This window comes from Vigna unguiculata, chromosome 4 (genome assembly GCF_004118075.2).
Source record: "Vigna unguiculata cultivar IT97K-499-35 chromosome 4, ASM411807v1, whole genome shotgun sequence".
Taxonomy (NCBI): Eukaryota; Viridiplantae; Streptophyta; class Magnoliopsida; order Fabales; family Fabaceae; genus Vigna; species Vigna unguiculata.
Window position 1 is genome coordinate 39,966,565 of NC_040282.1, and position 113,778 is coordinate 40,080,342.

General features: G+C 33.4%; 15 protein-coding genes, 1 long non-coding RNA gene and 1 pseudogene across 22 annotated transcripts; 13 read left to right on the top strand and 4 right to left on the bottom strand.

Moving 5' to 3' along the window:
- Nucleotides 1-6,780: 6,780 nt before the first annotated feature.
- Nucleotides 6,781-13,132, top strand: LOC114182220 (TMV resistance protein N-like). 2 transcript variants are annotated; one of them, XM_028069037.1, is made up of 8 exons: nt 6,781-7,372; nt 7,836-8,934; nt 9,054-9,350; nt 9,433-10,230; nt 10,544-11,195; nt 11,575-11,793; nt 12,564-12,721; nt 12,863-13,132. In XM_028069037.1, the coding sequence occupies exons 1-8, from the start codon at nt 6,891-6,893 to the stop codon at nt 12,971-12,973; spliced, it is 3,816 nt and encodes a 1,271-aa protein (XP_027924838.1). In that variant the 5' UTR covers nt 6,781-6,890; the 3' UTR covers nt 12,974-13,132. The 2 variants fall into 2 exon arrangements, with proteins under 2 accessions (XP_027924838.1, XP_027924839.1); XM_028069038.1 differs by lacking the exon at nt 6,781-7,372 and adding an exon at nt 7,447-7,588.
- A 7,570-nt stretch (nt 13,133-20,702) lies between these two features.
- Nucleotides 20,703-24,095, top strand: LOC114182228. Its single transcript, XM_028069046.1, has 3 exons — nt 20,703-20,923; nt 22,163-22,463; nt 22,948-24,095. The coding sequence occupies exons 2-3, from the start codon at nt 22,169-22,171 to the stop codon at nt 23,934-23,936; spliced, it is 1,284 nt and encodes a 427-aa protein (XP_027924847.1). The 5' UTR covers nt 20,703-20,923; nt 22,163-22,168; the 3' UTR covers nt 23,937-24,095.
- A 1,938-nt stretch (nt 24,096-26,033) lies between these two features.
- On the top strand, nt 26,034-26,958 carry LOC114182230 (miraculin-like). Its single transcript, XM_028069048.1, has one exon. The coding sequence runs from the start codon at nt 26,034-26,036 to the stop codon at nt 26,703-26,705; it is 672 nt and encodes a 223-aa protein (XP_027924849.1). The 3' UTR covers nt 26,706-26,958.
- A 298-nt stretch (nt 26,959-27,256) lies between these two features.
- Nucleotides 27,257-28,819, top strand: LOC114180906 (pentatricopeptide repeat-containing protein At2g20540-like). Its single transcript, XM_028067200.1, has one exon. The coding sequence runs from the start codon at nt 27,257-27,259 to the stop codon at nt 28,817-28,819; it is 1,563 nt and encodes a 520-aa protein (XP_027923001.1).
- Nucleotides 28,820-30,258: 1,439 nt separating this feature from the next.
- On the top strand, nt 30,259-33,606 carry LOC114182225 (UDP-glycosyltransferase 708D1-like). Its single transcript, XM_028069042.1, has 2 exons — nt 30,259-32,082; nt 32,433-33,606. Exon 1 carries the CDS (start codon nt 30,597-30,599, stop codon nt 32,037-32,039), a length of 1,443 nt encoding a protein of 480 aa, XP_027924843.1. The 5' UTR covers nt 30,259-30,596; the 3' UTR covers nt 32,040-32,082; nt 32,433-33,606.
- LOC114180907 (miraculin-like) lies at nt 32,977-33,771 on the bottom strand. Its single transcript, XM_028067202.1, has one exon. The coding sequence runs from the start codon at nt 33,580-33,582 to the stop codon at nt 32,977-32,979; it is 606 nt and encodes a 201-aa protein (XP_027923003.1). The 5' UTR covers nt 33,583-33,771.
- A 4,360-nt stretch (nt 33,772-38,131) lies between these two features.
- LOC114182238 lies at nt 38,132-39,339 on the bottom strand. 2 transcript variants are annotated; one of them, XR_003604047.1, is made up of 4 exons: nt 39,256-39,339; nt 39,071-39,153; nt 38,809-38,970; nt 38,132-38,305 (listed from the first exon to the last, which is right to left on the bottom strand). It is a non-coding gene; the product is annotated as an uncharacterized LOC114182238 (long non-coding RNA). The 2 variants fall into 2 exon arrangements; XR_003604048.1 differs by having other exon boundaries at nt 39,066-39,153.
- A 4,223-nt stretch (nt 39,340-43,562) lies between these two features.
- Nucleotides 43,563-45,332, top strand: LOC114182226 (UDP-glycosyltransferase 708D1-like). Its single transcript, XM_028069044.1, has one exon. It carries the CDS (start codon nt 43,665-43,667, stop codon nt 45,105-45,107), a length of 1,443 nt encoding a protein of 480 aa, XP_027924845.1. The 5' UTR covers nt 43,563-43,664; the 3' UTR covers nt 45,108-45,332.
- A 173-nt stretch (nt 45,333-45,505) lies between these two features.
- On the bottom strand, nt 45,506-46,768 carry LOC114182232 (miraculin-like). The gene has a single exon (XM_028069050.1). The coding sequence runs from the start codon at nt 46,576-46,578 to the stop codon at nt 45,973-45,975; it is 606 nt and encodes a 201-aa protein (XP_027924851.1). The 5' UTR covers nt 46,579-46,768; the 3' UTR covers nt 45,506-45,972.
- A 2,519-nt stretch (nt 46,769-49,287) lies between these two features.
- On the top strand, nt 49,288-51,041 carry LOC114182227 (UDP-glycosyltransferase 708D1-like). Its single transcript, XM_028069045.1, has one exon. The coding sequence runs from the start codon at nt 49,425-49,427 to the stop codon at nt 50,862-50,864; it is 1,440 nt and encodes a 479-aa protein (XP_027924846.1). The 5' UTR covers nt 49,288-49,424; the 3' UTR covers nt 50,865-51,041.
- A 123-nt stretch (nt 51,042-51,164) lies between these two features.
- On the bottom strand, nt 51,165-52,085 carry LOC114182231 (miraculin-like). Its single transcript, XM_028069049.1, has one exon. It carries the CDS (start codon nt 51,956-51,958, stop codon nt 51,284-51,286), a length of 675 nt encoding a protein of 224 aa, XP_027924850.1. The 5' UTR covers nt 51,959-52,085; the 3' UTR covers nt 51,165-51,283.
- A 2,160-nt stretch (nt 52,086-54,245) lies between these two features.
- On the top strand, nt 54,246-58,189 carry LOC114182235 (TMV resistance protein N-like). The gene is made up of 5 exons (XM_028069051.1): nt 54,246-54,892; nt 55,044-56,148; nt 56,236-56,526; nt 56,627-57,415; nt 57,505-58,189. The coding sequence occupies exons 1-5, from the start codon at nt 54,426-54,428 to the stop codon at nt 58,063-58,065; spliced, it is 3,213 nt and encodes a 1,070-aa protein (XP_027924852.1). The 5' UTR covers nt 54,246-54,425; the 3' UTR covers nt 58,066-58,189.
- A 398-nt stretch (nt 58,190-58,587) lies between these two features.
- On the top strand, nt 58,588-62,636 carry LOC114182221 (TMV resistance protein N-like). The gene is made up of 5 exons (XM_028069039.1): nt 58,588-59,126; nt 59,234-60,344; nt 60,506-60,790; nt 61,190-61,978; nt 62,059-62,636. The coding sequence occupies exons 1-5, from the start codon at nt 58,660-58,662 to the stop codon at nt 62,521-62,523; spliced, it is 3,117 nt and encodes a 1,038-aa protein (XP_027924840.1). The 5' UTR covers nt 58,588-58,659; the 3' UTR covers nt 62,524-62,636.
- Nucleotides 62,637-68,305: 5,669 nt separating this feature from the next.
- On the top strand, nt 68,306-72,728 carry LOC114182237 (TMV resistance protein N-like). The gene is made up of 6 exons (XM_028069053.1): nt 68,306-68,962; nt 69,309-69,698; nt 70,055-70,772; nt 70,926-71,216; nt 71,315-71,842; nt 71,985-72,728. The coding sequence occupies exons 1-6, from the start codon at nt 68,505-68,507 to the stop codon at nt 72,588-72,590; spliced, it is 2,991 nt and encodes a 996-aa protein (XP_027924854.1). The 5' UTR covers nt 68,306-68,504; the 3' UTR covers nt 72,591-72,728.
- Nucleotides 72,729-75,357: 2,629 nt separating this feature from the next.
- On the top strand, nt 75,358-79,963 carry LOC114182236 (annotated as a pseudogene).
- A 4,429-nt stretch (nt 79,964-84,392) lies between these two features.
- On the top strand, nt 84,393-92,939 carry LOC114182764 (glucose-6-phosphate isomerase, cytosolic-like). Of its 4 annotated transcripts, none has more exons than XM_028069694.1 (24): nt 84,393-84,658; nt 85,890-85,984; nt 86,062-86,138; nt 86,325-86,406; nt 86,552-86,599; nt 86,848-87,003; nt 87,091-87,187; nt 87,350-87,392; nt 87,588-87,655; nt 87,761-87,845; nt 88,054-88,102; nt 88,245-88,317; nt 88,441-88,501; nt 89,112-89,178; nt 89,788-89,844; nt 89,938-89,991; nt 90,084-90,212; nt 90,831-90,894; nt 90,967-91,040; nt 91,503-91,556; nt 91,645-91,713; nt 91,986-92,075; nt 92,231-92,338; nt 92,638-92,939. In XM_028069694.1, exons 2-24 carry the CDS (start codon nt 85,934-85,936, stop codon nt 92,686-92,688), a joined length of 1,707 nt encoding a protein of 568 aa, XP_027925495.1. In that variant the 5' UTR covers nt 84,393-84,658; nt 85,890-85,933; the 3' UTR covers nt 92,689-92,939. The 4 variants fall into 4 exon arrangements, with proteins under 4 accessions (XP_027925495.1, XP_027925494.1, XP_027925497.1 ...); XM_028069693.1 differs by having other exon boundaries at nt 85,908-85,984; XM_028069696.1 differs by lacking the exon at nt 84,393-84,658 and adding an exon at nt 85,299-85,396 and having other exon boundaries at nt 85,908-85,984.
- Nucleotides 92,940-97,727: 4,788 nt separating this feature from the next.
- LOC114181289 lies at nt 97,728-101,862 on the top strand. Of its 2 annotated transcripts, XM_028067706.1 has the most exons (4): nt 97,728-97,858; nt 98,522-98,698; nt 100,010-101,319; nt 101,496-101,862. In XM_028067706.1, the coding sequence occupies exons 1-3, from the start codon at nt 97,757-97,759 to the stop codon at nt 101,279-101,281; spliced, it is 1,551 nt and encodes a 516-aa protein (XP_027923507.1). In that variant the 5' UTR covers nt 97,728-97,756; the 3' UTR covers nt 101,282-101,319; nt 101,496-101,862. The 2 variants fall into 2 exon arrangements, with proteins under 2 accessions (XP_027923507.1, XP_027923508.1); XM_028067707.1 differs by lacking the exon at nt 97,728-97,858 and having other exon boundaries at nt 98,572-98,660.
- Nucleotides 101,863-113,778: the final 11,916 nt, after the last annotated feature.

The following is a 113,778-nucleotide window of genomic DNA, read 5'->3' on the forward strand; positions in this document are numbered from 1 at the left end:
ACCCGTTCTCTCCTCTTGTTCTTCTTATCACCTCTGTCACACCCTTTTTCCTCTTTTATTTGTCCAAAATGTTCCCCCTATTTTTTTCACTATGCAAAAGAAATTTGATTTTGTTCCTTCTGTATGCTTGACACACAATGAAAAGAGAAAAAAGGAAAAAAAAAAACTTTAGATTTAAACTTCAATTTAATGAAACTCGTTTTGGTTCCTTGTTTATTTTTATGTGTTTACACGTCTTACTAACTTTTAGAAAAATCTCGAGAGAGAAAATACCGCTGCATTTTATTAATTTGAAAAAAAATAAGTTTTTCTTATCACACATTAGTGAATACAAGTACAACTATGTAAATTACCGAATTTTTTTAATAATAATTAATTATAAATATAAATAAAATGTTTGCAATATCTTTTTGTCGAACTCATTTTTTGGTTTATACTTTTAAATTCGTAATTGTCTTTCAACCATTTAAAACATACGAAATTAATCCCGTATATTCTTAAAATTAACTATAGTTTTTATTGTTACAAAATTAAAAAAGAGATCGACATTACATATTTTTAAAATTAAAAATCAAATCAATCCATTTAAAAATACTCATACTAAAACTGAATTTAGTAAATGTAAGTTCCATTGCTTTCAGCTTATGAGTTTTGGGTCTGGCCTTTTCGTAGGTCCAAGGTCAGCCTAGTAGGGGACTCCCAATACCCCTTGCAGCTCATTCACTCTGCACTTGTTTCCTTTCAGAAGACTGTCTCCCTCCCTCAAACACCCTTGATTCCAGCTAGAGCTCTGCTAGGGCATAAGTTCCCTTTCTTTCGTACTCTCAGGTAAGTTGAACTTCAACTTCATCCTTCCTCTTTTCCAGTTAAAAACTCTGGTTTTGTCTTAGGTTCTCTCTAGTACCCCATTCTCAACTCCGTGAATGTCTGTTTTTAGCTCTGGAGCTTGCTCCAGTACTCTATTGCTCTTGCTTGGGTTACCACTCTCTGTGTTAGTATCCAAAAAGGTAAGGGAAGCTAGGGTTTACGTTTTTCTAAGCATTTTGATTATTTCTGGACTGTTCTTGTGTCTTTGGGTCGAAAATTTTTGTTGGTGGTTGTATGAAAATGGTTGTTGCGTGTGTATGTTTGACTGAACGAGGAACTGCATAAGCAAACAGGTGAGAAACATGCTAATCTCGCCCAAGCGAGTGACCCTCGCCTAAGCGAGAGTAGCAGGGACTCACCCCTGGATTCCAACTCGAGTGTCGCCTAGGCGATTGGTTTTAATTTTTGAGCGAGGCGCAGTCTCGCTGTCGCCAGAGCGAGAACCCGCTGGAACCTTGCAATGGCCACTGTTGAGCTCTCGCTTAGGCGAGAAAGGGTCGCTTGAGTGAAAGGAACCCTTTCGCCTGGGCGAGGACCTTTAGCCTGGGCGAGAATCCTTGACAGGGGCTGTTGTTTTGGCTAATGTGGCTTCAAGCTTGTGTAAATTCTTTTCCTTGCTCATAGTATGTGGTTATGCTTGACATGTATGTTTGAATGGGGTTGGAATGAAAGTATTATTATGAAATAAGTTATGATTTTGTTGGATTGAATATTGGTATGCATGTGGAGAGCATGAAATGAGAAACATGATACAATTGTTGGAGGAATTTCATGAGAATTGGGTGATTTGTAAGGCATGTGGAATGTGTTGGGAAGGGAGTTTCATGGGAAACTCTTGGTGATATATATATATATATATATATATATATATATATATATGCCTAGTGTATATCTTGATATAGGAGATGTCTAGATAAAGGAGGGTATCCTGAACTCTAATAATTGTTGACGCTCACATAGAGCAGAATGATTAATGTGGTGAGAGTGGCAGGAGGTCCTAGTCTTGGGACATATTGGGCCTAAGACAATAGAGGATTAACCCTGTGTGTGGTTGGGTGATAACTCCTTGCGTCTAGACTCTGCAGAGTTTAGAAACCAACACAGATGCATACTTCCTTTAGAATTATATATCAAGAGTATGATCCGGATATCGAGTCGTAGTAACTTGCATTTGATTGTTCTCACATGATCTGAGTGTTTTGTATTTAATTGTTAATAACTTGCTTTGCCTTGTACACGCTCTATAATTTGTTAAAGATATTTTACACTAACTTACCCTTTTATCTTCGTGTTGTGCTTGTCTTGTTTTCTCTTTTGTGATGATCACCTTGTTGGTGGGAGCAAATGGGAAAAATGTTGAAGGTGGACCTGATGGTAACAGCGCAACGGAAGTGTAGTGGGCCTTGTCACCTTTGGTTTTTGGGAGCAGTTTTATGGCCTTAGTGCCTTTTGTCATTCCTTGCTCTAGAAGTTTTGCTTTTGTATAACTGCTGAACCCTGTGGATTATGTTTTGTTAAAGGCATGTATGATAGATATGCCTCAATTTCTTTTAAGTACTTCTCGGATGATTGTAATTGTAAATCCTTATGTGTATTGTTTATCTGATGACTCTTTTATTCCTATAATTATGCAATGCTTTATTTAGTAGATTGTTCTATTTAAATGGAATATATATATATATATATATATATATATATATATATATATATATATATATATATATTACAATATATATTACAATCGTTTTCTAAAATATAAATAAGGGACATACGAATAAGCGTATATATTGTACATATTGTATTTGTAATTTTATTTCTTATCTCACAATAGTGAATACAAGTACAACCATGTAAATTACTGAAAATTTTAATAATAAAAAATTATAAATATAAATAAAATGTTTTTAATATTTTTTTATGAAACTCATTGTTTGGTTTATACATTTAAATTCGTAATTCTTTTCTTTCAATTATTAAAAACATATGAAATTAATCCCTTGTACTCTTAAATTAACTATAGTTTTTATTGTTACAAAATTACAAAAAAAAAACGTTACATATTTTTCAAATTAAAAATTACATCAATCCATTTAAAAATAGTTAGACTAGTGAATTTAGTAAATAAAATACACACATTACAAACGTTTTCTAAAATATAAATAAGAGACATATTTGTTGGAAATTTTAGACAGTTTTTGTTTTTCAATTTTTTTTCGTTTTTATCTATTGAGACGAATTTGAATCTTGTATTTATTTTCAGAAACTTTGTGATTGTGGACTTGTTTGCTCATACGAATTGTTCACTCAGATTGTTGTGACTGTACAATACGACTCCCAACTTTTCAAAATGTTTTCCGCCAGGTTCAAGTTGTTTCGAAAATGTAATTCTTTCTTATATTTTTAACTTTTAAATTCTTTAAATGCCCCATGTTAGTTAATTTTACCTAGTATTCTTTTTGGAGTTTTAAATTGGTGGGAGAAGTGATTGTATTGTGTTTTCTTTACATATATTTGGGTTGTTTTTGGTTCAAGGCTTTTTAATGTGAGATTCTTCGTATCTTGTAATTTGTTCTTGAGTTAATGATAATTTAGCTGATTATTTCACTTGTGGTAGAGGGGTTAGTTAGGGAGATTTTCTCTCTCCTTTACGTTTTTGTTTTGTTAATGATGTTTTGAATATGTGCATATCAGATCTTATTTCTAAAAAACTTATGTTTTCCATGGTTGGTCCTCGGGAAATACAATTTCTTTCTCATATTTTTTATGCTGATGATATATTTGTATTCTATAGAGAGGTACTAGTACCCTTTAATATTTAAAATTTTTCTTGCATGAATATGAAACCTTTTCAGGTTAATAGGTGATTCCTGTTAAAAGTCACTTTGACATAACTGACGCTTCTACTTCTTTTGTTAGACATCTCAAGAGACTTCTCTTTTGTAATTAAGGATCTCTTCCTTTTATGTATTTGGGTGTGCCAATTTTTGTGGGGGGATAAGATTCGTAATAAATTTGCTTCTTGGAAAGGGAAATTGCTTAGTATGATGAGAAAAATTCAGATAGTAAATTTGGTAATTGTTGGCTTATTGTCTGATAGCTTCTAGGTTCACAAATGATCTATTAAGCTTCTTACTTCAGGTGGAAGAATGGATTCAAAATTTTTTTTGCACTGAAGATACATAACAATGGGGATTGCTTATTGTTAAATGATCTATCTTATGTGGCGCTAAGGTGAATAATGGTTTGTTGGCTACTAATATTCAGTTGGAGAAAAAAGTCTATCTGCTACGTTTATCTAAGGAGTTTGCTTATGGCAAAATGACTTGAATTGAATTCATGCGTATTCGATTTCATAAGTCTAAGTATAAAAAATTTATGTTATTTAAGTCGTCATCAATTTAACATAGTATTAAGATGCATATGATGTTATTGAAAATACTTTTTAGACACTAGGTAAGGGTGATTGTATTAATCTTTCGAATGAGTGGTGTGTTGACATTTACATATCTAAATTGGCTAGAATTCCTTATTTTGACAGAGTAAGGTTATACAATGTTGCTAGGTCAGCCTGGACAGATGCTCACTGGAACTTTCCTTCTTTTGTTAGCAGTTTATGTGATTATTCTTCTTTAATGGTTAATGAGGATGACAATGTAAGATACTAATGTTATTTCTCAATAAGTTGTCGCAATTTTTTACTCTTATTGTATGAAATGTACGGATCGGGGGAACTTGATTTAGTTGGATGAAGTACTACGAGCTATAACCTTGGTTCTTTGCAAATTGTTGTATGGTCGTTTACATTTTGATTTTGAGGTTAAAAAAAGGAGTGATTTTATGTATTATGTGTTCTTTGTGTGGTAATAATGATTTTTCTCTCATTTGTTCTTTTATTGTTCTATTATTATACGGTTGTGGCATTACTTGAAGGAAATTTTTCCAGGATTTGCAGTTCTCTTCTTTGGACTTAATTGTTCAGTTTATAAAGTCTCATTGTACTTCTTTGCTTAAAGTGATTAAAGTGGTTGTCATTACTATAATTATTTGGATGATGAGAAATCATAGTAGGTTTCAGAATTCAATTGCAATTCCTTCTACTATTTTTCAAATTAAAGTGTGCAAATGACTGAAAATAAATCTATAAAGCATATGAGTAATATTGTCTATGATTTTTTTTGTGCTAAAATTTTTCAATATTCAAACTAGGACAAGTAGGGGGTAGTTTTATGTATGGAAGTAATATGACAAATTTCATTTGCCAATTGGTTTAAAGTGAATACTAATGGTGCAATTAGGGATTGGCTTGATTTAGCTTCATATACTAGTAACTTTAGAGGAAGTTAAGGTGAATAGATGGATAATTTTTCAGCTTTTTTAGGAGTATAAACCTCCATTTATGCTGAATTTATGGAAACCATTTATGCATTAAAACATGCTTGGAAGGAGGGCTTTCAAAGGATTTGGTTGGAGAATGATTCTTTTTTGGTGTGTCATGGTGTTTTGATCAACGAGTTTCCTTGATGTCTTAGAAAGATATGAAGTCGGTGTTTGCATTTTTGTAAGTATATTTAGTTCAAGTTTTGAATAACAAAAGGTTTGAAAATTTTTACACACAATTTGATGATCTTATTATAACAATATAATATTATTGTTTTTATTAATTTAAATATCCACGTTATTATATTTATTATAAGTAGTAAGGTAAGTACACATAAGAAAAGTCTTAGAATTTTATCCTTTGTTTTTCTTATATACTATTTCTTATATACTATCTTAATAATGATATTTTGACTTTTTTTTTACTCACTTTTTAATTTTTTATTTCGATGACTCTTAGATAATTGTATGTTACCCTTAAAAAAAATTAAAATTGAATAAAAGAAAATATAATTATCCATCTTCTTATTGAGGTAACACATAAGCAATTGTGAGTCATAATATTTGAATTCATGTGGCAACATGTTCCTTTTCGATGATTTCTGATAATGAAAATCACTAGAATCAATGACAAATCTTTATCATAATTTATAATTTTTGAGGAGTCAAAATAATATACTCAAAATTTATATATTTAATATTATTATGACTAATTCAATAAAAATGAATACATAATCTAGTATATTTATAATTATAAAAGAAATTACACATATATAAATGAATATCTATCATTTTTTCATATTTTTGAACTCACGATAATTGAATTATAATTAAATTTTTCAGTTAACTTTTTTCGATGTAAATAATCATATTATCTACAAAATGTTCATCTTCCATTTTATTAACGTGCATTTGATTCAAAAAAAACTCGTAAGCTTTCATTTCATTGTTATACGATAAACAACCATATTATCATGTTTTCATCTTCACCCGTAATTTCTCTATCAATTTTAAAAACTAAATTTATTCATTTGTTTTTCATTAATATACCTATTTAAAAAATAATTTTAAGACTGAAAAATAATTTATCATAATCTAATCAAAAGTTGAGAACGATCAGGTGAGACGAGAGAAAATTACCTTATTTATTTACTTAATAATGGAAGAGAACATATGAAAAAAAATGATAATAAAAATATTGAGTTTACATCTAACTTTTTTTAGTAAAATAAATAAATAAATATGAAAGAAGAATATAATATAGAGAAACTCAAAAAACAGTAGAAAAGAAAATAAAAAATATCTTAATAATTTTGTTTTTTTATATATTTAATTTTACGTTTTATTATTTATTATTGTACTTTATAAAATAAATAAAAAATACTTAATTTAATTTTTATTAATTTTGAATATAATATTATTTAATTTAAAAAATAAAAATAATTTAAAAAAATTTAAAAATTTAAAAAATTTATATAATTTAAAAAAAATTAAATATAAAATAATGAAAAAAAATTAAAAGAATTGGGGGCCGTGGCCCGTGGCACCCGCTGCACCTTCCAACCTCCGCCCCTGACTAGAACAAGATTAGTACTACCATTTAGTTGTTTGATTCTCTTAGTTTGCAGCAGACTCGTCTTCTTCTCATGTCATCATCCTTCAGCTACGATGTGTTCCTCAGCTTCAGAGGCTCTGATACTCGCTACGGTTTCACTGGCAATCTCTACAAAGCTCTTTGTGACAAGGGAATCCATGCCTTCATTGATGATGAGGAGCTTCAAAGAGGGGATGAAATCGGAGAAGCACTTATCGAAGCCATTAAACAGTCTAGGATGGCCATAGTTGTGTTCTCCAAGAACTATGCATCTTCTTCCTTTTGCTTAGATGAACTTGTCAAAATCATTGACTGTGTTAAGGAAAAGAGTCGTTTACTTTTGCCCATTTTCTACGACGTCCACCCTTCGCATGTTCGAGGCCAGTCTGGGAGTTATGCAGAAGCTTTGGCCATGCACCAGGAAAGGTTCAAAAGCAGCAACCAAAGCCTCAATGATAACATGGGCAGGTTGCAAAAATGGAAGATGGCTCTTAACCAAGCAGCTTGTCTGTCCGGCAAGCATTACAAACTTGGGTATGCTACTTCTCTCCTCGGACAATCATGTGTGTCCATCCGACCAATATCTATCTGACATGTCATGTCGCTGAGAGATTGGTCGGAAGGATCATACTATGGTCATGTTTTACAGGTTATTTAGTTTTAAGTAAATACTCTATGAATTGAGAAGATTTTTACACCATCATCATCAAATTACAAACATTTGGCACATGGGTAAGTTTTATCATACGGGTAAGTGACTTTTATAATACATGTCTTAAAATTCATGCAAACATGTGTTTTTATTGAACTGCAATTTTACAACTTTTTATACTAACAGCACCTGTGAGACTAATGTAAGTTTTGTCCTTGCATATACAAATTAAACTAGTTCATTGTATGCCTTGCAATCTGAGTTCCAGTGATGTAATTATCATTTTTCAAAACATGGATATGATGATTTTGGCATGACTTCACAAAAGCTTCTTTGATTGGACAGAAATGAATATGAACACGAGTTTATAGGGAAGATAGTTAAAGAGGTCTCCAACAAGATAAACCGCAGACCTTTGCATGTTGCAGATTACCCCGTTGGGATGGAGTGTCGAGTGCAAAAAGTGAAGTCACTTCTTCAATTTGGATCTGATTCTGGAGTCCACATTGTAGGGATATATGGAATAGGCGGAATGGGGAAGACAACACTAGCTCGAGCAGTTTACAATTCCATTGCAGACCAATTTGAAGGTTTATGTTTTCTTGATGGTGTGAGAGAAAACGCTGTTAAACACGGGTTAGTACATCTCCAAGAGATGCTTCTTTCTGAAATAGTTGGAGAGAAGGATATTAAGATAGGAAGTGTAAGTAAAGGAATTTCAATAATAAAGCATAGGCTCCACCGAAAGAAGGTTCTTTTGATTCTTGACGATGTTGACAAACTAGAACAAGTGCGAGCAACTGTTGGAGTGCCTAATTGGTTTGGTTCTGGAAGTAGAGTCATCATAACAACTAGGGACAAACATCTGCTTCAGGGAGTTGATGGAAAATATGAGATAGAGGATTTAAACGAGGAAGAAGCACTTGAATTGCTTAGTTGGAATGCTTTTAAAGATGACAAAGTTGATCCAAGTTACAAGGACATTTCAAACCAAGCAGTGGCTTATGCTTCTGGCCTTCCACTAGCTTTGGAAGTAATAGGTTCCTTGTTGTTTGGAAAAGGCATAAGAGAATGGGAATCTGCATTAGATCAGTTCAAGAAAATCCCTAACAAAAGGATCCAAGAAATACTTAAGGTGAGCTACAATGCTTTAGAGGAGAATCAACAGAGAATTTTTCTTGACATCGCTTGCTGCTTGAAAGGATATGAATTTGAAGAGGTTGAAGATATTCTTGGTGCTCATTATGGTGTTTGCATGAAATATGACATAGGAGTGTTGGTGGATAAATCTCTCATAAAAATTAAGAATGGCTGTGTGACACTTCATGAATTGATAGAGGTTATGGGCAAGGAAATTGATCGCCAAGAATCACCCAAAGAGCTTGGGAAACGCAGGAGGTTATGGTTCCATAAAGATATAATTCAAGTTTTAGCAGAAAATACAGTAAGACTGACATGGATGACTTTTTCTTAAATTTTTAACCTTGATTTCTTTCTTTGGCTATTGTATGTATGCTCACATAACTGCTGTGTTTGTGTTTTTTGTGCCTTTTGTTCTAACAGGGGACCAGTGAGATTGAAATCATCTGTTTTGATTTCCCCTTATTTGAAGAAGATGAAGAAGTATTTGTAGAATGGGATGGAGGGGCCTTTAAGAAGATGAAAAACCTGAAAACACTAATTATTAGAAACTCTCATTTTTCAAAAGGTCCAGCATATCTTCCAAATAGTTTAAGAGTATTAGAATGGTGGACATATCCATTACAGGATTTACCAACTGATTTTCATCCGAACAAACTTGCCATATGCAAATTACCCAGAAGTTGCTTTACATCACTTGAGTTAGCAACCATATCAAAGGCATGTGTAATGGCTTCATTTCCAAGATCATTCGAAGATTATTCAGTTGGTTCTTATTTGTTTTCCCTTTTCTCTTTTGCAGAAGTTCATGAATCTGACAGTTCTGAAATTTGATGGGACTGAATGTTTGACGAAAATACCTGACATATCCAGCCTCCAAAATCTAGAAAAACTGACATTTGAGTGTTGTGAGAATTTAGTAGCAATTCATGATTCTGTGGGTTTTCTTGATAAACTTAAAATCTTGAGTGCTTTTGGGTGCAGCAAGCTTACGAGTTTTCCACCCATCAAGTTGATCTCTCTTGAACAACTGGATCTTTCATCATGTTCAAGTCTTGAGAGTTTTCCGGAAATATTAGGAAAGATGGAAAACATAACACAGCTAGAGTTGAAGTACACTCCCTTAAAAGAATTCCCATTTTCATTTAGAAATCTTGCTCGACTTCAAGATTTGGTGCTGGTTGACTGCGGAAATGTTCAGTTGCCGAGTAGCATTGTCATGTTGTCAGAACTGGCTGAGATTTTCGCCCTTGGGTGTAAAGGGTGGCTATTGCCAAAACAAGATGAGAATGATGAACAAAAAGTAAGCTTAGTGTCTTCAAATGTAAAATGTCTTTGTCTCTCGGGCTGCAATCTATCAGATGAATACTTTCCCATGGTTTTAGCATGGTTTGGTAATGTGAAAGAGTTAGAGCTATCAAGCAATAGCTTCACATTTCTTCCAGAATGCATCAAACAGTGTCGCTCTTTAAAATTACTTAACTTGGATAACTGTGAGCATCTTCGAGAAATTAGAGGGACTCCACCAAATTTAGAATATTTCTCTGCTGGAAATTGCAAATCCTTGAGTTTCTGTTGTTCAGCCATGCTATTGGACCAGGTTGTTTTTAATTGTATCTTGTGATTTGATGATGTACTTGGTGTTGCTAAACTTATGCATTATTTAGGACTACCTTTTTTCATTGGTAATGGACAATGTACTTAATATTGCTAAACTTCTGCAATATTTATCACTATACTTTTTGATTTGATAATTGATGATGTACTAAATGTTGCTAAGCTTATGCCTTATTTATGACTATCCTTTTTTATTTGATAATGTACTTAATGTTGCTAAACTTGTGCATTTATGATTTGATCATTGATAATATACTTAATAATTGCTAAACTGATGAATAATTTATGATTCTCAGGAACTGCATGAGGCTGGAAACACCATGTTTTGTTTGCCAGGATCTTGGATTCCAGAATGGTTAGAGCAACAAAGTATAGGTCCATCACTATCTTTCTGGTTTCGTGAGAAATTCCCTGTCATGGATCTGTGTTTTGTTATTGGGCCAATGGGTACTGACTCTATATTGTTTAGACCAATCATGACCATCAATGGCAACACAATGGAGATAAACTCCTTAACTGATAAGAGATTTTGTTTCGATTTCCCGGCATCGGATTATCATATACTCATCATTGGTACAAAGTACATGAAGTTTGGAGATAATCTGGATAAACCACTCTCAAAAAACGAATGGAATCATGTGGTGGTTTCCATTGCTCTTGATTTTGAACCAACCCCTAAAGAGATAATTGTCAAGCAAACTGCACTCCATGTAATCAAACCAGAAAGTAGCATGGATGATATCCAATTCACCGATCCTTGTAATCAACCTTCCTTCAAAGAGAAGCAAAGATTGGTTGACACTGTTGATTGTCACAGACAATTTATGCAGCAGCAAACCACTTTGGTTTCATTGGAACCACTTTCAATGAATCCACCTCAAGCATGCAAAAATAATCTGAATTGGGATTCATTTTCAACTGGAACAAGTAGCATTGCCAGTGTCCAGGGTATTGAATTCATTTACTGCATTTCTTTCTTTGTGTGTTTTTCCTATTATTGGACATCCACGTAACTAGAGATAAAACATATTCATAGTATATATATGGATGCAAACTTGTTTTGTGGGATTAAGTTAAACTTAAAATCCACTTCTTAAAGACTTCTTAATTTTAATGCAAATGAAACTGTATTGATTATTGACATGTTGGTACTTCTTTATTGTTCATCTAATCAAGTAAAGGAAACAAAAAAACAGTACTAGGGCTATATTGATGTTGCAGTGCATTGTTAAATGTTTGCCTGCAGAATGCACGCATGATTTCAATTCGTTGTATGAGTTCTGACTTACTAACTTGAAACAAATTATTCAAATTTATTGTCCCACAGAATATGAAATTGCATCACAGAAGTTACGTTTGGACATGGGGATTTTGCAATTTGTGCAGCAGCGGAAAAGATTGGCTATTTTGGGTTTACTGCAACAACGACGCACGGCTTCATTGGATTTACTGCAACGAAGGGGCAGAGAATTGCTTTCTTTGCTTTCTTCTCCATCATTGGAGTTGATGGTCTCATGGGAGAGGAGATGCATCACCAGTGTCCAAGGTAATTTGTGATTGTGGCATATTTTTGTTCCTACTTTCTCTGTTACTAATGACAAAATGATATCTTGTGTTTGATTGAGAAATTACAATTTTAAGAAAATTCAAATTTTAGAAAGCTTTGGAGGATTGAATGTGATTCTACTTTGGTCTGTTGAGCTTTTACATCCTTTCTGATGTTTCTTGGAGAATCTTGGAGACTTAGGGAGAGATGGCGTAAATGCGAGTAATTCCTACCACGTCCAATAGTTCCACATTGTCGAGATTTAAGACGGTTTAAATATCCTTCTTCTTTTTATCCTTGATACGTGAAGAAGTATAAACTTCACAACTGATAATATCTCGGATACATGATGATTGATACCCAATCAAAGTCTAATGCCATTCAATGTAGATAAGTTGTAGGCCTCAAAAACTAGAAAGTTTTAAATGGTGATCGATTTTGCCTCTTGCTATAAACTTATATTTTTTTCATAATAAGAGTTTTCTTCGTGTGTTCAGAGTTGTATAGGTTTTCTGGACATTTTTTATTCATTTTTTATTCCCATATTCAGAATTGTGGATGCTTTTTGGAAAGTTATTTCATCTATTTTACATGGGTTTGGCTTTTTATTTAATAAATGTATTTTAATGTATTATAAGCATAACTAAGATGGTAAAGTGTAATTATTTTTAACATGAGTTTTATAAAAAATATAAAAATAGAGAGGAGGAACTACACTTTAAACTATATATGTGCATGAAAAGGATTACTCTTAAAATGGTTTCTTTCAGGCTTGCAGGAGCAACATTTACCTTCCACCATCAAACAAAACTTTGAAGGTTGTAATGGCATCAATGATGCCAAAGTGAATGAAGTCATAAGATGCAACAACAATTCTGGAAATGATAATGAGAGAACCCCATTAATGGAAGAGCTACTAATGACAAAGGTTAGTGTATGATTACAACTATGAAGCATAATAAAAATGATCACATCACCTTGATTTACTTGATCATGAACTATCTGAGAAACACTGACAGTAAACATGAAATAACATGTTAATAATGTAACATTGTATTCAATGAAATAGGAGAATGATGTTCACAGCAAGAGATACCAACATGTCGGGAAAATGGCTTCGGATCCAATGGAATTAGAATATCTTTTACACATTCAGAAGATCAATTTCTCTCAAAGATAAACACTCTGTAATTTCAATGACAAGAGTTTCTTGTGTGCTATAATCCTGTTATTGGTTGCATTATATTTATTTTTCTTTCTTGTATTATGTTGTATATTTATAAATCATCCAATATGTAAATGATTTATGCATTGAATTACTCCAACTTTTTCATTTAAATTGCTTCCAGTGTAATTTTACTTATTCATATGTCCAATTTTGTAATATAAAAATTAAATTTAAATTTTCTAATTAAGTTTCGTTTAATTTGACCTTTTTCATTTCAAATGTTAATAGCTATTTCAAATGTTAATAGCTATACGTTTTTTAATTACAGTAATTATTACGGATTTAAAACAATTCTAAATAAAATATTATTTTCAAAACCCAAACTTCACATATAATTTTTTTATTAATTTTTAAATATCTTATACATTTAGATATTTTATCCCTGTTATAATTTTTTTTGCTCTAAAAATGTTTATTTTTTATTTTTTGTATCTAAGTATTGTATTTTTTTTATTTTGGTGTAAACAACATAAGATATGATAATTATTTTTATCTTTAATAAATCAAACTTTTTAAATAAATTTTTTATTAAAAATATGAAAATTTACGAAATAGTTAAAACTTAATTAAAGGAAAAAATTTATATTAATGACGTATTCACACTAGCGAAAAACAATTAACTGGAAATTTACGAAATAATTAATTTTTAAAATAATAAGTAAAATTGGAAAAATAAGATATGTATACAAAAGATGTTTTCAAAATAACTGTTAAAAAGATAAAAGAAATTAATAAAATAATTGATAATAGTAATTAAAATAATTAATTTTTAAAATAATAATTAAAGGTAAAATTAAAAAAAAATAAATTGTAGACAAAAAAAATCATCTTTATATATTAACCTTTATATATTAATTGATAATAAACTTGGAAAAATAAGATATGTATGTCATAAATGTTTTCAAAATAACTCTTAAAGATGAAAAAGAGTTTTAAAATAATGGTTAAAGATAAATTATTTATAAAATAATTAAATTTTAAAATAATAATTAAAAATAAAATTAAAAAAATGAATTATAAACACATAAGAAAAGAATCATCTTTAAATATTTTTTAAATCTATAACAACGTATAAGAGAAATTTTCTCTTTTTTGTCTACATTTCATAATACCAATTATACCCTTTATAATATAATTATTTATTAAATTTTTTCAAATTAACATACTTTTACCTATTTTTTATAAAACTGTTTATCTTTTTTCTTTTTTTTATTCATCAACAATTATTCTATCTATTCATTACATTTATTTTATATATCAACTTAATAATATTACATTATTATCACCTATTAATATAATATCATTCATAATTAAATAATATCACCCTATTAGTATTACTAGCGTAAACACAGGTGCTATCGCGCCTGTATGTACGCATTTTTTGAATTATATTAATAATTGATGATATTGTAATGTTATTAAGTTAATGAACAAAATAAAAGTATATTTATAAAAATTAAAGTGAGATGTATGGAGAAAATATGAGAAAAATAAATGTTGATGAATAGTAGGAGAAAAAAAAAGAAGGAGATAAGTAAAAGTAACCGTTAATTTTTAAAAAATTTAATAAATAATTAAATTATAAAAGGTAAAGTTGGAATTATGAAATGTCCCCTTTGTATATAGTTATAGATTATAAATTTTATATATTATTACAGATAAATAAACACCTATATATGTGTTAAGTTAGTAATAATGGGGGTAAAGAAAGTAAAAGCGTTCATTTTATTCATATAGCAGTTACAACTTCCAACTGTTACCAATTTTCAAATTACCCGCTCCTTCGTTTCGTTCCATCTCCTTTCATGTTAGTGTCTTCAGCCTCTGTTTCATCCACAGATCATTCACCGCAACGCAGGTTCTTCTGCTTTTGTCTTCGTTGGTTTGATTTTCTGATTTAAACGGTTCGTTTTGGTCACCATTACGCGTACGCTGCCAGTTTTTGAGGCAACAACGAATACCAGAGAGCTCATTCCAATGGAATTCGAGGAAGCGCATAACAATTTCCTCGCTATAAGACTGTTATATAGACTTCTCGAAGATAATAGCATCGCCTTGCAAAATTCAAATCCAAAGCATGTATGGCACTTCTTTTAACTTGCATTGGATTTTCCTGTTTACATATGCTATGTCTAGTTCGTAGATATTGTTTGTTGGGTCGGTGTAGAGGTTGGCATATATTTGATTAGTTAGATTCTGTTAATTCTACACTAGAAATACTTACAGGTGTATCATATCTAGTATAAATGATCAAAACGTAAGAAACTTAACAATAATGGTATAACAAAATATCCGAAAATATTTCGGTTATTTGGGGATTTTCAGAGTGTGGATCTCAGAGATAACCACTGTAAAGGTTCAAGAACTAGGGAAAAAAGAGAACACCAGAATTTGAATGTCTGATTGAGTTTCAGAAATTGGAAGAAACTCTGGCCGGAACAAAAAAAAAAGATAAAAAAAGAAAAGTTTAAGTAGAATATCCGCTCTGTGTAAGTGTAAAAGATTTTTTCATACTGTAGTTTTTTGTTGTATCTAGTCTGGAGATATTCTTAGGAGTTTTGGTCCTTCGAACCAGTTAAGAGGTTAATCATAAATAAATTCTACTGTATTCAAATACTGATCAACTTTTGTAACGATTATTTTAAAAATGATACCTTTCTAAAATGCATGAAAATTAAACTCCAAGAATATTTACTTAAATGAAAAAACATTATTATCACGTTGGAAAAAGAAACAACTAACAGTATTTAATAATGTGGACCTACCTCAGTTGAGAGCTTTGTTCCCAAATTAGCGGGACCAGTTACAGAATCTGAAAGAATTGTGTTTAGACTCTCTCTTTTTGGTTCTTGCTGTTGTTATTGATAGTATTATTACTAACTACTCAGAGACATCTGAGTGTATTAGTGGTAACTCTTATGATGTGTATTTTCGTTTGTTTGTGGCAGTTGGTTGAGTGGGCACGAAATTTATTGAAAAGTTTGCTGGATGTTGCTGTTGAAAGTGTTTTTGAGACTCATTTAAAGGTGCATGTATATGGTTCCCCATTTTCCAATGGGACCCTTCCTTTTAGAATAAAAAGTTGTAAATGAGAGATATGATTCTCTTCTATTTTTAACCTTAATGAGTGGAATCAAATGAACTTTTATGGTAATGCTTCAAATTGTAGAACTTACTGAACTTTAGGCAGTATGAAGAATATGATTTCTTTTACTAAAGTCATTCTTTGAATAAAAAAAACATTTCTCCAGTGGCAGGAGTCAAATTCTCTAGTGGCAGCCAACATTTCTCAAAGCTCAGTGAAATATCTAACTTGTAGTAAAAGGACTTCAGAGAAGGATGAACAGCCTCAGTTGAGATTAATTTCAAGAAAACAACTGTCAGAGCTCTCAAAGTTTAGTATCTCAGATGATGGAGGAACAAAATGTAAAACATTATGCTGTATAGGTGAGGAAAGCAATAAGATGCAACCGAATACAGTAAAGGCAACAGACCTGTCTAATGACAATGACAGTTTGCCCAACACTGAGAGTATCCATAGCAAACAACAGCAAAATGATGTAAACCCTTTATATGGTGATGGTGTGGATGCAAAAGAATCGTTACAAATGTTTGATGCAAAAGATGATGAGCAAAATGAAGAGAATAATGCATTATTGTTGAACAGGATCCATGAAGCGCAAAGAAACTCTAATGCTGCTGGACAAGTTGAACATCCGGATCAGAAGGGAGATTTCTCTGATGATTTGGTTAATGCAATAAAAAAATTGAGTCTCGGATTTTGGCTTTCCAAATTTGTTCCAATGTGATGGATTCCACTAAGAACAGTGCAGGTCATCTTACTTCGCATGAAGCAGCAAATTCAGACAGTCCTGTAATCCAGAGAAAGAGTGGAGTTTCAGGAAGTCAGATTAGTAGTGGAAAGTCCCTCTTGAAAGGACATAGGTTGATGAGTCAAAAAACATTTAAATTGAGTTTTAAGGATGAAAATTCGATTTCTGCAAGTGCATTTGAGGAATCCTTTTTTCCTGGAAAGGAATCATTGAGTCAAAGTCAGATGGCAAATCAGAACTCTTGGCTTCATAATAGTGCAGAGTCTGCAAAGAATATTGATGTACCGAAGCAAATTGGTACTCAGATGGTATCAAGAGGAGAGTGCTTGAGCAGTCATGAAAGAATTCAAAATTCAGAACGAAACATAGCTATAGATAGTGTTAAGCCAACGGATGGGTTAGTTAGCGGTGATGCCTATTCTGAGACTCGAGCTAGTAAGGGTATTCAAGGTTCCAGGGTCCCTCTGAATCAAGACAATAAAAATAAGAAACATTCCATGTTAGTAAGTAAAACAAACAGGGAAAGTTCAGCAAGAAAAAATTCAGTGGCATGGTCTAAGACTGACCAGAATCCAAGGGAAATGAGTTCTGAATCTTCCTATACACAGAAGTCAGTTAGATCCAGGACCATTAGTGCAATGAGAGAAAAACCACCACCTCATCAGATGATAATGAAACCAACCCTATTGGATCAGAGATCCAGTGAAATTAAGGTAAATTCCCATAAACACAGAGACAGGAGAAAGACTCTTAACACTAGTCATCTTGAACCACGGAATACAAGAGTTTTACAACAACATCTTGAACAGGAGGAGTCAAGCTCAAGCTCAAGCTCTAAGTCTGACTCTGACTCTTCTCGCTGGAGCTCTCAGCAAGGTAGTCCTAATAGTAGTAGTAGTGACTCTGAGGACTATTCCTTGTCAGATGGAACACAGTGTCCTTCATCAGGAAGGATAGTGGATTATGAGGGCAGTTCAGAGGAGACTAACAATTCATATCTCGAGATGGATGATGACCCTTCTAGATTTGGAAGTTTCAAATCTTATAGACATCACTATGAAAGACATCATAAGGAAACAACTGGAAGACTAAGGAGGCTGAGAAATAAGTTAGGACTAATCTTTCACCACCACCATCATCACCATCATCATCATGATGATCATGTTAACACTCATTCTAGAGAAGGTCATGGACTTACTACGTGGAATCACTTGCAGAATGTCTTCCACCATAAAGACAATCATGGAGTGCTAACAAAGAAAGTTGAGAAGACAAAGGGAGGGGCTGCTGCAAAAGTGTTGTCAAGAAACCAGGTTGGGCAGTTTAATAGACTTGCGGAAGGGGTACTGAGACACATCCGGCATTCAAAGAAACCAAAGCCTCCCAAGCTTGATGTGGTGAAACAGTCAAGTAATAAGCCACATGGACATAATCAGAAGAAGTTGCGTTGGTTGCAAATCCTTCGAAAACAACAACAGGGAGAGAAGATGAAAAACCAACGCAGAGCTAATGCACTAAAGAATTATTGATTGATCTTGGTTGCGCCTAAGAATTTCTCACCTCACAGCTATTGCCTTTCAGCTCGCCGTATTCAAAATTCCTATCAGACTGGCAGAACAGGTATATCCTCAAGTTTTCTTCTATTTTGGCTCTGTTGAATGGAAGCTTTGTGACACTTGAAATTCATAGATATGGATCCGATGATGCAGCATTTTGTTAGTAGTTTCACGGTGATACAGTATTATGTAATTGCATTGTTATCAGGATTTTATTAATATGTTAGCATAATTATACTGGGTATGCTTGTTATTATGCGTACTCAAAGCAGGGTCCTTACATTCCCTGTTTATTAGTTTTGAGTACTTTTAGAACTTCTTTAGATATTAACTTAGCTTTCCACATAAAATAGATTGAGTATTTGAAGTTATTTACGTGTTTCTCTAAATCATTGTTTAGTATTACATATTTCACTAAATATTTCAAAATGTCCTTTAAGTTGACAATATCAACTTCAACTGTGGTCTAGACCATTCTTTCCAAGCTCATTTAATTGGTGATAGGATCTCTTGCTAATTTATCTTATTATGGCCAAAATTATAGAGAATAGTACAACAAAAAGCATGACACCTTTATTTTTTCTTTAGCTGCTACAATTAGGTTCTGTTCTCCAAGTTGCAACCAAATTTGGAATGAATGAACATAAACAATTGTGCAATTCTCTAATTCCGTGTTGGTTAATTCCTTAATGAAATTATTGGGTACCCTAGACTTTGAAAAGATTGATATATGTATGTACCAGATGCTTTTTAATATATAATTTTCCTTTATGCTAAATGACTAATAATCGAGACCTGATATTAGAATAGTATAACAGTCTCTGTCTAGACAGATAATACAAGAGATACACACTTTGGAATGCGATGCAGAGAGAAACAATATATTCAGGATTATTAACTCTAATAATTTACTCATCTTTTATGACAATAAGTTGTAATTCTATTTCAAACAGCAAAAGGTAACTCAGGCGCACTTCAATTTTACAAACATGTAGAGTGCAGCTGGTGGAGAAAGGAATAAAGGTACATAAGCTTAATTTTCAGGACTATCTGTACAATATTACTTGTAGACTGAGTTTCATTCATTGTTAAGGCAGTAAAATCAGAAAATAAAGGGTAACATGAGATAAATATTAGGGATTCTTTGATGGGAGAATGTAATCTACTCTCTCCCTTGTTTGAACAATTGTATCTATGGTGCTGTATATGTCTTGAAATTTATGGCTACCTTTGTAGGAGACAATGAGATCTAAGTTGTGTGTCTATCAAGGTTGGTGGGACAAGGATAAATGTTCCAATTCCATCTAGTCTGAATTAAGTATGTGGTTCTAGTATAGGCTAATTGGTTGTATGTTTGGTCATAGTATCACTATTATTATTAAATTGATTAAGAGAAATATTAATATACTAATTTTACCTTGTGTTCTTTAATCATTTTCTGAGTTAAAATCTTAGTTATATGAATTTTAGTATGAAATAAATTATGTTAAAAAAAATAATTTAGGTTAAATATATTTAGAATATTCGTGTCATAGCTTGTTATGATAAAAAATATTAACAATTTTTTTCTTTGATTGCTACAAACTTATTATGTATATGCACTTATGTGCAGACTAAGTATACTTATGCACTTGTGTGCACAGAATAAATATGTTTAAATAAAAATTTAAAATTGAAACATAAATTAAAAGAGGTGGTTCAGTTTCTAAATTCATGCTTAATTTTCTTTATCAGTAATTGATATTACAAATATTATTTGTGTCATTTTAATAAACATTAATATTTTATATTTTATTGCAATAAATGATGTTGACATACAGATAAAGATTATTTAAAAACAGAAATACATAAAAGTTCTCCTTAAACAAAATTGAAAGTACATAAAATTATAAAACAAATAATTCAAAATTAGCACACATCATTATATTTAAAATATTTATAAATATGAATTATATGACTATCATTTCAAAATATACACTGTTGAATGAATACAAGTTATATTTTATATAAATTATTAATAATATGATCCTTAGCAGAGATGTATCAGTCTAAGTAATCCTGGTTATGTAAAATTTTACCAAATAAGGACTACTAAAAAATAAAGCTGTTGAAAAAAAATTCAAATATAATATTATAAATAAAATTTATTTAAATTTAAAATAGTAACCTTTTTCATTGTTGTGAACATGTTGTTACTTATTATCACAACTAATTATGTTCCCATAGTTATTTTTATTATTTTAATCAACTTACTGGACGTGGAATCAAATATTCCACGGAACTATTTATCCAGTTCCTCGTCTAATTCTCTGGCCCATGGGCTTGACCAGAACCGGTGGCCGTATAGCCCGGGCCGGGCCCAAGCCCGAAACCTACATACCTGAGTTTCTGTTTTCCGTCCCTTCTATCACTTTGATGCAGCTTCTGTCTCTTTCAGCCGCTACGGTATCCGAACTTCCGTTGTTGACGCTTGCAAACACCTTCAGCACGTTTAGTCGCATAACACAACCCAAGTAACACTACAAACCCTATTCATCAATTGTTATTGTAACTACGCATGGCGTTATTGTTTTTCAATTTTTTACCTTTGTTTCCATTCTACAATCTCAAATTTTCTTATAATTTCGATATTTGGAGGCAAAATCGATAAACAAGTCCACTCCTCTCTGTTATGGGCTTCATGTTTTATGATGTTTTATGGTTGAATTTCAATTGTTAGATGATGTAGTAGAGGACTCAATAAATTTTTTCTGGTTGAGATCTGTGAAACTTGAATTTGAGAAGTTAAAAGAAAAAAAAAAGACTGAATTTTTGGTATAGTTAGAATTTAGGGTGGAGAATTTGGGTTTATGTTAAAGAAATTATTCAGAAGAAAAAAGTAAGAAAAGATAAAATAGTTTGAATTGTAGTAGTCAAACAAAGAAGATATTAGCTTTTATTTAAAGAATATTATTAACCACAGATTATAATTAGACAAACCAAATTGGCATAAAACCATCTTTGTATTGTAGCATCCTTAAGGTCTAACTACAAACAACTGATAAAGTAATAGTGATTGGATTGAACATGCAAAAGAGACGGGACCAACCAAGCTGGTGACGGGGTTTGTGGCATAATAAATTAGAGAGACATATTTTAACTCTGGTCTAAACTGATGGTGGATTTGATGCCATGCATGTAGCATGCAAATTGTAACTATGGAAAAACATGTTTTATGGTTGGTTTATGGTCTGAGTTTTCTTGCATAAGGTTTTTTTCATTTTCTTGTTTTGTTTACCTGCAAAACATTTTGCTTGCCAGAATTGGACTTTCTGTTTGAAGAGTCCAGCACTTTCTGTTATGCTATCTTATTTAAGATAATTGAGCTATTTGTAATATCTTGCTACTTCTTTGGTGTTCATATCTGAGTTACACTTGTAACTTTATGATTTTATTTACTTGTGGAATTGAATGATGTGTGGATGAAAGAAATTTTAATTCAGCTATGTCTTATTGCTTATTTTTAAAAAGAAAATTTCAGAAAACTGTGATAGAATGGTTTGGCTGATCAAAAATTCTGTGCAGGTAAGTTTGCTTTACTTTTAATACAAATATTGCAGTGTTGAAGACTTGTTTATTGTTATTTGTTATTGATGTATAGTAGATGCCAACATTCAAGTTTTTTTTAACCTATTTGTATTTGTTTGATCAATGTTATTTGAATTTGAAATTATGAATTGGTTTGCTAAGTTTAACTCGTATTTATTTAACAGGAGAAAATGACTCATGAGAATACAGTAGGCGTTGAGATAGATTATGAATATGATGATTGCAATAATTCCAAGCGCCCAAAAATGACTTCTAAAGTATGGGAAGAAATGCAGCGAATTCAAACCATCGAAGGGAGTAAGGTTCTGTGCAGACACTGTGGAAAACTGTTGCAAGATAACTGTGGGACTTCTCATTTAAAGCGTCATTTAATGATATGCCCTAAGCGTCCTAAACGTCTGGATGCTACTACTCAAGATTCAATGGCGTCAGGGTGTTTTAGAGCTCTTCCCAGTAGTGCTAGAGGTAACCATTATCTTTGCTCCCCCAAATGGATGTTATCTCCAACTCCAATTTTCTTTACACATATAGTTGATCAATCTCTTCTATAGTATTATGTGGTAGATGGACCCAAACAAATGTCTGATCAATTAACAGTTGAAAATTTTTAAAAAGTTTGGTAGGACATGGCATCTAAATGGTTATAACTTATAAGTTTTCAACTTTTATTGTGACAATAGTCAATCACCTGCACACGTGTTTCTCAAGTTGTTGTCTGCCTTAAGTCACTGATAATGATGAATCGATGCAACATGTGGTAGCTATAATAGAGTAAGAAATTGATTTAAACAACATTTACTATTTGCTTCACTGCTAGATTTGCTATATGTATGCAGCAGGTTGAGAAACTTGTTTTCCTGTGTTTTTTATTACATTTTGCATTTCTTCCGATTGGCCATGCGAGATTTTACCTCTCATTATCACTGGAATATATATTTTTATTTTGTAGAATCTGGATTAAACACAGTGCTTATGGTTCGTCCGTTGAAGATCGAGCCTGAATCACAAGTCCCATACTTTTTTCCGACTTCAAATAATCGAGTTCCAACTATTGCATCCACTGGAAATGCTCCCAGTTCCATTCAAGAACTACGTGCAAAAACTAGTTCCCCCCTTATGCTACCTACCATTGAATCTCCCAAGAATCAGGTGGAACTCGCTCTGGATGACGTAGAAATGAAAGCATTTTATGCTTCTCTTGATGCAGAGACCTCGGTTATGTCTCCTTCTCAAGATATCACAGTTGTTACTGAATTATCCAACTCCACACCCTCTGAAGAGACTAAGAAAGCATTGAAAACCCTGCAAGACCTTCTTTCCAAAGACTTCACTGATCTATTGCATACTGGACAATCTGGTACCATCAAATCCTCCATAGAATATCTTGCCAAGTTATCTGCAGACGATGGAATCTCTGCAGAAATGAGGTTGTTGATATTAGAAGTTTCTAGGGAATTCACTCGCTGGAGTTGTGACTACAACGATGCTAATAGGAAAATAGAATCTGCCAACACCAACATCTTGAAAGCAGATAAACTTGAAGAAAATCTTGAAGCTAACAAGAAGGAGTTCAAGGAGGTTTCGTCCTTAGAGAATGAATTAAGCAACCAGTTATCATGTTTGGAGAAAAGGAAGAAAGAGCTGGAGGAGCAAATAAATGCAATTAAAGCTAACATTTCTGTTTTTCAATCAGCTAAGGTAACCAGTACGAAGAGAAAAAGAGAAGCTTTTGAAGAAGCAAAGATTCTTAAAGCTCAAAGAGATGAGTTGAAGGAACAAGTGCCTCACTTGAAGAATGAGTTGGAAGTGGCCAAGAAGAACCAAGCACATATTCGAGCTGAATGGTCAAAGCTTGGAGAAAAATTTAACAAAAGCTTGAATGGGATGAATCATGAGGAGAACTTGGATGGTAAATCCGTGCAGGAAAATTCCATTTAACAAACTGAGTGTCGATGTCAATACCTTCATACCAAATCCATGATGAGCTAAAAATAAGCTCTGATATTCGTTATACATTTGGTGGAAAATGAAACAATTTTACCATTGATTTTAATTTCATGATCTTATCTATAACAAAGCACATTATTATTTTTGTTAGATGAAGTATTTGTCCGAGGCCTTCTATTTCAAAATATATTATTTAATTGATCATGTGAAATATCTAATTATTGATTATAATCTGGTTTTAGTTCAACTTAAAATGTGAAGAGATTGTAACACGAGTGTGTATCAAATTTGTTTTGTTTAATTTTAACTTTTAATTTGCGTGTAATCGTACTGTTTGATTAGTATTAGTCGACAAGAAATTGCTGAGCAACATAATTATGTTTGTGTTATTTGTTAAATGGAGATTTAACTATATATTCCCTATAGTTGCATTTTTTATTTACCGAATAGAGTCAGGAATTAAAAAGGACTAAAAACAGTACTTACAGAAACTAAAATGAATGAACTTTAAGTATATAAACTAAAAAGATAAAGTTTATTCAACTAAATGATTAACATGCTTATTTTAACCTTATAAGTATATTGTGAACATTGAGATTTATTATGTTATCTATATTAAGACATGTTAGAGCCAGAGTTCGGAATGGATCCTCCACATGTTATTAGATTACTTTCTTAAGCTTTGAAAGCCCTTTTAGTCTTACTAACTAGATTCACAATATAATAGTCTCTGTCTCACAATTTAATAATAATAATAATAATAATAGTAATATTATTATTATGTAATAATTAAAGGTCATCAAATGTTATTAAAAAATAACATATAGTATATAAAATATGTTTATCCTAGTGTGAGACATAAGTGGTGAAGTTTCATTAACTTGCAGCAGGGGCATGTGATTGCAGCAATTTGCAGCACTACATCATGAATAAAAGACAAAGAATTAACTAATTTGCAGCACAGTTGGTGAAAGTGGGAACAGGATTGGTGATTGTCAATTGAAGAATAGGGAGTGTTTATTTTGGTACACTGAAAAGTGTGTACTGTTATATAGCAAGAAAAGAAAAACAAAAACACTTTCCTTTCCTTTCTTGTATTTTGGGTGACTAATACAAATGTGTGTCTGGTTTTGTAATTTTGGTGCATCATTTTGTAATACAAGAAACAATTCTATTTATGGTGTTTTTCTTTCTCTTTCTGCAACACCCTACAACTTCACAAGTAAAAAACAAAAAGGGGCATTAATATCGATATTTTGGGCACAACTTTGAAGAAGTATTTTGTAAACTTGACAAATGAAAATAATAATAAAAAAATTAAAAAATTAAAAATGTTTTTAATTCTTAAATTTGAATGTAAAATTAAATTTATTTTTATCTCGATATATTTTAATCTTAAACTTTAAAAAAAATCATTTCAAACTATTGACACTAAGTTTTTTTTTTATATTATTAAATAATGATTTAAATTAAAACTTCTCGTATGTTAAAACAACTCAAACATCGTGTGTAAAATTTAACACAATTAAGAATTAGGATAGAAAGATTTTATTAATTTATTTTTAAAGGTTGATTACCAAACTGAATCAAAATTCGAAACAAATATGAGTTCTAATTTAAAAATATGTTTAACCAAAAAATAAATAACTCTTGGATGCAATGACTATGTAGTTTACATGTGCGAAAAAAGATGTTTGTAATCGTAAACACTTTTAATCAAAGGAATACTTGTGAATAGTAAACATCTGAAAAAGAACATTTCGAGGAACGTGTTTTGTGTTTTGTAGAGTCAATCGTGGTTCTGTTCATTTTATTATATTCTGAAAATCAAAGTTAGAAGAGCTCGTGCCCCTCGAGCCAAATATAATACTAACTAATAAATGAGAAGAGTGAATTATTTGATCCGAAAAACAATCATCTTTATTTCTTTCCATAGTTATCCACAAACAATTTTCTATCAAACTCTCTTAACTTTCACATGTTCACATCATAATAATTTATGCAATCTATACACCTCGTGCTGCATAACCCAATTTTTCTATTTTCTAATGAATCATTTCACTGGCCTAAATGCAGCACTATTTAATGATGCATTACGAGAATGCAAGAGACACACACACAGAACATAAACTACTTGAGAAAATGAAGGTTGCCATGTTTCTTCCCCTGCTCCTTGTCTTGGCCTTGAACACAGAGCCACTTCTGGCGGCTGAGCCTGAGCCAGTGGTGGATAAGCAAGGGAACCCTTTGGTACCAGGAGTAGGGTACTATGTGTGGCCACTTTGGGCTGATGATGGAGGTCTCACACTAGGCCAAACAAGGAACAAAACATGCCCTCTTGATGTTATCCGCAACCCTTCTTTCATCGGGTCACCAGTGGCATTCTTTGCAGAAGGGCTTGGCCACATTCCAACTCTCACCGATCTCACCATTGATTTCCCTGTGGCCACAGTCTGCAACCAGCCGACAGTGTGGAGGCTGAGCAAGCAAGGAGCAGGGTTCTGGTTTGTGAGCACAAGAGGGAACCCTGAAGACATCACAAGCAAGTTCAAGATTGAGAGGCTTGAAGGAGATCATGCATATGAGATCTACAGCTTCAAGTTCTGCCCCAGTGTTCCTGGCACACTGTGTGCTCCTGTGGGAACCTTTGAAGATGTTGATGGAACCAAAGTCATGGCTGTGGGGGACAACATTGAACCCTACTATGTTAGGTTCCAGAAGGTTGCCATCAATGAGAAGAAACCCTTCAGCATTGTGTAATTTGGTGGCTTTGAACTATGTGTAGTTATAGGGGTTGTGACTTTGAATAATGAATAAGCCAGAAGAAGAAGAAGAAGAGTGCAGGGAACTGGATTTTTTGTGTGGCGGCAGAAAGAATCATCTGAAGTTTTTATTTCTTGGTTCTCATGGCACAGATCAGAAACAGTGTTCTTGTATCTGTTTTATGATTTGCCACCAATATGCATTTGTTTCCAATGAAGTGAAATGAAATGAAATTTAGTTTCTTTGCTCATACCAACTGTTTCATTTTTGTCTGTGATTCCTAATTTCTCTGCACATTTTAATTAATGTTACAACCTCCAAATAGATGAATTGGACAAATATCATATTCTATATATTATTTGTTTTAAAATCTGAAATTTTTATTATGATTTTATTTTTAAAACACGTTTTGAAAGATTAAAAAATATTAATTATTGGATTTTATGTTTCAAATTTAAAAATAGAAGACTACAAATATTTTTTAGAAAATAAAAAACCAAAATGATTTTTATGTTCTAACCATATGAACTACGAACCAATTTGATTTGATGAAGTACCTATCCTTGAAGAGAGCACTGAACAATTGTGTAAGCCTCGACCAGCTAAAGAGAATCCATGCACTGTGTGTGACACTGGGATTCTTACACTCACAAAATCTCCGACAACCTTTGTCATGCAAGTTGCTTCAAAGTTATAAGAATGTCGGAAAAACAGAACAAGCACAGAGGGTCTTCGATCAGATTAATGATCCTGATATAGTATCATGGACATGCCTCCTCAACCTCTACCTTCATTCTGGTCTTCCTTCCAAGTCCCTCTCTGCGTTTACCCACTGCTTGCATGTGGGTCTAAGACCAGATAGCTTCCTTATTGTCGCAGCTTTATCATCTTGTGGGCAGTGCAAGGATTTGATTAGAGGGAGGGTTGTTCATGGAATGCTGTTGAGGAATGGTTTTGATGAAAACCCTGTTGTGGGGAATGCTCTGATTGACATGTATTGTAGAAATGGGGTGATGGGGATGGCTGCGTTGGTTTTTGAGAAGATGGGGTCCAAGGATGTCTTTTCTTGGACTAGTTTGTTGAATGGGTACATGTTGTGTAACAATGTGAGTTGTGCTCGTGAAGTGTTTGATGCAATGCCTGAGAGAAATTTGGTTTCGTGGACGGCAATGATTACTGGGTGTGTCAGAGCAGGAGCTCCAGTTCAGGCTTTGGAGATGTTTAAGCAGATGGAAGCTGATGATGGGGGAACTCTTCATTGTGCGGATTTGATGGTGGCGGTGCTCTCCGCGTGTGCGGATGTTGGGGCTCTTGATTTTGGTCGGTGTATACATTGTTGTGTCAAGAAAAGGAGGCTGGAGCTGGATGTTGCGGTGAGCAATGCTATGATGGATATGTACTCCAAAAGTGGAAGGCTTGACTTGGGTGTAAGGATATTTGATGAAATCTTGAAGAAGGATGTGTTTTCATGGACTACAGTGATATCAGGTTATGCTTATCATGGGGAAGGGCATCTTGCGTTGGAGGCTTTTTCTCGCATGTTAGAATCAGGGGTTAACCCAAATGAGGTAACACTGTTGTCAGTTTTGACTGCTTGTAGCCATGCTGGGCTAGTTGTGGAGGGAAAAGTGTTGTTCAATAGAATGATTCAGTGGCGTTACATGAAGCCAAAGATTGAACATTATGGATGCCTGGTGGATCTTCTTGGCAGAGCAGGATTGCTGGAAGATGCAAAAGAAGTGATTGGGATGATGCCAATTAGCCCTGATGCTGCTATGTGGAGATCATTACTGTCTGCTTGCTTAGTCCATGGGAATTTGAGCATGGCTCAAATAGCAGGAAAGAAGGTAATTGAACTTGAACCAAATGATGATGGTGTTTATATGCTTCTATGGAATATGTATTGTGTTGCTGATATGTGGAAGGAAGCTTCAGAGATAAGGAAGCTTATGAGAGAAAGGAGGGTCAGAAAAAATCCTGGGCGTAGTATGGTTGATGTGAATGGTGTTGTTCAAGAATTCTTTGCTGAAGACACATCACTCCATGTTAGTGCAGAGCTTTGCCACTTGCTGAAAGGAATGAAGGAGCATTCAGAAACATATAATTTTTAACAAGACTTGTGGTGTGGAGGCCTTTGCTATTGAAGCAAATGACAGAAAAGTGAACCAAGGAACTATAATTGCTGCATTCATTTCATTCTTTTGATCCAGGAGAAATTTGGAGATTTCAGTCAATCAAAAGTCTGAACGATTTATCTTTGTGATGTATAAAGGGACATGTTTCCGATCTAGAATATTAATAATGTTTATATATTTCTTTGTAAGAAAAATCTTGAACTTTATATTTTCCTTGTATATGATTTGATCATGCATACTTGATTGTTTACACGGTTATATATACCTCATTCTATGTGTAATATACAGCAGGTAATATATAGCAGGTAAAATTTACGGTTTTCATTTGTCAAAATTTAAATCATTTCCTATTTTAAAGGTATCACAAGTTAAAATTAGAGAAGTTCAAAATTTAAATTTTGACATGTAACAAATTTATATTTTAACTCTTAACACTTCTAAAGAGTATTAACACTAATTTAATGGAAGAGATTATATTAAACTTTTTTACAAAATTAAAGACTCAATTGAATACAAAACAAATATAAAAGTCAAAATAAATAAAAAATATAAATGTAGAAATCAAATTAGTAATTAATTAAGTCTATAAAAAACATTTACAAGTTTATTGTTTTAGAACTTTATGTTAGATGTGATGCTTGTATAATTTACTCATATATTAGTGTATAGATGACTGATTTTCAATGTGTCCAAACGTGTTAAATTACATTTATGAGTTATATATATTTTGAGTCCTTAAACTTAATCTAAAATTAAAATTTTGTTAATATTCTAAACTTTAATATATTTTAATTTTTAAAGTTAAAAAATGAATGAATATAATATTTTAATTTATAGTATTTTAAATATATTGATATTTAAGTTTGATATTTAAATTTGATCGTAAATGTAAACAATTAATTCAATTTAAAGTTTGAATATCTATATTTATTTTTAAAGTTTAAGATCAAATTATATAAAAATTTAAATTTAAGACAATATAAATTTTAATTTTGCTTCTTGGAGTATAAAATATTTAACCCTATCTTAATTAAATATGATAGGTAACTTCGGTTTCGTTGTTAGTATATTACTTAAAGTTTAAAGTTTGTTGACTGATTGTGCAAGATCTGTTCCATAGTTTTTAATTAATCCTGTGTACCTTTTAAATAATAATTAAACTTTTATGAGTTTAAATTAATATAATAAATATATTATATTTTGAAAAACCCATGTATTGCACGAGTGAAATAATAGTTTCATATAAAATTCACGAAACACGGTCTTCCTAAGGCAATGACCATTCTCCTTTCTCAAATGGGAGTCATAAACTTTTAGTTTTGTTTCTTTTTTTTTTTATCTTTATCAACACTTTGTTTATTCAAAATATTGTCCTACAACTCTTGTGCAAACATAGTGGACAATGTGTGTTTGGCCTAATGGTCCGTCGAAAAAAAATCAGGATAGGTTAAGACATTAAACCTGTTGATTCACAAAAGTTTGGTCTGTATAATTTGTATTTCACATGGGTCAAAGGCTGCATGAAGCGGTAGGGTTGGCTCGCGATCCATGTAAAAGAATTTGCACTTGTTTATGTTAAATACTTCGTTGTTTTTCTTTAATTCAACCAATTTTATTTTGTAATGTCTTTTGTTCTTTTCCTCTTTATCTTTCTTTCTTTCTCCTCCCTGATGCAAACAAAGTATAACCTTATCTCTTCCCTGAACTCACAACAGCTACGGCTTTCTCTTCAGTGATTCAACACATCACAACAATGTCTGCTTCTGAAGCAGTTGTTCATGTGGCTTTCCTCCCAAGTGCTGGCATGGGCCACCTCAACCCATGTCTCAGACTAGCGGCACTGTTCCTCGGCAATGGTTGCAAAGTCACTCTCATCACTCCCAAACCCACTGTCTCCATTGCTGAATCAAACCTCATCTCTAGCTTTTGTTCTTCTTTCCCTCATCAAGTAACTCAAGTTCACTTCAACCTCATTCCATTGGATCCAACCACAGTTTCCACCAACATCGACCCCTTTTACCTTCAGTTTCAAACCATTCGTCATTCCGTTCACCTTCTACCTCCAATCCTATCTTCACTCTCAACACCACTTTCTGCTCTCATCTACAATGTTTCCTTAATCTCCGCTGTAGTCTCAATTTCAGACAAACTCCTTTGTCCCACTTACATTTACTTTACCTCCTCAGCCAGAATGTTGTCTTTCAATGCATACGTTGCTGTTCTTGCTGATTCCGATCCAGCTGCACAACCGCACCCTTCTACGTTCATTGGGGATGCTGTTCGAGTCCCGGGCTTCACATCGCCAATACCAAGATCCTCGGTCCCTGTCGCTTTTCTTCTAGAAGGTAGCAACTCCTTTCAGAGAATGATCATGGAGGACAGTCGAAACCTCACGAAGCTCGATGGGGTTTTGATCAACTCGTTTGAGGAACTGGAAGGAGAGGCACTGGCAGCGTTGAATGAAGGAAAAGTTGTTAGAGGGTTGCCTCCGGTGTATGGAATTGGTCCCTTAATGGCATGTGAGTTTGAAAATGTGGATGAGGGTCAAAAGGGTAGCATGAGTTGGATACTGGAATGGCTTGATGAACAAGCTGAAGGGTCGGTGGTGTATGTTAGCTTGGGGAGCAGGACTGAGACAAGGAGGGAGCAGATAAAGGACACGGCTTTGGGGTTAATAGAATGTGGGTATGGTTTTGTGTGGGTGGTGAAGTTGAAGAGGGTTGACAGAGAAGAGGGGGAGGATTTGGAGGATGTGTTGGGGAGTGAGTTGATGGGTAAGGTGAGGGAAAAGGGTGTGGTTGTGAAGGAGTATGTGGATCAGATGAAGATTCTGGGGCACCCTGCAGTGGGGGGGTTTGTGAGTCACGGAGGGTGGAACTCGATAACCGAGGCCGTGTGGGAAGGAGTGCCTATTCTGACATGGCCTCAGTATGGAGATCAGAAGATGACCTCAGAAGCCATAAAGATGAGTGGGGTTGGGATTTGGGCTGAGGAATGGGGGTGGGGGACACAAAAGGTGGTGGAAGGGACGGAGATTGCTAAGAAAATCAAACAGATGATGAGCGATGAGTCTTTGAGGGTCAAAGCTAGAGAAATGAAGGATGCAGCAAGGAAGGCTTGTGGTGTTGGTGGGAGTTGTGAGGTTATTATTAAGAGACTAATTGAGGAGTGGAAGAGGAATGCTCAAGTTAACTGAGCATTGACACTCTCTAGTATTTTGCCTATTCACAATAATAAGTGTAAGTCTGCATTTGAAGTTCTTTCAGAAAATAACACAGTAGTGATCTCAATTGCATGAAGTAGTAAGCAAACATCTACTGAACCTGTAATTTGTGGTTACATTTTCTAATTTGGTTCAGTCTTTGTGTTTAATGCTCTGTATTTCTTTGTTACAAAAATGTTGCAGTGGGGTTTGGAAATTTATTAAAATCCGAGATGTTTTAAGGTTTAAAGAGTGTTTAAGTGGTAAATGTCCACTTTATTTCCTGTAGATTTGAATTTCAGTAATAATTTTCATGAGAATTTAAACAAAATACGTATAACAAATAATTTTAAAAGTATATATCAAAATATTCATTGTTGGATGCAGAGGGTTGAGATTGAAGTCTATTTGAACGAATTGGCTTGGAAAAGCACAAAGCAAGAGATGAGGTTTGACTCACGGAGAAAGAGTGTGGGTTTGGAAATGATGAATGTGATTATGCAACCATAATGGAGAAACAATGTTGCTATTCTGAGAATTGGTTGAGGTGAACCATGCCAGCTCTCAGAGGGAAAGCCACCTGAGCAACTGGTTCAGAAGCTGAGATTCTTTTCGGTATGATTTAGCCAACTATAGCAGTAACTAACAACCATAATGGTAGTGTTAATTCTTCAAAGGAAAATACTTCTATGAATGAAAGTTTTGTTACCTTAAATATATTTGTAGGAGTTTACGGTCTTAGCAAAGATTTTCTTACTAGGAAATAACGACAAACAGAAACTAGAAAATTTAGAAAGACTCGAAATAGAAGACATCTTGTTTATTCATTATGTATAGTTCAGTCCATGGAACTCAACTTGAGAATAATCTTGTAAGTAAAGTGCAAGCAGTGGCTTACACTTTACTCATCAAGATATTGTATATTCAGCATTTAGTATTGAACCTTCTGGAACTGCACTTTGTATGGCTCAGAAGTTAGAGCCAAACGCTTGCCATATTGGTCCTGATATATCCCAATGTCACTGCATGGATAATTGCAATAATTGCACACACTTGGACAATAAACCATCTTGTAAGCATCCTCGTACTTCTCAATCTTGAACCAATTGGTGATGGTTTGAGAGCCAGGGTTGCCCAAAGAACCACCAGTTGTGAGAAACCACTGTGATGTTGAATAATCATAATCCTTGAGCTTCCACACTGTGGACTGAGAACAACTTGTGTAGGTGGAGAAAAAGATGTTGAGATCAGTGGAAACGCGAATCACACCTTTCTTATCATTAACAGGAAGAAAGCTCAATTGCTGGCCTTGGTAACCATCAACAGCTACAACATCAAGAGGACAATCTTGACCTGTGGTTGAAAGAGCAAGGCCACCTATATCAGAGGATGCTGGAACTATGTAGTAATTCTCACCAGCTCTCACCTTTTTCCCTGATGTGTCCACAACTTGGTCTGGTGCAGGACCTGCTTCCCCAAGTAGTGCCTTTGTGCTCAAGGCAACCACTAGGACCAATGCTACCAATGTCATCTTCATTTTTCTGTGTTTTATTTAATTTTTCTTGTAAGACTTGTGAGATGGATACGGAAGAAGGGGGAGATTTACATTATATAAGCCGGGGGTGGATCAAAATCTATGTACCCATGTGCACCAAAGTCTGGATTTCTTCTCATACAATTGGCCTATAAAAGATTCAATTTTGTCAAAAAAATTGTGTAGTTCACAGCGCTGTAATTGGCTAGATTTATAAGTTTTGGGTGAAGTTATAATTTGGTTTAGTCTCAATCTTTAAAAGCCTAACTTCTTGTACCATGTTTAAGACTTGAGGGAAAGTGCTTGGTCTTGTTTAGGATGTAAAGCAAAACGAAGCACATAGATTAGTGCATTTTCACTTTTTAAGCTCTGTATTGTGAGAATGAATATCCTGTTTTTCTCTTTTTCTTTTTCTTTTTCTTTAGGTTCATTGTTGTTTTCTTCAAATTTAGGCATGTGGGGGGCAGAAAAGAAGTTGCACAATCAATAATCAAATATTTTATCTCCCTAATCCAGAACTCCAATTTTTTTTTTTCAGAAAACCATTAAAATTCAGCAAATTGTACGCGCAATACTTTTATAAGTAAAAGTCACCGAGACTAACATTGTATTGTATTTCGACGAGAGATTTTAACAATTTTAAAAAAATACATTAGTAATCGATCTACTTGTAATTAAATTCTCTTCATTTTTTTAATATGAAGTAATTATAATATTTTACATTTCAATTTTAATTTCTATTTTATGGCAAATTTAATTTTACCTTTGAGTTTAATTTAACTTACTTCTGCTTCAGCTGGTTTGACATAGGTTGATTCGAATCAATTTGATCATGGCACAATATGAATTGATTCGACTTTATCCGATTCGAACTGATTCGGCCCAAGTTGACTCGACTCAATGTTCAACTATGGTAGATTGGTTTAATTCGAACTTCAGCCCAGGCCGACTTGGCTTGAACTTTGGCTGACTTAGCTCAGAACCATCTCGTCTAGACCTTTAGCTTGGATTGATTTGGTTCGAACTTCGATCCAGGAAGACTCGACTTGATCTTTGACCCAAGCTAACTTGGCGAGCCATCTCGTCTCAACCTTTGGTCAGGACCAACTCGACTCGACATTTGGTCAAGGAAAATCCAACTTGACCTTTGATCAGAGTCGACTCGACTTAGAGCCATCTCGTCTTGACCTTGGGTCAGGGCCAACTCGGCTCGACCTTCGACCTAGGCTGACTAGGCTCGAATTTTGGCTCAGGCTAGCTCAATTCGTCTTTCGTCAACGTTTGGCCCGAATTGAATCATCTCGATCTTCTACCTGACCCGACTTGGCTTTTTGGACCCATAGACTTTTTTTGTCCTAAGCAATGAAAAATTCCACAATAAAAAATTTCAATTTCTTTATTTTTTATGATTAAATTTTAAAATCTACATTTGAAATACATTTTTTAAATTTTCTAATTTCAATTTTTTTTTTTAATTTTCTCTTCTTCCAAATATGTTACTTTTCTTGAAAAAATTTCAAAAATTCAAACAAAATAAATTAGTCTCTTAAATTACATCATTTACTTAAACTATAAAATTTATTGCACTCCTTTCTCGTAATCTAATTTTAACTTCTACGATAACTTGTTATAAACATGTATGAGGATAATATTTTATTGGCTGATAAAATAATTTCTTTTACATGACGGTGTTCTTCTAAAGTTTCCAGAGACGAGGAAGGTGATACAAGACAATGAAGATCTGGCATGCCCTCTTTTTTCAGTAGCAGAAACAGACAACTCAACACTTGTTTCTGACTTCTAGAAAATCAATCCTAGTTTAGAATGAGTGTTATAGCTGGGTTAAGCTGAGAATGGCCACAAAATCATGTGGGGAAGGTGATTTCTAGAAAACAAAAAATGTTCAATATTTTGGTGTACAATAACAGAGTCTTTGGAGGGTTACACATCAGATAGTATTTCAAACAGGGATGACAATGCGAGTCGGACCGGCCAGTTTAGGCTCGCTCCGCATAAGGCCCGCACAATGCGGGCTGGCCCGCCCCATCCGTACACTTTATGCAGGCTGAAAATCCTGGTTAGCTCCGCATATTCCTTGACCTGCGGGTCCGCAGGCTGGTCCGTTTTTTTTTTATTTTTTTTTTAATTTGTTTTTAAATTTTGTGATAAAACTTTCAATGTTTAAAAATTAAGAAATTTTAAGAAGTTTACAAAATTAAGTAAAGACTTTGGGAAATTAGATGATAAATTGATAATTCAACATTTTCATTATATTTATACTATGACATATATAATGCAATGTATTCTTTAACTTTTAGCACATCAAAAAATACATAATACTTGTCTTTTCCAGTTATACAAGAATTTGAAACGTTAATGCAAGAGTCCATAAAAAAAAGTAATTAATATACACAGATGTAAGTTTTTTTTATTTTATTTTATGCAGGCTTGCGGGCCGGCCTACGCCGGCCTACGCCGGCCTTGGACCAGTCCGTGCGGACTGCCAACTTATGCGGACCGGACCACTACAAGTCTGGCGGGCTTAATATTGGCTCGTCCCGCATTTTTTTCGCAAACTTGCGAGTCGCCCTGATGGACCAAGCCCTAATTGACACCACTAATTTTAAAGGAAAGTTTTTGGCTGAGATGATACTATGCAAACTGTTACGAGGGAGTGAGCGTTCCTATCAATTTGTTATTATTAATTGTTTACGAGGAAGAGAAAAAGATAGAGGGTTTTATAGATTGCTTTATGAGTTAAAGAGTTTGTAAGTATGTGAACTCAGGTTAAGTTTGAACAATAAAAGCAGAGAGGAAAGATACCAATGATAAAATGAAAAATCACATTATATCAACTTTTAAAAAATTAGAATCAAATTAAAATTTAATAAAATTAAAAGATTAATTAGACAATTTTAGACAAAAATAAAGAAAAAAAATAATTAAACCTCAAATGAAATCAAAACTTTTATTAAAGTATGACGTGACAGTTAAATAATATTATATATATAATATTATATTTAAATAATATAAGAAATTAAATAATTAATTATTATTACTATTTTATAATAAATTAATTGAAAATAAATAGTATTCTTTTAATATTGATTCGTTTATATTAAAATAATAGATTATAGAAAATCTAACTAAAATAATAATAATAATAATAATAATAATAATAATAATGGATTATACTAATGTTAATATTATTAATAGCAATGATATTAATAATAACAACAGTAACAATACTTATACTATAAAAAATAATAAATTCGGATTTATTTGTTTTAAATTATAAAATTCATACTAATTGATTAATTGATTAGTGATATGTAGTAAAATAATATTGTTATATGATCAAAATTTATAATTAATTTTTTTGAGTTATATAATATATTAAAATAAGATGTGTATGTACATGTCATTATTAAAGTAAGATATAGATATATTGTATAATATGGTCTAGTATAAGTAAATATAACATAAAGTTGATGTTAAAGATTTTTAAATAAAAACACATGTATATATAGACAATTTAGAAGTAATAAAAATATTAAAAAGGGGTTGACATACTGAATCAGAGAAAACAAAATTAAACTTAAAATATTCTAAACAAAAGCGACATGGAAGTATGAATAATGAAGTTAAAGTAAAATACAAACCCATTGTGAGGTGTAATTCCTATTAAAATAAGTTAGAGTAAAATAAAATTGAGATTGAAATTTTTTGAACATAAATACATATAGATATTGTTATCAATGAAGACATTAAATTTATAATAACTAATTATTGATGCATACATAAAGATTTATAATAATAAAATGATACATAATTAAATATTTATCATTATCAACGAATATAGATGATAACTTGTCTTTTCAAGTCTTTTCATTTTGTAATTTTGATGTTTGCTTTTGTTATTGTAATAATAATTTGTCTTTTCAAGTCTTTTCTTTTTCAATTTTCACGTTTACTTCTGTTATTGTAATGATAACTTATTTTTTCATTTCTCAACTTTTCAAGTCTTTTCATTTTTCAAATATTTGTTTTTGTTATTGTAATAGAAGAATCTATCAAAAGGAAGAAAATAATAGTATTGGGTTGCCCAACAAATCTCATACACCATCTATACAGTAAAGTAAGAAATTTACATCCAAAACCACATTTATCGGAATAATATTTTTAAGCCTTCACAAATAAGCATATTGAGCATTATAGGTCTATTATAATGCCTACTTGAACCTTCATTCCAATTGGCTATATGAATTTTTTGGGTTTCAAGCAGCAACAATTTCTAGTATTCTGGTCAACTCAACCACATTAAGATGAAACTCTTATATTTCTTAGTTTCCTTTATCTATTTTAAAATTAAGATTAAAAACATGGTGAATAGAAAGGGTCTGACTTTGAAAAACTTGCCAACAAATAGCAAATGAACCTAAGAAGAACACATAGGTGACACATTTCCAAGCACTTGTCAAACAAATATTAGTTCAAGGTTCATGTATTTCCATACATCAATTTTTAATTTAAAAAAAATATCATATAGTTTGTCCTATACAAACATTACAAACCCACAAAACTATGAAAATAAAATCACATGTAAGCAAAAATAAAGTCAAAAAATTTGACATTTTACATCAACTTCAACAATCCAAAAGCCTTACTTTGGTTGGTAATATAGAAATACGTTACCTTAGGTTTTCACGGTAAAATCTTTTTCTTTCTACATAACCCAAAAATAATGAAAGTGTAAAGGGAGTCAGAAAACCTATATAAAATAGAACAAACATGAAATGAAATAAAAATCATACATGGCTAATGATTTTTGAAAAAAACTTGTTGGCTTATAGAATAAAACAATGGAGAAAAGTGTTTTTTAGGGTTGTGGATGAAGAAAAGCATTTTTTTAGGATTGGTAATGAAGAAAAGTATTTTTTTAGGGTTGGGAATGGAAAAGAGTGGAAGAGTGTTTGAGGGCTTCTTTAGTGGCGACACGAGGATAAATTGCAAAAGGATAGATTTTTTGAATGGAAATGTAATGGGTGAGTTAGATACGATAGGAGGTATGAGTGTAGAGGCCGAAAACGCAAAAGCATTGTCAATCCATCATTCGTGGTTACAAAAAAGGAGTGCGAAGAGTGAAAATACGTAAATGAAAAAAAAATAAAGGGGACGAACTTCAATCAAAACCTAAACATATTCCAAAAAAAAAAGAGAAGAAAATACCTATCATTGAACCCAACACCACCTTTGCTCTCATTTTCATCCTCCATGCAATGGAGATTTGGAGAGAAAGAAACCCAACAGAGAAATTTGAAGATACGAAAGAGAAGAAAGAGTGGAAACCATCCATTCATCATTTTTTGGTGTCCATCCGATATAGTAGCCCTGAAATACAAAAAAAAGAAAAAACTTTTGATGAAGAAGAAGGAGAACTACAAAAGAAGAAGAGAAGGAAGATTGCAAAAGAAGAAGAAGAATACCTAACCTTCGAACCATTCCTACTTTTGATGAAGAAGAAAGATTACTGTATGACAAATCAATCCATTTGTCCATCAAGAAAGGTTGAAGCTTTAAAACAGGTTGAAGAAAAAATAAACTTAACCAAAGAATATCAAAGCAACTACAAATGTAACCTTTCAACCAAACTATGAAAAAAAGGAATAAACTTACTTTCAAGCAAAAAAGAAGAAGATGAAAATGAATATGAACAAGGAGGTGAAAATATTTCAAGGTCGAAAGAAAAAGATGAATGTGAAGAAGGATGTGGAAAAAAAGTATGAAATGAATATGAACTATAAGGAGGTGTACACGTGTCGGTATAAGAAGTGATGTGTACAATTTTGAAAAATGACTAAATAGCCACAGTAATGGACTGTGTCAGGACATTAAATTGGAATAATTAAGTATTTTCGTTATGCTTAAATTTTCTTGGTTATATAGTACATATAGTAGATTATTCATTAATTATTCACGTGTAATTATATAATTGTGTATTCTATATTCATGTTTTTATTTCTCAAATGTTATTTTATAGCAGCTCAAATAAAATATTTATTACTTAAATATTTTTAATCCTTATAAAATTAAGGCTTAAATAGTCATTTGGTCCTAGTTTTGGTCGACTTTTTTCACTTTGGTCCTACTTTTAAAATTGTTTTCAGTTTGGTCCTACTTTTTGTTATATTTTTTCAATCAAGTCCTTTTTGCTAACATCGTTAAAATAGTTAACGGATGTGAATAGTAACCGCCACGTGTCATTTTGTGATTTTTTTTTTAATTTTTATTTTTAATTTTTTTCAATCTTTTTTAATTTTTTTTAATTTTTTTAATTTAAAAAAAATGTACATATGTCAAGCCCATATCATGCCACGTGTCATTTTTGTGATTTTTTTTTAAAATTTTTTTTTATTTTTTTTTAAAATTGAATTTTTTTAATTTTAAAAAAATCCACGTGTTAAGCTAATATCATACCACATGTCAGAGTCAGTTTTTTATATTCAATTTGGTCCCAATATTCGTTAATTATTTTCAATTTGGTCCTAATTTTTTTTTAAATTTAACATTTTTATTCCTCTCCAAATTGAGACAAAATTTAATTTGTATATATTAAAATGCATATTTTTGTTAAATATTTTTAATTTAGAATTAGCATTAGTTTAAAATTAAAACGAAAAAAAGCAATAACACCATTAATTTAAAATTTTAAGAGGTTAAAAATATTTAATTTTAAACCAACTCTAATTTTAAATTAAAAATATTTAATAAAAATATGTAGTTTAATAAGAATATTCATATAACTGCAATTAAGCCACATTTATATACAAATTATATTTTGTTTTTGGAGAGGAACAAAAATACTAAACTAAAAAAAAACTAGGACCAAATTGAAAATAAATAACGAATATTAGGACCAAATTGAATATAAAAATATGATTCTGACATGTGGCATGATATTAGCTTGACATGTGGATTTTTTTTAATTAAAAAATTAAATTAAAAAAAATAAAAAATAAAAAATTAATAATGACACGTGGCATAATATGAGCTTGACAAGTGTACATTTTAAAAAAAATTTAAAAAATTTTAAAAAATTTTAAAAAAAATTAAAAGAAATAAAAAATATCACAAAATGACACGTGGCAATTACTGTTCACATCCTTTAACGATTTAGACGGAGTTAACGAAAAGGAGTTGATTGAAAAAATATAACGAAAAATAAGACCAAATTGAAAACAATTTCAAAAGTAAAACCAAAGTGAAAAAAGTCGACCAAAACTATGACCAAATAACTATTTAAGCCTAAAATTGAATACCTTTGGTAAATTTGGACGGATTAGCCATCACAATCTAATTACTATTATAATTAATCTTATGTTAGTGTTTTGACATTAAAATATATGAACAAATTTCTGTTGAACTAATGTTTTAACTAAAATCATATCGCATCTCTGGTACACCGAATTTACACTTGTTTTCTTTATTTTCGGCACATTTTATAAGTTTTATTATTTATTATACTTTTATAAGTAGTAATGATTTACAATTAGTTCACACTTGTTTAATTTAAATTGGATCATGACAAAATAATAGTCTTCTATCGAAAATGGACATGTTTCTTTTTGTTATAATCTAAAAGGTTTGGTTAGATTCTCGATCCTTAACTACCGACCTTAGCTACCAGAGTTTTATAAATATCAGCCATTTTCTCTAGGAGAAGCCGAACCAATTATTTGGTCCAGATTTTTTTATTTTTTCAATAGAAGAAACTTCAGCAATTTGTAACCAATATTATTTAAAGTTTGTTGACTTACTGTGCATTATGGAAAGATTTTTAACATAAATTTAAAGTTTCTTGGCTGAATGTGCAAGAGTCATGGAAAGACTTTTAACATAAAAAATAAAATTAGAGACAGTGAGATGTAGACATATAAACTTTCTATACAATTTATTATGTTATTTTATTGTTTACGTAAACTATGTTTTCTTTTTATCTATAATTAAATTATAAAAAAAATGAAAATATTAAATATATTTTTAGTTAACAAACTATTATGGAGAGTTACCGTTTCATTATTACATGTTTTTAGATTAATTTTGTCTTTTTTATCTAATCTAATATAAGATTTTTTAACTCACACTTTTAAATTATTTTTAACGATATCCGAGATATTTTCTCAACTTAAAAATTTAAAGGTGGTAGACATTGAAATGCAAGCTCTTTGATCTTAATGGATAATGAATTTTGAAGAATGAAAGATGTGAATAAATTTTTGCACTTGATGTGGGGACATAAGGGAGTTTGTAGACACACATGATGTTCTGTATTATGCTCCAATTAAAAGTTTGGTAATGTTTTGATAGTTTTGTCAGCTACTCTATTATTAAGTTCTCTTGACTATTAATTTATAATCGATGTGGATGTCCTCTTTTATGTAATATAAAAGAAATGTTTGAATAGTTTCTCCACAACTTTATTACAATTGTGGAGTATTAATGAAAGGTGAATGGAAGAGTACATTTAGTTTATAGTGTGTGTTTCGGATGTAGAGGTCTAAACAATTTTGTCCCATCTTTTCACTTTAGTTCTTCGTTCGATTCTTCCATTGTTCGTTCGATTTTACACTCGATCGATGGATCTGTTAAATAAATTTTGATTTTTAAATTAGCAATGATTTGATCGACAATAATAATTAATATTGTAAAAATTATAAGAGAAAAATCTTAATAATCATACTTTTAACTTCTATTTATAGTTTTCTATATGAATTTGTAATTATAATTCACCTAATCATGACCTAATTACTTAATTACTTTCTAATCTTGATTCTCTATTTATGATAATTACGAAACTTGTGCAACATCATTATGCAAGTGTGGTCGTTGTTAGACATGCCTTCATAATCATATTTATATAATTTTTAAAATATAATTATATTTTCATAAATTTAAATTAATATAATAAATATGTTGTAATTTTTAAAATGACCGTCTGTTCCACGCATAGAGATTATAGTATTATTTAAAGTTTGTTGACAGATTCGCATATGTCATGGAAAGATTTTCAACATAAATTTAAAGTTTGTTGACAGACTTTGCACGTGTCATGGAAATATTTTCAACATAAATAGATAGAGACATTGAGATGTAGACATGTCAACTTGGTATACAGTTTCATGAAAAGTCCTTGAAAGGTGACAAATAAACTCAATAATCTATCATTTTTTTTATCATGGAACTACTTTTTACGTATTCACTAGAACGATATTTTCTATATATAGCATCGGTCCAATCTAAGGAATTTAGAACCAATTTCAAAATTCTGAAACATTAAATTAATGACTTATATATATATATATATATATATATATATATATTATTGTTTAATTTTATCATTTAATTAAATGCAAAACTTAAATCTATTCTTATATTATTTTCAACTCTTTTATATAATATATTTCTCTGAAAACCGACTATCAACTTTGATAATAATAATAATTTTTTTAATTAAGAAAATTTATTAAAAATAGATTGTATATATGTATATATACATATGTGACTTAAGCCCGTTACATATAATTAATTGAAATCACGTCGAAAATCCTGAAACTTTATAGGTATTCTTTTAGAATCAAATTATAGAAAATTTAAAATACACTATTAAAAATAATAAACAAATTATTTATACAACAATTACATTATTTTTCTTTACATTTTTTTTCTCCATTACAAATTACTTTCTTTCTTTCTCTTTTTCTTCCTTTCTTGTTTTTCATTTTTTTTGGGACAAATTTTAAATTAAAAATGATTTTTTAATAAATATTTTGTTGAAAATAAAATAATTGTTTTACTTTTTTTATGAAAATTAAAAAAAAAGTATTTCTTTTAAAAAACAATAAAATAATTGTTTGTCAAGTTTATCAAGTTTATCGATCATAACTTTTTGAAACTATCATTTCTCATCTTAAATAAGTCTATGCATTAGATTTTCAACTGTACCAAACAAAATTTATCTTTTTCTCTTCATCTCACAACACAAAAGCAATCACAGACTCTCTTGTGAGATTCAAAACACCAGAAAAATGTCTGTTCCTGAACCTGCAGTTCATGTGGCTTTTCTCACAAGTGCTGGTATGGGTCACCTCAAGCCATGTCTGAGACTATTGTCAGTGTTCCTCCGCCATGGTTGCAAGGTAACTCTCATCATTCCCAAACCCACCGTCACACTCGCCGAATCAAACCTCATCTCTCGCCTTTGTTCTTCTTTCCCTCACCAGGTAACTCAAATTGACTTCAACCTCACCCCTTTGGATCCGACCACGGTTAACGCCACCAATGACCCTTTTTTTCTTCAGTATGAAACCATTCGTCGTTCTGTTCACCTTCTATCTCCAATCCTATCTTCTCTTTCCACTTCTCTCTCAGCTTTCGTCGTCGATGCTTTCTTAGTTTCTCCTATACTCCCGATCATTGAGAAAATGACTTGTCCTAGTTACATTCAATTCACCTCCTCTGCTAGAATGTTATCTTTCCTTGCATACGTTTCTGTTCTTGCTGATTCCGATTCAGCTGCACAACCGCACCCTACCAAGTTCGTTGGTGATGCTATTCAAATCCCGGGTATCAAATTACCAATACCAAGATCCTCTGTCCCTCCCCCTTTTCTTCTCGAAGGTACCAACTCCTTTCAGAGAATGATCATGCAGGACAGTCCCAACCTCAAGAAGCACGATGGGGTTTTCATGAACTCGTTTGAGGAACTGGAAGGAGAGGCACTAGCAGCGTTGAATGAAGGAAAAGTGGTTAAAGGGTTGCCCCCGGTATATGGAATTGGTCCCTTAATGGCGTGTGAGTTTGAGAATGTAGATGAAAGTCAAAAGGGTTGCATGAGTTGGATACTGGAGAGGCTTAATGAACGTGCTGAAGGGTCGGTGGTTTATGTCAGCTTGGGGAACAGAACTGAGACAAGGAGGGATCAGATAAAGGACATGGCTTTGGGGTTAATAGCATGTGGGTATAGTTTTGTGTGGGTGGTGAAGTTGAAGAGGGTTGACAGAGAAGAGGATGAGGGTTTGGAGGATGTGTTAGGGAGTGAGTTGATGAGTAAGTTGAGGGAGAAGGGTGTGGTTGTGAAGGAGTTTGTGGATCAGATAAAGATTCTGGAGCACCCTGCAGTGGGAGGGTTTGTGACTCATGGAGGTTGGAATTCAGTAACTGAGGCTATAGGGGAAGGAGTGAAAATTCTGATATGGCCTCAGGGTGCGGATCAGAAGTTTAATGCAGAGTTGCTTAGGAATAGTGGGGTTGGGATTTGGGCTGAGGAATGGGGGTGGGGGACACAAAAGGTGGTGGAAGGGAAGGAGATTGCTAAGAGAATAAAAGAGATGATGAGCAATGAGTGTTTGAGGGTCAAAGCTAGAGAAATGAAAGATGCAGCAAGGAAGGCTTGTGGTGTTGGTGGGAGTTGTGAGGTTATTATTAAGAGACTAATTGAGGAGTGGAAGAGGAATGCTCAACTTAACTGATCATTCACACTCTCTAGTATTTTGCCTATTCACAATATTAAGTTTAAGTTTGCATTTGAAGTTCTTTCAGAAAATAATACAAAAGCAATCCCAATTGCATATAGTATGCAAACAGCTACTCAAGCAGTAATTTGTGGTTAAATTTTCCAATTTGGTTGACTGTATGTGTTTAATGCTTTGTATTTCTTTGTTACAATAATATTGCAGTTGGGTTTGGAAAATTATCAAAATCCGATATTCACATTGTTACAATGTTTGCATCAGACAGCTGCAATGGGAAGAGAGAGAAAGAACGTAAAACAGAACTTTGCATTAAACGGTGTATTATATCTTTCTTAAAAAGGTGCAGCGTAAAGAGATATATATAGACCTAAACGAAAGCTAAGACCCAAAACCGAATAACAGAAAGGAAAGGAACTTTAACAGGTCTGGTGAAGAGAAAGTGTAGTTTTGGAAGTGATGAAAGTGAGTTTGCAACCACAATTTTCGAAACAATATTGCTGTTCGGAGAAATGGGTTGAGATGACCCATGCCAGCTTTTGGAAGGAATGCCACCTGAACAACAGGTTCAGAAACAGACATTCTTTTGTGTGCGTAACTCATATTTGGACAAACCATAGTCGTAGTGTTAATTGTTCAAAGGAAAATACTTCTAGGAATGAAATTTTTCTCAGCTTAGGAGTTTACGTTCTTAGCGAATATTTTCTTATAAGTTAACGACAAACAGAAACTAGAAATTAGAAAGAGTGGAAATACATTTGTTTATTTATTATGCAGCACAGGGAACTCAACTTGAGAATAATCTTGTATGAAAACTGCAAGTAGTGCCTTACACTTTACTCATCAAGATTTGTATATTCAACATTTAGTATTGAACCTTCTGGAACTGCACTTTGTATGGCTCAGAAGTTAGAGCCAAACGCTTGCCATATTGGTCCTGATATATTCCAATATCACTGCATGGATAATTGCAATAATTGCACACACTTGGACAATAAACCATCTTGTAAGCATCCTCGTACTTCTCAATCTTGAACCAATTGGTGATGGTTTGAGAGCCAGGGTTGCCCAAAGAACCACCAGTTGTGAGAAACCACTGTGATGTTGAATAATCATAATCCTTGAGCTTCCACACTGTGGACTGAGAACAACTTGTGTAGGTGGAGAAAAAGATGTTGAGATCAGTGGAAACGCGAATCACACCTTTCTTATCATTAACAGGAAGAAAGCTCAATTGCTGTCCTTGGTAACCATCAACAGCTACAACATCAAGAGGACAATCTTGACCTGTGGTTGAAAGAGCAAGGCCACCTACATCCGAGGATGCTGGAACTATGTAGTAATTCTCACCAGCTCTCACCTTCTTCCCTGATGTGTCAACAATTTGCTCTGGCGCAGGACCAGCTTCCCCAAGTAGTGCCTTTGTGCTCAAGGCAACCACTAGGACCAATGTTACCAATGTCATCTTCATTTGTATGTGTTTAGTAGTTTTTTTTTCTTGTAACTCTTGTGAGATGGATATGGAAGAAGAGATTTACATTTATATATATAAGCAGGGGATGGATCAAAATCTATGTACCCATGTGCACCAAAGTCATGGATTTCTTCTCATACAATTGGCCTATAAAGATTCAATTTTGTCAAAAAATTGTGTTGATCAGAATGCTGTAATTGACTAGATTTATAAGTTTTCGGTGAAGTTATAATTTGGTTCATACTCAATCTTTCAAAGCCTAACTTCTTGTACCATGTTTAAGACAAGAGTGAAAGTGCTTCGTCTGTTTAGTATGTAAGGCAAAAAGAAGCACATAGATTAATGCATTTCCATTTTTTAAGCTCTGTATTGTGAGATTAATGAATATCCTGTTTTTCTCGTTTATCTTTTTAGCTTCATTGTTCTTTTCTTCAAATTTAGGCAGGTGGGGGCAGAAAAAGAGGCTGCACAGTCAATAATCAAATATTTTGTCACCCTAACCCAGAACTCCAACTTTTTGAAGAAAACCCATAATTCAACAAATTCTACGTGCTGCAACTTTTATGAGTAAAAATCACCAAGCCTAAAGTTTTCGCACTCGTTTCTCACAATCTTGTTTTGACCTTCACAACAACTAGTTATAAATTGTATATAATGATAATATTTTCTTGACTGATAAAATAATTTCTTTTACATGAGAGTGTTTTTCGAAACTTCACTTTGATTGAATTACTAGATTTTTCCATTTGTTAAGTTGCAATGCATTAGTTACAGTCCTAGTTTTTCACAAACCACATAGCCTCTACATCAATGAAACATCCAAGTATATGACAATTACTTAGAGATTTACTAGGCATACTGCAATGAAGACATTATTCGTTTTAAGAGCATTGTGTCTCCTTTGTTTGGATGTTCTTTAAGACCTAAAGAGGAGGAAGGTGAAACAAAATAATGAAAATCTGACATGCCCTTTTTATCAATACATTTTAAAAACTTAATAAAAAATAGTATAAAAAAATCACTAAAAAATATGAACTCGAAAGATCCTGACAATAAAATGAATTGTGTATTCTATAATTCTATATTCATGTTTCTTTTTATTTCTTAAATGTTATTTTATAGCAGCCCAGATAAAATATGTATCACTCAATAGTAACATAAATATTCTAATAAATTCGTCTATTTACGAGTGACGAGAGATCAAGGTTAAACTAATAAGAAACTAGAACATACGACCGTGGTTTAGGATAAAAAAAACTATTAAAAGTGATTAATCATCCTTTTATAAAAGTTAATAACTAATAGATTTAGTAAATATTTTATACCAGTGTCATAATAACTTTGTGAGATCCTAAACTTTGCAAGAAAAAAAAAAAGTTGGAATGATAACGCAGAACGGGCCATATGGGTCAATTTGCAAGTTCACATGAAAAAGTGGATGGAGACTGACCCGCTTTTGGGTCCATTTTGCATGATTCAAACACCACAAGAGTCAACAACGAGACTGACCCGCGTTTAATATGCCTAGGTAGTTCGTGTTGATTTAAATTCCTAAAATTTAGTAGCATTCACACAACATCAACATCACAATATGTCACGTGAGTTTCTTTTAAAAAATTTGCTTATTCACACTATATATATATATATATATATATATATATATATATATATATATTTCAATTAATTTGATCTAGATAATAATCAAGATTTATATAAATTTAAAATTTTTAGCTTATTATATAATTTTGTTTATTAAAATGTTTTTTATTACATTACTTTTGTTATTCCTATATTATGAAAAACAACTCTACAAAACTAATAATCCTTAACCCTTTTCGATAATATTGATGAAAAATAACACCACACAACTAATAATCCTCTTTAAAAATATTGATTTCACCTATGATAATAAAAAATAATAAAATTATAACTGTTAAAATAAATATTAATAACTTTTATAAGTTTATTATAAAAAGTTTTTACTTATTTTACAGATAATATTTTATTATAAATAATTATTTTAGTTTAAAAAGCGAAGAAAAGATAGAATTTAAAAATGGTTAAATTTAGAAAACATTTACGTAAAATAGTAAAATTAATGGTTATTTAATTAAAAGTAAATTTGGAAAAAAATATATACACCAAAATACAGATCTTTATATAATAATATATATTAAAATTTTAAATTAAAAAATAATGTAAATACAATTAAAATATTATTATTTTAAATTATAATACAAATGTATTTTGACGGTTGTGGTTTCAACATATCACCACTTCTGCATTATTCATTATTTAAGATTTGTTGACAGACTGTGCAAGTGTACTGGGAAGACCTTCGAGATACACAGAGACAGTGACACGACTTCATGAAAAATCCGCCTGAAAAGTTACAAATAATCTCAATAATCTATTATGTTTTTTTTTATTGTGGACATATTTATGTTTTTTTTCTATTGTTAAAATATAAAAAATAAAAATGCACTATTAAAAATAACAAATAAAATTACTAATAAAACAATTATCTTATTTTTCTTTACTTCTCTTTCTCCCTTCCAAATTACTTACTTTTCTTTGTCTTCATTTTCCTTTCTTTGTCTTTCACTATTACTTTTACACGAGATAGTCTACAATGATTTGTTGATAACGTATAAAAGACATATATCTTCCATGATCTGTGTTACATTTTTATAAAGTAGGTAAGAACATGAAGTAGTGAAGTAGGTAAGAACATGCATTGGATTTTCAAGTGTACCAAAAAGAAAAACCAAACTTTTTTCTCTTCCTTGATCTCAGAGGACAACAGCAACCTCTGACTCTTGTGAGATCCAACACACCAAAAAATGTCTGTTCCTGAACCTGTTGTTCACGTGGCTTTCCTCCCAAGTGCTGGCATGGGTCACCTCAACCCATGTCTCAGATTAGCGTCAGTGTTCCTCCGTTATGGCTGCAAAGTCACTCTCATCATTCCCAGACCAACTGTCTCTCTCGCTGAGTCAAACCTCATCTCTAGCTTTTCTTCTTCTTTCCCTCATCAGGTAACTCAAATTGACTTCAAACTCACCCCTTTGGATCCAAACACGGTTAACACCAATGACCCTTTTTTCCTTCAGTATGAAACCATTCGTCGTTCGGTTCACCTTCTATCTCCAATCCTATCTTCTCTTTCCACTTCTCTCTCAGCTTTCATCTTCGATATTTTCTTAGTTTCCCCTATCCTCTCAATTGCTGACAAAATCTTTTGTCCCAGTTACATTAACTTCACCTCCTCAGCTAGAATGTTATCTTTCATTGCGTACGTATCTGTTCTTGCCGATTCCGATCAAGCTGCACAACGGCACCCTTCTAAGTTCGTTGGTGATGCCATTCAAATCCCGGGCTTCACATTACCAATACCAAGATCCTCGGTCCCTCCCCCTTTTCTTCTTGAAGGTAGCAACCCCTTTCAGAGAATGATCATGGAGGACAGTCCCAATCTCACGAAGCTCGATGGGGTTTTCATGAACTCGTTTGAGGAACTGGAAGGAGAGGCACTAGCAGCGTTGAATGAAGGAAAAGTGGTTAGAGGGTTGCCCCCTGTGTATGGAATCGGTCCCTTAAGGGCGGGTGAGTTTGAGAATGTAGATGAAGGTCAAAAGGGTTGCATGAGTTGGATACTGGAGTGGCTTAATGAACGTGCTGAAGGGTCGGTGGTGTATGTTAGCTTGGGGAACAGAACTAAGACAAGGAGGGAGCAGATAAAGGACATGGCTTTGGGGTTAATAGAATGTGGGTATAGTTTTTTGTGGGTGGTGAAGTTGAAGAGGGTTGACAGAGAAGAGGAGGAGGATTTGGAGGATGTGTTGGGGAGGGAGTTGATGAGTAAGTTGAGGGAGAAGGGTGTGGTTGTGAAGGAGTTTGTGGATCAGATAAAGATTCTGGAGCACCCTGCAGTGGGAGGGTTTGTGACTCATGGAGGTTGGAATTCGATAACTGAGGCTATAGGGGAAGGAGTGAACATTCTGACATGGCCTCAGGGTGGGGATCAGAAGATTAATGCAGAGCTGCTTAGGATGAGAGGGGTTGGGATTTGGGCTGAGGAATGGGACTGGGGGACACAAAAAGTGGTGGAGGGAAAGGAGATTGCTAAGAAAATCAAAGAGATGATGAGCAATGAGTCTTTGAGGGTCAAAGCTGGAGAAATGAAGGATGCAGCAAGGAAGGCTTGTGGTGTTGGTGGGAGTTGTGAGGTTACTATTAAGAGACTAATTGAGGAGTGGAAGAGGAATGCTCAAATTAACTGAGTATTGGCACTCAGTACTATTTTGCCTATTCACAATAATAAGTTTTAGTGTGTATTTGAATTTCTGTCAGAAAATAATACAATCGCAATCTCAACTGCATGATATAATTCAATCTCAATGTCTGTCAGAAAATAACACAAACCATAATAATGGTAGTGGCAATTGTTCAAAGGAAAATACTTCTACGAGTGCAATTTTTCTTAGCTTAAATATATTTGTAGGAGTTTACGTTCATAGCGAAGATTTTCTTACAAGTAAATAACCACAAACAGAAACTAGAAACTTTATCAAGACTGGAAATAGAAGACACCTTGTTTATTCATAATGTATAGTTCAGTACATGGAACTCAACTTGAGAATAATATTGTTTGAAAAGTGCAAGTGGTGCATTACACTTCTTAAGATTTGGATTTCAATGTTTATTGAGCCTTCTGGAACTGCACTTTGTATGGTTCAGAAGTTAGAGCCAAACGCTTGCCATATTGGTCCTGATATATCCCAAGATCACTGCATGGATAATTGCAATAATTGCACACACTTGGACAATAAACCATCTTGTAAGCATCCTCGTACTTCTCAATCTTGAACCAACTTTCGATGGTTTGAGGGCCAGGATTGCCCAAAGCGCCACCAGTTGTGACAAACCAATGTGATGATGAATAATCATAGTCCTTAAGCTTCCACACAGTGGAATCTGGACAAGCTGTGTAGGTGGCGAATAAAATGTTGAGATCAGTGGAAACGCGAATAACACCTTTCTTCTCATTAACAGGTAGAAACATAAATTGCAGGCCTTGGTAACCATCAACAACTACAAGATCAAGAGGGCAATCTTGACCTGTGGTTGAGAGATTAAGGCCACCTACGTCAGAGGATGCTGGAACAATGTAGTAATAGTCACCAGCTCGCACCTTCTTCCCTGATTTGTCCACAACTTGGTCTGGTGCAGGACCTGCTTCCCCTAGTAGTGCCTTTGTGCTCAAGGCAACCACTAGGACCAATGCTACCAATGTCATCTTCATTTTTCTGTGTTTAATTTCTATTGTTCTTGGAACTCTTGTGAGATGGATATGGAAGAAGGGGGTGATGTACATTTATATAAGCAGGGGATGGAATCTATATGTACCCATGTGCACCAAAGTCATGGTTTTCTTCTCATACAATTGGCCTATAAAGATTCAATTTTCTTAAAAAGTTGTGTAGTTCACAATGCTGTGGTTGGCTAGATTTCTAAGTTTCATGAACTTACAGTTTTGTTTATGCTCAATATTTCAGAGCCTAATTTCTTGTACCATGTTTAAGACTAGAGTGAAAGTGCTTCGTCTGTTTAGGATGCAAAGAAAAAAGTAGCACATAGATTAGAGCATTTCCATTTTTTTAATGTCTGTACTGTGAGATTAATGAATATCTTATTTTTCTCTTTCTCTCTCTCTTCTCTTTTCTTTAGGTTCATTGTTCTTTTCTCTAAATTTAAGCAGGTGGGGAGAGAAAAAGAGGTTCACATAAATAATAAAATATTAGGTATACTACTATTTTTGCACAAACTATATACACTGTCTTTTTACATCAATCAAACTACAAATATAATGAGTTTTACATTGTTAATCAATTATGAAAGACATTATACGAGTTGTAAATTAATTATTAAAAATTAGCACAAGTTTTTATTCCAGAACCATTTATGAGTTTTTAAGCTTTTAAATATAGTTTTTCCAACAAAATCAATTTCGTGCGAGAAATGTTCTTTACGGATAAGTATGTCTTGAATTGAGCCTTGTGGTTGGACAAATTGTTCCTGAAGAAAAATGATCAGAATGTCATAAAATAAGATTTAGTGTTATTGGAAATAAATTATCATCATATGAATTTTATTAATGATATTGGAGATGGATCATGTAGTTTTTAATTGCAAAACAAACTGCCTACTTAATCAACTTCTCTGTTTTGGAACTTTACCATTAAAGTTGTAAAAATAATTAGTGACCATAAATAATTCTTAAATAATTGAAGAGCACAATGGAAATTGAACTAAATCACAAAAGCACTTCAGGAAGAGATTAATACACAATTTATTCATACAAAATTAAAACAATATAAACGCATAAGTTTTATTCATGCTTTTGTAGATTAAATATCATGTGTTTATTACTTGCATATCAATCAAAACCAACACTAAATAATGGACGATCAACAGTGTAAAATTGAAAATCCATTGTTTTTTTTTCTTTGCATTTGATAAGGCTTCCCTGAACTCCCCAACATTCTTTCACAAAGTTTGCAAAAGTTGCACATTTTGGGTAGAACACGAGCTTGTAATTATCGTCATATTCATCGAACCACTGTCATGTTGAATCATCAAAAGCATCAAGTTTCCACACAGTGGACTCACTACAACTTGTAATACAATGCTACCTGATATGCATATCAAAAACAACTTCCTTTGTAAAGTTTTTCTCCATAACAAGAGAAAGAGAAAAAAAGATAAAGCAGAGAAAAAACGGTGAAAAGAACTGAAGGGCTCATTTCATTCCATTACAGAGAAGGGATTTATACAAGGTAAAGCAGAAACTAATATCTACCAGAAAAAAACTAAAAATGCAAACAGAACCATCCTTAAGCGGTGAAAAGTAAGACTTAGCAATGAAAACCAGAAAAAAAGAAAGAGCAGCAGCTGTGCTGCAAGCGGTACTGCAGAAAAAGAAGCAGTTGTGCTGCAAGCGGTGTTGCAGAGGAAGAATTTATCAACTTGTCTCAAGTGAGGTTTTGATGTTCAAGTCAGTAGAAAAATAGATCAACTTCACGGTTTAGTAACTTGTATAGATGCTCCGACACGCCTCATAAATGCCGTGTCTCGTGTCCGACACGTATCGGACATCGACACTCGTAGAATACTTGTAGGACACACTATGTCTAATCTGAAAGATATTTTTTTATCTTTGACATGGTTTTGATGATTAAAATAAGGAACAAATCTTATTCTATCACTACTTTTCGCATATTGGATATTAGATAGATAGATTGAATTCATTTTTGTGTTGGTTGACAATGTGTTAGTTGACCATTTCAAACTTAACATGTATATACACGACGTGTCCTATGTTTTTTCAATTTAGCCGTATCTCCGTGTCTGTATCCGTGTTGTATCCGTACTCGTGTCCGTAACTGGGCAACATAACTCTGAATTACAGGGATGCTGGGACTTTAGAGTAGCCTGAAAGATTCAATTTATGGTCCAATGTTTCTCTATCTATAGACTTGTATAATTTATGCATAAAGGATAAGGTCAACGATTTTGGCTAATTCAATGAAATTTATATTGTTGTTGAACTATATACTACTTCAAAAGGTATAAGAAAACATGCATTAGTATATAATTTATACCAGAAGGACGGTGGATCCAGAAGATTAATACATTTGAAAACAATTTTGTTATTGATTGCAGGATCAAGCTTAGTTGAATTGATTATTTTATGTTAATCAAAGTTTCAATTGAAACAAAGTGATTTTCCGTTATTGATTTTGGATCCCATTCTCCATCCATACTCATAGTAGCCTTTCTTCATGGCTTTGCGATCATGTTCCTCTTCCTTCATCTATGAGGTGTTTCTCAGTTTCAGAGGGGAAGACACACGTCACGGTTTCACTGGCAATCTCTACAAAGCCCTTGATGACAAGGGAATCCACACTTTCATTGATGATGAGGAGCTTCAGAGCGGAGAGGAAATAACACCTGCACTTTTGAATGCAATTGAAGAGTCCAGGATTGGCATCACTGTGCTCTCTAAAGACTATGCTTCATCATCATTTTGCTTAGATGAACTTACAACCATCCTTGAATGCAGGATGAAAGGGCTTTTGGTTATACCAGTCTTTTATATGGTGGACCCTTCAGATGTAAGACAACAGAAAAGTACTTATGGGGAAGCATTGGCTAAGCATCAGAAAAGATTCAAACCTGAAAAGTTGCAGAAATGGAAGATGGCTCTCCGTCAAGTGGCTGATCTCTCAGGCTATCATTTCAAACATGGGTACTTCTCTTACTATTCATACTACTTTGTAATTTATTTATATGGTTAGTTTTACTTGTCTAACGATTTAACTTGAAATTCTGAAAAGAAAAGAAATACTTGTTAACTTTGTCAATTGATATACATATAATTTAACTTTTTGTTTGAACAGAAATGAATATGAACACGAGTTTATTGGGAGGATTGTTGAGCGGGTCTCTAGGGAGATTAACAGTGTTCATTTACCTGTTGATGATTATGTAGTTGGACTGGAGTCAAAAGTCCAAGAGGTAAAGAAGCTTTTGGATTTAGGATCTCATGATGGTGTTGTGATAGGGATCCATGGAATGGGTGGGATAGGAAAAACAACACTTGCTCTAGCAGTTCATAATTTGATTGCTGAAAATTTTAAAGAATCATATTTTCTTCAAGATGTTAGAGAAGAATCAGACAAAAATGGGCTAAAGCACCTCCAAAGCATTCTTCTTTCAAAAATGTTTAGAGAGAAGAATATCATCTTAACAAGTTGGCAAGAAGGAGCATCAATGATACAGCAGAGGCTGAGGCGAAAGAAGGTTCTCTTGATTCTAGATGATGTTGACAAGCTTGAGCAATTAAATGCATTTGTTGGCAGATCAAATTGGTTTGGTCCCGGCAGCAGAGTCATCATTACCACTCGGGACCAACATCTTCTGACATCTTATGACGTTAAAAGAACTTATGAGGTGAAAAAATTGAAGAATTATGATGCTCTTCAGTTACTAACATGGAAAACTTTTAAAACGGGAATGGCTGATCCAAGTTATGAAGAGGTCTTGCATCGTGCAGTAACTTATGCTTCAGGCCTTCCATTGGCCTTGGAAGTAATAGGTTCCAACTTGGTTGGAAAAAGTGTAGAAGAATGGGAGTCTGCTATTGAGCATTACAAAAGAATTCCTAGTGATGAAATCCTAAAGATACTTAAAGTAAGCTTTGATACTTTGGGTAGAGAAGAGAAGAATGTTTTTCTTGACATAGCTTGTTGCTTGAAAGGATGTAAATTGGCAGAGATTGAGCATATGTTTCGTGCTCTTTATGATGACAGCATGAAATATCATATTGGTGTGTTGGTTGAAAAATCTCTCATAAAGATTAGTCAGCGTAGAACGGTTGAAATGCACGACTTGATTCAGGACATGAGTAGAAGAATTGAGCAGCAAGAATCACCTAAAGAGCCAGGAAAATGCAAGAGACTATGGTTACCAAAAGATATAATTCAAGTTTTAAAATACAACACGGTAAGTGATGTCTTTTTCTTTTATCATATGTTCATATCATAGTTACATAAAATGAACTTTTTAATTTGTGCCTCTTTGCATTAACAGGGAACTTGGAAAATTGAGATCATATGTCTAGATATCTCCATATCTGAGAGAGAAGAAACGATATACTGGAATGGAAATGCCTTCAGAAAGATGAAAAACCTTAAAATACTTATCATAAGAAATGGTAAATTTTCCGAAGGTCCCAATTATTTTCCAGAGAGTTTGAGAGTACTGGAATGGCATGGATACCCTTCAAATTGTTTACCATCAAATTTTGATACGACCAAACTTGTGATATGCAAGTTACCTCACAATCCTTTTACGTCATTTAGGTTCCATGGTTCATCAAAGGCAAGTTTAGAGAATAAATTCTTTATCTTGTGAAGTGATAAATACAATTCAAATGTATTCAATCGGTTCTTATTTTTTTTCTCCATTATTTTCTTTGCAGAACTTCAATCTAACCGTCTTGAATTTTGACAAGTGCAATTATTTAACACAGATACCAAACTTGTCTGATCTATTAAATTTGGAAGTACTTTCATTTGAAAAGTGTACGAGTTTACTAGCAGTTCACGACTCAATTGGTTTTCTAAATAAACTCAAAATATTGAAAGCTGAAGGTTGCACCAAGCTCAGTAGATTTCCACCTCTCAACTTGACCTCTCTTGAAGAACTTGAACTTTCATACTGTTCAAGTCTGGAAAATTTTCCAGAAATATTAGGAAAGATGGGAAACATAAGGGAACTTAGTTTGTTTGAACTTCCCATAAAAGAATTGCCAGTTTCATTTCATAATCTTATTGGACTCCAAGAGTTAGCGATACAGTGTGATTTTGTTCAGTTAGGCAGCATTGCCTTGACGCCCGAACTGCCTGATTTTAGAGTATATAAAGGTAAAGGATGGCAATGGGTAAAATCAGAAGAGGGTGAAGAAAAAGTGGGTTCAATGGTATCTCCAAAGATGCATAAGTTTTGGGTTTTATCTTGCAACTTGAATGATGATTTTTTTTCAGCATGTTTCAAGCAGTTAGCTCAAGTGAGTGATTTACGGCTAAGGGAAAGTAATGTCACATTCCTTCCGGAATGCATCAAAGAATTTCACAGCCTATCTTCTCTCGATGTGAATGATTGCAAGCATCTTCAGGAAATTAGAGGGGTTCCACCAAATTTGAAATATTTCAGGGCAATAAACTGTATATCCTTGACTTCCACGGGTTCAAGCATGCTGTTAAATCAGGTTTTGTAGTGTTTTTAATGAATTTGATTTGATTTGATTTGATAAGATGTTGTTCATTTAATGAATTCTTGATAAATTGCGATTAACAGCATCTTCACGAGGCTGGAGGAACTGACTTTATCTTCCCAGGAGGAACTATTCCAGAGTGGTTCCATAAACAAAGGAAGGGAACTTCAATTTCTTTCTGGTTTCGTAAGAAATTCCCTGCCAAAGTTCTTTGTCTTCTTATTGCACCTGTACTGGGTGATAACATAATAGGATTGGTTAGACACATGATGTTGATCAATGGAAAAGTTAAAAAACAATATTTGCTACATTATCTGAATAGAGAAGTGAAGAAGATGGAGTTGGATTATACACATCTCTTTGATCTACGACAATCACATTTCTCCCCTGATGATGATCTGATGGAGGAAGTGTCTTTAGAAAAGGAATGGAATCATGTGGAGATCACATATGAAGGCTTGATACAGAGCTCCCTTATTAAGATAATCGGAATCCATGTTGTGAAAGAGGAAAACAGCAGCATGGAGGACATTCGATATGATGATCCTTACGCAATCACAAAACCATTTATCATAAAATACACAGCTTTAATGTTGACATTCATATTTTTTACTGGTTCTTTTCTGTTGTTCTCTTACTTTTAATTTTATATTTTATCTGCAAGCATCACAAACAATCCAACCTATGTATCACCTCTCTATTTAGTTTTGCATTGTAATTTTCCTTTCCAATTCCAAAACTGAGATGGACTTTTGTTTTTGAACATGCACGGATCCCTGAACTCTATTTAGTTTTGCATTGTAATTTTGTTTTCCAATTCCAATAGTTTGAGATCATTAGGAATGAATATGACTTGGATCAAACAAATCAATTTAAACTCAACTGTTTGGATTGGGAATTCAATTATCAAAGGCGAAAATCAAGTGAACCGACCCAAGTTAATTAATTATGTCATTTTATAATTTATAATCTTTATAAATGAACGTTAACACGTGGATCATTATGTGTGGCTATTGTTTGCATTGACCAACATATGTGAGGCAAATCAGAAAGATCCAAACAAAGATATTTTCCAAACGTTTCACGCACTTTAACGTACAACCGGACCCACGCTAATTATTGTTTGGCACTTTATTACTCTACTTTACACTTTACTCTTCTCATGTCATATTTATTCAAAGTTTGATTCCACTTACAGTTCCAACAAGCTAACAATTATCACTCCAGACTTTGATCTAATGGCAACTCCAAGTTCCCGTAGATTCACGTACGATGTGTTCCTCAGCTTTAGAGGGGAAGACACGCGTTACGATTTCACAGGTAATCTGTACAAATCTCTGTGTGACAGGGGAATTCACACTTTCATCGATAATGAGGAGCTTCAGAGTGGAGAGAAAATCACAGCAGCACTTGTGAAGGCAATTGAAGAGTCTAGGATTGCCATCGTTGTGCTCTCTCACAACTATGCTTCTTCCTCCTTCTGCTTGGATGAACTTGCAGCCATCCTTGACTGCAAGAATAAAGGGCTACTTGTTATACCCGTATTTTATAAGGTGGACCCTTCATATGTGAGACACCAGAAAGGCAGTTATGGAGAAGCATTGACTAAGCGTCAGAGAAGGTTCGAAGATACACAGAAGGTGCAGAAATGGGAGGCAGCTCTGCGTCAAGTAGCTAACTTGTCTGGCGATCATTTCAAAGAAGGGTACACCACCTTACCAATCTTTTTATTTTTTAAATTCTATTGGATCATGTTTTACTTTATGACACTTAACCATTTGAAAATTAATAAATCTTTAATGTTTGGAACAGAGATGAGTACCAGTACGAGTTTATTGGGAGAATTATTGAACGGGTTTCCAGGGAAATTAATCGTGCTCCTTTACATGTTGCGGATTACCCAGTTGGCCTACTGTCACAGGTGCTGGAAGTCAAGGAACTTTTGGATGTTGGATCTGATGATGTTCACATGATAGGGATCCATGGAATGGGCGGGTTAGGAAAAACAACACTTTCTGTAGCAGTGTATAATTTGATTGCTGATGATTTTGACAGTTCATGCTTTCTTCAAAATGTAAGAGAAGAATCAAAGAAACATGGTTTAAAACACCTCCAGACCATCCTTCTTTCGAAAATACTTGGAGAGAAGGACATCAACTTAGCTAGTGAACATGAAGGAATTTCAATGATACAACAAAGGTTGCAGCGAAAGAAGGTTCTCTTGATTCTTGATGACGTTGACAAGTGGAAGCAGTTACAGGCACTTGCAGGAAGATCTGATTGGTTTGGCCCCGGCAGCAGAATTATCATTACCACTCGGGACCAACAACTGCTAAAATCTCATGAGATTGAAAGAACTTATGAGGTGGAAAAATTGAATAGGAATGATTCTCTTCAATTGCTTAAATGGAAAGCTTTCAAAAAGGAACAAGTTGATCCAAGTTACGTGGAGGTCTTGGATGATGTAGTAACATATGCTTCTGGCCTTCCATTGGCTTTGGAAGTAATTGGTTCCAACCTGTTAGCAAAAAGTGTGGAAGAGTGGAAATCTGCTATCAATCAATATAAAAGAATTCCTAGCAATCAAATCCTAGAGATACTTAAAGTAAGCTTTGAGGATCTAGAGAGTGAAGAGAAGAGTGTTTTTCTTGACATAGCTTGTTGCTTCAAAGGATATATATTAAGAGAGGTAGAAGATATTCTTGGAGCTATTTATGATGACTGCATGAAACATCATATCAGTGTGTTGGTTGACAAATCTCTCATAAAGGTAAAGAATGATTGGTGGAGTAAAGTTGAAATACACGACCTGATTGAGGAAATGGGTAGACAAATTGACCGACAAGAATCACCTGAAGGGTCAGGGAAGCGCAGGAGAATATTGTTACCTAAAGATTTAATTCAAGTTTTAAAGGGGAACACAGTAAGTGAAACTCATGGATGACTAGTTTTGTTTCTCAAATTGATATATTTTTCTTTTTAATCATTTATCTCTATCCTAGTTATTTTTGTCTAGATGATTTGCAATTTCTCTGGATTTGTTACATAAAACTAGTTGATATGTGTGCTTCTTTGCATTAACAGGGAACTAGCATTATTGAGATCCTAAGTCTTGATATCTCGATATACATGGGAAAAGAAACACTGGATTGGAATGCATTTGGAAATATGAAAAACCTAAAAGTACTTATTATTAGAAATTTCGGAATTTCTGGAGGTCCCAATTGTTTTCCAGAAAGTTTGAGAGTACTGAAATGGGATGGATACCCTTCAAATTGTTTTCCATCAAATTTTGACCCGAACAAACTTCTGATATGCAAGTTAGCATTTGGTCGTTTTACGTCATTTAAATTCCCTGACTCATCAAAGGCAAGTTATGGAATATATTCCTCATCTTGTAAGTTTATGGAAATACGAACTAAAGTCTCTATTGCTTCCTACAACTTCATTATTTTTTTAATTGTTTTGAAATTTCTATTGCCTCATGCGACTTCTTTGTTGTATTATTCTGAAGTCACTGTTGTGAAGTACGACTTTAGTATGAATATTTTCTAATTTCCTGAGATCGTATTCTGGTGATACAATTTTTTATTGGTGAAGTGGTATGAGTTTGGTATCACTTCCCGTATCAGTAATTTTTTTCAAAGTTTCCTATTTTCGTAATTAAAAAAGGAAATATCTCGTTTGTGTAAAAAAGCCAAATTTGTAAATACAGTTCCAATTTATTCATTATGTTCTTATTTCTTTTTCCCATTATTTTCTTTGCAGAAGTTCGAGAATCTAACCGAATTGAATTTTGACGACTGCAATCTTTTAGAACAGATACCTGACGTATCTGATCTGCCAAACTTGGAGAAGCTTTCATTTCAATGGTGTGGGAGTTTAGTTTCAGTTCACAACTCAGTTGGTTTTCTGACTAAACTCAAAATACTAATAGCTGAAAGATGCGAGAAGCTAAGGAGATTTCCGCCTCTCAACTTGACTTCTCTTGAAACACTAGAACTTTCGCATTGTTTAAGTCTTGAGAATTTTCCAGAAATATTGGGAAAGATGGGAAACATAAGGAAACTTAGTTTGCGTAGACTTCCCATCAAAGAATTACCAGATTCATTTCAAAATCTTACTGGACTGCAAGAGTTAGAATTGAACTGTGATTTTATTCAGTTAAGTGGCAATGTCTTGACGCCCGAACTGACTAGCCTCTGCGTTGTTACTTTCAAGGAGTGGAAATGGGTAAAATCAAAAGAGGGTGAAGAAGATGTGGGCTCAACAGTATCTTCAAATGTACAATCATTTTGGGGTTCTTACAACCTGGATGATGATTTTTTTTCAGCAGTTTTCCCTCAGTTGGCTCAAGTAAAACAGTTGTGGCTGGTTAGAAGTAATGTCTCATTCCTTCCTGAATGCATGAAAGAATTCCACCACCTGAATGATCTTGGTGTGAGTTTTTGCAAGTATCTAAAGGAAATCAGAGGGATTCCACCAAACTTGAGAAAGTTCAGGGCAGTAGAGTGTAGATCATTGACTTCCTCGAGTTCAAGCATTCTGTTAAATAAGGTTTTTGTCTTGTTTTTAATGAATTTGATTTGATAATATACTCTTGATTTACTGAATTGTTGATGAATTGTGACTAGCAGCAACTTCATGAGGCTGGAAAGACTGATTTTATCTTTCAAGGAGGAAGTATCCCAAGCTGGTTCGATAAACAAAGTCGGGGACCTTCAATTTCTTTCTGGTTTCGTAATAAATTTCCCGCCAAAGTTGTTAGTCTTGTTATTTTAGCTTTACAGCGGCCTCAATTTGCGGAAACAGTTAGACCCATGGTGTTAATCAACGGCGAATATCGAGGCTCTTATGATTATAGTTATTATTTGAAGAGAGAAGAGGGGATTGTGGAATTGGATCATGTGTACCTCTTTGATCTACGAGTGACACCTTTTCGTGATGATCTGACGGAAATGCCTTTAGAAGAAGAGTGGAAGCATGTGGAGGTTACGTACGAAGGTATGTATGATACCTCACTCATCAAAGCAATGGGAATCCATGTAGTCAAAACGGAAAGGACGAGCATGGAGGATATTAGATATGATATTCCTTTTTAGCTTTTCTTCTTTTCTTCTTTCGCTTTATGTCAGCTCTCATTTTATTTACAACTCTCATCACAACTCTCTTTGGGTTTACATTGTAAAACATATATTTCCAAAATCCTTCATGACTTCGTGCTTTCAATCTTTCTGGTTTTAAGCGTTTTTCTTTTCAATCTAGTTATTTAAATTATTAATTTTTCTAATCAACCAAATTGTGAACCTCTTAACTTTTCTTTGGGAACATTCCTTGATAGTAAGGAGAAATGACATTACAAAAGTTAATCTCGTGCTAAGTGTGAGTAATTTTGTTCTCCTAAAATTGTACTTCATATAGGATATGTATTGTGTTTTTAATTTCTATAAAGCATAAAAAATATTTCATACAAAAAAGTAGACAAAGTTCCACCCAAAATTTACATGTTATGACAAGAGGCTTTTATTAAATATTATTTTAGTTTGTCAAAGATTGAAAAATGATTATACGTTAGCATGAACAAGGACTCAAGCTCCTATGGTGTTCCTGCTATTATTTAACGCGTTGCAGTAGTATAACTGGACATTTTTACTTCACGACTCTGTTTTATGACCCACAAAGATATTAAAATTTAAGTAATATATATAATCAAAGGTAAAAGTTAGTGAAATGAAATACCAAAATTGTTTTTCACATGTGTTCCCAATGTTCTTTCGATCCTTTCCATTTAGTAAGAATTAGGGATGTTAGGTGTGTATTCCTAGCAAATATTCCCACATTAAGTTTAATAGGCAAACGCTCCTCATATCTCAAGTCACAAGAAGACCTTTTCTTCTCTTATTAGTAGAACTTGTTAATTAAGTATAAAATTAAGAAATAATATCTTATTATATATGTAATAACTTACTACACATTTGAACGAACAAACATAAATAACTAACCAATGTGATGGAGTATTGATGAGATTTGACTAAGTCTTGATCCAAATTTTTCCCACTCATCAAGGATTTCAACTATAAAACCACTTGAAAATGACACTCTAGCATTTTTGGCCAGCAAGGGTGTTTTTTTTTTTTTCTCACCACTGGCCATAAATCTACTTCACTTTAAAATTTTATATTCAAATAATAAAAATAGAAATTGGTACATTAAAAACAAAAATTATGCATAGAAAAACATTAATATCTAAAACTTTGAAATTAAAACAATTTCGCTTTTTAAAAAATTGAGTTTATTACTCTTTAATATCTTAAAGCACAACAACTAAAATTGCAGCAAAATCATGTTCGTACTCTATTTATTTATTATGTTTTGAAAAGGCATCCTGTGTCTACAATGTTGTTGCAAAGAGGCCATAAAAGTGTTTGGAGGAGATATAAGGTGCGACAGGTCCCACGCATGTTTCATATTTATTTCATAGTTTGATTCCACTCAGTATGAACACGCTCAGCATTATCCCTCTAAACTTTGTTCCAATGGCGACTCAAAGATTCGGATATGATGTGTTCCTAAGCTTCAGAGGGGAAGACACGCGTTATGGTTTCACTGGCAATCTCTACAAAGCTCTGCGTGACAGGGGAATTCACGCTTTCATCGATGATGAGGAACTTCAGCGTGGAGATGAAATCACAGCAGCACTTATGAAAGCAATTGAAGAGTCTAGGATTGCCATCGTTGTGCTCTCTACAAACTATGCTTCTTCCTCCTTCTGCTTGAATGAGCTTGCAACAATCCTACACTGCCAGACCAAAGGATTGTTGGTTATACCGCTCTTTTATAAGGTCAACTTCTGATGTTAGACATCACAGAGGTTGTTATGGAGAAGCATTGAATAAGCATCAGATAATGTTTAAAGATAAGGAGAAGTTGCAGAATGTAAACTAGTGAACCAGGAAAAGAATGTTGTGTCATTGTTTTCATCCTTTGTTATTATGATTAGTTTAATTCTATGGTGAATGGAATTATTATGAAATCATTTTTTAGTTTAATGGACATGTTGTCAGAGAAATTGGAATTCCACATCTAAAGTCTAAAACAAATCAGCTGTCATGTAATACAAAGACATTCATCTTAAATAGCCATACAAGTAAACACAAACTATGTGTGATCAAACTCAGGAGTGAATTAGCATCATGGTTAGGGCTTGACAAAATGATTTATAGTTATGTAAGTGGACACTATTCTTAAGGACTTAAATGTGGTACGCTATGCAGGTGGGCTTCGTGAACATGAAATTGGGGTAGCTCCTATAAATAGAGGTGTCTCTTCTCTAGTTTCTATGCTCTGAAAATATTTTTGAACTACACTGCAAAATGAGTACAAACTATATTGTATAAGAAGTGAAATCTTTGAATACCACTAACAATACATGCAAACATCACTTTTAGAATATCACTAACAATAAGTATTTTAAGGCTTTTCATCTCTATGAAAGCGTCTCCATCCCATTCTACTACTTGGATGTCGGATATGGGGAAATCCAGAAAGATAATTTTGATTTCACTAGTTCCCTATTATAGCAAAATGCACGAATCAACCACAATACAAATATATGTAAGACATTAATTATTGAGAAAATTTTAAAGATTGTAAGAAAAAAGACTACTGTGATGAAAAAATTCAATAGACAGAAAATAGATGAAACAAAACCATTCACAAGTCAGTCACTCACCTAGTGGTCTTTCAGAACCTGAATTATATATTCCTGTAACCATAATCTCCTGCGCTTCCCTGGCTCTCTCGGTGATTGCTGATGGTCAGTTTTCTTTACACATGTCCTCAATCAAGTAATGAACTCTAACTCTTTCATCATGAATGGCTAGCTACTTCTTTCGGTGCCATCTTCAAATTCTCCATGTTATGTTCCTCAAGAAGCCTTTTCTCTAGTCTGGCCATTGCTTCTCCATAACTTCGTTGTTGGTGTCTGACATGACAAGGAGGCACCTTGTAAAAGACAAGCAACACCAAGAGTCCATTCCTGTTGGGTTTTTAATAAACTAGCCATTATGGGTAACTAGCTGTTGTAAGAAATTAGCCGTTGTGAGTAGTTAATGCACTAGCCGTTTATAGCTGTTTTATAGCTGTTTTGAGTACAACGGTCAAGTATATAAATTGTATCGTGTATTGTATGAGACAACAAGAAGAGATGAATAAAGTTTTTTTTCACAAAGTAGAGGGTTGGTTTCAAGAATGACTGCAAGTTCATCTAAACAGACTTTAAGTTCTGGTGTTATTACCTTTCCACTCTGAATGCCCTCATCATCAATGAAAACGTGGATTCCCATGTCATGAAGAGCTTTGTGGAGATAGCCAGTAAAACCTTGGCGCGTGTCTGAGCCTCTGAAATTCAGGAACACATCGTAGCTGAATGCTTGGGAAAGTGATATTATAGCCATTAACGACAAAGTTTTAGTTGCACTCTTGGACCAAACTTCAACAAATATGCATTTATTTATTACATAACCATGTAACATTGGAGCTATGTTTACTCTATTTATTAAAATTCCTGGACCAAACTTCAACGGATATGCACTTATTTATTACATAACTATGTAACATTGGAGCCATGTTTAGTTTAGTTAGTAACACTCTTGGACCAACCTTCAATGAATATGCACTTATTTATTACATAACTATGTAACATTGGAGCCATGTGTTATTAACACTCCTTGACCAACCTTCAATGAAAATGCACTTATTTATTATGTAACTATGTTGCATTGGAGCCATGTTTGGTTTAAAAAATAATTCACACCTTCCTGATTTAGTGGTCCAAAGTCAAGAGCCTGCAAGGACGGAGTTTTCAAGAATATAACTTCACAATCCCTTGCGTTAAGGCTATTACAAGACTATTGTATTATGTGAAATGAAAATGAACAATAGTTTTTTTTTTTTTTTTTGGGATATTCCATATTTCTCACTTTCTACTATACTGAACATTTGACAGTTTTTTTTCCCTCTCTTTCAAATCTGCAATTTGCATGACTTATCATTATGGTCTAGATGCAGTCATCAAGATATGAAAGGCATTTATTTTATCTTACACTATTTTTTCTTTCTTTCACAGCTTATTCCAACAAACCAACGTATGATTTGGAAATGAATAGGGATTATTTATTTATTGAGAGAAGTTTCATCCGCGTAAATTGAGTAATGTGTGAGATATAAGGAAAGATGGGAAACATAAGGGAACTTTCTTTGTAGAACTTCCCATAGAAGAATTCCCAGTTTCATTTCCTAATCTTACTGGGTTCAAGCATATTGTTAAATCTGGTTTTGCCTTTATTTCAATTTCTCTCTGGTTTCGTGATAAATTCCCTCCCAAAGTTCTTTGTCTTATTATGTTGCTGTACTACAGGTTCATATGACTATAAAATTGGATAGACTATAGAATAAGAGTGGAAGCATGTGGAGATTACATTCCAAGATTTGTTTCATACCTAATTCATCAAAGCAATGGAAATCCGTGTAGTTAAAACGGAAAGAAGGACATTCCATATGATAATCCTCACACCACCACAATAGTGTGTGGCCATACAACTGTTTTTTTTTACCTTTTCTTTTTTTATTAGCTCTCATCTTATTGGCTTGATTTTTAAATCATGCTAAATTTGAGAATTCTAATAAATTTTTATTATTTATATTAAGTATTTAATAAATTTATATTTTCTATTAATAAAGAAGTGATATTATTATCTTGCAACTGATCAGTCTTGCCAGTAAAGATCGGTCCAAGATCGATTTTGTCAATCAGTTCAAAAGTGTATTAGTCGGTCTTGTCAATCAATACGTGAAATAAACCCAAAGATATATTAATCACTTTTTGGTATGATATATCGACTAAAAGGGTGTATGTACCATAAAAAGGTATATACATAACTCTTTTGGTCTTTTTTAATTATTTCTTTTATCATAATGATGTACCACAATTTTAAGAATTGACAAAAAAAGTGAAGACCTATTTTCCAAAAGTGAACACAATTGCTTACACAAATGGGTGATGATAGGTCCCACGCACTTCACTCTCATAATTTCATATTTGTTCAAAGTTTGATTCCACTTACAGTTCCAACGTGCTAAAAATTATCACTATTTTTTCTTTCTTTCACCGCTTATTGCAACAAAACATCCTATGATTTGGAAATTAATACGGATTAATAATTTATATTTGATTTCTCTTATTTTTATTAAGGTGGCTTTCACTGTTTTCATTTAAAAATCTTAATTAAATAAGGGTAGAAGCAAGGTTTCTTCTTCAGTTTAATATACAACATAGTTCCAGCTGCTATAGTTTATTGCACAAAATTGGCAATGGAGGCAGAAGGCGAAGACGTTACACTATGACATGGAAAAAATAAACATACGATGCTTCGTAGGAAACTCGAATGTTCATCCGCGTGAGAACCAGGTACAAAGAAAAGGAACATTTTAAGAGCAAATTGGGTAAAGTATGAGATGTCCTCGTAATTTTGGATTAAGAAAAAAAAAATCATAATTATAACTTTTAAATTGATTGAAAATTATTCATAAATCATGAAATAATAAACGTATAGTCATCCTTAGAATACACGGGAGTGAGAGTAAGGAGAGAAGAGACAGTGATTGAAAAAAAAAGTAAATGAAAAAAAAATTAACAATTAAGTTGAGCATACCACTAATGTAGAAATAAATTTAATATTACAGGAAATATAGTTGTGAAAAACATCACTACAAATATCCAATTAAGAAATGAAAATTAAGTGAAACAACCAACACAGTTAATTATGTGGTTTTAAGTGTATAATGTTTATAAAATGAACCACAATTCTAAGCATTGACCCAAAAGTGAAGTAAACTAGAAAGAGAGGAAAAACATTATTTTTCAAAAGTTTCACGCGTTTAATGTTCGCAAGATCACACGTTGATTATGGTTTGGTACATCCCTTTACATTACACTTTACTCTTGTAATTTCATATTTATTCGAAGTTTGATTGCATTTACAGTCCCAACACGCTTATTATTATCACTCTAAACTTTGTTCCAATGGCGACTCCAAGATTCCGATATGATGTGTTCCTCAGCTTTAGAGGGGAAGACACGCGTCATGGTTTCACTGGCAATCTCTACAAAGCTCTTTGTAACAGGGGAATTCATACTTTCATCGATGATGAGGATCTTCAGAGAGGGGAGGAAATCACACCATCACTTCGAAAGGCAATTGAAGAGTCTAGGATTGCCATAGTTGTGCTCTCTCAAAACTATGCTTCTTCCTCCTTCTGCTTGGATGAACTCGCAACCATCCTTCACTGCCACACCCAAGGACACTTGGTTTTACCGGTCTTCTATAAGGTTCAACCTTCTGATGTCAGACACCAGAGAGGTAGTTATGGAGAAGAATTAACTAAACATCAGAGAAGGTTCAAAGATAAGGAAAAGTTGCAGAAATGGAAGATGGCTCTGCGTCAAGTAGCTGATTTGTCTGGCTATCATTTCAAAGACGCGTACACCACCTTACCATAACTTTCTTGGATTAAGTTTTACTTCTCTAATGATTTAACGTTAAAATTCTTGTTAACCTTTACCGTACAAATTATTTTCTGTTCTATCCTGTCAGATTCAATTTAATGACAAACCTTTTAGTGGAAAAAGTTAGTTGAATGGTAAGAAGTAGAGATATTTATTTTTTTCAGATTTACATATGTACCGTGCGTATTAATTAGAAAGAAACATTTTGCAACTTCACAAAAACCTTCTTCTCTGTTTTTTATTTTTCTGGTTTTAAAACAAATTACAATTTTCTGATTTCATAAAAAATTTAACTTCACTAACCCTTTTTGTTTGAAATAGTGATGGATACGAATACAAGTTTATTGAGAGTGTTGTGGACCGGGTCTGCCACAAGATTAATCCTGCTCGTTTACATGTTGCGGATTACCCTGTTGGACTAGGGCCACAAGTGCTGGAACTAAAAAAGCTTCTAAACGTTGAATGTGGTGATGGATTCCACATGATAGGGATCCATGGAATGGGTGGCGTAGGAAAAACAACCCTCGCTTTAGCACTTTATAATTTGATTGCTGACTATTTTGATAGTTCTTGTTTTGTTCAAAACGTGAGAGAGAAATCAAAAAAGCATGGGCTGGAACACCTCCAAAGCATTATTCTTTCGAACCTACTTGGAGCGAAGGACATCAACTTAACAAGTGAGCATCAAGGGATTTCAATGATACAACTGTTGCAATATAATTCAAGCTCATATGTGCACACGTAAGAAGCAGAATAAAAGTCAGAGAAAATTAGTGACCTTGTTGGAAGACTTTGTCAAAAGTCTGTTGCAGGTTTTTCGGCTATTAGTTAGGAGCAATTTAAGATTCAGTTTTTAAGTTATTCTTAGCACCACTAATGTAGGATTGTTAGACGTGGTTAGTGGAGATAGTTAGCCAAGTTTTTTTTATATATAAACATTGTATTGTTCAGCATTTTAAGAAAAAGTGTGTGTGAGGAGAACAAAAATAAAGTAAGCTCTCTCTCTTTTATTATTCTGTCATCTGGTTCTATAATCTTCCTCCTCTAAATATCCAACAACAACAAAGGTTGCAACGAAAGAAGGTTCTGTTGATTCTTGATGACGTTGACAGGTGCGAGCAGTTACAGGCTCTGACGGGAAGCCCTGATTGGTTTGGTCCCGGCAGCAGAGTCATCATCACAACTAGAGATACACAACTGCTTGCATCTCATCAGGTCAAAGGAACATATGAGGTCGACACATTGGATGCAAAGGACGCTCTTCAATTGCTTACATGGAAAGCTTTCAAAACAGAACAGGTTGATCCAAGTTACATGGAGGTGTTGAATGATGTAGTAACTTATGCTTCTGGCCTTCCATTGGCTTTGGAAGTAATTGGTTCCAATCTGTTTGCAAAAAGTGTGGAACAGTGGAAATCTGCTATCAATCAATATAAAAGAATTCCTAACAATAAAATCCAAGAGATTCTTAAAGTAAGCTTCGATGCTTTAGAGGAAGAAGAGAAGTGTGTTTTTCTTGACATTGCTTGTTGCTTCGAAGGATATGAACTGACAAAGGTTGAGGTTATGCTTCGTGCTCTCTACGATGACTGCATGAAATATCATATTGGGGTGTTGGTTCAAAAATCTCTCATTAAGATTAATTACCCTGGTATAATTGTAATGCATGATTTAATTGGGGACATGGGTAAACAAATTGACCAGAGAGAATCATCGAAAAAGCCAGGAAAGGGCAGGAGATTATGGTTACCTAAAGATATAATTCAAGTTTTAATGGACAACACAGTAAGTGAGACTCATAGATGATTGGTTTTGTTTCTCAAATTGATATATTTTTCTTTTTAATCATATATCTCTTTCGTAGTTTTTCTTTTTCTAGATTATTTACAATTTCTACTGACAAAACTAGTTGATTTGTGTGGCTCTTTTCATTAACAGGGAACTAGCGAAACTGAAATCCTATGCCTGGATTTGTCTATATCTGAGAAAGAAGAAACGCTAGAATGGAATGCCAACGCCTTCAGGAGGATGAAAAACCTTAAAATACTTATCATTAGAAATGGGAAATTTTCCAAAGGTCCCAATTATTTTCCAGAAAGTTTGAGAATACTGGAATGGCATGGATACCCTTCAAATTGTTTACCTTCAAATTCTCATCCAAACAAACTTGTGACATGCAAGTTGCCTAACAGTTCTTTTACGTCATTTGGGTTCAATGGTTCATCAAAGGCAAGTTTAGAGAATAAATTCTGTCTTGTAAATTGATAAATACATTTTTAAATTATTCATATTGTTCTTATTCTTTCTTCCCATTATTTTCTTTGCAGAAGTTCAAGAATTTAACCGAATTGAACTTTGACAATTGCAAAATTTTAACACGGATACCTGACGTATCTGATCTCCCAAATCTGGAGAAACTTTCCTTTGAACGGTGTGAGAGAGTAATTGCAGTTGACGACTCAATTGGTTTTTTGAATAAACTTAAAATATTGAAAGCTCAACACTGCACGAAGCTTAGGAGATTTCCACCTCTCAACTTGCCCTCTCTTAAAGTACTTCAACTTTCACATTGTTACAGTCTTGAGAATTTTCCAGAAATATTAGGAAAGATGGGAAACATAAGGGAACCTTTTTTGTTTAAAGTTGGCATAGAAGAGTTGCCAGTTTCATTTCAACATCTTACCGGACTCCATGAGTTATACGCGGAATGTGATTTTCTTCAGTTAAATAGCAGTGTCTTGACGTCTTCGTTGACTGGTTTTTTCGCTAATGGATGCAAGGAGTGGAAATGGATAAATTCAAAAGATGGTGAAGAAGTGGGCTCAAGGGTATCTTCAACTCTACGTTCGTTTGAGGTTAAGCATTGTGACCTGAATGATGATATTTTTTCTTAAGTTCAAGCATGTTCTTAAATCAGGTTTTTGTCTTGTTTTTAATGAATTTGATTTGATAATCTATAGTTCATTTAATGAATTTTCAATGAACTGTGGCTTGCAGCAACTTCACGAGGCTGGAAAGACTGATTTTGTGCTTCCAGGAGGAAGTATTCCCGAGTGGTTGGATAAAGAAAGCTGGGGACCTTCAATTTCTTTCTGGTTTCGTAATCAATTCCCTCCCAAAGTCCTTTGTTTCTTTATTGCATCTGTACGGAATGATATCATTTATCACTTGGTTAGACCCGTGGTGTTAATCAATGGCAAAGTTCAAGGATATAAAGCTGGTTATTATATGCATGAGGTAATGGCGGAATTGGATCATATGCAGCTCTTTGATCTACATGTGTTACCGTTCTCTGAAGATCTGATGAAAATGGCTTCAGAAAAGGAGTGGAAGCATGTGGAGATTACATACCAAGGTTTGCTTATTAACTCATTCATCAAAGCAATGGGAATCCATATAGTCAAATCGGAAAGAAGGGGCATGGAGGACATTAGATATGATGATCCTAACACCACCACAAAAGTGTGGCCATGCAACTTCTCTGTAACTTTTCTTCCTTTCTTTTTTCGCTTTTTGTTTGCTCTCATTTTATTTTTGACATTGTTGATCCATTTGGATTTTGTAAATCTTTCATCACTTTGCGTTTTCAATCTCAGGTTTTAGCCTTTTTCTTAGGGTAGCATTGGTTTTTTTGTACACCCAGTTGACACTATGCGTTTATTAATGTCATTGCACAGTGAATTTTTTATTTTTTGTTTTAAAAAATCTTGTGGGCTTATGTGTTTTGAGTAGGAAAATTGTTTACAATAAAATCTCAGAAACTATAATTTGTCTTGAGTAAACTATAATTGTTCTTAATTATTGCAATGTCGTAGAAGATTCAAACAAATCAATATGTTAAAGTGGTCTAGAAATGGATTTTTCTTCTAGTGACATGACTTTTAATTTTTTGTTACCTCATTTTATATTATTTTAAAAAAATTATCTGTCAATAAAGTTTGCATTATTTAGTAGGATGGATGCTTATGACAGAAATAGAGAGTTGATAAATAATTATAGTTGAATTCAATCGATCTGAAAAAACTTTTTTGTATAAATAGTTTTCTTGCCATTGCTAACATTCAAAAAACGTTTATTTTTAAATATTTTAAAACGATTAATTATTTCATAAAATTACATCTTTTAAAATCAACTTAGTCTTGTTTTGCCGTTTAATTTTGTCTTATAATCATTGCCATAGTTTTAAATATTAAAAATTTACAAGATAAAATTATTTATTTTTATTAAAATATGTCAACTTGGGCTTACTCTTCATTATTCAGAATTGGTTCAAGGTTAAAAGTTGGTTTAATCACACGGTAGGTTCTCGTTTTCGTTACAAAATCTCAATTAGATCATCAACTTCTAAATTATCTCAATTGGGTCCTATTTTTTGAAAATTTGTTCCAATTTTGTCCTTTCTATTAGGGCATCATTGACGACGTTAACTGTGTGCTGCATGTGTCAGCTCGTGGTTTTTTTAGTTTTTTACTTTTTTTGTTACTTTTTATTTTCTTGAAAAAAAAAACAGCTGACACATATAAAATTAGAGTTTTGTCACGTGTTAGCTTGTGATTTTTTTAATTTTTTTTAATTTTTTTTAATTTTAAAATTAAAAAAAAATATGCCACGTGTCAAAATATGATTATGTCACATGTCAATTATTTATGTGAAAAATCTCGATTTGATTCCTATATTTGTTATTTTGTTTCAATCTAGTTCTAGAGAAAGATAATTTTGGTATTCTCCGACAAGAATTATTTTGTTCGGAAATTTTAATTCAAGATTTATGTTAAAGGAAAAGAATTATGGATCACTTGAATTGGATAACGCCGCCATTTAAGGATGAAGCTGCTCAACAAATTTAGATTATTTAAAGCACATTTACAACCAAAATAACTAATTACAACCGAGATAAGTTGTCTATGCAAGAGTATTATTGTGATTTTCTAAATTTATGGACAGAACGCTATGCCATTTTATATGTTGTTTTTCCTAAACTTCGTTGTTTAAGAAGTCTACGACACAGGCTCTCAGAAGTGCTTTGTTGAATAGGAGTCTTATTCCATCTTTGGGTACATGTGTTGATGAATGATAGAAAGTTCATCTAAACAAAAAGAAGAAACATGGTTTGTAGAGAACACACTAATGGCAACCTTGGACTTTTCTTCACAAGTGCTGGTGTATTATCTCTCCACTCTTAAGGCCCTCAACAATAATGCTTTCTGATGCCAATTGTTAGTAACTTATTTTATTAACATATTACAAAGGTTAGCATGAGTGCTGATTTTGTACTCATATAAAAGGACTTTATGTAGGACATGTATTGTATTTTTAATTTGTATAAAGCATAAAAAGTGTTAGAACAATAAGAGAGCAAACGAGAGAGAAGAGAAAAGTGAAAGAGAGAAATGAAATCTTGTTATTCACCGAACAAAATTACAAATAATGAGACTCAAGAGTTATTTGTAGAAGACTCACTAAAACAAATTCAAATAATAACTTGTAATTCATATGCCATTTGAATCACATTCTAGTATTTCATAAAAAAGAGTGGAAAAAGTTCCACACAAAGTTTACAAGCAATGACAAGAGGCTTTTATTAAATCTTACTTTAATTTGTCAAAGTTTGAAAAATGATTATATGTTAGCATGAACATCAGAACATGGACTCAAGCTTCAGTGGTCCTGCTATTTCTTTAACGTGTACTTGCCGTAGTCGAATTCAACATTTTTATTCAACAACTCTGTTTTCTCACCCACAAAGATGGAAATTGATTACAGAAACAACTCTGTTTAACGTGTACTTGCCGTAGTCGAAATTGCTTAGTATTATATACCCATATTTATATTCGAGATAAACTATTTTTTATTTTCTAAAATATTATTCGGTAGATTGAGTTTTAAATTGATAGAAAAGTAATTATAAACAGTGTCATAATAAATGAGTAATATTTTAATAGTACGTAAGTAAAAAGAAAAGAAAAATTAAGATTGAGAACAAAACTAAAAAACCAATAGTAAATAATAAATGTGACAAAGAAACAGTTATTCTATATATAAGTAAGAGATAGTGCGAAAAAAATATTTTAAAACCATTATGAACAAATGTGGATTAAAGAAATTCAAATTAATCAACACAAATCAATTTAAACTGAACGATTTGGATAGATAGAATTAACAGAGTGAAAATGAAGTAAAGTAACCAACTTAGTTAATTATGTGAGTTTATAGTATATTAATTATCTTTATAAGATGAACATAAGTTCAGCATTATTGTTGACTAGTGTTTGCATTGACCAAAACCGAAACACACTAGAAAGACAGCAACAGAGATATTTTCCAAAAGTTTAACGCGTTTAACATTCAACACCACTCACGCTAATTACTCTTCGCTACTTGAGTCTACTTTACGCTTTACTCTTCTAATTTCATATTTATACAAAGTTTGATTCCACTTACTGTTCCAACACGATCACCACTATCACTCTAAATTTTGTTCCAATGGCGATTCCAAGTTCCCCTGCATTCAGGTACGATGTGTTCCTCAGTTTTAGAGGGGAAGACACGCGTTATGGTTTCACCGGCAATCTCTACAAAGCTCTCCGTGACAGGGGAATTCACACTTTCATCGATGATGAGCACCTTCAGCGTGGAGATGAAATCACACCAGCACTTCTGAAAGCAATTGAAGAGTCTAGGATTGCCATCGTTGTGCTCTCTCACAACTACGCTTCTTCCTCCTTCTGCTTGGATGAACTTGCAGCCATCCTTGACTGCAAGAATAAAGGGCTACTTATTATACCGGTATTTTATAAGGTGCACCCTTCAGATCTGAGACACCAGAAAGGTAGTTATGGAGAAGCATTGACTAAGCATCAGAGAAGGTTCAAGATAAGAAGGAGAAGTTGCAAAAATGGAAGATGGCTCGAAGAAGGGTACACCACCTTACCCATCTTTTTACTTCATAATTTTTCTTGGATTTAGTTTTACTTCTTTTATTATTTAACTTTTTCTGATTTCATAACAATTTTAGTTTCACTAAACCTTTTTGTTTGAAATAGTGATGGGTACGAATACAAGTTTATTGGGAGTGTTGTGGACCAGGTCTGCCACAAGATTAATCCTGCTCGTTTACATGCGGATTACACTGTTGGATTAGGGCCACAAGTGCTTCGATTAAGGAAGCTTCTAAATGTTGAATGTGGTGATGGATTCCACATGATAGGGATCCATGGAATGGGCGGTGTAGGAAAAACAACACTAGCTTTAGCACTTTATAATTTGATTGCAGGCTGTTTTGATGGTTCTTGTTTTCTTGGAAACGTGCGAGAGAAATCAAACAAGGATGGGCCGGAACACCTCCAAAGCATTCTTCTTTCAAAAATACTTGGAGAGAAGGACATCAAGTTAGCAAGTAAGCACGAAGGAATTTCAATGATACAACGAAGGTTGCAGCGAAAGAAGGTTCTCTTGATTCTTGATGACGTTGACAAGTGCGAGCAGTTGCAGGCACTTGCTGGAAGCCCTGATTGGTTTGGTCCCGGCAGCAGAGTCGTCATCACAACTCGAGATACACAACCGCTTGCATCTCATCATGTCAAAGAAACATATGAGGTCATGACATTGAACAAAGATGATGCTTCTCGGTTGCTTACATGGAAAGCTTTCCAAACGGAACAGGTTGATGCAAGTTACGTGGAGGTCTTGAATCATGCAGTAACTTATGCTTCTGGCCTTCCATTGGCTTTGGAAGTAATAGGTTCCAACTTGGCTAAAAAAAGTGTAGAAAAATGGAAATCTGCTATCAATCAATATAAAAGAATTCCTAACAATCAAATCATAGAGATACTTAAAGTAAGCTTTGAGGGTCTGGAGAGAGAAGAGAAGAGTGTTTTTCTTGACATAGCTTGTTGCTTCAAAGGATATACATTAGGAGAGGTAGAAGATATTCTTGGAGCTATTTATGATGACTGCATGAAATATCATATTAGTGTGTTGGTTGACAAATCTCTCATAAAGATTGGTCGGTGGAGTACAGTTGAAATACACGACCTGATTGAGGAAATGGGTAGACAAATTGACCGACAAGAATCACCTGAAGGGTCAGGGAAGCGCAGGAGAATATCGTTACCTAAAGTTATAATTCAAGATTTAAAGGAGAACACAGTAAGTGAGACTCATGGATGATTGCTTTTGTTTCCCAAATTGATATATGTTTCTTTTTAATCATATATCTCTGTCCTAGTTATTTTTGTCTAGATGATTTGCAATTTCTCTGGATTTGTTACACAAAACTACTTGATATGTGTGCTTCTTTGCATTAACAGGAAACTAGCATGATTGAGATTCTATGTCTTGATATCTCAATATATAAGGAAGTAGAAACACTGGATTGGAATGGAAACGCCTTTGGAAATATGAAAAACCTTAAAGCACTTATTATTAGAAATTGCAAAATTTCTGGAGGTCCCAATTGTTTACCAGAAAGTTTGAGAGTGCTGGAATGGCATGGATACCCTTCGAATTGTTTTCCATCAAATTTTGATCCAAACAAACTTCTGATATGCAAGTTACCTGACGGTGATTTTACGTCATTTGAATTCCCTGGCTCATCAAAGGCAAGTTTATGGAATATATTCCTCATCTTGTAAATTTTTAGGCTTTTTGAGACAAATGGGGTAATTCCCTTTGTTAATAGGCAACTTTTAAAAAAAGTACAGATATGGGAAGTTGACTCGGACAACTTCACTCCTAAGAAGTCGTATTACTTGAATACGAACTAAAGTCTCTATTGCCTCCTACAACTTTAATGTTTTTTTAATTGTTCTGAAATGCCTATTGTCTCATACGACTTCTTATATTATTCTGAAGTCTTTGTAGTGATACGAACAAAATGTTTTTTTTATGACTTGTAAGTTTGTCTAATTTCCTGAATTCGTAGTGATACGACTTCTTATTGAAGTTGTACGAGTTTGATACGATTTTTTCATATTGGTAATTTGTTTAAAAGTTGTCTATTTTCGTATTTAAAAAAGGAATTACCTCATTTGTGTAAAAGAGCCAAATTTGTAAATACAGTTCTAATTTATTCATTATGTTCTTATTTCTTTTTCTCATTATTTTCTTTGCAGAAGTTCGAGAATCTGACCGAACTGAATTTTGACTACTGCGATCTTTTAGAACAGATACCTGACGTATCTCATCTCCCAAATTTGGAAAAGCTTTCTTTTAAAGAATGTGCGAGTTTAATTTCAGTAGACGACTCAGTTGGTTTCCTGACTAAACTTAAAATATTGATTGCGGAAGACTGCGTGGAGCTAAAGAGATTTCCACCTCTCAACTTGCCCTCTCTTGAAATTCTTGAACTTTCATACTGTTGTAGTCTTGAGAATTTTCCAGAAATATTAGGAAAGACGGGAAAAATAAAGAAACTTAGTTTGGATGGACTTCCCATAAAAGAGTTGCCAGTTTCATTTCAAAATCTTACTGGACTCCATGAATTATACGTTCACTGTGATTTCCTTCAGTTAAATAGCAGTGTCTTGACGCCCGCATTTACTGATTTTAGAGTTTTTGAATGCAAGGAGTGGAAATGGATAAATTCAAAAGATGGTGAAGAAGTTGTCAGGTTTTACAGAGGGGTTTCACCGAGCCCAACCCATAAGACACTGACACCACTTTCAACCCAAAACCTTAAGGCAATGGGTTTATGGGTCTTTATTCTTATATAGTGCTCTACTTTCTCATTTCTAGACTTTCGATACAGGGACCTGCACTCGTCTAAGCCGGTTTTAACCATCGGCTCTGATACCACTTGTCAGGTTTTACAGAGGGGGGTTTCACTGGGGAGAACAACACCAATGAGATCTGAGCCTAACCACATAAGATACTGACACCACTCTCAACCCAAAACCTTAAGGCAATGGGTTTATGGGTCTTTATTCTTATATAGTGCTCTACTTTCTCATTTCTGGTCAATGTGGGACTTAGACTCACACTTGGATTCCTAACAGAAGTGGGCTCAACGGTATTTTTAAATCTACGTTCATTTGGGGTTGCGTCTTGCAACATGAATGATGATATTTTTTCAGCAGGTTTCACGCAGTTGACCACAATTACGTCTTTAAACCTATCGTACACTGATATCACATTCCTTCCTGAGTGCATCGAAGAATTTCAGCACCTGGATGATCTTGATGTGAGTTATTGCAAGTATCTACAGGAAATTAGAGGGATTCCACCGAAGTTGAGAACGTTCAGGGCGATAGAATGTAGATCATTGACTTCCTCGAGTTCAAGCATGTTCTTAAATCAGGTTTTTGTCTTGTTTTTAATGAATTTGATTTGATAATATATTGTTGATTTACTGAATTGTTGATGAATTGTGACTAGCAGCAACTTCACGAGGCTAGAGAGACTGATTTTATCTTTCCAGGAGGAAGTATCCCAAGATGGTTCGATAAACAAGGTCGGGGACCTTCAATTTCTTTCTGGTTTCGTAATAAATTTCCCGCCAAAGTTGTTTGTCTTTTTATTTTGGCTTTACAGCAGCCTGAATATGCAGAAACAGTTAGCCCCAGGGTGTTGATCAATGGCCAATATCGAGGCTTTTATATTTATAGTTATTTGAAGAGAGAAGAGGGGATTGTGGAATTGGATCATGTGTACCTCTTTGATCTACGAGTGACACCTTTCCAAGATGATCTGATGGAAATGCCTTTAGAAGAAGAGTGGAAGCATGTGGAGGTTACGTATCAAGGTATGTGTGACACCTCACTCATCAAAGGAATGGGAATCCATGTAGTCAAAACGGAAAGAATGAGCATGGAGGACATTAGATATGATTATCCTTTTTAGCTTTTCTTCTTTTTTTCTTTCACTTTTATGTTAGCTCTCATTTTATTTACAACTCTCATCACAACTCTATTTGGGTTTACATTGTGAACCTCTTATACATTGATACGTGGAATTGACTTATTTAAATTTTTGAATGACATTACAAAAGTTAATCTCGTGCTACAGAAATATAGAAATATGCATGTGTGAGTAATTTTGTACTCTTAAAAATGTACTTCTTTTATATATATATATATATATATATATATATATATATATATATATATATATATATATATATATATATATATATATATATATATACACGTTTAAATATTATACGTACACGTACTTAATATATATTCTGATGGTATTTTGCTTTTACAATCTTTACCTTATTATTTTTAATAAACTTGTTTCATTTTATATTTTTTAAAATTTATTTATTAATTATATATATTATATTATATTATATTACGCAGTTATAATTATAACTTTAATACATTATTTATAAAAAGTAATTTATCATAAAATTTTAGATATTATTATACTTGAATCATTATAATATAAATTTAAAATGTTATATGTACAATTCTTTTAATTATTTTCAAAAAATTTAAATATCGTCTACATCTTTTACATTTTATATACTTAATATATTTACAACATTTTACATATTATTTAAAAAGAATTTAAACATCACTTTTATTTTCTGTTCTTTTTTTTCCTATTTGTAAAACCTTTCTAAAACATGACAATATTTTATTTAAAAGAACCAAAACACTATGTGAGCTTAAAAACTTGAAAATCCTCCTTTCTTTCAAACATATTCCTCTTCAAAAACCTTCATATTCACTTGTGAACTTGTCCAAATCCCATCATTTTCTGAAAAAATGACGTTTTCTCGATTGTTTTAAAATTCACTTTTCAGTCCAATCGAACAAAATCTCCATTCGGATAATTCGAAAATCCAGTCTTTTCGACACCCACTATGTTTTGGACAATGCATGAAATCTTTCTTGGGTTGCGGGTGCTCCCAGAGTCTTTGTTTTCCTTCCTTACTAACCAGTGATTCCTTTGGTTTGGTCCAATTGTTATTTGTTGTCCCTAGGTTGTGGTAGAGCTTTCACGAATTAGAAGACAGTTTAGGACTTTTCGAGTTTGTTGGGTTGTCTCCTAAAGTGAGGGGAGCTAGATTTTTCACAAATTGTATGTTGATAAATTGATAATTCAATATTTTAATCATATTCATATTTATACTTTAACATGAACAATGTATTCTTCAAATTTTAGCACATTCAAAAATACATAATACTTATATTTTTTAGTCATACAATCATTTGGAACATTCATACAGAAGTTCAGAAGAAAAGTGACTGACACACACAAGTACAAGTTTTTTTATGCGAGTCAACTAGCCAACCCGCACAAGTTGCAGACTATGTGTGTCGGACTTTTACAAACCAGCAAACTCAATATCTTAGTCCGTCCCATGTTATTTTGGCAGACTTATAAACCGATCTGTCGAGCCAAGCCAACATTGTCACCCCTACTAAACCCTCACGGAATATTCACTCACATAATAGCTGACCCTTCATTCTTCACTTACACTCTAACTAACTCACTTCGTTCCTATGATCACTTTCATTAAAATGTCTTTGAACTTGCTGTAAAAGTGAAAGTGATCAGAGGAACAAAGTACACCACACACTCGTCAATGAAGGAACAAACAATGGAAGAGACGAAGGCACAACCATATAGTGATGAAAGAAACCCTAAATATCGAAGCCATGCTAGAGAGACAAGAAAACCTTTGCGGTGGAGCAGTGTAGACGAAAGAGTGAGAAAGAACGGAGCAGAACGAGCACAAAAGAGTTTGACATTCGAAATTAAAATTTTTAAATCGCGTGTTTTCTCTTCTTCCTTGTCAACTGCAAATTAAAAAATAAATAAATGAACTGCCACATAGACTTTGTCAAATATTGCCATTTTTTTTCACCAAATTATCATTTTCCTATAATAAATTACATTTAAGCCTTTATAAAGGTAAATAAATAAATAAAATAATGGTAAAAGATAGCATGAGATCGTGGCATATATGATATGTTCTGATTAGTTCCACGTGGAAGATACAAGAACTCTTTATTTTAAAAAGCACCGAAACAACATTCATATTTATTATGAACAAATAAGTAAATTTCAACTACTTTTTTAAATAATTATTAAAATGATTTATATTTTAATTGTAATATTTAATATATCTATCACATTGTAATAAATATATTTAATTTTTTTAAAATAATTATTATATTTATTTATTCATTTATTATATTAATGAAAAAAAGAAAAACAAAAACAATCCGAAATTCAGAGGAATCGGTTCTCAAAGAATTAAATTGTAATCGAGAACAAAATAATAATAATACTATTTGTGTAATTAAAAGGCATAGTACACTACTACTGAAAATAGAAAATAGAAAATGAAAGGCTTTTAAAATGTCCCGAATATGCTCTTGTGGAAGCCATTGCATATGTGGTCCTTAGGTATGAACTATTCCTCCCCTCAAAACTCTAACGTTTAAAACTCACTTAAACTTTCTTTCGAAACTTTCTTGATTTCATACTCATCTATACATTGGAAACTCTAAGTTCATACTCATTAATTGACTTTGAAAAACCTGAGTCTACTTTAGAAAAAAATAACATAGGAAATAAAAGTAAATAATAATTAAAATTTATCTGAAAGATATTAAAAAGAATGTATAATTACTGATTTAGTATCCCAATTTTTTTGGTTAAGTTCAATTTGATCTCATACTTTTGGTTTGTTCAATTTAGTACCTCAATAATTTAAAAATTTGATCCTCATACTTTTGGTTTGTTCAATTTAGTACCTCAATAATTTAAAAGGATTCAATTTGGTCATCTCCAGTTAAGTTGGAGTTAACAGCGTGTCCGTACAGGTGAACTGAGTATTTAAAACGATCAAATTTTGTCCTGTCCAATTTGAGACCAAATTAGTAAATAAGCTTAATTATAACTTATATATACATGTTACAATAACTTTTTTTAATATATACATAAAATCATTTCACCTGAATACTTAAATTATTTTATTTTTTACATTTTTTACCTTTGTAATTTTTTACAATTGTTTTACAATTGAAATTTTTAAATTTTTTACACTTGTATGTGCTGCACAGTGCCATCTCAATAGAAGTCAAATGATGTTAAGTAGTGTTTAAGAGAAGTAACTAAAATAAAACCGTTTAAAAAAATTGGGTACCAAATTGAACAATTCCAAAAAAGTTGGGGTACCAAATGAGTAATTATACAAAAAACTAATTAAAAAAATAAACTCAATTATGTTTTGAGTCTATGATAAATTTGAGAATTTTTAATCCAGTCTTTAATAAATTTTTGTAGTCGATTGAATGTTTGATATTTTAAAATTTTTCAATTGAGTACTGCAAGTAAATGGTTTTGTCAATGGTCAATTCTATGATCTGATAGTTGTTTTGCATTATCACCCTCGCATAATATTTTATTACAAAAGACTTGATGACGAAATCTTTTTCAAATATCGATTGTATTTAACAAAAATTATTTTTAACTTTAATTATAATTATAAATTTTAAAGTAAAAAATATAAGTTATAAAAATATTAAATATATAAATTTTAAATTAAGAATTATAAAATTACAAAAATTAAAATTTGATAATTTTGTATTTTTATAATTTTCAATTTCGTAATTTTATATTTTTTTTTAATTTTATAGCTTTATAATTATATAATTATATAATTATATATTTTATAATTTCGTAATTATGAAATTATATATTTTTATAATTTTGTAATTTGTTAACGTGTGTAATTTTAAATTTCTTAGTTTCTTAATTTTATAATTTTTTATTTCATAATTTTATAATTACATATTTTATATTTTTGTAATTTTGATTTAATTTTTAATTTTATAGTTTTAATTAAATTTAAAAATAATTTTTATTAAATATATTAAATATTTGAGAAATATATCTTCATAACAAAATACTATGCGGTGATGTTGGAAGTAAGTGAAAGTGCAAAATAAATATAATATCACGTCATAAAATTAACACCAACATTTTAAGTGTAGTCACTCAACTGAAACTTTTTTAAATTTTGAAGGAATCGATGGACAACAAAAATTTATTATAAACTGAATTGAAAGTTTCCAACTTTAAAAAGAAACCAAAACCTAAAAATTATAACAATTTTGAATACACAGTGTATATAAATCTTTTTTTAATAAAAATTCAGTTAATAATATTAAAATTAATAAATATTTAATTTAAATGTTACAAAACATATAAAAATTAAACTTAAAATTAAATTACTCTTGAAAAATGATTAGATTACTCGAGAACACTTTATCTTCATTTTATCAAATCCAATTATATTTTGAATAAGATGAGTTAAATAAAAAATATCGTATTAAAAACAATTGGTCAACTTCAAGTTATGTTTCACTGTCATATTAGTTTCTGAAACTAAACAAGAAAAGAAAAAAAAAAAATTTGTTTGTTTATAGTTGATACCACTCCTATGGTTGTATCTGTGTGCCATAACGAGTTTTAAGGTCCATTCCCGTGAGCTTACAAATTATCTATTTCCATCCACAGAACCTGAATCTGCCACCTTTTCTCTGTTTCTTTCTTTCTCATACAATACAATAACATTGCTTCAAATCAGAACCAACTTTCAAATCCCCACCCACCTTTGCTTTTTCTGATCGCCACCATCTTTTTGCCTTCCAAATCCTATTTCGTAACACCCCATTTCCATTTCTTCCCAAAGTTCATTCCTTTTTCAGGTTTGAAACGAATCCCATTTCTCTGTTTTCACGCTTTTAGCCAACAATGCCTGGTGTCTGGATGCTCTGTTTATTGTTTTCAACGTTGAACTTCTTTGAAACAGATGGGAATCTGCATGTCCTTTAGTGCTGTTTTTAAGTTTTATGCTTTTATGGTTTCTGTGAGTTTGATGGTTTTATTTGGATTTTGGGGGTTTGCATTTGTTGTGTATGATCTTGTTTTTTCTTAGTTACTCATCTGGTATTTCAATTCTTATCAATGCATATTTTGATTCATTTGAGTTGGTTTTTGTTATAAAACTTCAGTTGAGTCTATATATATGGTTCATGCCTGAATGAACCTGATTCCAAATCGGGTTATTGATTTCGCTTTTCCTTTCGTTTTCAATAGCAGTTGATTTACTGAGTTAGTAGCTAAAATGAATTGAATACCTAATACTTTGTCATGTAGCTATTTGAGTTGTTGGCCTACAGAAACTTGGTTCAGTGTTAAGTTTGCTTAGTCTTTGAATTATCTTTGGCCACTTTGTCGTGTTATTTTTTTTTTCTTCATGATTGAAGTTAAAGAAATGCCGCAGCCTGACCTCATAGCAGGAGGCTATTATTTAACGAATAAAATAATCATTCTCTATTTCGTGGAGAACAACAATGGTTTTCTATTTGAAAATTATTTATTTCTTATGAATCAATATTTATAGCATATAGAATCAAATAGGGTTATTGGAATACAAATCTCTGGTACAGTTACTATCCTATAAGTTTAAAGTTTTTTTTTTTTTATTCTTAATTTTTTAGGGATTATATCTTAGAAATTAGCTATCCCTCTAGAAATGGAAGGCAATAGGATTATCATTCTTGCAATAAGCATCTTAGATAAAGTTGGTTTCATTTCATATACGATGTACATGCCTTCTAGCTTAAAACTACATCTTTTTTACATTGGATTTGATTTTGTTTTACGCGGTCTGTCTTAGGCATTCCAGTTCTTCAACATATGGAAGGGTATTCATACTTTTTTATTATTAGTATTGACCATGTACCTATAGGGCATATAATCTATACATATAGTCTATACATATGACATAAATTTTAGAGACTAGGTTCACAGTGTGTAAATTACATGATTATGACCTATTAAAATATGTGGCTAACACTTGCTCTAAATTTCTTCAAAGTAGAGGCTTCAACGTATTTTTTGTTGTTGTTTTCTGTTTTTTTCTTTCACCTGTAGGTTTTTCTTCATCTGCAGGAAAAATCTATCAATTATAATTCCAAATGGCTTCGTCCACTCTCATCTCTGACACTCAGCCATGGAAGGAGTTACAGGTGATGGATAATCACTTCCTAGATACCTCTAATTCGGAGGTACTGAAACATTCTACTAATTGCATCTCTTTGTGCAGGCCCATGCTGTGGATGTTAAGAAGACTCACTTACGTGATTTATTGAGCAATGAGGAGAGATCCCGGTCAATGGTGGTGTATGACACTTAATTTATGAAACTCTATAAACTTATGACCTGTTATATTCTTTTTATAAGGGTATCAATAAAATTAGGAGATTACCATTTAGGAATTGAATATATTTTATGCTAAAAAAGTTGGGTCACTACAATGTGCTTGCAATGTCTTGATGTATAACCTTCTGACTTTTGCATTCTTTGAAGTGAATTTGATGGAATTCTATTGGACTACTCGAGGCAGTTAGCCACTGTTGAAACAAGGGAAAAACTCTTCAAATTGGCAGAGGTTAGTTCACTCCTTCTAGATATTTGGACAACATGTTTTATCTTGTTGTGGCCCTCAGTCATGTCCTTCTTTTAGAAAAATAAAAGATCCATTAACTGAAATGCAATGCAATCATCTGATTATTATATCTCTGGATGTGACGCAGGTTGCATCCCTCAAGGAAAAGATAAACCGGATGTACAAAGGGGAGCATGTAAGTTCCAGTATTCTGAACCAATGAGCTGTACATATGCTCATGTCATACTTGCATTTTAAAATTTTCTCCATCTGTAACAAAGGAGTTAATTCTCAACTATGTTTTAATTACATAGTTTCTGAAATTCCCGCTTTTACTCTGGGAAATTTTGTAGTGCAAAAAGTTTGCATGTGTATGTGATGTTGACATAATTGCTACATTTTCTGAATTATCACACTTTCTTCTTATTGTTCTTGGACTTTCAGATAAACAGCACTGAGAATAGATCAGTACTTCATGTAGCTCTTCGTGCTCCAAGAGATTCTGTTATACAGAGTGATGGAAAGAATGTTGTCCCAGATGTTTGGAACGTTCTGGACAAGATCAAGGAGTTCTCGGAGCGGATCCGCAGTGGATCTTGGGTAATATATTGGCCAGTTTTTTTGTTCTTTTTTTGGTATATAGACATTGTTCATGTAGAGTTAAGAGTATAAATTATATTTTTGTAGGTTGGAGCTACAGGAAAGCAATTGAAGGATGTTGTTGCCGTTGGTATTGGTGGCAGTTTCTTAGGTCCATTATTTGTGCACACAGCTCTTCAAACAGGTCATTGACTCATTCTAGTTTCTTGGTGGTATTCACATAATTAGCCTTTCTTCTCCTTATATTTGTACTTTGTTTAATACTTATGTAGATGAACATAAGAACCATGTATATTTTCTTCAAGCAAGTAGAAGTGCTGAATATTGTTTCTATCACATCTTTCAGATCCTGAAGCAATTGAATCTGCAAGAGGGCGTCAGCTACGCTTGTAAGTATCTGATATCACTTTGGTTTTTGAAGTCTGGTTTGTTGCCATCCAATTCTAGTATGCAAGTTACTCTTGATCTCTTCCACTCCCCTGGTTTTCATTTTATATTCTTTTTTATCTCATTTAGTGTTGACAAGATTAAACTCTTCACTATGTTAAACTTATCATGAAATCAATATATGCTTCTATGTGCAGTCTTGCAAATGTTGATCCAATTGATGTTGCTAGAAATATCACGGGATTAAATCCTGAAACAACCCTAGGTAAATATGGTTTTGGCTTTTCCTTTTTACTTGATATTTGACTTAAGTGACTGGGATTCCATTTTTGTTTTCTACACTGTTGTAACTTCTTTTTTTTTTTTGTAGTGGTGATTGTTTCAAAGACTTTTACGACTGCTGAAACCATGTTGAATGCCCGAACACTCAGGGAATGGATTTCTTCTGCCCTAGGGTAAGTGTAGTGTTAAAACTATTTTTCAAGAGTAATTGTATAATTCTTAATCTGATTCTTTTTCTGGGATTTTACCTTTTACACTTTAGTATTATAAGCATTATGCCCTCATCCGGTAATGTCTCCTTCAAAACATATCCATAGTCATGTAAAATAGAAATGTTAAATGTAATCTGAAGACTGGCTTATCATTCTATTTTACCGTCAGGGCCTCAGCAGTTGCAAAACATATGGTGGCAGTCAGTACCAATCTCACAGTATGGCCATTTTTTTTTTCTTTGCTTAGCTCATCAAGATATGTTAAAAATCCTATGTGTGGTTTTCGTGTGAAGACATATATCAATTGTTCAGGGCTGAGCCTGCAGTTATCTTTTTCTGTTGTCTTCATTTCTGATGCAGCTTGTGGAAAAGTTTGGTATTGATCCTAATAATGCTTTTGCCTTTTGGGACTGGGTTGGTGGCCGATATAGTGGTAACTTTTTTTTGCGCATACTTTTCCTTGATCGTACTAGATGGGAGCCCATGCAATAGGCTGCCCTTTATTGAATAAGACCAGTAATTTGATTTTAACTATTATTTGGTGTGTTGTTTACAGTCTGCAGTGCTGTTGGAGTATTGCCATTATCCCTACAATATGGTTTCTCTGTAATTGAGAAGTATGTGATTTATTATTTCTGTGATTCTATAGCACGAATTTCTTTTCATTGATAATAATGGTTTTAACCGTAGCTTATTTCATTGTTTTTTTAGTATAACTTATTATAGATGCAGTCTACCAAGCATTGCATTGCCTGTATCACTTCTATTTTTTAATTAAAAAATAGAAAAAGAAGGAAATTCAACTTCATTGATGGAAATTAATGTTCCTGTGCATATACTCTTCCTGATTTCTTGATCTACAATAAGAAAAAAAATGAGGATATATATGTCCCTGAATCTGTATTCAGACAGTATCTTTACTTTCACAGTAATTTTAAAATACAATCAAATCTTGCTGAAAACCCCCAAATTGTAATAATAGCTCCTAAGTAGTTAATTTATAATGCCTCCAATCCAATGCTTCTATATTTTCTGTGGAAATTAATGAAAAGAAAATAAGGTTTTCTCTTGGCTTCTAGCCTTAGTTCCAGGACAGTAAAGATTCATCCATCTATTCATTTTATTTATTTATTTATTTGTCTGTTTTTGGTTCCTATTTGATAGATTGAGTATCCTTTCTTGTTCATATGCTTGGTTTGTATATGACATCGTATTTCTTTTTTGAAGGTTTTTAAAGGGGGCTTCCAGCATTGATCAACATATGCATTCAGAACAATTTGAAAGAAATCTACCTGTAAGAACCCCTACAGCAGCCTTTGTGTCTTTCGATGTTTGTTTTTTTGTCCTAATGGATCTCCTGCACATGTTAGACAGATTTTAAGCCATTTATTTTGGTTCAATCTGGTGGCCGGAAAGTAATTATCATAAACCAACCCATCATAGTTCTAAAAGCTTACGTTACTAGTCTTGTTTTGTTGTGATAGCAATATAGTCTTAGAATAGAGTCCAACATCGATTAGGAGAAAGAAGGGTAATGTGACTACTTTTTCTTAATTTTGGGAAAACCCAATGTAGAAATACAGTATGTGAGGGCAATCCTCATGGTCTCCCTGATATCTACTTTCACTCTCTGCCTGTCTCTCCCTACTTAGTGCTCTTTCTCTCTACTCAGTGCTTCCTTGACCTTGTTTGATGAACAATTTGTTGCTGCCAAAATTTGAATTGGATTTCATGGTTTGAAAAGTAATCTCCCTTTGAATCAATAAACTGTTATCATTGATGGAGAGTGAGTAATGATTAACCACACCAATCCTTCCTTTTCTTGGGATTATACATCTATATGGCAGTAGTGATGTTTCTTTACAAATGCAAGATGACATGTTCAATTGTGTCAATGGGCCAGGTGCTTTTGGGACTGTTGAGTGTATGGAATGTCTCATTTCTTGGATATCCTGCCCGAGTGAGTACCTCACCATTTGTTCTATTGAACAACTCATGTTTCTTTATTATTAACCGATCCTTTTCAATAACTGAAACTTTGGTTCACACCCAGGCTATCTTACCATATTCTCAAGCCCTGGAGAAGTTTGCCCCTCACATTCAACAGGTATGTTTGTTATTGTCTTGTGATTGAATGCTCATGCATTTGTTAATTTTTTTTCCTCATTGTTCATATTGTTTAGTGTATGTTCAAACTAGGTTAGCATGGAAAGTAATGGCAAGGGTGTTTCAATTGATGGTGTGCCACTACCATTTGAGGCTGGTGAAATTGATTTTGGCGAACCAGGAACAAATGGGCAGCACAGTTTTTATCAACTTATACACCAGGTGAGATACAGATAGTGATATTTGTGTTGTCATGACATTTTGAACTTTAATTTAATTTGTGCAGTTTGCATGTTAATGCTTGGGTAAAATCTATATTATGATTGATGAGGACATAAGGTCATATACAAATTTAATGGAAGATTATTTTACCCTTCCTCTATGCTGACCTTTGAGTCAAGTGGTGGTTACTCGGGAGATCATTCACATTTGCATATGCATTCATGGTTTATTTTTCACAAGTTAGTTTTCTCCTGTCATGGTTTACCCTTAGGCCTCAAAACAAATCAGAAGTTAGGCATGCTTGGATATATACCATACAAGGGCATTCCAGCATAAACTAGAGGACAAAAAATGTTATTGGATAACATTAAAGAATTTCTACAAAGTTTTCTATTCATTAGTATTTGGGAGAGGGATCAATCATACCAAAAAGTGGAATTGATTTCAATCTGTAAGCTTATTTCTTTTATTTGCTTCAAGTACCATGTAGTCTGATAACATTCATTCTCTGATGTGTGCCATCGAATGTGCTCATGAATTCAACATATGTTACATTTATCTCAGTATGAATGACTTTGTTGTGAAATAACACATCTATATCCATCTCCTGGTCTGCAGGGACGTGTTATTCCTTGTGACTTTATTGGGGTTGTGAAAAGTCAGCAACCTGTTTACTTGAGTGGTAAGCAACGTTTACACTCTGGTTATCTTGGTTTGAGACATGTAATTTATAATTCATGCACTTTCTGCGCAGGAGAGGTGGTGAGCAACCATGATGAGCTAATGTCAAACTTTTTTGCACAACCAGATGCACTTGCCTATGGGAAGGTACACATGTAGTTTCTCTAATTTAATTCATATTTATTAACTAAACAAAGGGAGCACTTCCATATAGGAAGGTATATTTGTGCTCTCTTTCTTATTTATGGGTCAAGTAGCCTAATAGCTTCTCTCTTCTCAAGATCTGATGCAGAAAAATATAATAAATCATAAAACAATGAAGCGATTAATTCATGCTTTTTTGAATAAATGGATATTGGAAATTAGATTGAACTGGTCGCTGCACAATATAAACAAGATTCTTGATGTTGGTATCGTCAAGATTATTCTTGTTTTGTCCAAGAATAAGGCCTAACCATATACTGTATTTACATACATTTTTTTTTATGTCATGAGCATTCTTCTCAAAGATTCCTATGTTGGAATCTTTCAGCAGTTATACACTGTATTTACATGCATTTTTTTTTTACTTGTTTTGAGTGTTAACTAAATCAATCTTTCTTTTAACAGACATCTGAACAGTTGAAGAAGGAGAATGTTCCTCCACATCTTGTGTCACACAAGGTAGTTTCCCTTCTGTTCCTATGCTGCTTCATGACTTATCATTTCTGAATCACCAGTCCCCTCAGTGTATGTATTCTTCCTGCTGCAGACATTCTCCGGGAATCGACCTTCTCTCAGCCTTCTGCTTCCATCATTGAATGCTTACAACATTGGACAGGTTTGAAGTCCCTCCTCTTATTATGATGAAAATTTAGAGAGGAAATAATTCATTCCTGTTTGCAGGAATTTGAATTTATCAGTATCTTCTTTCCATTGAACATGTCCAACCGGAAAATATCCTTTTCCTACCCTTAGATCTCACCTCTCAATATACTGATGTTCCAATCAGATGTGGATTTTCCATACTTGAGCAGTTTATACTAATGCTTTTCTTTAAAGAGCTATGAAAATTGAATTTTTAGCCCTAATATCACCTACCTGCTTTCCCAGTTGTTGGCAATCTATGAACATAGAATTGCTGTGGAAGGTTTTATTTGGGGAATCAATTCTTTTGACCAGTGGGGAGTGGAGCTTGGGAAGGTTAGTAGTTGATAAGTGACCCTTTATGTTCTTACTTCTATCCCTTGCAATGAAATATTCTGTGCTATAGTTGTTTCTTTCTGACGGGATTTTCATGTCAATATGCACATTTCTTTTTTAATTTGACTTTGCTGAATTTCACAATGTTCATTCAGTCTTTAGCCACTCAAGTGAGAAAGCAACTCAATGCATCTCGCACAAAAGGAGAACCAGTTCAAGGCTTTAATTTCAGTACTACTTCTATGTTGACAAGATACCTTAAGGTGTGGTGGATATTAATTTTGTTCCAAGAAGAATTATTTTCTTAATTGTAATATTTGTTGGTGTTGAAACTGAACCTTGGTTTTGAGTTCTTCACCCAATAAATATTAATCTATAACGACGAGAAAGCCTCTCCCTACCAGATTAGAATGCAATAAATACTTATCTAGAAAATATAAGATGATTAAACATAGTTCAAGAATTAGCATGTTTCTTATCTTGATATATAAGACTGTGTTAGAATTCTCTTGTTACTTCATCTTAGAAGATTACTGAATTGATTTGTTTGTTTGTATGACAGGCAAGTGCAGATGTACCAGCTGATCTTCCAACTCGTTTACCTAAGACATAACTGCCTTTTCTTGAGGAATGTTATTTTTTATCTTATATTGGATCAAAGTATTTTTACCAATCTCATATAAGCTGTGTCAGGTTACACATCAACCTTCAAACCAAACGTCTGTTTCTGAACTAATAAAGTAGTTCTGGCAGATTACAGTCATCCTTCAATTTTGTTGTGAAATGATGTCTTGAAAATCATTGACATGTGTTTTGTTGGATTTTGAAATCCATTTCAAGAAAACTAGTATGGATTTTGAATTATCAAGCATAGTTTCATAGGTAATTTTTTAGTACTGTTCTAATTAGGATAAGGATCTCAGTATCATCATCTATACACTAAAAGTCATACTAGTTATTGGGGAGGACACTCTAATTACTATTTGAGAACAACATCAAGAACACCCTAAAAACGGTATCTAAACTTTGTATTTTATCAAATGCATTCATGAACATGATGCAAATGTGTCAAATATCTGGTCTAGGTTTTGGATAAGAGTTCTGCCGATCATAAACTCTCTCATATGATAAAGCATCAGATAAACGGTTTAGACAGAACAAAAGTATACATAGAAACATTTGTTTATGAACTGTATAAACTAATACAACTTCGAAGTGTGAAGTTTGAAAGGAACTTGAAAACCAGTATCAAACTCAAATATTCAAAAGTGGTGTAAAAAAATCCAATGCTTAGTAAATGAGTTAGCTACTATTAAGCTGGACAAAACCTTAACCTTCGACTATATCTTTTGTGAATTTAACCTTCGATCATTGCTTCTTGCACCCTGACAATTAGTAATTGCACTTCCACACTAATAAAAAAAAAAAAGGGCTAAATATGTTTTTGGTTTCTTAACTTTTAATGAATTTTAAAATTAGTCTATTTAGAAACTTTGAACCAATTTAGTTCTTCATCTTTCAAAATATGTAGATTTAGTCCTTTTAATCAAATTTTGTTAGGTTTATTTGATGTTTCGTACGCATTTCAGGATTGTATTTGAATTGTTTATATTGTTTGACACATTTTTGTTTTAATGTTAAGTCAAATACTATTATGAAACGTGCTTGAAATGTCAAATGAACTTAACAAAATTTGATTAAGAAGATTAAATCTACGTATTTCGAAAGATGAAAGACTAAATTGGTTCAAAGTTTTGAAATGGACTAATTCTAAAATTGAGTGAAAATTAAGAGATAAAAACATATTTAATTCAAAAATAAATTATCTTTTACTACTACACCACACCACTATTTGTTATAGGAAGAGTAGAGAAAACGTGAAAAAGAAGTTTGTTATTTTAAGTTCTTTCCGGAATGTATTTCATGTGTTCCGGAAAACTTTTTCAATAATCTATTTAACATGAGGTGTTTTTAAAAATTCGTTTCAAAAGGTATTATATGTGTTCTGAAAAGGTTTATTTTGAAATTTCTATTTTGAATTTTTGTTTGTAATGCATTTCAGGTATTAAGAAAATTTTGTTCTGAAAACCTTATTTCAGAAACTCTGAATAGTTTGTTTCGGAATGGAACGAGTAACCAGTGACTTTTGAAGAGGATAAAATAGTTGAAATTTAGGAGGGTGCAGGAAGTAAGAACAAAACTTCATACCCAAAGTGGCAGTTGACCAATTAAGATGAAGTACAGAAGATATACTTTTAGGAATCCATAAAAATATAAATCACAAAAGGTAAAATCGACATTTTGTGAAAATGAGGGTGTATGAAAACATTATGGGGGTGCCCATAGTAATTTTCTTGAGACACAATAAGCCCAGTGGAAAAAGAAAGCATTGATGTTATTTTTCAAATTAATTAATACACTTGTTTAATTTAATTATTGGATGTCAAATTTTTAATTAATTTCTAAAATGTGTTAATATGTGTTCTCCAACGAATTTTAAAGTTAGGAAGAAAATAAACATGCATATAACATTGTGAACCTTAATATTGCTAATAAGCTACTATGTTATTAGTTTGATATAATGCTTAGTAATATTAGACATAACTTTTTTTCAGAAATTACTATTTTATATCTTATAAAATCTAAAGTCATGATAATATAATACCAATAATTTTCCATCATTTTAAGTAATGGATTGGAGGCACACCCAGGTCTTTGTCCCCCACTCAGCCCTCAATGTTCTCACTTTTCTACAAATTTGAAATTTGAAAGAAAAAAAAAAAACAGTGTTTCTTTTCAATCTTAAAATAATAATAATAATAATAATAATAATTAGAAAAGTTAAAAGCGAAAACCAACGACCAGCTTTTGTAGATGCGAAAAGAGGAACACTGCGAGATTTCCCGCCTCTTAAAAACGACGTCGAACCAACGCCAATAATCGTGTGGATTCTGGTATGGGCTATTCATAACTCCTTTACATTAGTTTTAATTTTTATTTTTTAAATTAATTAATTAATTAATTTCTCATATATTATATCTAAATTGACACCTAACTGTAATATTTTAAATTTTGTTTAAAAATATAATTTTTTTCATATATATATATATATATATACTAACGTAAATACAGATACTATCGTGCCTGTGTACGTATTTTTAAATATGTGTGATATTATATTAATAGATGATGATATTGTAATGTTATTAAATTAATATATTTATTAAAAATAGAGTAAAATGTATAAAAAATAAGAAAAAAAAAGAAAAAGTAAAGATACACAATTTTATAAAAAACTTTTAAAATTACAGTCGAATTTTAAAAATTTAATAAATAATTATATTTTAAAAGATAAAACTAAAATTTTAAATTATAAAGACAAAAAAGAGCATCTTTTTATATACTCTATTTTCTCTCTCTTTATAGAAATATGAGTTACATGTTAAAGAAATTTTATCTATAAGAAGATAACAATAGGCACATCATAGACTTTCATATCAAAATAAACACTTGTTTTTTTTTTTTTTTTTCTGAGATTCAATCCTTTATTCTTCTTTTTCCTTTTAAGTTTGATTAAGAAAAGAGGGTGACCTTGTAAACTTTAGAAGTTTTAGTAGTACAATTTGGACTTTTAAAGGTGTATAAAATAAAAGTGATTTTGCTAGTAAATGCATTGTCTCAAAGCAAGAAAAGTTACTTTATTTACATTTATTAAGTAGTATTGAATTATATTAGTGAAATGTATTATTGGCTGGATTGAGGTAGAATTTTTTGTATGTGATAATTATTTGAAAATGACGGTGATAATTGAGTTAGTTTAAGCTAAATTGTATTTAGAGTTTCAAATACCTATTTTTTTATGTAAATTATAATAATTATTGAATATAAAATTCATACAAGTTAAATTTAGAATAATCGGTCAAATAATGTTAATTTTGAATATAAGAGTTTCTGAAAATAGATAAGTAGTGTCGCATCCTTCGATATTACTTTAGTGAATTTTCGAAATAATATATTATATTGATAAAGTTATAATTTAAGATTTAAGGAAAATATATGAGATTGCAATTATTCTATTACAAACAACTATCTCATCTGATTTAGAATCTGAGGTTTAAGACACTTTTAATGTTATTTCTTTTTTTCTTTTTTTAAGACATTTTTTAAAAATAAAATCATGATACATTATATGTTAAAAAACGGATAATATTTTAAATGCATAATATTTCAAATGCATGATGATTAATAACAATTATATCATCAAACTTGAGAACTAAACAATTTTTCTTACTGCACATTTTTTTCTCAAGTGTTCATAGTGGTTGAAGTGAAGAAAAAACTTGGATGAGAAAAATACTACTATAATTCTCTATCTATTTAAACACACTATGCTCAAAGAGATTTAAGATGACTTAAAGTTATTAAATACTTTGTATCATTTAGTATTCAATGCTTGTAAGATCAATATCGATATTCATACATTAGTGTTTTATACTTATGATATTATTCTAATTTTGATGGGACTTGCATTTTACAAATTCATTTCATCTAAGACTTTTATAGTTGAGGTATATATATATATGATAATATGAGTTTTACACTTTAAAGACCATAAAATAAATCAAATTTAATTTATATTTCATATTAAATTAAAAGAATATTTTTAAGATATAAGATTTAGATGACATACAACAAATACCATTTGTCAAACATCTGTAATCACTTTTGTTCTATTTTTCTTAAATATAATTTTTATTCTAATAATTTGTTTAATTTTCTATTCTATTCTCTGTAATTTAAAATAAACATGCCTAATATTAATTTTAAAAAAATCATCATTTTAGTCAAATCTTTAATTTTGTCCACATTTTGTTTTTTATTTTAAATTTTAATTGATTAAATGTTTTTATGACACTTTACATAATTATGCTAAATTTAGGATCGAATAAAACAAAAAAAAAAGAAATAAAACACACTGATAATTAAGTATTTCTTTAAATTTCAAATTTTATAATTTTAAAAGAAAAATTGTTTTTATTAATATAATAAAAGTCCACGTACAAAACATTTAAACTATGAAACTTATGTATAAAACATGATACCTCGCGTATCTCCCATATATAAAACCATAAAACTATTTAATTGTGCGTATAATTAATTATTTTATATTCTATTATAATCATATTTTTTTAGTTGGATTTCATTGAAAGTGTTCTTAATATAACTAGTTTGATTTAAATATAATAAAATCAGCTTTAAAAAATGTGAAAATGAAAAGAAAAATAATTAAGAAATAGCCATAAATTAAACATTTTGTGATTCACGAAAACAACGTTTTTATTTTTAGTTTTAAATTTTTTTTTTGTAAACTACTTTCTTACCTTAATAACATGCTCTAACATTTAAAGAAACAAATTTAAATAATTGACTTTTATATGAAAAATTCAATTTTAAAAAATAAAATAAATTTAACAACAACAAAATGTAAATAAACTCATTAATAAAAAATTTAATGTTTTCCTGATAAAGGTAAAATAATTAAACTGAAATATTGTTTCCATTCAATTAAGTTTTTCTAATAAATAAAGATAGATTAAAAATTCAAATAAAAGCAAAAGAAAATTGTCAATAACTGTCCCTAAGTAACAGAAACTCATTTGCACACTGTTCAAGCAGCAACAATGGAGGGAAGAGAGAGAAAGTTTTCTCTCTCCTCTCAACCGGAACCTCTCCACACTCTCCATTCTTCTTTCTCCACTCCAATGTTACAGCATCAATCTCATGTGAGTTTGGTTATCTTCAAAATTTGAAATTTTGAATTTTTTAAAAACTAACCTAACTACCTAACGTCACCATCACTGATTGCTTTCTCCGTCGCCTTTAGCGCCATATCTGACGACTCTGATGGTTTTATGGCTATTCGAACGCACCCATGGCCTCAAAATTTGATTTTTGTAATGTTATGTTGTTAGTTTTGATTTCTGGTTTTTTTGTTTGGTTTTGATTTATGTACAGAACGGTAGATATAGTTCCTTAACTGTTTCTTCTTCTTTTTTTTTAGCATTGTTTTCCTCCTTTTAGAATTAGAATTTTACCAAGTGATAATTTATGAAATAAAAGTTTGTTTCAAGTCCAGCTTTAATGTTTGTAGTGTTGTTATCTGATCATGGTTGAAATTGATATTTTACTGTGACAATCTGCGTAATTAAAGTTGTGTTAGATGTCAGTTTAACTGTTTTTAGCTTCAAACTTTAACCCAAATCAAGATTTTACCTTGAAAATTAGGATGCTAAAAGTTTGTATTGAATTTTAGTATAACATAGATGTAAAATTCAAATTCTGATTAGGGAAGAACAGGGAAAGTTTGATGTTTTCTGTGTTTATGTTTATGTGATTGAGTTTTGATAATGGTGGTTCTTCCAGTAACAGTATATTTGGTTGTGCAGGAAGTGGTGGCTTTGAAGAGGGCATATGCAGATGTAATTCTGAATACTATGAAGGAGTCTGCAGGTCGGGTAATGGTGTCGGAAAAGAGAGCACTTGTGCTCCAGCAGGAGCTCAATGCAACCAAAGAAAATGCTCTTTGTATGTTAATGCGTCTGAAGAAGATGATGGATGCTAAGGTTTTATTTGCAGTGATAAATTTTGTGGTTCTTATGGTTATTTGATGATTATAATGATTCGAGAATCTGCTTAGGTTAGATTTTAATTTAGTTGATATTGAAATGTTAGATTTGTATTTGACTGACAGTGAGCATTTAACGCCAGTGTATAAGAATGGATTTTGTGTGAATGATGAAGTAGAGTCACTTTTAAATGTATTTATGAGTATGTTTTGAAAACTTTATGGGTCACATACCATTTTTAAGAACTATGTAGTAGAATCAAGAACAATTCACTTTTCACTGAATCAATCTATTATGCAGAGTAAATTATTTTATAAGCCAGAGTAGCCAAACACATAAACTAGTCTTAGAATTTTCAATTTTTCAGTGTCTGCCTACTTTGAGCTTCATTTTGGAATCTGAAGTGGAACATCCTTAGGATCACATGTGATGTTCTTGTAGTATGACGTTTTTCTTTTTGTTGTTGAAGTGGAATTCTGATAGAACAAAACAATGTTCTATCTAATGTGTCAGGGAAAGAAGTTAGTTGGGTCCTTTGTTGGTTAGTTGAGTAGAAACTATTTATAAAGGAAGTTTATTAATAGTTGGCAGGAATATTGTATAGAGGGAAATTTGTTAATAGTTGGCAGGAATATTGCATAGAGGGAAGTTTGTCAGGACAATTCTAAAGTTGTGTGGGAGGGTTCAAGTTTCTTGAAATAGCTTGGACTAATTCAATTGAGAACTGTTTCTGTGTGAGAAGTTCTTTAAGATCAGTAAAGACATTCTGTTTCTAGATCCAAATCTGATCCCATTTCTATCAAATTCACACTTATCATTTTCTGGATGAAGTAATATGTTAAATCAAAACTCTTGGTTATATTACTATTGTGTATTTCATTTTGGCTTGTTGTTGAAAAAGGCCTGAACAAATTGTTTTTTGTTATCCTCTGAAGTAAGCATTGATCTTGTTTTCAGTAGGATGCTTTGATGTTTTGTGATGGTAGTTACTTATATGTTATATTTAAGACACTTGTGACTTATTGTTAATTATGAATGTTATTACTTTATAGTAATTTTCATACTTTTTGAGAATCTATATGTTTAGTATACATTGTATAGACTGAAAAAAGAAAATCTAATAGCAGCTATTCCATATATGCTATCTTGCTATAGCATTTTTGGAATCAAATCCGGGGTTTAAAACATTGATTTTACTGAAGTTTGAACAAACTTATAATCTAATAATCTCGGTTGGATTTTCTTGTTTCTCCTTTGAAAGTCACAAACTAATGCATTTCCATAAACGAATGCTTTCTTTGTTAACAGACAGCTGAAGCAGAGAAAGCATCATTGCAGCAGCAAAGAAAAATTGAAGAGCTTGAAGCACAGTTGAATGAAGCTGAGGATGTGGTAACAGATCTTAGGGCAGAACTGAAGCATGTACACCTTGTGCTAGAAAAGATAAGGAATAACCAGGTACAGCCTTTGAATGGGCAGAACATAAAGCAGGTTGCAACTTGTGTGAGTGTAAAACCTGAGACTTCAATATCTTCTCCTCATGAAGAACTTGAATGTATAACAAGCTGTGATGTGGTAAACAAATCACTGACTATGAACATCTTAGATAAGAAGTGCTGTAATCCAAAACAACAAACTGAGCAATTGCACATCTCTAATTTGGAGGATTCTTCTGGTCATGACTCTGACTTTGCTTCGGTCATCACAAGAAGCAAGGAACCTGAACTTTGCCGAAATGGATTTACTCAGAGAATCCGTGCACTTGAAGGAAATTTGCTGGATGAAAAGCTTCTCATGCAAGATGTACGCAATGAACATTATGGTAAAAAGCTTGGGGTCATTGCTAAAGATGTTCATGGGAAAGTTGCAAAATATAGTGCACTGATTGAGGAAATGAAAATTCATAAGCATCTCAAGCTCCTTAAAATACCAAAATGGAAGATCTTTTTCTACAGGTCTCGATTTCTTTCTTGTAAATTTCGTTTTCATGACAGCGGTAAATTGAGCAAAGATGTGTGCTCTCTACCTTCTATCAACCTTAGTGCCATTATTAGATGGAAAAGAACGAGAAGAAGACATAGACATCTAGGATTAAAACCTTCTGCTTTTAGAAGTTGTAAACCATCATTTGTTCTTGAGCAGTGCTCATCTGTCTGTGGTAATGCCAAATGTTGTGAAGATGAAAATGATGCAAATATGAAGTCAGTGCCACTTTTGACTGATGCAGAAGCCACTGAGCTAGTGGAGAAAGCAATTGAGAAGGATGACAAGTTATCGAATTCAGGAGAAAGTGCTGAACAGAATCTAACAGGTCCAAGCTCTGACATGAAAGTAGAGGTTGTTGTTGATGTTTCATCTACAAATACTGGTATGAAAGATGAAAAAGCTTTTATAGAAAAAGATAGATCTTGCAGTCAAGTAGATGAATGTAAGCCTCTGAAGTATACATTCCAAAGGAAGCGAAAAAAAGAATCCTTGGGAAACATACACCAAAACTTTGATGATTCTAAGAAGAGCACAGTGAAGAGGAGGGTGGAGGACAAACAAAATGGTGCATGGGAACCCCAGAATGTAGCATGATGGAAGAAACTTCTGCAAATAATCAGCACCTGGATCAGGTTTGTTCAATTCTAATTCACACAATAACTCCTCCTGATTGAATTAGGAGAAAGCATGAATAAATTGAATGTGAATTAAGTTTTAAGAAAACTTTGGTTAAAGCAAAATGAAGGGTTATCTGGTAGTTTGTTTTGGATTTAAGCACCAGACTGATTTACTTGTTTTCTTTATGCAGCTTATCATTGTGTGCAAACTGCAAAATGGTATTGATATCAATATGAATGCTTAAGGCTCAACGATTCAACTGTAGCAGACCTTTGAAGTTGTTATCTTCATCTCTCTGAGCACATCAAAGATGTTTTTGTAAACAATTAGGCACTCTAGTTTTTTGTTTTTTAAATTATTTCTGCATTTCTATCCATATAGAAAAAAAAAATGCTGTTTCTACAGTGCTGGTTGCCTCTGTTAAGTGCTTAATTCAAGCTAGCTTAACACTTGAGCCATGACATGTTGATGGCAACCCTTGATAGCTTATGGATATGTTTATAGGATGTTTTTTGTTGTTATTATTATTATTATTATTATTATTATTATTATATTATTATTATTATTATTATTATTGGTATTATTTTTATATTTCTCCATCATAAACAATGAACTTTATATGAAGAAAAGTTTTTATTGCTGGCAGATTAGAACTTATACTGATTGTAAGTGTATCATTTCTGCTTCTCAAGAACATCACTACGCTGGTTATTGAATTTGGGAGTTGCTGAAGCTTGAAAAATTTTAGAATTGGAAACCTCAGTGAGTATTTATATACAGTTGTATGATTATTTTGTAATCTGATGAACTTAAACTGTGTAGTAAGACAATAAATGAAGCTTGGTACCAATTGATTATTAATCAGATCAAGTTCTATTCCAGAAATGGAATCAGAGTATTCACTATTCATCAGAACAATTTAAATAATTTATTGTAAACCTATTTATATATATTTCAAAATATTTATTTATTATGAATTTCACTTGTATCAAAATAAACATCTGTTCTGTGTAGTACATGAGTTAAAATAGTAATTAATACCATTTCGGGGGTTGTTAATCTCTTTTGCTTTTACACTAGGTTGATTTCATAGTTTATTTATGGGTTAAATATGTTTTTGGTCCCTCAAGTTTCAGTGAATTTTGGAATTAGTTCCTCTTCGAAACTTGATACCAATTTAGTCATTCATCTTTAGAAATGTATGAATTTAGTCTTTCTTACCAAATTTTGTTAAGTTTATTTGATGTTTTAAGTGCATTTCATGATAGTATTTGAATTGTTTACAACGTTTGACACACTTTTGCTTCAATGTTAACTTAAATATTATCTTAAAATACATTTAAAATGTCAAATAAACTTAAAAAAATTTGATAAGAAGGACTAAATTCACACATTTCTAAAGATGAAGGACTAAATTGGTATCAAGTTTCGAAAATGGACTAATTCCAAAATTTACTTAAACGTGAGGGACCAAAAACATATTTAACCCTTTATTTATTGGTTTAAACATTCCGTTGGTTCTATTTTTTTCAAAAATCTTAATTAGGTTATTGGATTTTTATTAGTATTAATTGAGTCCTCATTATTGAAAACGTGATTTAATTTGGTTATTTATGTTAATTTATATGTTACGTGTCAATTCATGCCTTTTAATTTTTGTTAATTTTCTTCTTGTTTTTTGTAATAAATAAAATTGCCACCTGTCTACGGGTGGCAAAGTGGGATGGGTTGGCATTTTCAACCCACAAGTCTGTTTTGATCCAATTTGCTTAGTCCGCCAAACTGACAAATCAAAGGCAGACCAATCTCCACACTTGGCTTGTTGGCTCTTTTTTATTATTTTTTTTCTTTTTTTAAATTAAAAATAATTAAAAAGATTAAATTTTCTATATTATATTTGTGTAAAGATGTAAATATATAATATTATTATAATTTAAATCATTAAAACTTACAAACTAAATTATAATAGACTAATAACATATAATTGTAATAATTATTTTAATTTATTCAATAAAATTATTTAATAATCAAAAGCTTAGAAAATATTTACAAAATTAAATATGTTTTAAATATTCATTAATAAGTATATATACAAACAAATTTTATAAATAAATTTTAACAAAAAATTAAACAAAGTGGCGGGCCAGCTTGGCCTAGCTCGTTTTTGGTGGCCAAGGGTGGGTCGAGCCAAAACAGGCTAGGCAGACCCTTTCTGCCACTCCTACCTGTGTTAAATGAGGGGTCTTGCCACGTGGCAGAGGTAATGTCAATTCGATCTGGGTCGTAGGAGATGGCTTGAAGTAGGCCCGGGTCCTAGGTCCGCCGAGTCGGTTCAGGCCGAAGGTCGAGCCAAGTTTTTCCTATTCGAAGATCACAACGAGATGATTGTGAATCGAGTCAGTCCAGGTTGAAGATTAACTTAGTTAACTTGTGTCAGAGGTTGAGCCTAGTAAGTCCGAGTCAACATTCGAGTCAATTCGGTATGGGTCGAAGGTCAAGTCGAGTTAGCTTAGGTCGAAAGCCGAGTCGGCTTAGGTCAAAAGCCAAGTCGGCCCGGATTAAAGGTCCAAAGGAAATGACTATGAGTTACGTTGGCCCTAGCTGAAGGTCGAGCTAGGCCGGCCTAGTTCAAAGGTTGAGTCGAGTTGGTTTATACATAAGATTTAAATCAATCTACTTTAATTGAAGGTTGAGTCTGGTCAATTCAGACCGAATTGATTTGAATCAACTGAGGTCAAATTAATTCATATTATGTTAAGGTTGAAGTGATTTTAATTTGCACACGTCGAACTAGTTGAGGTCGAATCAACTCGAATTAACTTGAACAAAAAGTCAAGATGAATTGTATCAATTTGAAGGTCAAACTAAGTTAAGTTAGACTCAAAGATACAATTGAGTTTGTTGTAAAATAAAAATTAAATTACTTTATCTAGACAAAAAATTAAAATCTAAAATATTTTAATTACTTCAACGAAAAAAATTATTTAAAAAATAAAAATAATTCAATTATTAAGTGTTTCAGGTGTAGGGACTGAGCACTATCTAAAACACTCACTAGTCTCCTTTTTCTCTATTGTCACAATTTCTCCTTTCTTCCTGCTCGTCAATCAGGCTCTGATGCTTAAGTCAGTTCAGGGCATGTAATTAATGTTGTAATAAATGTGAAGTAAAAAGTCCTTACCAACTTAACCTACTTTGTGCTCCTATTTATAGTTTTTCGCATGGAGCTGTATTAGGGTTTCTTAATCACGATCCAATTGCTTTATAAACTTGATTACTAACCTATTTTACTCTAATTGCAGATCTTTTATTTTGGGTTTGCGCGACTGATGATGTTGAACGTACCTGCACTGACCGACCATGTCCTTGTGTCCAAATAGTTGGATGAGAATGACAAGTCATGGCCGATGTTTGTCAACGCTCACATTAAGGAGGATCTCAATGTGATTTTCAATTACATATCGTCAGGGTCAACTGACCGTTCCAGGTGGCCTTCGTCCGCTTGTCCTTGGTGTGAGATCCAGAAAATTCATAAAATTAATAATTAAAAGAATATAAGAGATGAAGGGTTGAGACTACCTTAGAAGAGTTCTTTGAAAAATCCTAGACAAGAAATAATGTGAACCTAAGTGGTTTAGAGCATTAAATTAGGTTGAAGGGACTTGGGTTCAAGTCCCGAGCATGTCATTAGTAGATTTATTTAATTTTGTTTTATTTTGCTACTATATTGTGAATGTGAAAGCATGATTTAAGTTCATACGAATGGGTAAATTGATAAGAAACATGAATTAGTTTGGTGGTTGTGCATGAACTTGGTAATTAGGAGGTCATGGGTTCGAACCTTGGGTTAAAGGAAATGGACTCTATCTATATTTTTGTTTTTGCCAGGTGATGGAAAATCTGAAAAACTATAGGAATTCCCTAAGAAAGCAGAGAGGTGTCAGTTTAGGTGCACTAAACAAGAATAATGGTTATAAAACTTAAAAATATAAATTTAGTTCGTTTTTCTTTTAATTTTATTTAATTGGGCTGAATTGGTGAGAGGGAAAGGAGTGTGTGAGGAAGTAAGGAGTTAGAGTGAGTGATAGCAAAGGAAAACAGAGAGGAGGCTGGGAATTTTCGTGGTCTAGAGGGAGAGAGTGAGGGTTGAAGGGAGTTGAAGAAGATACCTTTAGAGGGGGCCTTGGACAACAAGCACCAATCGTTAAATTGCAATTGGAGCGAGGATCCGAGGTAAGGGGAGCTGTTCATATGTGTTATTAGTATTTTTTTCTCTGTTCTGGAATGTTTCTGTGGCTTGATGATTGTGTTTTACCTTTTTCACGTTCAAACTCGTAAGTTCTTTTCCAGAACCGCCTGGCGGCTAAGAATTCTCCGCCAAGCGACGCAACATTTTTTAGCGTTTTCTGGGTTCTGTGATGAACCGCCTGGCGGCCTTGGAGGACCCGCTAGGCGGCACTCACTGGGATTGCGTAAATTGACATGTTTTTGGATGTTTTTGTGATATGGTTAAACTGATGCACTTATATAATACTGATGATACTTTCATTAACGTGATTGGATGATGATTAGCAGGTGTGTAGAAATTTGATAATTATGGGGTTGGGTATAGACTCGTAAATCTTTATGAGTTACATGCGATTGCTATATGTGAGGTATGGAATGGGCAATATGTTAATAATAAGTCTCAAACAGTTGGTATGGAATTGATCTGTGTGTGTTAAATGTATGAATACCTGTGACTGAATCCGTGAGGAGAAGATGAATTGGAAAAATTGGGAATAATAGCTTTCTGCAGACGTGAAGGAACCTAAATGGTTCTAGAATCACTGACACGCCGCCCGACGGTACCTGATATACCGCCAAGGCGATCCCGAGCTGCCAGCAGTGTTTTGGCATGTCCTGTGGGTGGTCTGCACAGAGGGGAACCAAAGATTTAAGTGATGGGTGTTAGGATGATTGTTAGTATAAAAGGAGGGTACTTGTGTGATGTTAGAATTATCAAAATGGGACTGGGATTATGTATGAACTCTAGTTAAGGAGGCATGGGAAAAACTTGCGATGAGTATTTTTGTATGATACATTTGGTGTGGCTACACGGGTGTCTTGATTGCTGGCATGAAAAGGTGTTTAGATGAAGTGGTTGTTATTTAAACTGTCAATGTGACATATTAGTACTTAGGAAGAATGTGTGCTTAAACTCCAACACATAAACACATGAGTGCTTGTCTTGATTGTTTGTTGATGATTCGATGACTTGAGGTGTTACATATATATACTTGTATTTGAGGAACATGAATGTATGATTGTATGATCTGGATGTGAGATTTAATGGCTGAATGTGCATGAAAATCTCTGCAAGTGTATAAACCAGTAGGGGAGTGCCTTTAGTGGTGTGGCGCCTGGCGGTGGGAGAAGCCCCGCCAGGCGGTAAGCCACGAAACAGAGAGGAGTGTGAGGACAGACACCCGGCGGTAGAAAGACACTGCCAGGTGGCCTGGAGCGTGTTCGCCCAGCGGTTCATGGAGAGGCGCCAGGCGGAAGTGCAGTGGCAGGGGTCCTTTGCAGATGGAATTGCATGGATGATTTCTTTCCTTTTCCTTGGTAGCTTGGTCAAGGATATGCTGGATTTGGTTACGAGCGGGGAGGTTCGTAACAGAGTTGTGAGATGCGTGATTGATGCGGGCGGGGAGGTCCGTATCGGTTGTACTCTTGTGTGGGGATACGAGCGGGTAGGTTCGTATTTCCGAGCGCACACTTGAGGGTACTATGGGCGAGGAGGTTCATAGTAGGTATTCACGCATGTTGGACTACGAGCGGGCAGGTTCATAGAGTTGGACTACGGGCGGGGAGGTCCGTAGAGTTGGACCACGAGCGGGTAGGTTCGTGGGAGCATGATAATCCCTAAGGACCAAGGTTGTGGTTGGATATTTTCTCATATAGGTTATGATATTGGAAGTCTATTTTGATAACAAGTGTACCAAACTAAAATTAATTAAGTTAGATTGGGTAAGGGACAATTTATTTTATCTTATGATCATATTGTGTTCCTTTCAGCTTACCCTTTCTTGTTTGTGTGTTTGTGTTTGACAATGATCACGTGACTTGTCACGTGGGAGCAGATGGGAATTCAGGTGATCATGCTGATGCTTAGCGACAAAGCGAGGCTACCGATGGGGGATTTTCATTATACTATGCTTTCCTACATTTTGTAATAGACACTATGATGTTTTATCCATTATGAACATGTAATAAAGATGAGACAGCATGAATGGATTATAGCGAGTTAAGTTTTAAATTTTCTCGCGCTTGGGAACTTATTATAATATCTGAATTTCTTAAAGTATGTTTTGTGAAAGTGAGTTTTATCTAGTAATGTCCACCTGGGGTGTTACATTTGGTATCAGAGCATATGATTTCAAAATGATTTTTGGGCCTTGGGGAAGTGAGCTTATTGCGATTGTGAGACTAGTATAAATTGACTGAATTTTTAGAGTTTTTGAGATATGTGTTATTGCATGGTGTGTATTGGTAATGCATTTTCCGAGATAACTTATAATGGTGTATGATACTTATGTTCTAGAAACTAGGAAATGGCTGGTGGAAGAGGTAGAAGGATTGGTGCCAATAACTCAGCTGATGAAATTGCCCATGCTATTCACCGATTGGTTGACGCTATGCAGCCACAACAGGTGGTGCTACCACAGCCTGCACCCCGACCTGTCAGCATGGATGATTTCATGAGGCACAAACCAGCCAAATTCAATGGCAAGGCCACTCCTGATGACGCAGATGCGTGGATCAGGGAGTGCGAGAAGATATTCTGTGTACTCGGCTGCTCAGATGAACAGAAGCTGGCCTATGCCACCTTTCTCTTGGTGAGTGATGCAGAATATTGGTGGGTTGGTATGCAGCAACAGATGGGGACTAGGGAGGAGGAAGTGAGCTGGGAGAATTTCAAAAAGAGATTTCTGGAAAAATATTTTCCAGATAGTGCTAAGCATGAGAGGGAGGCAGAGTTTTTGACTTTGCAGCAGGGCAATATGACTGTGCAGGCTTACGTTAACAGATTTGTATCTGGCGAGGTTTTACACACAGAATATCAACGAGGAATGGCGTTGTTGGAAATTTGATAGGGGTCTACGACATGAGTTGCTCAGGGTTTTGGTGCCACTCAGGATCAGAGAATTTCCTCTTTTGGTGGAACAAGCAAAAAGTGTGGAATAGTTAGAGATGGGGCCTAGTCGCGTAGCCCGATCGTAGAGGAATGTTGTGGAGGCTAGACACCAGAAGAAGCCTTATAATCGACCTCAGACGTCCTCGTTAGGGATGAAGTGTTTCTAGTGTGGGGGAGCACATTTAAAGAGAGACTGCCCCAGACTTGCTCGTAACGTAGGGAGTAGTGGAGGGGGTGGAAGTGTTTTGTGTGTGATCAACCCGGTCACTTTGCAGACAGGTGCCCTAATAAGAAGACGGTCGCAGAGCCACGACCACAGTTGCCTTCTACAGAGAGGCCAAGAGTAGCAAGGAGAGTGTTTGCGCTGACTAGCGCCGAGGCAAACCGAGCAGGTAATCTTATACAAGATACGTGTGTAATGATGGGTCAGAATGTATGGGTACTTTTTGATTCGGGAGCTTCGCATTCTTTTATTTCCAATACATGTGTGGGGAGGTTGGGATTAGAGGTTCATGACTTGGGGTGCGAGCTAGTAGTCTCGACACCGACGTTTGACAAGTTACAACCAGTACTAGTTGTGATGGATGCTCGATTGAAGTGGCGGGTCGTAGGTTCAAGGTGAACCTCATCTGCTTGCCGTTGGAGGATCTGGATGTGATATTGGGGATGGACTGGCTGTCCAATCACCATGTGGTAATGGATTGTGGACGGCGCAGATTGATATTCCCAGAAACTGAAGGGGTAAAATTGATCTCGTCTCAAGAAGCTATGAAAGAATTGAGAGAAGGAGCTACCTGTTACATGATGATAGCTCAGCCAGAGAAAAAGAGTAGTGAAGAGCAGATCCGTGACATATCAGTGGTGGCTGATTTTACAGATGTGTTTCCTGACGAAGTTCCTGGATTACCCCCAAGCAGGGATGTGGATTTCACTATCGACCTCATCCTTAGGGCAGGTCCGGTGTCTGTCGCCCCTTATAGAATAGCGCCAGCTGAATTAACCGAACTCAAAAAGCATATAGAAGATCTGTTAGGGAAGAAATTCATCAGGCCAAGTGCATCTCCATGGGGAGCCCCAGTATTACTGGTTAAGAAGAAGGATGGGAGTTCCAGATTATGCGTCGACTACCGTCAGTTAAACAAACTCACAATTAAGAACAAGTACCCATTACCGCGGATAGATGATCTATTAGATCAGCTGCGAGGAGTTGGGGTGTTCTCAAAGATTGACTTAAGATCTGGGTATCATGAGATTTTGGTCAAACCTGAGGACGTACAAAAGACGGCATTCCGGTCTCGTTATGGACATTACGAATATGTCGTGATGCCGTTTGGGGTGACAAATGCTCCAGCGGTATTCATGGATTATATGAATCGCATATTTCGACAGTGTCTGGATAAGTTTGTTGTTGTGTTTATCGATGACATCCTCATTTACTCCAAAGATTGGGATGAACACGCTGAACATTTGAGGGTGGTGTTGGAAATACTCAGGGAACATCAGTTGTATGGGAAATGATCAAAATGTGAGTTCTAGCTGAGCGAAGTCCAATTTCTTGGGCATGTAATCTCGGCTTATGGTATCGCAGTCGACCCTGCAAAGATAGAAGCCGTGTTGAAATGGGAACGACTGCAAACGGTGACGGAGGTGAGAAGTTTTCTGGGATTGGCTGGGTACTACCGGCGATTTATAGAAGGGTTATCCAAAATGGTAAGTCCTTTAACACAACTCACGCGAAAGGACAAACCCTTCTCATGGACGAAACAGTGTGAGACATGCTTTGAAGAGATGAAGAAGAGACTGATTACGGCTCCAGTATTAGCTATTCCAGATACAACTCAAGCATTTGAGGTGTACTGTGATGCGTCATACCAGGGGTTGGGATGTGTATTAATGCAAGAGAAAAGGGCGGTAGCGTATGCTTCTCGACAGTTGAATATCCACGAGAAGAATTATCCCACCCATGATCTGGAACTAGCTGCGGTAGTTTTCGCTCTTAAGACTTAAAGACATTACTTATATGGCTCCCAATTCCGAGTCTTTAGTGATCATAAGAGCTTAAGGTATTTATTTGACTAGAAAGAACTTAATATGAGACAAAGGATATGGATGGAGTACCTTAAAGATTACGATTTTGAACTCCTCTACCATCCAAGCAAGGCTAATGTGGTAGCCGATGCCTTGAGCAGGAAGCGGGTACATATGTCTTCACTGATGGTGAAAGAATTGGAACTGATAGAGAAATTACGCGATATGAATTTGGGATTACAACTAAATTATGATCATATCTGGTGCAGTATGTTAATGGTTACAAACACCTTCCTAGAAGAGATCCGAGAAGGGCAGGTGCATGATGCTGAGTTACAACAGATTGTTGGATGGCTGGGTACAGAGAAGGGAAAGAAATTCAAGATGGGGGCTGATGGTATCTTAAGATTCTGTGATCGGATTTGTGTGCCTGGAAATTGGAGAATGAGAAGGAGAGTCCTAGATGAGGGACATAAGAGCCGCCTCAGTATCCATCCGGGTATGACGAAAATGTACAAGGATCTTAAGGAGTCATTCTGGTGGCCTGGGATGAAAACTGATGTGGCGGATTTTGTGGCAGCCTGTTTAGTGTGTCAGAAGGCTAAAATTGAGCACCAAAGGCCAGGAGGTACCCTAGAACCACTGGAGATACCCCAGTGGAAGTGGGATGGTATCTCTATGGATTTTGTGACTCACCTACCTCGATCTGTAAAAGGGCATGATGCCATTTGGGTAATAGTTGACAGACTCACCAAGTGTGCGCACTTCTTACCAATCAATATGAGGATGTCAATGGATAAACTCGCAAAGTTATACATTCGGGAGATTGTAAGATTACATGGGGTTCCAGCAAGTATAGTGTCAGATCGTGACCCGAGATTCACCTCACGGTTCTAGCAATGTTTACAAGCAGCACTAGGAACTCAACTTAGAATGAGTTCTGCATATCATCCTCAAACGGATGGTCAATCGGAAAGAACAATTCAGTCACTAGAAGATCTGCTTCGGGTGTGTGTATTGGACCATTTGGGTGGTTGGAGTGAAATACTTCCCTTGGTGGAATTTACTTACAATAACAGTTACCACTCAAGCATTGAAATGGCGCCTTACGAGGAATTATATGGAAGGAGATGCAGAACCCCTCTATGTTGGTATAAGGATGGAGAGTCAGTGACTATTGGGCCGAAGTTGTTGCAACGGACGACAGAAAAAGTCAAACTGATTCAGGACAGGATGCGTGCGACTCAGAGTAGACATAAGTCGTATGCATATAAAAGGAGGAGGCCGCTAGAATTCCAAGCGGGGGATCATGTGTTCCTACGAGTCACCCCAACTACAGGCATTGGGAGGGCAATCAAATCTAGAAAGTTAACGCCGAAGTTCATAGGGCCATATCAGATCAACAGGAGAATCGGGCTGGTAGCCTATGAAATTGCGTTGCCACCACATCTAGCCAACTTGCACAATGTGTTTCACGTGTCCCAGTTGCGTAAATACATTGCGGATCCCAGCCATGTGCTAGAGACTGATGATGTCCAGTTCAGGGATGATCTGACATTGAACGTGAGACCGGTAAGGATAATGGACTCTCAGGTCAAGAAACTGAGGGGGAAGGAGATCTGGATGGTAAAGGTTCTTTGGGATGAGGCAATACAAGAAGCAACGTGGGAAATGGAGGAACTCATGAAGGAATCATATCCATATTTATTTTCTGGTAAGTAAAATTTTCGAGGACGAAAATTCTTTTGAGTTGGGAGTAATGTGAGATCCAAGAAATTCATAAAATTAATAATTAAAAGAATATAAGAGATGAAGGGTTGAGACTACCTTAGGAGAGTTCTTTGAAAAATCCTAGACAAGAAACAATGTGAACTTAAGTGGTTTAGAGCACTAAATTAGGTTGAAGGGACTTGGGTTCAAGTCTTGAGCATGTCATTATTAGATTTATTTAATTTTGTTTTATTTTGCTACTATATTGTGAATGTGAAAGCATGATTTAAGTTCATACGAATGGGTAAATTGATAAGAAACATGAATTAGTTTGGTGGTTGTGCATGAACTTGGTAATTGGGAGGTCATGGGTTTGAACCTTGGGTTAAAGGAAATGGACTCTATCTATATTTTTGTTTTTGCCAGGTGATGGAAAATCTGAAAAACTATAGGAATTCCCTAAGAAAGCAGAGAGGTGTCAGTTTAGGTGCACTAAACAAGAATAATGATTATAAAACTTAAAAATATAAATTTAATTCGTTTTTCTTTTAATTTTATTTAATTGGGCTGAATTGGTGAGAGGGGAAGGAGTGTGTGAGGAAGTAAGGAGTTAGAGTGAGTGATAGCAAAGGAAAACAGAGAGGAGGCTGGGAATTTTCGTGGTCTAGAGGGAGAGAGTGAGGGTTGAAGGGAGTTGAAGAAGATACCTTTAGAGGGGGCCTTGGACAACAAGCACCAATCGTTAAATTGCAATTGGAGCGAGGATCCGAGGTAATGGGAGCTGTTCATATGTGTTATTAGTATTTTTTTTTTCTCTGTTTTGGAATGTATCTGTGGATTGATGATTGTGTTTTACCCTTTTCGCGTTCAAACTCGTAAGTTCTGGGCAAAAATTTCCAGAACCGCCTAGCGACTAAGAATTCTCCGCCAGGCGACGCAACATTTTTTAGCGTTTTCTGGGTTCTGTGATGAACCGCCTGGCGGCCTTAGAGGACCCGCCAGGCGGCACTCACTGGGACTGCGTAAATTGACGTGTTTTTGGATGTTTTTGTGATGCACTTATATAATACTGATGATACTTTCATTAACGTGATTGGATGATGATTAGCGGGTGTGTAGAAATTTGATAATTATGGGGTTGGGTACAGACTCGTAAATCTTTATGAGTTACATGCGATTGTTATATGTGAGGTATGGAATGGGCAATATGTTAATAATAAGTCTCAAACAGTTGGTATGGAATTGATTTGTGTGTGTTAAATGTATGAATACCTGTGACTAAATCCGTGAGGAGAAGATGAATTGGAAAAATTGGGAATAATAGCTTTCTGCAGACGTGAAGGAACCTAAATGGTTCTGGAATCACTGACACGCCGCCTGACGGTACCTGATATACCGCCAGGCGATCCCGAGCTGCCAGCAGCGTTTTGGCATGTCCAGTGGGTGGTGTGCACAGAAGGGAACCAAAGATTTAAGTGATGGGTGTTTGGATGATTGTTAGTATAAAAGGAGGATACTTGTGTGATGTTAGAATTATCAAAATGGGGCTGGGATTATG

What these genes read in the sequence shown, in the direction of transcription:
- LOC114182220 (XM_028069037.1), top strand. Translation starts at nt 6,891, where the DNA reads ATGTCATCATCCTTCAGCTACGATGTGTTCCTCAGCTTCAGAGGCTCT. An exon ending in TAGCATTGCCAGTGTCCAGG is followed by an intron (nt 11,196 to 11,574) that starts GTATTGAATTCA and finishes ATTGTCCCACAG; the next exon opens with AATATGAAATTGCATCACAG. An exon ending in AAGAGCTACTAATGACAAAG is followed by an intron (nt 12,722 to 12,862) that starts GTTAGTGTATGA and finishes TCAATGAAATAG; the next exon opens with GAGAATGATGTTCACAGCAA.
- LOC114182228 (XM_028069046.1), top strand. Translation starts at nt 22,169, where the DNA reads ATGACTCATGAGAATACAGTAGGCGTTGAGATAGATTATGAATATGAT. An exon ending in TCTTCCCAGTAGTGCTAGAG is followed by an intron (nt 22,464 to 22,947) that starts GTAACCATTATC and finishes TTTATTTTGTAG; the next exon opens with AATCTGGATTAAACACAGTG.
- LOC114182230 (XM_028069048.1), top strand. Translation starts at nt 26,034, where the DNA reads ATGCATTACGAGAATGCAAGAGACACACACACAGAACATAAACTACTT.
- LOC114180906 (XM_028067200.1), top strand. Translation starts at nt 27,257, where the DNA reads ATGAAGTACCTATCCTTGAAGAGAGCACTGAACAATTGTGTAAGCCTC.
- LOC114182225 (XM_028069042.1), top strand. Translation starts at nt 30,597, where the DNA reads ATGTCTGCTTCTGAAGCAGTTGTTCATGTGGCTTTCCTCCCAAGTGCT.
- LOC114180907 (XM_028067202.1), bottom strand. Translation starts at nt 33,582, where the DNA reads ATGAAGATGACATTGGTAGCATTGGTCCTAGTGGTTGCCTTGAGCACA.
- LOC114182226 (XM_028069044.1), top strand. Translation starts at nt 43,665, where the DNA reads ATGTCTGTTCCTGAACCTGCAGTTCATGTGGCTTTTCTCACAAGTGCT.
- LOC114182232 (XM_028069050.1), bottom strand. Translation starts at nt 46,578, where the DNA reads ATGAAGATGACATTGGTAACATTGGTCCTAGTGGTTGCCTTGAGCACA.
- LOC114182227 (XM_028069045.1), top strand. Translation starts at nt 49,425, where the DNA reads ATGTCTGTTCCTGAACCTGTTGTTCACGTGGCTTTCCTCCCAAGTGCT.
- LOC114182231 (XM_028069049.1), bottom strand. Translation starts at nt 51,958, where the DNA reads ATGTACATCACCCCCTTCTTCCATATCCATCTCACAAGAGTTCCAAGA.
- LOC114182235 (XM_028069051.1), top strand. Translation starts at nt 54,426, where the DNA reads ATGGCTTTGCGATCATGTTCCTCTTCCTTCATCTATGAGGTGTTTCTC. An exon ending in GGCTATCATTTCAAACATGG is followed by an intron (nt 54,893 to 55,043) that starts GTACTTCTCTTA and finishes TTGTTTGAACAG; the next exon opens with AAATGAATATGAACACGAGT. An exon ending in GGTTCCATGGTTCATCAAAG is followed by an intron (nt 56,527 to 56,626) that starts GCAAGTTTAGAG and finishes TTTTCTTTGCAG; the next exon opens with AACTTCAATCTAACCGTCTT.
- LOC114182221 (XM_028069039.1), top strand. Translation starts at nt 58,660, where the DNA reads ATGGCAACTCCAAGTTCCCGTAGATTCACGTACGATGTGTTCCTCAGC. An exon ending in AAGTTTTAAAGGGGAACACA is followed by an intron (nt 60,345 to 60,505) that starts GTAAGTGAAACT and finishes TTGCATTAACAG; the next exon opens with GGAACTAGCATTATTGAGAT. An exon ending in AATTCCCTGACTCATCAAAG is followed by an intron (nt 60,791 to 61,189) that starts GCAAGTTATGGA and finishes TTTTCTTTGCAG; the next exon opens with AAGTTCGAGAATCTAACCGA.
- LOC114182237 (XM_028069053.1), top strand. Translation starts at nt 68,505, where the DNA reads ATGGCGACTCCAAGATTCCGATATGATGTGTTCCTCAGCTTTAGAGGG. An exon ending in GGCTATCATTTCAAAGACGC is followed by an intron (nt 68,963 to 69,308) that starts GTACACCACCTT and finishes TGTTTGAAATAG; the next exon opens with TGATGGATACGAATACAAGT. An exon ending in CAACTCTACGTTCGTTTGAG is followed by an intron (nt 71,843 to 71,984) that starts GTTAAGCATTGT and finishes TGTGGCTTGCAG; the next exon opens with CAACTTCACGAGGCTGGAAA.
- LOC114182764 (XM_028069694.1), top strand. Translation starts at nt 85,934, where the DNA reads ATGGCTTCGTCCACTCTCATCTCTGACACTCAGCCATGGAAGGAGTTA. An exon ending in GGATCCGCAGTGGATCTTGG is followed by an intron (nt 87,004 to 87,090) that starts GTAATATATTGG and finishes ATATTTTTGTAG; the next exon opens with GTTGGAGCTACAGGAAAGCA. An exon ending in AGAGGGCGTCAGCTACGCTT is followed by an intron (nt 87,393 to 87,587) that starts GTAAGTATCTGA and finishes TTCTATGTGCAG; the next exon opens with TCTTGCAAATGTTGATCCAA.
- LOC114181289 (XM_028067706.1), top strand. Translation starts at nt 97,757, where the DNA reads ATGGAGGGAAGAGAGAGAAAGTTTTCTCTCTCCTCTCAACCGGAACCT. An exon ending in TGTTACAGCATCAATCTCAT is followed by an intron (nt 97,859 to 98,521) that starts GTGAGTTTGGTT and finishes TTGGTTGTGCAG; the next exon opens with GAAGTGGTGGCTTTGAAGAG. An exon ending in AGAAGATGATGGATGCTAAG is followed by an intron (nt 98,699 to 100,009) that starts GTTTTATTTGCA and finishes CTTTGTTAACAG; the next exon opens with ACAGCTGAAGCAGAGAAAGC.